Source organism: Salmo salar, chromosome ssa04, assembly GCF_905237065.1.
Source record: "Salmo salar chromosome ssa04, Ssal_v3.1, whole genome shotgun sequence".
In the NCBI taxonomy this organism is placed as follows: domain Eukaryota; kingdom Metazoa; phylum Chordata; class Actinopteri; order Salmoniformes; family Salmonidae; genus Salmo; species Salmo salar.
In genome coordinates, this window is record NC_059445.1 from 34,000,693 (window position 1) to 34,139,835 (window position 139,143).

The 139,143-nt window shown below is 42.4% G+C and overlaps 3 protein-coding genes across 16 annotated transcripts in view; 2 read left to right on the plus strand and 1 right to left on the minus strand.

Annotated features, from left to right (window-relative positions):
- hmbsa (hydroxymethylbilane synthase a) overlaps positions 1 to 2,958 on the minus strand; it is a 23,643-nt gene extending 20,685 nt beyond the window's left edge. For all 3 annotated transcript variants that reach the window (XM_045716835.1, XM_014195825.2, XM_014195824.2), the window contains exon 1: positions 2,769 to 2,958. In XM_045716835.1, the coding sequence (XP_045572791.1) occupies positions 2,769 to 2,795 (27 nt within the window). In that variant the 5' untranslated portion in view covers positions 2,796 to 2,958. The remainder of the gene's footprint in view (positions 1 to 2,768) is intronic.
- A 10,616-nt stretch (positions 2,959 to 13,574) lies between these two features.
- On the plus strand, positions 13,575 to 30,693 carry arcn1a (archain 1a). The gene is made up of 10 exons (NM_001140104.1): positions 13,575 to 13,688; positions 19,227 to 19,490; positions 19,803 to 19,982; positions 20,218 to 20,420; positions 20,626 to 20,787; positions 21,027 to 21,192; positions 21,419 to 21,566; positions 28,499 to 28,607; positions 28,766 to 28,970; positions 29,184 to 30,693. The coding sequence occupies exons 1-10, from the start codon at positions 13,686 to 13,688 to the stop codon at positions 29,271 to 29,273; spliced, it is 1,530 nt and encodes a 509-aa protein (NP_001133576.1). The 5' UTR covers positions 13,575 to 13,685; the 3' UTR covers positions 29,274 to 30,693.
- An 8,772-nt stretch (positions 30,694 to 39,465) lies between these two features.
- On the plus strand, positions 39,466 to 107,085 carry phldb1a (pleckstrin homology-like domain, family B, member 1a). 12 transcript variants are annotated; one of them, XM_045716823.1, is made up of 24 exons: positions 39,466 to 39,702; positions 54,149 to 54,259; positions 55,520 to 55,643; positions 57,329 to 57,499; positions 65,118 to 65,243; positions 71,457 to 72,685; positions 83,208 to 83,459; positions 84,752 to 84,922; positions 85,517 to 85,654; positions 86,185 to 86,313; positions 92,740 to 92,895; positions 94,189 to 94,389; positions 95,081 to 95,236; positions 96,473 to 96,598; positions 96,784 to 96,942; positions 97,399 to 97,545; positions 97,770 to 97,892; positions 98,081 to 98,171; positions 101,331 to 101,478; positions 102,009 to 102,099; positions 102,416 to 102,562; positions 103,267 to 103,486; positions 106,171 to 106,256; positions 106,822 to 107,085. In XM_045716823.1, exons 2-24 carry the CDS (start codon positions 54,191 to 54,193, stop codon positions 106,960 to 106,962), a joined length of 4,401 nt encoding a protein of 1,466 aa, XP_045572779.1. In that variant the 5' UTR covers positions 39,466 to 39,702; positions 54,149 to 54,190; the 3' UTR covers positions 106,963 to 107,085. The 12 variants fall into 12 exon arrangements, with proteins under 12 accessions (XP_045572779.1, XP_045572784.1, XP_045572788.1 ...); XM_014195797.2 differs by lacking the exon at positions 39,466 to 39,702 and adding an exon at positions 45,754 to 46,128; XM_045716824.1 differs by lacking the exon at positions 39,466 to 39,702 and adding an exon at positions 46,900 to 47,173.
- The last annotated feature ends 32,058 nt before the right edge of the window (positions 107,086 to 139,143 follow it).

A 139,143-nucleotide genomic window follows, 5' to 3' on the forward strand; every position in this document is an offset into this window, starting at 1 on the left:
TTCAGTGACCTTAGGTATAGAAACTAATGGTCAGATCAACACAAGGCTTCACCTTCACAGAAAAACTCCGGCACACGCTTTTTTCTGTCCCTTTGCACACTGCTAACGCAAGAGCAAGGACCGAAACATAATTTTAACAGATTACTGTGAATTACTATAATGCTGATTCATATTTATTATTACCTATTTTCATGGTCATGCTTTGAAATTATAATTAATTACTATTTCAGTAACGATCATCTATAATCCTGAACATTAATTCAGTCACCTCTTGTCGAGAAATGTATTTTCCTGGTACATTCACAGTCAAATTCGTCACCCAGCATCAAGCCGCTCTGCCTTCTCGCACAAGTAGCCAACTCAACATGCACCGCGAAAAGCTTGTGCCATCAGCGGCAGCGAGGACTCTGCCTTCTCGCGCAAATGAAGGGTATATGTTGGGGTAAATTTGCTAACCGCGAGGGTTGCATGATGTAGTTTATTGGCGGGCTATGGATGATGCACTTTTGTCTTTTCTATTCCGAGGGTGTATACTCGCACTGTTATATGAGATAGTAAGATGAATAGATAATGCTTTCGGAAAGTTCAGACCCCTTGACATTTTCAAAATGTTGTTACGTTACAGCCTTACTCTAAAATGGATAACATAAAATAAAAATCCTCAGCAATCTACACACAATACCCCATAATGACAAAGCAAAAACAGTTTAAGACATTTTTGCAAATGAGACTCAAAATTGAGCTCAGGTGCATTCTGTTTCCATTGATCATCCTTCAGATGTTTATACAACTTGATTGAAGTCGACCTGTGGTAAATTCAATTGATTGGACATGATTTGGAAAGGTCCCACAGTTGATAGTGCATGTCAGAGCAAAAACCAAGACACAAGGTTAAAGGAATTGTCCTTAAAGCTCCGTGACAGGATTGCGTCGAGACACAGATCTGGAGAAGAGTACCAAAAAATGTCTGCAGCATTGAAGGTCGCCAAGAACAGTGACCTCCATCATTCTTAAACGGAAGAAGTTTGGAACCACCAAGACACTTCCTAGAGCTGGCCGACCGGCCAAACTGAGCAGTCAGGTAGCAGTCAGAGAGGTGACCAAGAACCCGATGGTCACTCTGACAGAGCTCTAGAGTTCCTCTGTGGAGATGGGAGAACCTTCCAGAAGAACAACCATCTCTGCAGCACTCCACCAATCAGGCCTTTATGGTAGAGTCGCCAGACGGAAGCCACTCCTCAATAAAAGGCACATGACAGCCCGCTTGGAGTTTTCCAAAAGGCACCTAAAGACTCTCAGACCATGAGAAACAAGATAACCTGGTCTGATGAAACCTGGTCTGATGAAACCAAGATTGAACTCTTCGGCCTGATTGCCAAGCGTCACATCTGGAGGAAATCTGGCACCATCACTACAGTGAAGCATGGTGGTGGCAGCATCATGCTGTGAGGATGTTTTTCAGCGGTAGGGACTGGGAGACTAGTCAGGATTGAGGGAAAAATGAATGGAGCAAAGTACAGAGAGATCCTTGATGAAAACCTGCTCCAGAGCGCTCAGGACCTCAGACTGGGGTGAAGGTTCACCTTCCAACAGGACATCGAGCATAAGCACACAGCCAAGACAACGCAGGAGTGCCTTCAGGACAAGTCTCTGAATGTCCTTGAGTGGGCCACGCAGAGCCCGGACTTGAACCCGATCAAACATCTCTGAAGAGACCTGAAAATAGCTGTGCAGCAAAGCTCCCAGTCAAACCTGAGCTTGAGAGAATCTGCAGAGAAGAATGGGAAAAACTCCCCAAATACAGGTGTGCCAAGCTTGTAGCGTCATACCCAAGAAGACTCGAGGCTGTAATCTCTGCCAAAGGTGCTTTAACAAAGTACAAGGGAAAAGGGTCTGAATACTTACGTAAATGTCATATTTCATTTATGATTTTCAATAAATTAGCAAAAATGTAGAAAAACCTGGGGTATTGTGTAGATAAGGGGAAAAAATAATTGTATACATTTTATAAATAAGGCTGTAACCTAACAAAATGTGGAAAAAGTCAAGGGATCTGAAAACTTTCCAAAGGTACTGTATACTAGGGTTGAGGTTAGCACATCTAATAATAATTATTTTAATAATTAATAATTAATGATAAACATAATGATTATTTTCACCAAAAAAAAATACTTTTTGTATTACTTTTACCAATTTTTCACGCCCCGAATAGCATCCTTCTCCAAATTAGCTGCTGTGCTAGACGGAGTGAAAAACGCGTATTCTACCACATCAAAGTTATAGGTGCCGTTTTGGAGAAAAATGCGGTTCAGACTGTTTCTATACAGATATCCACACATTATACAATTATAGGATTACGGATTCTTTAAATATCTAGATTTCATAAACAAGTATCCCCCCAAAAAAACATTTCGTCAGTTATTTTTCGGGCGCTGCATTATAAGCACCCAGGACGCCGTCCTTTATAGGGCTATTAACTAGCTAGTTACACAGAAACAAGTCAATGTGCAATATATATCTGGAGTGATTAATTGAACGACAATTAACCACTTCAGAGGAATACATGTTTTTATAACTCTGATATCTTTCGGCATTAATCGCGTGCTGGATTATTTCTTGAACGTTTCCTCCTCGTGGAGCCAATAACAAATACCTCTTTACTTGTTTAGCCAATAGCAGCGCGTGATACGCAATTTTCCACCAATCAATGTTCAATGAAGGCAGTCCCAAAAACTAAAACCTCGTGCACCGTACTCTCAGATTCTTACCTGTGCGTTTAGAACTTCACCAGACATCTCCTTGCAAACATAAACTGCCCAGAGATGTTATCAAAATGGTGTCCAAAATCATTAAAATATATATGCTGTTATCGTAACGAAATAGTAAATGATTGTCAAATTCCAGTCCACCTTGGATCAGTGACCTCGACGACCATGTCACTTCCGTCAGAGTAAAAATGAGGCGTGGCGAGTATAGTTATGTGGCGCGTTCAAGGGAGTTTTACTATGCAGGCAGCGCTGCTCTGTCTGTCTGTCCGTTTGTTTGTTTGCCTCGCCATAGTTGAGAGACCAAAGGCATAGGCCTACTTTTCTTACTGATAGCATGGCATGTAGTTCATAACTGGTGCAGCCATATAAAAGGCACATTTTCCCATAATATTTATACATGGACAATGGTTTCTCTGCTAATAGTAATATATTGTATTGAACATTAGCTACTTATTTCAATTGACAGTCTTGTGTAGACACATTTATTTGTAGAATGACCGTTTTGTTTATTTTAATGGACAAACCTAGGAAATAAGATGATGGCTGATGGGTTGCAGTGCACTTAGCTAATAACTCTGTGTCATTTGGATTCAATGCACTTTCGGGGAATCATGGCGGAAGTAGATGTCGATATTGAAATGAGAAGCGAGTCGAGTGGAGTTGGAGAAGATGAATGGAAAACAGTAGTGTTGAAGAATATGTTGAAAACTGAAGGGGATGATAAATGTATGTCAGACAAGTTTTTGTTTCTTGTTTGGATGTGATTTTTGGATAACAATGTTTATCTGGGAGATCTGTTTGGGGGTTTCGAAGAAGGTGAATCTTGTGCTGGTAAAAGTGGGATCAGTCAGTGTGACCACGAGTGGGCTTGTCCTGATTAATAGTGTGTCTGAGGAACAGAGGAAGGCAGTGCCCACTGGGCACAGACATCAATTCAACATCTATTGCACATTGGTTCAACATAATTTGATTGAAATGACATGGAAACAATGTTGATTCAACCAGTGAGTTGAATTGTGTAGTGCTTTGTGTAGTGCTTTGAACTCTGGAGTAGAGCACCTGTTAAAGGAGTCATCTCTGGGGTGTCATTGGATATCCTTGCAACAAGAATCCCAGGTGTGGTTAGTGCCCGTCGCAGTGGCATGGGCGCAGTTTCGTGGGTCTGAGCAAGCCCCACCACAGTTTTATAGTTCATCTCGTTATATTTTACACATTGTGAACATTTTGCAGTTAAAAGCAAATTTTCAATAAAAAAAATGTTTTTATATAAAACGTGTTTATATGCTATCTGGGGGGCCTGACACCCATGGCCATGATGCAATTGTGGTGGGGATCATGACCCAGAGTTCATGGAATGCCCTGTAAAGGCATTCTCATACATAGGATTGGTTTACTTCTAGCAGAACTTGGCTAAGTGAAGCGAATATCTGTGCTCGCATACTCCGTAAAGACCTTCGCTTGAAAAACGAGAAAAAAACCAGCAACATTACTGTTGTTTGAGCTACTGTAGCAACAACATAGCCATAACACTTCTTCAAAATAGTCCGAATTTATCTCAAATAAATCAAGAAATCTGTAATAAATGTATGTTTTTGCCGAGGAGGTCTTAGTCAAGGAATTTTTCAATCTAACAAAGATGTTTGGAGCAGTTTTTCTCAAGTGAAAAAATCTGCGTGAAAACTAGTAGTCTCTTGTTGAATGACTGTGCTGCCATCCTGTTAGAAGGTAACAGATAATTTTATTACAATGGTTATGATGGATTTTCATTGTGTTCCATGGTGTTATTCGCCCCCTAGTGGAGCTTTCTGGTACTTAGAACGACTGTACGCAAACAGGAAGTAGAGAATTCGTTCTGCACGCATAGAAACTGCTAAAAACAACGCTACGGTGCAGGTCTTTCAGTGTAGTTATTTCTTGTCACGCTTCAGCCTCGGAAAATATTTTTGTAAATTCGATTCAAGCATTTAGCTTGTGATGATAATCTTGATATTGATAGAGTTGCTTACATATCAATGTTGGTTGGTTGCATTTACCCACACAAATTGCAATGTTTTTCATGTACGCCGTCAGCTGTATTACTTTGCTCGTGCGTCATGTAAACGAATTGTAAAACATACAATACTGAAGTTTTGTTACTGTTTCTAGGGTAATATGCTTTGTTATTCAACAGAGATGGTTATACATTATTAGAGTAATGAAAGGAGTTAGCCAATTACCATATGAGTAACAATTAGCTATATGGTTTGGCGTCATGCCAGATGCATGGTACCTTGGCACGTGCTTTGTATTTTCATGCAACTTCAACTTGAAAGGTATAATGTACAGCTACAGTGTGTCGATGTGAATTGAATACTAAAGTATATTCTTTTCTGTATTTTTCAGTTTCACAACATAAACGTTTTCAATATATTCATTCAAGAAAAGTCACGCCTTGGGAGTTTTATTGAAGACTTAGTTGTTAGCTATCTGTCTAGTTTTGCATGGGAACACAATTCAAGGGCACAATAATGACAACAAACACTTCACTGAAGAATCCCGTCCATAGTTCATTGCGTCAAGAAAAAAAAATGTGTGTGGAATAGACAAAAATTTGAACAATAACTTCAATTTTTTTTGGCATAATATATGCGCAAACTGTTTCGACTGGGAAGCATGCGACAGGCTAAAGAAGGGATGAGGTTGAGGTGGCAAAAGTTATGGTGGTCCATCAGATTTGCTATGTGTAGGCAATCAAAAGAATTGAGGGAGCTAGTGACACTAGTGTTGAAGATATGGTAGGATGTACCAGAGCCAACAGTGAATATCCGTCAATCAAGAGCACCGGATATGCTGCATGTAAAGAAAGTGGATTTGTGGCGTTCATTGCAACTATGATAAACTGCACGGGTCAAATAAAAAGGAAGATGAAGCAAATGGTCATCTTTGTGGATGCGGAGGAAAAATATCTTGGGCTTCAGGAATTCAGATTTGCAAGGGTTATTGGCGACGGAAAATGTGATGCCCTCCCAGGCTCCTGGATAATTCATTTTAACAGATGAAGGAGGGGGCATTTTGATGAATGATTTTGGGGTAGTTAATATGAGTTTTAGTTTTTTTTCGTCATATTTTATATACACTGCTCAAAAAAATAAAGGGAACACTTAAACAACACAATGTAACTCCAAGTCAATCACACTTCTGTGAAATCAAACTGTCCACTTAGGAAGCAACACTGATTGACAATAAATTTCACATGCTGTTGTGCAAATGGAATAGACAACAGGTGGAAATTATAGGCAATTAGCAAGACACCCCCAATAAAGGAGTGGTTCTGCAGGTGGGGACCACAGACCACTTCTCAGTTCCTATGCTTCCTGGCTGATGTTTTGGTCACTTTTGAATGCTGGCGGTGCTTTCACTCTAGTGGTAGCATGAGACGGAGTCTGCAACCCACACAAGTGGCTCAGGTAGTGCAGCTCATCCAGGATGGCACATCAATGCGAGCTGTGGCAAGAAGGTTTGCTGTGTCTGTCAGCGTAGTGTCCAGAGCATGGAGGCGCTACCAGGAGACAGGCCAGTACATCAGGAGACGTGGAGGAGGCCATAGGAGGGCAACAACCCAGCAGCAGGACCGCTACCTCCGCCTTTGTGCAAGGAGGAGCAGGAGAAGCACTGCCAGAGCCCTGCAAAATTACCTCCAGCAGGTCACAAATGTGCATGTGTCTGCTCAAACGGTCAGAAACAGACTCCATGAGGGTGGTATGAGGGCCCGACGTCCACAGGTGGGGGTTGTGCTTACAGCCCAACACCGTGCAGGACGTTTGGCATTTGCCAGAGAACACCAAGATTGGCAAATTCGCAACTGGCGCCCTGTGCTCTTCACAGATGAAAGCAGGTTCACACTGAGCACATGTGACAGACGTGACAGAGTCTGGAGACGCCGTGGAGAATGTTCTGCTGCCTGCAACATCCTCCAGCATGACCGGTTTGGCGGTGGGTCATTCATGGTGTGGGGTGGCATTTCTTTTGGGGGCCGCACAGCCCTCCATGTGCTCGCCAGATGTAGCCTGACTGCCATTAGATACCGAGATGAGATCCTCAGACCCCTTGTGAGACCATATGCTGGTGCGGTTGGCCCTGGGTTCCTCCTAATGCAAGACAATGCTAGACCTCATGTGGCTGGAGTGTGTCAGCAGTTCCTGCAAGAGGAAGGCATTGATGCTATGGACTGGCCCGCCCGTTCCCCAGACCTGAATCCAATTGAGCACATCTGGGACATCATGTCTCGCTCCATCCACCAACGCCACGTTGCACCACAGACTATCCAGGAGTTGGCGGATGCTTTAGTCCAGGCTGGGAGGAGATCCCTCAGGAGACCATCCGCCACCTCATCAGGAGCATGCCCAGGCATTGTAGGGAGGTCATACAGGCACGTGGAGGCCACACACACTACTGAGCCTTATTTTGACTTGTTTTAAGGACATTACATCAAAGTTGGATCAGCCTGTAGTGTGGTTTTCCACTTTAATTTTGAGTGTGACTCCAAATCCAGACCTCCATGGGTTGATAAATTGGATTTCCATTGATTATTTTTGTGTGATTTTGTTGTCAGCACATTCAACTATGTAAAGAAAAAAGTATTTAATAAGATTATTTATTTCATTCAGATCTAGGATGTGTTGTTTAAGTGTTCCCTTTATTTTTTTGAGCAGTATATATATATATTTTTTATGCTGCACAGTAGGTGGTGGCAATACAACTTTTTGGACGTAGTCCGCTGCAAAACCCCAACGAAGAAGATTCAATCAAAGACAGAAGGGGAAACCCAGACACGTCACAGGGGCTATAAAGCTGATGCATCTGTTTAGAATGTTTTCTCGGCACAGAGCTGGAGATGGAGTTACATCGGTATGCCACTGCTAGCAAAGCCCGGAGAAGAGGAATATTGGAACAGGGACACGGAAAGGTTGATTTCGGAGGAGGAAGCAGAGGTAGAAGAACATGAGGAAAGCAGCGGTTGAATCTGAATTTGAGAGATGGTGTGTCGAAGAAGGGAGATGGTGCGCTCGGTGCCACGCAACTTGGCTCAAGGTCATTGAAAGGAGTGATTTCTGGGGTAGTGTTAAGTGTGAAGGTGGAGCAACTGAAGTTGAAAATTCCTGGTATTTGTAATGCCCATCATTTGGTGCGACGCAGACTCGGTAGGGAGCGTGGTGAAACAGAGGTGTCAGTCTGTCCTATTGAGTTTTGATTCTTTACCTAACAAAGTCATGTTAGGATATATAAATTATGCTGTTGGAGCTTTTGTGCCAAATCCCACTGCGGGGTTTCAGGTGCCACGATTGTGTGTAGGAGGGAGATTCCAAAATGTGGGAAGTGTGCAAGAGGGCATTGGACAGAGGATTGCATAGTTTCTGTGGGAAAAGTTGTGTGTCATCTGTAGGGGTAACCATGTTGCTAGGGATCGGAAGTGTCTGGTAGGAGAGAGGCAGGTTGAAGTGGCCATGGTCAGAAGTGAAGAAGGTGTTTTATGCTGAGGCAGTCAAGAAAGGAGAGGAAGATGGCTCAAGGGTGAGAGATCCTGAGAGGATCCCTGTGAGTAGTAGATCTGTGCCAGCACAGAGGGATAGACCAACCTGTACTTGGTTGTACGAGATTTGACTTCAGAAGAGTTTACAGAGTGTGTTGAGAGGTGGTGTCCCGTCCACCCAGGCCTTTGGCGTGGTGCAGGAGCAGATAGGGTCAAAGTAGTGGGATGGGGTAGTGGGTTTTTTAATGACTGTAGGGTTAGTTGGAAAGGTGTTTTATATTTTTTCTATACATTTTTTTTCTTCCATTTTGTATCACAAAGTGTAACGGATTTATACTATTGTCCAGTTGGGGACGGTAATGCACCATATTGGATGCCCACCGCCATTAAAGCCCATTGCAGAAGAATAACGTTTTCTTACCACCAAATATGGTAGTGACAGGAAATCCAGTCATAGGTAGTGGGAGATTTTGTCAGCAATGAAACATCTGATCTCAATACATTTTTCTGTTCCCAAAACTAGAATCTGTTACAAACACACTGCACTAAGTCTTATAGACTTGACACTTTGCCAAAGTTTAAAAAAAAATGCGTTGTTTAGGAGTGCAAGGTCGAATTGAGTTTGTGCACACACAGATTTCCCAGAGAAGATGTTCCCTAACGGAAATATGCAAATACAAGCTACAATGAGCCAATAGGATCTCGCTAGCTCGTGATTTAACCATCTCCTTGCTTGTTCTGCCCACTATGTTTCATTTGCTCCCACTGTAAACAACACAGATTATCCATCTTGGGTTAGTTGTAAATATCTTTGATTCAATGCATTCTTTTGAATGAGTGCTGCTTGCTACTGATGGTGAATAGGGCTCCAACGAGGGGTTCCGGAAGTGGATTCTCACTATTGTTATTTTACTGCTGCTCTTTAACTACTTGTTACTTTTATTTCTTATTCGTATTTAAACTGCATTGTGGGTTAGGGGCTTGTAAGTAAGCATTTACTTACTGTAAGGTACAACACCTGTTGTATTCGGCGCATGTGACTAATAACATTTGATTTGATTTGAGCAAACTCCAAGCGGGCTGTCTTTTACTGAGGAATGGCTTCCGTCTAGCCACTCTACCATAAAGGCCTGATTGGTGGAGTGCTTCGAGATGGTTGTCCTTCTGGAAGGTTCTCCCATTTCCACAGAGGAACTCTGGAGCTCTGTCAGAGTGACCATCGGGTTCTTGGTCACCTCTCTGACCAAGGCCCTTCTCCGCCGATTGCTCAGTTTGGCCGGGTGGCCAGCTCTAGGAAGAGTCTTGGTGGTTCCAAACTTCTTCCATTTAAGAATGATGGAGGCCACTGTGTTCTTGGGGACCTCCAATGCTGCAGAAATGTCTATGTATTAGGTACCCTTCCCCAGATCTGTGCCTCGACCCAGTCCTGTCTCGGAGCTCTACAGATAATTATTTTGACCTCATGGCTTGGTTTTTGCTCTGACATGCACTGTCAAGTGTGAGACCTTATATAGACAGGTGTGTGCCTTTCCAAATGACAGACTTTCTAAATACCTGTTTCTTTGTCATTATGGAGTATTGTGTGTAGATTGATGAGGGGGAAAAAACGATTTAATCCATTTTAGAATACGGCTGTAACATAACAAAATGTGTAAAAAGTAGAGGGTTCTGAATACTTTCCTAAGGCACTGTATATAGGTGTGTGATGGGATGTATAGACATTATGGACACTATGTGGATAGAATATTTAGTATATCTGTAGAATATGTAGGATAGAATAGTGTGTATGTGTATATATATATATATATATATATATATATATATATATATACAGCAATAGCTGAATAGGATGGCATTGACAAGAATACAGTATATACATATGAGTAAAACAGTATGTAAACATTATTAAAGTGACCAGTGTTCCATTATTAATGTGACCAGTGATTCCATGTCTACATAGGGCAGCAGCCATAATATTTTTGTGCAGACAGCATCAGATACATGGTCTACACATACTGAGATAGAGGGGCGCTGTTTCGCTCGATCGAATGTTTTATCTGATATTTATGTGTCTTTCTGTTGGTGTGCGTCTCGGTCAAATAAATGATCAATATTTTTATATTTTATTTGGATGGGCAAGGAGGTATGATAGGGCGGGCCAGGCCCCCTAAGGCCCGCCCATAACGCTGGCCATGGCCAGCTGTTTGCCAACTGTGCTAAACTGAACAATGCATACAAACCCTGCTGAAAAAGAACATTACACAATTTTAATAATTGTAATGGTTCTAGTGCCCACAAAGGGTATGCACATGTTTATATAAATTGGTGTCTATTAATTGAGTAGCATTTAGATAACTGGTCAGTAGTTTAATCAGATTTCAACCAAAAAACAGATCACAACCAATATAAGACGTATGTTTCATGACGTCAAAAAGACTGGGTCAAACGGCAGTCAAGCATCGATCATCATCCCCAGAATAAGACCCTCAATATTTATTGGAAAAAGGCATCAAAATCACTTTGCTTTTTCACCACCCTGTGAAGGTCATCATAACTTATTTCATCTGTAGCCTAATAAACTGCATACTTTACCGAGTCGTAGTGGGAGGACCACACACCATACCATCGCAACTCACAAAGTTTACATTCGATATGATGGTCTTTATATCAATATTTGCGAATAAAGGCATCTCCACCACCATTTCTCACATAGCCTAATTAATTTTACTGACAAAAAGATCCCACCATGTCAAACGAACAAATGATCTGTCTGCAATTATAAAATCGTACTGACACTACCTATTTCCATCACAGTTATCGTGATTTTTTTAATACGGTCTGACTTTCGGTTGTTGTTGATGCACCTCCTCCGACTTCACTCCTCGACTTTCGTCTGCAGTCGGTTGCTTCAGCCTTACCACTCAAACGAGCCCAATGAACTACAGTAAGTAGACCAGATCATGGAGAATGAGAGGCTTCTAGTGGCCAAAAGGCTGTATTAGCATGGGCAGCGCCATTGAGGGCTTTTTAATGTTGTGAAATGAGTGGGACTTCCAACTTCATTGGCTGATCCCTCCTGTTGACCCTGTTGGAGTCATGTCCAACTGGGTCATCAGGAGGGATCAGCCAATCGTGTAGAAGAAAATGTACTCTTCGCTAAGACCCGTCACCCTTGGTTACTCTTGCAACCTCTGATAACATTTTCCCGGGAACCCCAATTCAACCACTGGCGAAATCCCCTCACAATGATCTCAAACTGTTTCTAATACACAATGAAATTAAACACAAACTACCACTTGCCAATCAGAAAACTCTTGGGTATGTTATGGTGGACTGTCAATACAATTGCTTCACAGGAACCTGGTAAAATTATGTTTGTACTGTAGCTAGCCACTGAATGGCTCTGAATTCACTGTCAGCATGCAGTCAACTATAACCCCTTTTGGAGCTAACTAGTGCGCTCAAATCCTGATGTCGAAAGCAGATAGGAGTTGTATATATAAAATTGCTAACTAGCATACATTGAGAAAACAAGCTATGGAAAGTGGCTAGCTAGCTAGTGTTAGCAATGTTTGGTGTTCAATGAGACTGAGAGCTGGCTAAACAGCTGAGCTAGCAAACAATGTAACAAAAGTATAATATCAGATTTGAAAAATACTTCAACAGGCACTGCATTTCAGGAATCACAGTAACAAGTACTCCTGCTGCAATGTTCAATTATTTTGCCATTTTTAGGCATTGCCATAGCCTTCACTGGCTTTCATGCGATTTAAACGTGAGCTTGTCCGAGGTGTCAGACTCGACGACAGTTGCTATCCATTGGAGCCCTGCAATTTGTTGCTAAACATTCTCGAGCGGGGTTTAGCGAAGGGTCATTCACTATTTCAAAATAGAGATAGCCTCAATGGCACAGATATAGAGGACTCTTCTTTGTCTCTATCTATGGCCCAGACCAAGGGGCCAGGGTTCGGGTCTAGAAACCCAGTTTCTCCTGCTCCTACAGTTTTGATTCGGTACTGCGGTTTAGCTGATTCCCGTCCCAGAAAAAGCCAATTTCCATAGACGGCCACAGAGAGAAGACAAATTATAAAATTACTAATAAGACACTTTAGTCATCACCTTTTAATGCACAAAACATCCATTGAATTATTCAAATAATTGTTGCAGAGGCCGACATTTTTTTTTACAGCACTCACAGACAAAGATATTAACTTAATTTGTAAGTCGCTCTGGATAAGAGCGTCTGCTAAATGACTTAAATGTAAATGTAAACTTTTTTTTTTCATCCAATGTCTTCCATGTTTTTGGATGACGTGATGACGTCGCCGTTGCTCACGCTGCTCCCTGTACGCACTGAGTGCTAGTGCGCATGCGATGTTGGTCCGTATAAACCGGATGCAACCTAGAAGGTCTATGAATCAGCGTATGCGTACATTACCTTGAAAACAACGGTGGGATATCTTGTACGCAGTCTCCATTTCCTATAATAAAGAGCAATAGCGTCTTTTTGCAGGCACTAACTCCGCAATGGTTCGTTGGACAAAGCCTATGGGAAAGTTGAGTTGAGTTGAGTTGTTCTAAGAAATAACCTTCATCAGCTAACATCACTTTTTGTGAATATTGAAGCATTTGTTTAATTATAAAAAGCGTATAATTCATGAAGGTCATGTTAACTGACTGATATCATAGAAAAAAGTATTAGATCTCTTAAACCTATGTTAACCTCAGACCTTATTTTCGGCGTTAATCCCCAAACCCTATTATTTCCCCATTGCCATGGCTGAACGAACAGAGAGAACTAATTTCCGGGTTTTATGACTACATGCTGGCGAGCTCTATTATACATCAGTGGACCAGACCCAGCTGCATTGGTGTTTATGGGAGACCCACCCCGTTAAGTAGACCGGAACTGATCGTTTTTTTCAATGGTAAACGTCTTGAGAGGACGATCTTAATTTATCCACCATCATTGACCCTATCTTCCACATGTTCCTTTTTTCGTCGCTGCCTTTTCTGGTCGTCACTAGTTACCACAGCCACAAAGTCTTAAACCCGGCCCATTTATACACTTTCTCTTCTTAAAATCTAATTTTAAACCTAACTTTGACCATAATCACACTGCAAAATGTTTCTAACCTTAAAGTAAGACAAAGAAGCGATTTTGTGTTTTCATTAATCTTTACGACATAGCCAATTTGGTCTTTGTGGCTGTGGTAACTAAGTGATAACCCTTTTACCTTGCTGACGAGCTCTTTCCGGTGGAGACGTGGCTAGAGGTCCTTCCATATTGAGATAGTAAATTAAACGGACGCAAGTTTCACTCCGCATAAATATTATATTTTAGACAGTAATACGTGGTATTACATTACGGAAACTGCACAAGGATTTGTAGCACAAGGGATAACAAAATGGTGAGCTATGAAATGTAATTGATCTACTGTATTTAGCCATCTGTCTTGTTCCGCTTGACTGTGAACATTGCATTTGCAGATAGCTAACAATCTAGCAAGTTAACATTGCTAATTTTGCTGCGTATGCAGGCAAATATACTTCCCTTTAATATATATTGGGCTTTATATCATTAGCTAGCTATCAATAGCACTTTCAAGCGCCATCTCATCGATAAATGCCAACTCAATTAACGTCAGCTAGTTAGCCTTTGCGTCTGTTTTGTATCAGCAGGCCTAGGTAGCTAATGTTATATTGGCTGTCAGCTAAATTAGTTAATTGTGAGTCATTTAACTGGTATTGGTTAGATGGCAGAGTTTACAACATAGCCACTCTATAAATGAATAGTGAAATGTCTAGATTCCTTAGTATGACTCGAGTTAAAATTGAGGATCCCAGCTTCTATACCAAGCTTGCCAAGTTGATAGCTGTGTGAAGCTAGCCACAATATTGGAATAGTCCATGTTATCCGGGATCCTTGGAACGCCTACCCCGTTGAAGTTGACATTTTAAAATGGTCAGGTTTAGGTTGAATCAGTACCTGAGCTTGAGGAGACAATGAATCTCTGACGCCCAGGATCCTTAAATTCAAAGTCCGTCCCAACATTAGCCAGCTCTGCAAACGTTATGTCAAAAAACGTTCGGTACTTACTAAAATGAGTTTCGCAGAGAAACTGTCTATATACATTTTTTATTGAACCTTTATTTAACTAGGCAAGTCAGTTAAGAACAAATTCTTATTTACAATGACGGCCTGAGAACAGTAGGTTAACTGCGTTGTTCAGGGGCAGAACGACAGATTTCTACCTTGTCAGCTCGGGGATTCGATGTAGCAACCTTTCGGTTACTGGTCCAATGCTCTAACCACTAAGCTACCTGCCGCCCCGAATTACTGCCGTTACGCACGTTATGTACAAAAAATGTCTAAATACAAATAAAATCAATGATCTTTCGGGATACTGTACTTCTGCCGAAGGTGGATTTGGCGCATGCGCACTTGGTTACAAACTATTTTATTTAACCTAAATTTATCTATGCAAGTCAGAATACATTATTATTTACAATGTCGGCCTAACCTGGACGTCCCTGGGCCAATTGTGCGCCTCCCTATGGGACTCCGTCATCATGGTCGGTTGTGATACAGCCTGGAAACGACCCAGGGTCTGTAGTGACGCCTCTAGCGCTGAGATGCAGTGCCTTATACCGCTTGGGAGCACCCCACCAATTTTTTTTTTTAGAATGCTAAAAAGGTTGGAATGTTAGATCATTTACAAGGATTACAATAATTAATTTCACAAACAATAAAAAAAAAACGTATTGTCCCACTGGATTTATTAGACTGCATAATTGCATTGGGGGTGTATACATATTCACTGTACAGCGTTTCCTACGGAGTGTGCACAGGATATCAGCTAGAGAATGACCAATATAGATTTTTTTAGGGCGTCAAGGAGGTTGATGGATGATATTTTAGGTCGATATTCAATATCATTAAATTTGAACATTTTGATGGAAAGAATTACCGACATTTACCAGTCTTAATAACTACATAACATCGGTGGTAATTTTATTTCAATCATAAATCTCTTGACCCCAATTAGTTGACTGGTTGATTGTTTGGTCGATAGGCTGTTGGTCGACTAGGATTTTTTTTTAGTCGAGCAGTAGCAAATACATTTATTTAACTTTTGACTGGTACTGTGTATGTATGTGTGTACATACTCATTCCAGGGTTTTTCTTTATTTTTTACCATTTTCAACATTGTAGAATAATAGTGAAGACAATTAAAACTATGAAATAACACATATGGAATCATGTAGTAACAAAAAAAAAGTGTTAAACAAATCAAAATAAATGATATATTTGAGATTCTTCAAAGTAGCCACCCTTTGCCTTAATGACAGCTTTGCAGGAGTTCCCACATATGCTGAGCACTTGTTGGTTGCTTTTCCTTCACTTTGCAGTCCAACTCATCCCAAACCATCTCAATTGGGTTGAGGTCAGGTGATTGTGGAGGCCAGGTCATCTGGCCTGCTGGTCATGTAGTAACCAAAAACGTGTTAAACAAATCTAAATATATTTGAGATTCAACAAACTAGCCACCTTTAGCCTTGATGACAGCTTTGTGCACTCTTGGCATTCTCTCAACCAGCTTCATGAGGTACTCACCTGGAATACATTTCAATTAACAGACGTGCCTTGTTAAAAGTTCATTTGTGGCATTTCTTTCCTTAATGCTTTTAGACAATCAGTTGTGTTGTGACAAGGTAGGGGTTGTATACAGAAGATAATCCTATTTGGAAAAAGACCAAGTCCATATTATGGCAAGAACAGCTCAAATAAGCAAAGATAAACAACAGTCCATCATTACTATAAGACATGAAGGTCAGTCAATCTGGAAAATGTCAAGAACTTTGAACGTTTCTTCAAGTGCATTCGCAAAAACCGTCAAGAACTGTGATAAAATGAGCTCTCATGAGGACCGCCACAGGAAAGGAAGACCCAGAGTTACCTCTGCTGCAGAGGATAAGTTCATTAGAGTTACCAGCCTCAGAAATTGTTGCCCAAATAAATGCTTCAGAGTTCAAGTAACAGACACATCTCAACATAAGGTGAATGTACCAATTTGTAAGTTGCTCTGGATAAGAGCGTCTGCTAAATGACGTAAATGTAAATGTAACATCAACTGTTACGACGAGACTGTGTGAATCAGGCCTTCATGGTCGAATTGCTGAAAAAGAAAAACACTACTAAAGGGCACCAATAAGAAGAGATTTGCTTGGTCCTAGAAACACGAGCAATGGACATTCGACCGGTGGATTCTCTCTGTGGAGATGGGAGAACCTTCCAGAAGGACAACCATCTCTGCAGCACTCCACCAATCAGGCCTTTATGGTAGAGTGACCAGACGGAAGTCACTCCTCAGTAAAAGGCACATGACAGCCTGCTTGGAGTGTGCCAAAAGGAACCTAAAGGACTCTCAGGCCATGAGAAACAAGATTCTCTAGTCTGATGAAACCAAGATTGATCTTTTTGGCCTGAATGCCAGTCTGGAGGAAACCAGGCACCGTCTCATCACCTGGCCAATACCATCCCTACGGTGAAGTATGGTGGCGGCAGCATCAGGATTAAGGGGAAGATGAGCGAAGGACAGATATCCTTAATGATTTTTTATTTTTTTTACCCCTTTTTCTCCCCAATTTCGTGGTATCCAATTGGTAGTTAATCTTGCCTCATTGCTGCAACTCTTGTACGGACTCGGGAGAGGCGAAGGTCGAGAGCCATGTGTCCTCCGAAACACGACCCTGCAAGCCACACTGCTTCTTAACACAATGCCCGCTTAACCGTGAAGTCAGCCACACCAATGTATCGGAGGAAACACCATACAGCGGGCGACCGTGTCAGCGTACATGCGCCCGGCCCACCCCAGGATTAGTTAGAGAGCGATGGGATAAGGATATCCCTGCCGGCCAAACCCTCCCCTAACCTTGACGACGCTGGGCCAATTGTGCGCCGCCCCATGGGTCTCCTGGTCACGGCCAGCTGCGACAGCCTGTTGCTACCTGCCTGGCACAGGTAGCAACAGCGAGAAGGACATATCCTTGACGAAAACATGCTCAGGACCTCAGACTGGGGTGAAGGTTCACCTTCCAGCAGGACTACGACCATAAGCACACAGCCAAGACAACGCAGAAGTGGTTTCGGGACAAGTCTCTGAATGTCCTTGATTGGCCCAGCCAGAGCCCGGACTTGAACCCGATCGAACATCTCTGGAGAGACTTGAAAATAGCTGTGCTTCAACGCTCCCTATCCAACCTGACAGAGCTTGAGAGGATCTGTAGAGAAGAATGGGAGAAACTCCCCAAATACAGGTGTGCCAAGCTTGTAGCATCATACCCAAGAAGATTCGAGGCTGTAATTGCTGCCAAAGGCTCTTCAACAAAGTACTGTGTAAAGGGTCTGAGTACTTAAAGTATTTAAGTGGAATTTTTCAGTTTTTTTGAAAAATTCAAAGGGTCTGAATACTTTTCGAATGCACTGTACATCCAGTTGATTTGGGCATCCAATGTATGGGACATTGCAACTCAATAGATGCTAGTCAGCAGGGGCGGACTGGGACCAGAAATCGGCCCTGACATTTGTAACAACCAAAAAATCTCAATGTTATCAATTTTTTTAAATTGACCTTGTAACACAATAAAATGTGGAAAAAGTCAAGGGCTGTGAATACCTTCTGAAGGCACTGTACATCCAAACATTTCAGGCCAGCTGAAGTGTCTAGTGTTGGTAGGGGCTGTTTGGAATTTAGCAATCGACTTGAGTTGACACTCATTGACACCTTTTCCATGATCAAACAGTTATGGAGTCACAGACTTCCTTATATAACAAGAGAGAGACTGGTAGGTTGATTTTTCGATTAGGCCTAGTAATTGGTAGTGTGGCTGAACTTTCCCAAATGTATTTAAATACATTAAATCAAATTCAGGCCACAGACAAACACTCACTGTCAGAATTAATTTAGGCTATTTTACAAATAACAAAAACCTTAAGTCAACGTCTTGGTGTTCTTTTTCCAGTCACACTAAAGGAAACTGAGACGATGTGTGTGCGTGTGGTCAACAGTATTTGCGTGTGTGGTTCATTGTGTTAGTATTAGCCTACCTCTGAAAAAGATGATTGTTTTAGCTTGGTTTTACATTTTCAATGTGCTCATTTAACTGAATCTTTGAGGTTGAATGAAAATCACATTGTTTTTCTCTCAGGACTTAAGAGCAGCTGCTGCTGTTCTACCGAACCAGGATATTTTAGCCCCTTCTGGTGTTGGATGTTCATTAATCTCATGTGTCTTGTTAGAAGTGACCACTGTGATAGCTGACTTCAAAAGCCATACACTGAGTGTACTAAACATTAGGAATATGACACTGACAAGGTGAAAGCTAAGATCTCTTATTGATGTCACCTGTGAAATCTACTTCAATCAGTGTAGATTAAGGGAAGGGGACAGGTTAAATAAGGATTTTAAAGACTTGTGACATTCAGAGGGTGAATGGGCAAGACAAAATATTTAAGTGCCTTTGAACAGGGTATGGTAGTAGGTGCCAGGCACACCGGTTTGTGTCAAGAACTGCAACGCTGCTGGGTTTTCATGCTCAACAGTTTCCCGTGTGTATCAAGAATGGTCCACCACCCAAAGGACATCCAGCCAACTTGACACAACTGTGGAAAGCATTGGAGTCAACATGGGCCAGCATTCCTGTGGGACACTTGCGAAACTTGTAGTCATGCCCTGACGAATGGAGGCTGTTCTCGCGCAAAAGGGGGTACAACTCAATATGGTGTTCCTAATGCTTTGTACACTCAGTGTATATAACCCTAACCCTAATATTAGCTGAATAGGAGCAACATTTGAATATTTTGTCTACACATCTTGAATCTTATCCATGCATGGACTCACTGATTGCTATTCTGTAACTATGGCCTCCTCTTCCTCTTGTCCCAGGTGCTGTTGGCAGCAGCGGTGTGCACCAAGGCGGGCAAGGCCATCGTGTCGCGGCAGTTTGTGGAGATGACCCGGACGCGCGTGGAGGGCCTGCTTGCCGCCTTCCCCAAGCTGATGAACACAGGGAAGCAGCACACGTTTGTGGAGACTGAGAGCGTACGCTACGTTTACCAGCCCCTGGAGAAGCTCTACATGGTGCTGGTCACCACTAAGAACAGCAACATCCTAGAGGACCTGGAGACACTACGCCTATTCTCACGCGTGGTATGACACATACTCTCACAGATGCCTTGCTCACACGCACACACCTTCACAAATATCCTCAGTCGCCAACCCACAGACTCACACATAGTCTCACCCACACATACTTCTGGAAGTGGCAGAGGACACACATTACATAAACATTGTTTGTTAAGCGTAGCCCAAACAAAGTGTTTCTAAGTTTAAAGTAGCCTAAACAGGGTTTTTCAGTTTGGCAGAGCCTAAACAAAGTTTGCCACTGAGTAAAAGTATCAGTAGGAATTTGTGATGAATAGAGCATGTGTGACTAAATGACCAAATATGTTTCTTCCTTAGATCCCAGAGTACTGTCGGGTGCTGGAGGAAGGGGAGGTCTCGGACCACTGTTTTGACCTGATCTTTGCCTTTGATGAGATCGTGGCGCTGGGCTACAGGGAGAACGTCAACCTGGCCCAGATCAGAACATTCACAGAGATGGACTCTCACGAGGAGAAGGTGTTCCGCGCCGTCCGAGAGGTGAAAGGAGAGCAGCAGCAGAACTAATGAACAGATTTACATTACGTTATTACTGAGTCTAACACCAGTCTGAATGAAGGGGAGAAGCAGAACTGAACATCATTACATTATTATTGTAATGTAGCTGAATTACTAAATCCAACACTAGTCTGAATGAAGGGGTTTTGGTCCAAAAGGCATTCATGTTTTATTCCAAAAGTCTCCTCTTTTCTCCTTTGTTCTTTCTCCATCTCAGACCCAGGAGCGAGAGGCTAAGGCAGAGATGAGGAGAAAGGCTAAGGAGCTGCAACAGGCCAGGCGGGACGCGGACCGTTCTGGGAAGAAGTCTCCAGGGTTCTCCGGAGGGTTCGGCAGCATGTCCAGCAGCAGCAACGCTACCATCATCACAGACACCCTCATGGAGCCAGAGAAACCCAAGGCCTCACCTGTCCCTGCCAGGTACTACCCTCGGTATATTAGGATTCTGAGATGTTTTGATTGTTATGATGAATGTATCCTGTGGTCTATGTGTAAGATGTATTTATTAGTATATTTCTTGGTTGGTTATGCGCAATGGAATTTGTGAAACTTGTTTTGTCATAAAGTATTTTTAATCCTGCAGAAAGTTAGGCCTATGCCTCAAGAGTTATGTATTCCTCCGTAGGGCTAGTGGTCCCAGTAAAGCCCTGAAGCTGAGTGCCAGAGGGAAGGAGGTAGATGACTTTGTGGACAAGCTCAAGTCTGAGGGACAAGTCATCATGCCCAGCTCAGGGAAGAGGCCCTCCGAGGCATCCAAAGCCCTGCCTCCACCAGTTAACACAGAGAGGTGGGTTTACCAGGTTTTATATTATATCCCACTGATTACAGGGAGTGTGTTTGAGGAATCAGTTTGCACAAGGCGAGGCGCAGAGTCGCTCATCTTGATCCCATAATGCAGAGTTATTTGGGATGCAAAGTGATTGTAGATCAGTGATTCTGCACAGTCCAGACTGCAATGTAGTTAGACTCAAACACCTGCAGGTTGATATGTTCAACTGTATCTAACCTCTGCCCCTTGGTTCCCAGTGTGCACCTGCGTTGTGAGGAGAAAATCAGCCTGACCTGTGGGAGAGACGGAGGGCTACAGAACCTGGAGGTCCTGGGTATGATCACCCTCCGAGTGGCCGACGACAAGAACGGACGCATTCGCCTCACCATCAACAACGGAGACAAGAAGGGAGTCCAGCTGCAGGTAGGTTCCAAACAAATACATCATTGGTTCCAAAGGGGGAAAGGTTCACCACCTCAACACAACAGATATACATGTCAAGGCATTCATGGATTTGGCCTGTTTTTAAATCAAGATTCAAAATGGCACACAACCACAGTTGTATTTGCTTTCGGTGCAGCATGAGCATGATGCGATGGGAATTTTAACAATGTGTTTTTATCGATTTCTCCCTCCCTGCTCTGTCCAGACCCACCCCAACGTGGATAAGAAGCTGTTCACCACAGACTCCGTGCTGGGCCTGAAGAACCCAGACAAGTCCTTCCCTCTGAACAATGACGTGGGCGTGCTCAAGTGGAGGCTACAGACCACAGACGAGACCCTCATACCACTAACGAGTCAGTACACTTTACTAGAGTATTAAGTATTTCTATACTAGTATATACTGTTTTTCCTTAGTGTTTCTCTCTCTGGAGAGCTGGAATACCTTATGTTCCAAGCATTCCAACTATTGTGTTCCAAGCATTCTAATAGGTTGTTATCAATATAGCATCACAAGGTGTAGAGCGTTAAATTTGCCTGCTGGGGGGCAAGGAGACCCCCAGCTCCGCTAAAACCATTGACAACTGAGTGTCATTTGAGGGATTGTTAAATAAATGGTAACTATTTGGTTGTAACATCACCTCTTGAAGAGCATAGTCACAACTACAGATTTCTGATTATTCCATGCGAAACAATTACGCACATTTAGCTCTGTCATCAGTTATACAGCAAGTAACTGCATGCTTTTCATGATCAGTAAACATCAATTAGACTTCAGTGCAGCTTTTGACATTATTGATCATGGTCTGCTGCTGGAAAAATGTATGTGTTTTGGCTTTACACCCCCTGCTGTAATGTGGATAAAGAGTTACTTGTCTAACAGAACACAGAGGGTGTTCTTTAATGGAAGCCTATCAAATATAATCCAGTAAGAATCAGGAATTCCCCAGGGTAGCTCTTTAGGCCCCTTGTTTTAAAAATGTTTACTAACGACATGCCACTGACTTTGAGTAAAGCCAGAGTTTCTATGTATGCGGATGACTCAACACTATACACGTCAGCTACTACAGCGACTGAAATGACTGCAGCACTCAACAAAGAGCTGCAGTTAGTTTCAGAGTGGGTGGCAAGGAATGTTAGCCCTAAATATTTCTAAAACTAAAAGGATTGTATTTAGAACAAAACACTCACTAAACCCTTAACCTCAACTAAATCTTGTAAGAAATAATGTGGAAATTGAGCAAGTTGAGATGACTGAACTGCTTGGAGTAACACTAGATTTGAAACTGTCATGGTCAAAACATATTACATTTACATTTAAGTCATTTAGCAGACGCTCTTATCCAGAGCGACTTACAAATTGGTGCATTCACCTTATAATATCCAGTGGAACAACCACTTTACAATAGTGCATCTAAATCTTTTAAAGGGGGGTTAGAAGGATTACTTTATCCTATCCCAGGTATTCCTTAAAGAGGTGGGGTTTCAGGTGTCTCCGGAAGGTGGTGATTGACTCCGCTGTCCTGGCGTCGTGAGGGAGCTTGTTCCACCATTGGGGTGCCAGAGCAGCGAACAGTTTTGACTGGGCTGAGCGGGAACTGTGCTTCCTCAGAGGTAGGGAGGCGAGCAGGCCAGAGGTGGATGAACGCAGTGCCCCTGTTTGGGTGTAGGGCCTGATCAGAGCCTGAAGGTACGGAGGTGCCGTTCCCCTCACAGCTCCGAAACTTATTAATACAGTAGTAGCTAAGATGGGGAGAAGTCTGTCTATAGTTAAGTGATGCTCTGCCTTCTTAACAACACTATCAACAAGGCAGGTCGCACCTTGATTACTGTTCAGTCGTGTGGTCAGGTGCCACAAAAAAGGACTTAGGAAAATTGCAATTGGCTCAGAACAGGGCAGCACGGCTGGCCCTTGGATGTACACAGAAAGCTAATATTAATAATATGCATGTCAATCTCTCCTGGCTGAAAGTGGAGGATAGATTGACTTCATCAATACTTTTATTTATGAGAGGTATTGACAAGTTGAATGCACCGAGCTGCCTGTCTAAACTACTGGCACACAGCTCGGACACCCATGCATACCCCACAAGACATGACACAAGAGGTCTCTTCACAGTCCCCAAGTCTAGAACAGACTATGGGAGGCACACAGTACTACTTAGAGCCATGACTACATGGAATTCTAGTCCACATCAAGTAACTGACACAAGAAATAAAATTAGATTTAAAAAACAGATAAAAAAAGAGAGGGAAAAAAAACACCTTATGGACACATACGTGCATACACAGACACACACACACACACACACACACACACAATAAGATGCCTACTATACATACACGTGGATTTAGTGGTGGAGTAGGGGCCTGAGGGCACACAGTGTGTTGTGAAATCTGTGAATGTATTGTAATGTTTTTAAAATTATATGAACTGCCTTAATTTTGCTGGACCCCAGGAAGAGTAGCTTCCTGCCTTGGCAGCAGCTAATTGGGATCCATAATAAATACAAATTGATAATGTCATTTCAGAAACGTGAAAGTATACTCATGACATCTCTCCACCATTAACTGGATATTTGAGTGATAGAACATTTTAAAAAGAACTGTACTTGACAAGTATGAGTGGTGTCGGTTCATTTCCAATCCTTTGTGGGCTCTGCCTGTCAAGCAGCAGAAGGGAGCATTTGCCGATGTACTGTTCGCTGATAATGTGTACTTTGCCAGTTACCGGTAGAAACTTTGTACAGTTGGCTAAACATAGTGGTAAGTAGACCTGGTGTACTTTTTTCTCCAACTAACATAGGGCCTACCTAGCGAAGTTTGCTAACATTATCCCCTTTTCAACATTGTTTTTAAAATTGTTTAATCACGATTTCTGCTGACAGACCATGGACCACATCAATATGGCTAGTTAACAAGTTACCTTTCAGGGGATAAACTAGATGGCTATATCCAAATATTGCGTGATTTGCTTGCCATATATAGTGGTGAGGACAGTAGTCCGACTGCCAACTTTACCAGGACGAGGACTTGCCGAAGTGAAGCTCTTTCCAAAGTCCTAATCTCTGGTGAAGCAAGCTGACACATGTTGTGTGCTTAGCTAGCTAACTACATGCCAAATGGATAGGCTACCCTCGTGTATCTGAAAATACATGATCAATTGATGTTTACTGATCATGAAAATCATGCAGTTCTTGCTGTATAACTCTGATAGTTAAATGTGGAATAATCGGAAATGTGTAGTTCTGACTATGCTCTATTCAAGAGGTTATGTTAACCAAATAGTTATGACATTTATTTCACAATCTTGTGAAAACGGCACGTAGTTGTCAATGGTTTTAGCGGAGCTGGGGGTCTGCACCGTATTGTGACAGTTTATTGATAACGGCCTCTTGTGTTCTAAATGTTATGTTCTAGGCATTGTCAGCATTCTATCTGGTGTGTTTTTAAAGTGGAACTGACAGCATTTTAACTACTTTGCAGATATGAAACAGACAATCATATGAGTCAAAAATATAAAATTCCAAGTTTATGCTTCAAAACCAACTTTATAAGAGGTTTAAAAAAAAAAAAAAAAGGTTCTATTTGACTCAAAATTCCATGATGTACAGAAAGGCATTGCTGGCAGAATAGATGGATACAGTTTAATGCATAATTAATATAATTCACCATTACATTTCTTGGTAGTCAAAAAAATACTGCTGTCAGGTTGTAAATCACAGCTGGCTAGGTACATTGTTTGCTGCCACCCATTTGGGATGCACTGTTTCAGTTTCAATGACTCACTATTTTGAACAAAGATGGACAACTGTAAGTATGGGCATGTCAATACAATCAAACTAGCAAGGGCAATGATCACAAGTCAATCATAATGTGGCTAATAGGCTAGCGCACGTGTCAAACTCAAGGACCGCGGGCCAAATGGGACACACAAATAAGTGTTAATCAGTCAACAGATGAGTTTGAATGTGAATTCAGCTTCACTTGTGCTGCTTTCCTGTGTTCCGTTTACAGCGCCACCCCCGAGGGAAAAGTGTACAGACACATGCCACTGTCCTAGCTAGGCTACTAAAATGTTGCAGTCTGGCTACATTTTGAGTGCACCGTACAGCAATGCTGCATTCAACTGCACTGGTGATTCATGCAGTGAAAACATGTTTTTCAATTTTTGAAGTTTAAATGTTACAACAACCTACAGCTTATGTTTTTGTTATCTGGAGTTAACTACTTTTTGATTAGGATCGCAGCATATAATGCACATCTGCAAGCATAGCAGCAAAGGCTGGACAAATATTATTTATCTCTTGTTTTAATATGTTAAAATGCTACATACAGCATACTATGTACATAAGTGGACATTTATAAAAGGCCATATTTTTTTCTAATAAAACAATGGCCAGTTTGGGTCGCAGTTGCATGTTTTTTTTTCTTTTTGTAAATCAAATAGGCTGTGTCTGACCTGTGATTTTTTTTTTTTATGTATGCATGTACAGTTGAAGTCGGAAGTTTACATACACCTTAGCCAAATACATTTAAACCTAGTTTTTCAGGTTTAGGTGTGTTAGGATCACCACTTTTATTTTAAGAATGTGAAATGTCAGAATAATAGTAATGATTTATTTAAGCTTTTATTTCTTTCATCACATTTCCAAGTGGGTCAGAAGTAGAGGTCGACCGATTATGATTTTTCAAGGCCGATACCGATTTAATTGGACAATTTAAAATAGAAAATAAAAAAAACATGTGTTTGTAATAATGACAATTACAACAATACTGAATGAACACTTATTTTTACTTAATATAATACATCAATAAAATCAATTTAGCCTCATAAATAATGAAACATGTTCAATTTGGTTTAAATAATGCAAAACAAAGTGTTGGAGAAGAAAGTAAAAGTGCAATATGTGCCATGTAAGAAAGCTAATGTTTAAGTTCCTTGCTCAGAACATGAGAACATATGAAAGCTGGTGGTTCCTTTTAACATGAGTCTTCAATATTCCCAGGTAAGAAGTTTTAGGTTGTAGTTATTATAGGAATTAAAGGACTATTTCTCTCTATACGATTTGTATTTCATATACCTTTGACTATTGGATGTACTTATAGGCACTTTAGTATTGCCAGTGTAACAGTATAGCTTCCATCCCTCTCCTCGCTCCTACCTGGGCTCGAACCAGGAACACATCGACAACAGCCACCCTCGAAACAGCGTTACCCATGCAGAGCAAGGGGAACAACTACTCCAAGTCTCTGAGCGAGTGACGTTTGAAACGCTATTAGCGCGCACCCGGCTAACTAGCTAGCCATTTCACATCGGTTACACCAGCCTAATCTCGGGAGTTGATGGGCTTGAAGTCATAAACAGCGCAATGCTTGAAGCATTGCGAAGAGCTGCTGGCACACCGCACGAAAATGCTGTTTGAATGAATGCTTACAAGCCTGCTGGTGCCTACCATCGCTCAGTCAGACTGCTCTATCAAATCATAGACTTAATTATAACATAATAACACACAGAAATACGAGCCTTAGGTCATTAATATGGTCGAATCCGGAAACTATCATCTCAAAAACAAAACGTTTATTTTTTCAGTGAAATACGGAACCGTTCCGTATTTTATCTAACGGGTGGCATCACTAAGTCTAAATATTCCTGTTACATTGAAAACCTTCAACGGTATGTCATAATTATGTAAAATTCTGGCAAATTAGTTTGCAACGAGCCAGGCGGCCCAAACTGTTGCATATACCCTGACTCTGCGTGCAATGTACGCAAGAGAAGTGACACAATTTCACCTGGTTAATATTGCCTGCTAACCTGGATTACTTTTAGCTAAATATGCAGGTTTAAAAATATATACTTCTGTGTATTGATTTTAAGAAAGGCATTGATGTTTATGTTAGGTACAGTCGTGCAACGATTGTGCTTTTTTCGCAAATGCTTTTTTGTTAAATCATCCCCCGTTTGGCGAAGTTGGCTGTCTTTGTTAGGAAGAAAGAGTCTTCACACAGTTCGCAACGAGCCAGGCGGCCCAAACTGCTGCATATACCCTGACTCTGTTGCAAGAGAAGTGACACAATTTTCCTTGTTAAAAGAAATTCATGTTAGCAGGCAATATTAACTAAATATGCAGGTTTAAAAATATATACTTGTGTATTGATTTTAAGAAAGGCATTGTTTATGGTTAGGTACACGTTGGAGCAACGACAGTCCTTTTTCGCGAATGCACACCGCATCGATTGTATGCAACGCAGGACACGCTAGATAAACTAGTAATATCATCAACCATGTGTAGTTAACTAGTGATTATGATTGATTGATTGTTTTTTATAAAATAAGTTTAATGCTAGCTAGCAACTTACCTTGGCTTCTTACTGCATTCGCGTTACAGGCAGGCTCCTCATGGAGTGCAATGTAAGGCAGGTGGTTAGAGCGTTGGACTAGTTATCCGTAAGGTTGCAAGATTGAATCCCCGAGCTGACAAGGTAAAAAATCTGTCGTTCTGCCCCTGAACAAGGCAGTTAACCCACCGTTCCTAGGCCGTCATTGAAAATAAGAATGTGTTCTTAACTGACTTGCCTAGTTAAACAAAGGTGTAAAAAAAATTAAATAATAATCGGCCAAATCGGTGTCCAAAAATACCGATGTCCGATTGTTATGAAAACTTGAAATCGCCCTAATTAATCGGCCATTCCGATTAATTGGTCAACCTCTAGTCAGAAGTTTACATACACTCAATTAGTATTTGGTAGCATTGTTTTTACATTGTTTAACTCGGGTCAAACGTTTCGGGTAGCCTTCCACAAGCTTCCCAAAATAAGTTGGGTGAATTTTGGCCCATTTCTCCTGACAGAGCTGGTGTAACTGAGTCAGGTTTGTAGGCCTCCTTGCTCGCACACGCTTTTCCAGTTCTGCCCACAAATATTCTATAGGATTGAGGTCAGGGCTTTGTGATGGCCTCTCCAATACCTTGACTTTGTTAAGCCATTTTGCCACAACTTTGGAAGTATGCTTGGGTTCATTATCCATTTGGAAGAACCATTTGCGACCAAGCTTTAACTTCCTGACTGATGTCTTGTCCAAAATGCCTTACTATATGTCATTCCCAAACATTCTATGAATTTGTGAAAATGACCATTATCTAAGTGCTTGCTTGTCAGAAAATGTAAAAAAATATATCTTCTTAGCGGTGTATATGAATAGATTTTAATAAGATTGAATGTTGCTATAATGCTCTCAGTTCCGCTTTAAGCATTCTATCTGTTGTGTTCTTCTACTTCTCCCCAGTAAACTGCTGGCCCTCTGAGAGTGCCACTGGCTGTGATGTCAACATAGAGTACGAGCTTCAGGAAGAAGCACTTGAACTGAATGATGTAGTCATCTCTATTCCCATCCCGTAAGTAAACCGCTCTGATGCACCTCCGAGATCCATTTCTCATTTTATCTTTTCCATTCTATACAATGGATTCCATATTCATTTCCAGTACTAGGGTCTTAGACACTGTTGCAGTCTGTCATCGGAGTTTAATTTCATATGTTTATCTGTCCCTGCAGGTCAGGTGTGGGTGCGCCTGTGATTGGTGACCTGGACGGAGAGTATCGCCATGACAGCCGGCGGAACGTTCTAGAGTGGTGTTTGCCCGTGGTGGACGTCAACAACAAGACAGGAAGTCTGGAGTTCAGCGTGGCAGGCCAGCCCAATGATTTCTTCCCTGTCAACGTCTCCTTCGTCTCCAAAGGAAACTACTGCGACATAACGGTCAGTGTTTTTTATTTATTTCTTTGTATTATATTTCACTTTTATTTCACAAGGTAAGTCAGTTAAAAACAAATTCTTATTTACAATGACGGCATGTAAGTCTCTTTAGCAGTTTGTGAGACCATGTAGATCTCCATCTATTGTATTAACCTAATGGTATTTGGATTATATTTCCATTGTGACGGTGTGTAATGACTCCTGTTCCCCCTCCAGGTGGCCAAAGTGTCCCAGGTAGATGGAGAGGTTCCAGTGAGGTTCTCCTCAGAGACATCGTTCCTGGTCGACAAGTATGAGATACTGTAATATATTCACATACAGTACTACCAACAAACATCAAGATCAGTGGATTGACATATGAAACAAAATGAAAGTGAGAAGTGGACTTGAAACCCTTTTCAAAAAGAAAAACCCTTCCCACCATGGCTTGGCTTGCCAGCATTTAGTGTCTTTGTACATTTTTACCAGAAATCTATCAACTGATCGACCTATAGCTGTATGTATAAAGAACCGCTCGATGCACCTGCAAGAAGGAATGGTAAAGTCAAACAGGATAACGTTAGGTAACTGTATCCGGGTTAGGTTGGGTGGACCTGGGGGGTGATGACATCTGGGGTGGGCTTTGTGAATGACCCTCTCATTGGCCCAGTTTGTATCAAATCCATTGACAGACAGATTCTGTGAACTATTGGCTAATAGTTTTACAGATATGTCGTAATCATGTACGGAAATACTATTTGATACACATACTCCAATACAAACAGGCTTGTGGTCCATGGTATAACACTACAACCACTTTTTGCTTTGGCCAGAAGAACCACATTTTGTGATTGGTACTGAACTGACCTGAACTGCCTGTCTCACGCAAGGCTAAATCTTAGCTAAAATTATTAAGATTGCATGTTTTACAGTTTAGCTTCGCTCGAGTTTGAAAGACCTCATTATTAAATAATTTATTTTTCATTACACTGATCTGTCTACAGGCTAGTTAATGTATAATGGCATATTTTGTTTGTGATATGCTATCAAATCAAATGCATGGAGTAATTCAATGCTGAAATAAGTTTTTGTAGAAGACCAGTACAACTCAAGCACAGTAGTTGTATGCACTTTTTGCAATGGAGGGAGGTCAATCAAAGAAAAAGTCCTGTCTGAGATTTCAACTGTTATGAGTCTACTTATCAAATGGAAATGATCTATCCAAGAATCATGACCCTCTAACACTCCAAACATGAAACCTTTATATGCCAATTATCAGATGCTTTTATCCTAAGCGTCTTACAGTGAGTGCTTACATATTATAACATACGTAACCCCAACGGGAATCGAACCCACAACCCATGCTCTTATCAACTGTGCCACAGGGGAACCCTGTCCATCAACACCACCCACGGTCCAACCTCAAACCAGCCCCATTACAATAAAGCCCCCATGGTTATTATGTATGTATGAATGAATGTCAGGGCTCTTGTTTCAGAGTGTATCTATATAGATGGCCATATTCACCTTGACTTTGCTTATGAAATACAATTGAGAGAGGGAGAAGTAAAATAATATTTGTCTTTTTGTTGGATTTTTTTTGTCTTTGTTATTCTGAATTGTGTGGTATTCAGATTGGAGGTAAATAAGTGAATCAGACTTTTGTAACCCTATAGAATAATGATCATGGGTAATTAACATTCCAATGTAAACATGAAAAAGATTAAAGTGTATTATAAACTCTGAAGATGATCTTTTATAATGCAGTGTTTTCCGAATTATGTGCTTTACCAAGGTTAGTTGTCGTCATTTCAATAATCAGTCTTATCTAGTGACTGCATACAAAAAATGGTTTCCACAATCAAAGTATGTTTGAGTAGTGATAGATGTGGTACTATGTTCTGTGATTACTAGAGTAGTGACAGCACGTGGGGAAAAAAGTTTGACATTATTTGATATGGAATGGATGAACACAAGTCACAAGTGAACTACAAGACCAGAGTTTAACGTAATCTGTTGGTTTGATCCAAATGTCTGATGTTCTGATTTCTTCCATGCAAATCAAATCAAAGTTTATTTGTCACGTGCGCCGAATACAACAGGTGTAGGACCTTACAGTGAAATGCTTACTTACAGGCTCTAACCAACAGTGCAAAAAAGGTATTAGGTGAACAATGGGTAAGTAAAGAAATAAAAACAACACTAAAAAGACAGAAAAATAACAGTAGCGAGGCTACATACAAGCACCGGTTAGTCGGGCCGATTGTGGTAGTATGTAGATATGTTTAAAGTGACTATGCGTATATGATAAACAGAGCGCAGTAGCGTAAAAGAGGGGGTGGCGGGACACAATGCAGATAGCCCGATTAGCCAATGTGCGGGGGCACTGGTTGGTCGGGCCAATTGAGGTAGTACACACAATGATTCAAATAATCCCAGTCATGGTGGTGTATGTGTTGAAGTTTTTTGAGGTGAAGCTTTGAGGGAACTGTCCTGTCCCTGTCTACTGTTCAGTAGGGCAACACTGTAGCAGAACACTTTGTAAAAAGAAAAACAAAGTGATTGTATTGGGCAAGTTCCGGTAGTACCTCCCGGTTTCACTCAATTTCTAAACGTTTTCTCCCTACTGAACAGGCTCATGAGCTCAACCCGCCTCCACAGAGGATATTCGGGCCATGTCACTAGAGCAACAGGATGATCCCTCAACAGGGACAGAGCAAGTTCTGATTGAATCTGGGGGAAAATACATTATTTAGCTTTTATTCCATCCCTTTTCTGTCGTAAGTACATTTTATAAAGGGATTTCAGTGGCAGAGAATGCATGTCGAAATTATCTGTTTACTGCTCTGTGCTTGAGAGTGTGTGTGTGTGTGTAAGGGATTAATGATTTGGCTTCCCTGACCAGCTTTCGTAGCGTGTGTGATGAGACATACGATCAGGAATACGGAGAGAGTTGAAAACAGTCAGGAGGATTGGAGGGTGAGTTGAGTTGAATGCATATAGCTAAATCAAAGCAGGATATTACAACTAATGAGAGAAAGGCAGACTTATTATAGCTAGGGAGTGTGTGTGGCCTCACACACACACACACACACACACACTAATGCATGGAATTAGTATCTGGAGAAGGTTAGAGAGGCAGAAACGTCCTTCTTTGGGGTTGAGTGCGTGGGACGAGAGAGCGGGTGTGTCGCATTTTGGGAATTAATGGACGTACAGTTCAGTGCTGTTTAGTGTGTGACGGACAGTGTCTCAGAGAGAGAGGTATGTCGGATGGTAGCCACAGGCTGAGAGGGCTCTCCTGGAATAAAGTGTTATCTGTTATTAGTTCTGAGGAAGAAGCTGTTTCTTTTGGACTATTGGCTTTCTTCCTCTATATTTCTTATTGTGGCTGGGGTGTGATAGTCGTGGAGTGAACCTGAAAGGAAAACTAAAGGGGAGACACCTGGGGATGTATTGTGATTCTCAGTTGGATGATGGCACAAAGACAGGGATGATGAGTATCCCAGGATACTGCAGTGACAGAGGAGAGGCTTTCTTCTCACACCCAGCACCCAGACTAAAGCTCAAGAGGGTCAGATTCAAGGTAAGTTATTCGTTTTTATTTGGCAGCCGTATGCAATGCATGTTTTTTTTTAAGTTATTGATCACACAAACATTGTGTTTTATTGGCTATATACAGTAAAATGTTTAATTTAGATATGATCATCTGTATGCTAGATACACTGATGTGCAGATGCAGCTGTACTAGTAGGCATACTTTAAAATTAAAAGCACATTGATCATTTCTCCCTGATTTATTTTTATTAATTTAGCTTTGGTTTATTTCAACATCTTGGTACATATGCAGAAGCACACAGTGCCATTAACAGTATTCACACCCGTTGACTTTTTCCCAATTTTGTTTGGTACAGACTGAATTTAAAACGTATGGATTATATTGGATAATTTGTTGGTCATTGGCCTACACATAGTGCCCCATGATGTCAAAGTGGAATTATGTTTTTCAACATTTTTTACAAAAAATGTAAAGCTCATGTCCTGTATCAATAATTATTCATCCCCTTTGTTATGGCAAGCCTATATAAGTTCAGTAGTAAGAATGTGCTTCACAAGTCACATAAAGTTGTATGGATTCACTCTGTGTGCAATAATAGTGTTTGTGATTTTTGAATGACTACCTAATCTTTGTACCCCAAACATACCATTATCTGTAAGGTCCCTCAGTCGAACAGTGAATTTCAAACAGATTCATCCACAAAGACCAGGGAGGTTTTCCAATACCTCGCAAAGAAGGGCACCTATTGGTACAGGGGTAAAAATAAATAAGCAGACATTGAATATCCTTTGAGCATGTTGGATGTTGTATTAATACACCCAGTCACTACAAAGGTACAGGGATTTAACCATGAGGCCAATGGTGACTTTAAAACAGTTATAGAGTTTAATGGCTGTGATAGAAAACTGAGGATGGATTAACAACATTTGAGTTACTCCACAATACTAACCTAATTGACAGAGTGAAAAGCAGGAAGCTTGTACAGAATTAAAATATTCCAAAACATGCATTTTTTTGGCAGTAAGGCATTAAAGTAATACTGCCCCAAAAAATGTAACTTTTTGTCCTGAATATAAAGTGTTATGTTTGGGGCAAATCCAATACAACACATTACTTAGTACCACTCTCCATATTTTCAAGCATAGTGGTGGCTGCATCATGTTATGGGTATGCTTGTAATCGTTTTAAGGACTGGGGAGTTTTTCAGGATAAGAAAGAAACAGAATGGAGCTAAGCACAGGAAAAATCCTATGGGAATACTTGAATCAGTCTGCTTTCTACCAGACACTGGGAAATGAATTCACCTTTCAGCAGGACAATAACCTAAAACACAAAGCCAAATCTACACTGGAGTTGCTTACCCAGAAGACAGTAAATGTTCCTGAGTGGCCGAGTTATAGTTTTGACTTAAATCTACTTGAACATCTATGGCAAGACCTGGAAATAGTGGTCTAGCAATGATAAACAACCAATTTGACAGAGCTTGAAGAATTTTGAAAAGAATAATGGGCAAATGTTGCACAATCCAGGTGTGTTAAGCGCTTAGAGACTTACCGAGAGAGACTCACAGCTGTAATTGCTGCCAGAAGTTCTTCTACAAAGTATTGACTTAAGGGTGTACTTATATAAATGATATATTTCTGTATTTAATTTCCAATACATTTTCAAACATTTCTCTGAACATGTTTTCACATTCATTATGGGGTATTGTGTGTAGATGGGTAAGATTTTTTTTTTCAATTCAGTTTTGAATTCAAGCTGTAAAACAACATGTCGAATAAGTCAAGCGGTATGAATACTTTCTGAAGGCACTGTACATAACATGCAATGTCATAAAATATAAAACGCAAGTAAAAAGATATGTTCAGCCTAACTTTAAGGGCAGTGCATCATCAGTAAGTCACAAGTCATAAACAACAAATTAGCATGTCAGTAAATCAATAGGTTGAGTTAAATGCGGAAGACACATTTCAGTTGAATACATTGTTGAACAACTGACTAGGTATCCCCCTTTCCCTAAATATGCATATCAAATGTCCTAGGTCATAGAGAGTGTAATTTGCATAGTTTGACAGCCCTAGCCAGAAAGACCTCTGGTGTGATGTGGCTTGATACAATAGGTGATGATTGCCTTGAACTCCTCAGATCATACTGTCTCGGTGTAAGGGTTGGAAACTTGTGCAGTGGACTTGTGTGGTCTGCTCTACAGAGATGGGAGCGAGTTGTAGGGAGTGCCAATGATGCGGCAGAAGAACTTGAAGTTCTGCTACAAACGTCATTGTCTGAGTCTCTTGGTCTTCATCTGTAATGATGAGGAGTTGCATTATAAGATAGTCTGTTCAGCATCAGCTGGGTCCCCTCCATAACAGGTCTTTGTCGTCATTGCCTTCACTGCCCTGTACAGTGTACTTTCCTGCATGTACTCTCAAGTCCTCTCAGCTCAGGTATGTACAATGCCTTTCTTAGAAACCTTTGCCGGCCATAAGGAATGAATGAGTTTACAGGAGAGATATTTTTCCTGGCACGGATGTGACGTTCTTCTCTTGAGCCAGCAAAGTCCATTAAGTTCAAGAGGTCCATAAAGAGCCCATTTGTATAGTATTTGCTTCCCCTTCACTGGCTCTGGGTTCATCCCTCATTCCCTCTAGTCTACATAACAGACTCTGGCAGATTGGCACAGGGATGAGAAATAAGCATACAATATATAAGGCATAGCTACAGAATGGTTCAGCAAGGGGGAGAATATATTTTGAGCAGTTTGGATATTAGGGTGCGTTTCACAGGCAGCCCAATTCTAATCTTCTGCTACTAGTTGGTCTTTTGACCAATTAGATGCTGACCTGTTGCACACTCTACAACCAATGTGATTATTATTTGACCCTGCTGGTCATCTGTGAACATTTGAACATCTTGGCCATGTTCTGTTATAATTTCCACCCGGCACAGCCAGAAGAGGACTGTCCACCCCTCAGAGCCTGGTTCCTCTCTATGTTTCTTCCTAGGTTCTGGCCTTTCTAGGGAGTTTTTCCTAGCCACCGTGCTTCTACATCTGCATTGCTTGCTGTTTGGGATTTTAGGCTGGGTTTCTGTACAGCACTTTGTGACATCAGCTGATGTTAAAAGGGCTTTATAAATGAATTTGATTGATTGATAGATCAGATATTTTGCCAATAATTAAACAATAGATCAGAATTGGGCTGCCTGTGTAAATGCATCCTTAGTGAACTTGAACCTGTTCTCCGTTTGAAGCAGGATTGGCAGAGGGGCTGCACTTCACTGTTTTAGCCTCAAGGGGGCACTAGTATAACATTCCTCCCAGGCATACCCTCGCTCCTGTGTGTTGTTCTGAAGACCGTCCAGAAATCAGTCATATCAGTCACACAAATATTGTGATGCATTGATGTTTTTTTTATCATTCCTATGCTTTAAAATCGATGAATTAGTGAGTGTGCTCCTTCAGTCACTGAACAGTAGCGCCAAGGGTAACATCTTTGATAAATCCTTGTCTGTAGGTTCCCACCGGTCATATGCTGTTGGTAAATTCCACTCCTCTGTGGACGGACTGGACCTCCTCCATCCCTCACCCCCCCCCCCTTCCCAGTCCCCCCAATGTAGTGCTAATTAGCTCTCTTTGTGAATTGATAAAAATTCCAATCACCTTAGAACAGCTCCCCCCTTCATTAGCCTGCCTGCCTTTCATGTTCTTAATGGAAGTTGGAAGTTAGGGAGCTGAACTTCGACTGCATGGGAAAGGAGGTAATGGGCTTCCTGCTCTTATAATACAGTATAACTTTATTGTCCATTTGTGACCTTACCCCGTCCGTTAAGACTCAGGGTGAGACTGCGGTGTTTCCTGGGAAATGCAGTATTGTGATGTGTGGCTAGTTATGGTGATTGTTTTGATATCAGACAATGAAGTTCTTATGGTGCATTTTGAGACACTTTCTCCCATTCCTTGTTTTGGGATGTTAACCGGTTGGCTATGTAGCCATTTATGATGCAGGGTGTCATGCTGAGTACGCAGTAGTGACTACATATTGTTAGAACTGCTGGCTACTAGAGTAACTGCTACTGTCTACAGCTCGTTCACATAAAATACGCAGATCATTTAAAAAAAAACCTTCAGACTACATGCTGGGACACTTGTTGTAACGCATCCAAAGTTGCACTTCTCTCATGTCTGTCTGGGTTACAAACCACATGGGTATTGAGTGTTGATTGTCAGCTACAGAGCATTTGTAAAAATATTCAGACCCCTTGACTTTTTCCACATTTTGTTACGTTACAGCCTTATTATAAAATTGATCAAATGTTTTTTTTCCCGCTCATCAATCTACACATAATAACTGACAATAAGAAAGCAAAAACCTATATTTATTTTTGCGGATTTATTAAAAAAAGAAAGAAAAATGAAATATCACATTTACATAAGTATTCAGACCCTTTACTTAGTACTTTGTCGAAGCACCTTCGGCAGCGATTACTGCCTCGAGTCTTCTTGGGTATGACGCTAAAATCTTCGCACACCTGTATTTAGGGAGTTTCTCCCATTCTTCTCTGCAGATCCTCTCAAGCTCTGTCAGGTTGGATGGGGCGCGTTGCTGCACAGCTATTTTCAGGTCTCTCCAAAGATGTTTTATCGGGATCAAGTCCGGGCTCTGGCTTGGCCACTGAAGGACATTCAGAGACTTGTCCCGAAGCTACTTCTGCGTTGTCTTGGCTGTGTGCTTAGGGTTGTTGTCCTGTTGGAAGGTGAACCTTCACCCCAGTCTGAGGTCCTGAGTGCTCTGGAGCAGGTTCTTCTTTAAGGATCTCTCTGTACTTTTCACCGTTCATCTTTCCCTCGATCCTGACTTGTCTCCCAGTCCCTGCCGCTGAAAAACATCCCCACAGCATGATGCTGCCACCACCATGCTTCACCGTAAGGATGGTGCAAAGTTTCCTCCAGACGTGACGTTTGGCATTCAAGCCAAATAGTTCAATCTTGGTTTCATCAGACCAGAGAATCTTGTTTTTCATGGTCAGAGTCCTTTAGGTGACTTTTGGCAAACTCCAAGCAGGCTGTCATGTGCCTTTTTCTGAGGAGTGGCTTCCATCTGGCCAATATCATAAATGCCTGATTTGGTTGAGTGCTGCAGAGATGGTTGTCCTACTGAAAGATTCTCCCATCTCCACAGAGGAACTCTGGAGCTCTGTCAGCGGGACCATCGGGTTCTTGGTCACCTCTAGGAAGAGTCTTGGTGGTTCCAAACTTCTTCCATTTAAGAATGATGGAGGCCACTGTGTTCTTGGGGACCTTCAATACTGCAGAAATGTTTTGTTACCCTTCCCCAGATCTGTGCCTCAACACAATCCTGTCTCGGAGCTCTACGGGCAATTCCTTCAACCTCGTGGCTTGGCTTTTTCTCTGACATGCACTATCAACTGTGGGACTGTGTATGCCTTTCCAAATCATGTCCAAATCATGTCCAATCAATTGAATTTTCCACAGGTGGACTCCAAGTTGTAAAAACATCTCAAGGATGATCAATAGAAACTGGATGCACCTGAGCTCAATTTCGAGTCTCATAGCAAAGCGTCTGAATACTTATGTAATAAGGTATTTCTGTTTTTTTATATTTAATACATTTGCAAAAATGTATAAAACTGTTTTCACTTTGTTATTATGGGGTATTGTGTTTAGATTAATGAGGGAAAAAATGTATTTAATCTATTTCAGAATAAGGCTGTAACGTAATAAAATGTAGAAAAAGGGAAGGGGTCTGAATACTTTCCGAATGCACTCTACATTTCCCTGCCACCAAAAACAATAATTCTGGGTAATTAATTGCTTTCTGTGAGTGGAAGATGTTTATGAAGTTAATTTATTTACAATTCACCCCCAGATTTAGTAATGTACATTACAGTAATGTACACTCCACGCACATTACAGACATAGGAGGGCGAAAGGCCCATAACCCAGTAGAAGGGGTAGAGGGTGGGAATGTTTGTGTTTTATTTGTAGCAAAACCAGCATGACGCACCAAAGAACTGAACCAAACCCAGGACAGCAGGAACCAATTACGGCGTCCTAGCCAACGTGTCCAAGAGAAACAGGAGTCTGCAATTTCCATCTATGAGGGGGAAAATGTGAAAATATCCACTGGCTGCGTTAACTATTATTTCCGTACTGTCGTTCTCTCCAAGGCTGTCTAAATTTAAGAGCACACCGTTTCTCATTCACATATGTCATAAAGTTATTTTGTTAACCTTTCCAAAATTGTTTTCATACTCTTTGGGGTTATTCTGGTTGTGTTGTGGTTATGGTTTAGTCTCAGGAGCCGCCTGTTCTCGCGACCTTACATTAATGGTTCACAACACGGATATCGAACCATTAATGTAAGCTCGCGGAATCAGGCGGCTCGCGAAGCTAGTTATGGTTGGTGTGTTTGTAAATGATGTTTCCTTTCCCGATATTACCATATACCTTCCTTCCTAAATTGGATATTACAAAGAGGGATGGAGAACTCTCCTCACAGAAGGAGAGAGAATCTGTCAAACAGCTCAAATTAACCCTGATTATGGCAAACAAGAGGTGCACATTGCTATATTGTTATAGTCATTGGGAGAAACCCATGACTATATGACTCTCGAACCCTGTGACGGCACAAATGAAACTGTCTTATCTGAGTTTGTCAATGTGTTGTCATCCTCAGTTAAATGTCTCTCTCTCTCTCTCTCGCTCTCTGGTCCAGGGCTCCGAACAAGTGGGCTACCGCTCAGCTAGAGAATAAATAACAGCCTTGTGTTAGCTCAGAGAGGGAGAGAGAGGAGAAAAGAGAGGGAGAGAGCAAGAAAAGGAGTAGAAAGAAAGGGTGGGTGGATGCAAATGGTAAAAAAAAGAAAAGAGGGGGAGGGAGGGAGGGAAAGAGAGTGGTTGTAAGAAAAGGGAGGGATAGAGGGTGGGAGCATGGAGGGAGAGATATGTAAAGAGGCTGGCTGTCTCTTTCCCATCCTCCGTCTGTCAGTCTGTACAATGTGTTAATCTCTGACCAATCTCTGACCACAGCATAACAAAAACAATCAGGATACATCTTCCTAAGGATATCACCAACTAGGACATTTCTCTTCTCTCTCATGCAATGTTGAAATCATGCCTTGTCTCTGAAAAGTATTGGATTTGACCGTTTCTGTGACCAAAATCTCTTCTGAGACCAGGTAACTATATTTTTATTCTATTTGCTGTGTTTGTGTAAGGAAGTATTAAATGTACACTGAATGTACAGAACATTAGGAACACCTTCCTAATATTGAGTTGCACCCCCTTTTGCCCTCAGGACAGCCTCCATTCGTTAGGGCATGGACTTTTCAAGGTGTCGAAAGCATTCCACAGGGATGCTGGCCCATGTTGACTCCAATGCTTCCCACAGTTGTGTCAAGTTGGCTGGATATCCTTTGGGTGGTAGACCATTCTTGATAGACACGGCAAACTGTCAAGCGTGAAAAACCCAGCAGCGTTGCAGTTCTTGACACACTCAAACTGATGCGCCTGCACCTAATACCTGTTCAAAGGCACTTGCATCTGTTCAAAGGCACTTGCATCTTTTGTCTTGCCCATTCACCCTCTGAATGGCACACACACAATCCATATCACAATTGTCTCAATCCTTATTTAACCTGTCACCTCCCCTTCATCTACACTGATTGAAGTGGATTTAACAGGTGACACCAATAAGGGATCATAGCTTTCACCTGGTCAGTCTATGTAATGGAAAGAACAGGTGTCCTAATGTTTTGTACACTCAGTGTATATGTGACACACAGTGCAACCTGTCTTTCAGTGCTTGTAAGCATCAAAAGGGTATTTTTCCCCTTGGTTTGCTGTCCTACAGCAGAATGAGTTTATGAAAGACTGCACACTGCATTTCATTTCTCTCAGAGTGAGATTGAGGAAATATGTAAAGAGGGAAAGTGTCATGGGAAATGGAAAAACTTAGGAGAGAAATGTCATATTTACTCATCACTGGATACAAGTAGTAGCCTATCCATGATCATGCATACTTTTGGTCACAGTCACACAGAATAAGGGGTAGAAATGGAGGTACTAGACAGCACACCATACTAATATTGCAGTGTGTAATGCAGAGGGAGCAGAGCTGGGATAGAGTGGTGGCTTTGTCTTACCTCAAGCAGAAGGATAATGGATCTATTGTACCAGTGTGTGTCAGGGGTCCTAGTCTCACATGGCCCACTTATTCCTGCACTGTGTGTGTGTGTGCTGACCATCACAGTAGGAGTAGACCACAGAGCTCCACCAATTGAGCTCTCATATTTATAATTGTGGAAGCTCAACCAGGAATGTCTGGTGGCATTGACATTTCTGAAACTCTGAATGCTCAGATCAGATGTACGGTGCGATTATAGTATGAGTGCCATGTTTGTGCTAGTTAAAGTTACACATATGCACTATAATAGCCAAGAAACACAGCTGTTGAACTCCCATGGCCGGATATTGGTGGAGGACTAGAGAGCACAGGTGTGTGTGTGCGTGCCTGCGTGTATGTGTAAGTAAGCCAATGCGATTCTGGGCCAAACCCAGCAGGCTCAGTGAATGGAGGCTTTCATGTGTGGGAGATCAAGCTGCTTCATTGGCACTTCGGTAATTTGCTGCAGCTTTGCATTCTTGAATCAATTGTTTCTCAGACTGCAGTAGAAGATATGAGTGTGTAATGTTATCTTAGTAAAATGCTGAAAAATAAGTACTTGTCTTTCTGAACTGTTGTGCTCCCACCATTGGGACAGAATCACTAATTGTGGATTAGAAGCAGTATGTATTATAAAAAGTTGAAATGTGTGTTTGTTCATTTCTTTGTGTGTGTTCATTAATTCTATCAGAGAGAAACAGAATAAGAGAAGGAGAGATGAGGGCTGGAGTCGCTGTTGGAAACATTACACCTACTTTACCCGGGTGAATGTGATGTGTCTTGTCTTGTGCTCACACCTGTGTTGAAGCCTGGTAGGTATTTATTTTCAGTGCACGTTCAGGTAGAACAATTTATATTGAATTAGTTTCTCCTGGTGTGTGTGCTCATGCATGTGTGTATGAGAGACTTTGAGTAGCCACTCACTTTGCTGGTGTGCTGATTCACAGAGAGCTATTTTGCATGTAGTAGTAGATCATTGAACTTGGGTATAAATTGGTGGAGTGTAAAGACATCTAGCGAGTTCGTAAGATGATGTTGCCTATTCAGTGATGGTACAGTGGTGTTACGATGGTGAAATTTACAAATACATTTTCACAGATTTTTTTTCCACTTCTCACAACTTCTTGTTTATTCACTGAGTAGAAACTTGCCTGGAGCCTCAGTCTGAAGCTAATTGAATTGAAGCAGCTGGATTGTGGGTTTCAGTGGTGAAGCAGGAGAACTGTGGTCATCTGAATGTGCTCCAGTTTAGGTGGAAATACCTTCTCCTCTAGGCCAAGTCTGTCTCCGTTTAGTACTCACTAAGTCACTGCTCACCGCTGTCTAGAAATACAACAAGGTGTGCAATCCTTATGGTAGCTGCCATGCCGCACGTGTTGGGTTGGGAATATAAAATACACTGAGTATACAAAACATTAGGAACACACCCTCTTTCCATGACAGACTGATCAGGTGAATCCAGGTGAATGATCCCTTATTGTTGTCACTTGTTAAATCCACTTCAAACAGTGTAGATGAAGGGGAGGAGACAAGTTAAAGAAGGATTTTAAGTCTTGAGACAATTGAGAAATGGACTGTGTATGTGTGTCATACAGAGGGTGAATGGGCAACTCAATATTAGGAAGGTGTTCCTAGTGTTTGGTACACTCAGTGTACAGCATACTTTTTTATTGATTCTAAATTGTATTCTTTTCATTGTTTCTCAATGGCTCTCTGAAGACAGCTGAGTTAATGTTCATGAATGTGTTCCCTGTTTACGCTTGATCCAACCACAACTCCCATCCCACCTGTGTGGGACCCCTACCTTCCAGACTCAGTGCAAGTGTGCAGGCTTAAGTGCTTTAATGCAGACTCTATTCACAGTATGCCTGAATGGATAATCATAATCTCCACAGTGAAAAGAGCTCTCACTGCCAAAGGAAAGTGACTGGAATATGTGGGGCCCTCTGAATCGGTGGATAGGAACAGCGAAGCGTGACAACATAATACACAACGGAACATTTGGAACCCAAAAATGTGCAACAGTAGAATAATGTGTTCCCAATGTTCTACCATCCCATTTCCCCCTGTCCAAGCCTTCCTTTGAACAAACACACATTCCATCATGCTCCATTGCCAGGGAGGCAACCGGCCTTCTCACATACTTGCACATAAACATGGACACACACACACACACACACACACACACACACACACACACACACACACACACACACACACACACACACACACTGGCCGAGGAGAACATGTTGTGTTGCCAGAGAAAGACTGACTCATCCCCAGTATAAGTGTAGCTTCCAGACCTGAGGCTATGAGGCTATGGTATTCAGACACACTGGCACACCATGCAGCGGGCCAACCATGCTTTTTCACTGAAGCAGACCTGGGTTCAAATACTATTTGAAATCGTTCAAATACTTTGAGCGTTTGCTCTAGCGGGTCTGGAGTGCCTGCAGATGGTCTAGGTTTACAGTTTTGGATCTCTTGTTTTGGTCAACTAAGTCAGGCAAGCTCGAACAAGTATTGGAAATTGTTTCAAATGGTGTTTGAACCCAGGTCTGAACTGAGGAGAAGTGTGGTCACGCGAGGACATGCTATCCTCTACTGATAATGTGCCCCAGACCCAGACTTTATGGTGAGCATTTGTGGTGGGAAAAGCTGGAATCTCAGAGACTGATCTTATACCCAACACTTTGAATTAAGATCCAGAGGTCTCCAAGGAGTCAGTAATAATAGATTGGAATTTTTGATTGGTAACTTTGAATTTTAACATATAGGGTCGGACTACCGCATTTGGGACTCAGCTAATTTACTGCATTTCAACAAATTTTGCAATGAGGAGGGGGAGAACAATTTGCAGTTTTACAGTCTTATTTTGTCATGAGGCTAAAATAACATTTTGCAGTTTAAAAGATAATTTCCTACTATTCTACACATACCATGAGACTGAGAGAAAAATGTGCAGTTTCAAGGCTAATTTCCTGCAATTCTACACATTTTGCTATCATATGCTGTCTGGGGTAGGGCTGTGACGATTATGGAATTTTGGGTAACGATTAATTGTCATGCAAAAGGACACGGTTATTGTCATATTTTACATTTTTGTTGAAAAACATTAAGATTGTAATGCATCATAACGCATCTTTTGAAAATTAGCTATGACATACCTAATGAATACAACACTGCTTTGGTGACACCCCTGTCTCCAAAACAAATGGTTTTGAACACTTGGAACTTTTGGAAATGAAACCTTTCTTCCCGACCGTGCCGTTCTGCTCTTAAAATGATTACCAATTTACCCTCTTCCTGGCTATTGGGTAAACTACTGTATATCTACTTGAATATAACATTGAATCCCCCCTTCTCCTAAAATGAATGTATTAAGATGATTATGTAGATTTTTGGGGGGGTTCACGGTTATTGTCCATAATTGCTTGTTAAATTATTTTACAATCTCCCGAGTAGCGCAGCGGTCTAAGGCACTGCATCGTAGTGCTAGAGGCGTCACTACAGATTCGGATTCGATCCCGTATCGCAGCTGGCCGCGACCGGGAGACCCATGAGGAGGCGCACAATTGGCCCAGCATCGTGCGGGTTAGGGGAGGATTTGGCAGTCTGGGATTCCCTTGTCCCTTCACTCTCTAGCGACTCCTTGTGGCGGCCGGGCGTGTGCATGCTGACTTCGGTCACCAGCTGTACGGTGTTTCCAACGACACATTGGTGCGGCTGGTTTTCGGTTTAAGCAAGCAGTGTGTCAAGAAGTAGTGGGGCTTGGCGGGGTTGTGTTCCAGAGGATGCATGGCTCCCAACCTTCACCTCTCCCGAGTCCGTACGGGAGTTGCAGCGATGGGACAAGACTGTAACTACCAATTTGGATATCACGAAATTGGGGAGAAAAAGGGTTTAAAAGTACCAAACAAATAAAATGTAATAAAAATATTATTATTTTACAATAATTGTGCTAGTCCTAATCTGAGGGCCCGGGTCTCATGCACTGTATGCCCGTTCGGTAATCTGGCCCTGATAACATGTTGTCTTTGAATTTCTCTTTTGGGACTTTGAACCTTTTATGAAAGTTCCGTATCAAATGAACATTGTAGGAGTACTACAGTACTTATATCCGTCTCTATCTCTAAGGCCGTCCCCTTTAATTGCTAAGCTGAACTCTCACTATTTAACATACTAAACATATCTATTAAACTCCCCATAATGTTCCTTGCGGACTGAAGGTGGATGTTTAGTGAAAGGCTTCTCGAGGTCCAGCTGGAGCATCCACTTCACCATTCCCAAGAGACCTCCACGTCCCTGGGTTGGCTCACAGGAAACAGCCCTGCTCTTTAGGCCGGATCCTGGAGGAATCCATTCCATCTGGTTACTTGGTTGTCTGCCTTTATTTATTATTATTATTATTTTTTTTAAATGATCCATCATCTGCTCTCCATTTGTTACATCACTCCTTTGGGCTTGACCATGGGAACAGACATGAGAGATCAGAGATAGTAGATTCTCTCTCTCTCTCAGCCAGATAGTTGCTGAGGGACATCACAACAACAGGCTCATAAATTCTCTCACATCTTATGGAAAGATAGTTATATCTCTATATGTCATTATCAATGCTACAATGATCATCTATGTCATATAAAACAATTCCCAAATGGTCCTGAAAATTCCCACATTTCCAGTTTGGAAACCCCCCCTTTGTTTGCCAACAATACAGAGACCAACAGCAGGAAGCTGCCTGGTGGAATTCCACTTATGACTCAAGGTCTTTTCCCTCTTTTCTGTCTCCTCCTCTTCCTGCGCCTACGCTACAACTCCACGTATTTCCACTGTGGGTCCCCGACCTCCTGTGACTGTCAATGTCTGCTTTTATAAATCACTGGAAACACTGAGTGTTCAGTGTTATTAGTGGTTCGTATCCATAGCAAAGCAGAGTTGGGCTGTTGGGCTGTCCAGCTGGGCTCATCTGTCCTGCCTCAACTCCCCCCGATCAATGGTAGGACTGTCTGTGGATGAGGAACAGATTGGATTAGGTCAAGTTCCCTCTCTCTCTCTCTCCCTCAGACTTGACCTCATGGCTATTTGTTCTGTGTGTGTTTAGACCACAGACGTTGGTGCTGAACTTTAAGTTACACCCGAGGGTTACTCAGGGTGTCTGAGTAGGAAGTTCAGGGAAGTCCTGGGAGGTACAACCTTTGACCTGATGGCATATCTACTTCGGAGAACACCTCTGATGTTGTTGCCCCCCAGTCTTTAATGACGAGGGTGTAACGTTGCACCCTGGGGCCCCCTAGAGCTCAGCTTAGTGAGTGACTGAAGTGAACGGGAGGTTAGACGTAAACAACCATGTGTCTGCTTCGCTGCTGCAACTGCCCTGTGGAATATATTACAGAAATTACAAGAACTTTACTGAAACTTGGATTCCCTATGAGTGGAGATGGTGAGTGATTGACTGCTATACCCGCTGAAGTTTTTAACATGTTAACAGTATTGACCTTTTATACATCAGGGGATCATTGATAAAACTCAGAAGTCAATTCATTTAAATCCTGTACATTTTCTATTACAGTACCACTCTATACATGTGCTTTTTAGATGTACAGTATCCACGTTTTTCTCTGTTTTCCAATGTCCCCTTGTCTCTCTCTTTCTTAATTTAATTTCACTTTACTGTGAAAGGGGAGCAGGGATCAGCCCAGAGCAGAGCCCAGACTGTGTGGCTGGCTAGGTCTATTTCTAGCAGCCCATGGCAACCCTACAGGGCATAATTGCCCCCGTAATCACACGTTACAGAGGAAGGCCCAGCATTTACAAGCATGAGACATCTCTCCCACATGGGTGTGTGCACTGTATGAGATCAGAGTGGCCTGTGCTGTGTAGGAGTGTGTGTGTGTGTGTGTGTGTGTGTGTGTGTGTTTCTGTGTCTGTGTGTATGACACATTACGCTGTCCAGTGCTCCCTGTCCCTCTGTGTCTGAGTTCTTCAGTCCATTCCTCTGTGTGGATGAGTCTGTTGACTACTGTTGCTGTGTTGTGTGCTGGGTGGTAAGACAGGGTTAAGGAGCCAGTGGCCAGAGCCAGTGGTGAACAGGACAGGAGGATACTCTGTTCTCCATGCCATCGGCTCTCTGAGAATCTAACACTGGAGAGGATTGTCAGAGATGCCCATGTGGCACTACCCAGCTGCCTGGGCTGATATGACATCACAGAGAGACCGAGGGAGACACAGTGGGAGAAAAATGCTTTTAGCCTATTTTGCTTAATTACTCTAAAGTTCTAAGGACAAGATTATAAGGGGGAAATAATTCCTGAAATTCACACTAGCTCTGTCTTTGCTTGCTTGAGCGAGCAAAGCTTCACATTCCAGCAATCTCCCTGATAAAATGCAGAACATGCATGAGAGGGGAGAGAAAGGGACAGAGGCTTTAGAAAAGTTGTTGTCCTCAGATAGCGTTTTTGAGGCGGAAGGAGAGAAGGCGTTTTAAGGTGTGTTCCTTATCTACTCTTTAGCCATAGAAACCATAAAACTGCCAGATAACCAGAACAAAGTAATCATCACTTATTGTTGGCTTTAGGAGTTGTTCCCCACAATGTGGATCTGTCTCTGTCTGTTAGTAGTTTACTGCGTTCGTATGTTAGTCTCACGTGATATCTCAGACAGCATTGGCACGATTTTGACTAAACTTCGGTGAATGATGCGTCTAGGATAGAGATCCGCATTTACAAAATTACACTGATTGATTGGCTAGATGGTGGCGCTATATAACATGATTGAAAATGCTACATTTGAAAGGTCACACCCCTCACCCCATTTAACCTAAAGTCATGAAATGCGGTACATAGGCCCCTCTCCTCACATGGAACAGATTTGCCTCTTAACACAATATTTTACAGACTAGAATCTAAAACATGGCTGCTATTGACCAATAAACATTTACGTGGGCAAGGTCTGGCACATAATTGCATATACATCAGTCAATGATATTGGTATTGTAACAAAATTTGGTACACATCTTGCAAAAAGACTCAATATTTGCAAGAACATTCATATTGATCACACGGTGGTGCTATAACAGGCACATGTTTATATCTCTTGATCTGTTTGATTGAGTGATGAAATTTGGCACACATGCTCAGGGAAATGAATCTAGCTCACCCAGGTGATATCTCAGACACCACTAACCCAATTTTGATGAAACATGGGTGAATGATACATCTTGCCATAGAGATCTGTCATTTACAAAATTATACTGGTTGGCCCAAGGGCGCTGCATCCATTCGTGCGGGACAACATGTTTACTGTTGCCTTGTTTAACTTTAGCATAGGATATGGTTTAGGTTTCTAAAACAACATCCTAGATGGATGAAGTAGGTGGTAATGGAGGGTTATGCTAAATGTTTGTCTGCTTCCGTTTGTGGTTGAGACAGCTCACTGGATATGTTTGCAATGGGACACAATTACTTAAATTCAAGTGTAGAGACTAGAGAGGACTAGAGAGACAGATGAGCAGGTGGAGTCTACATAGCAGTCCACACAGTCAAAGCTGTGACATAGAGCATATTATGTGTATGGTAGACTGGTAGCCATAAAAGGTTCAGAGTTAAGAAAGGTGTGCGCAACATCAGCTATCAACTGATCATATCAACTGTCTTTCTGTAGATACAGTAGTTCCCTTTCAGTCAGTACTCTCGGTAAAACACAATTATGGGGAGTTCTACTCTCGCAACTTAGACTGAAGAGCTAAAATCATGCGTGACAATGCCAATGAAATCCACAACTTGCTGAAAGTCCCGCCTTCCACAGGTGCTAAGCCCGAGATTTGGATTAATTCCATCAATTCTTCACCTCGATATGAGCAGGAATGATTCACGCTACTAAAAACAAACATTTTGTGAGACTATCTGACTTTGCATCAACTAAACTGTCCCTTTGTGGAAGCGCGTGCTCACCCCCTGGACATTGTGTGCTGGAGTTTGTATTTGTTCTCTTAGTTTCCTAACCACAAACAAATGTGTTCTTTTTTGGATTGTTTGGCCTGGCAGTAGCAATGAGTAAGATGGCTAACGCGACTGAAACGATGAAGGCTAACAAGCGACCATGCCCAAATGAATAAAAAGATACTCAAGTGTGTTCTCTTGTATGTCTCGGCTCGGTGCGTGCTCTGGCTGCTCTCGCTTGAATCAGTTTGTGTGAGAGACTAGGAGATGGTGCCAGTAACAGTGGCTTGTCCGCAGCTGGCACTGTTCCCCTAGTCCACGGCTCAGGTTCTCTTGACAACCGTGTAGCATTCTTGAGAGGGCTATGCAGTAGGTGCCCTCGCTCAACCCAGCTCCTGTGCATTCTGTCTCCGGTTGCGGGAGACTACTCTAAGAGTGAGGGGGCGGCCAGGTTCAGTGGGTACCCACCCACAACCTGTGCCTGCCTTGGTCAAGCACCGCTTGCCTCTCTTCCCAGACTTATTGATGAAGGGTCCGGTCCCACATTCATGATCCGGTCATACGTAGACTTTCGAGACCTGGTTAGCTAAGCTAGCACTGTTATGCTCTTTGAGACTGCGGTCAATGAACCTAGGTAGCCTAGCTTAGACTAAAAAGTCTACTGGCTTATGTTGGCTAGCATGCATGACTAACTAACTTTCCCCCGATGTTATGGCAACCCCATTCCTATTTCCAAATCCTGGAGTTGGAGGGAGTGGAGGAAGCGGGGCTTGCGTGCACCTCAGATGAGGAAGCAGCCACCGAGTGAACATCCGGAGTGAGGGGCACGGGCCTGAGCACGGGTCTGAGCGACCGGTGCGCCCCTCCACAAAAACATTACTGTGACAACAGTGCCCCCACATTTGGTTAGGGCCAAACAGGGTACTACATCAGCCATTACTGGAGCCCTGTATGCTTGTAAGGGGGACGGGCTTTATGCAGGCTATACAGTCTCATGGAAGCACAACGTACTGTATGTTGGAAGCTTGTCCAATTTTAATGCCCCCCTTTGTTACCCCGTGTTCCATGGTGTTTACAGGGTCCAAGGGGTATATCAATCTCCCCAGGGTGAGAGTAATAAGTTGGGCAAATCGTTCTCTATCCACAAGGAGGTACCCCTCCCCAATAGTTGGGTCATTACTGGGATTCATTGCTGATTCGTGCCTGTAGCTCATTAGTCCCTATGTGGTGTCTAGTGATACATGTAATGGGCTCTATAGGCAATTGGCTGTTGGTAGCGGAGTCGAGGGAACGAGCAGGTTGGACATGACCATACTATTATACAACACACAGTCTCTGTAGTTCATATGAACTCCGTAATGAGCTGCCTATCTCCAGCTCAATACTTGTAATTCCTGGGAATTAGATTAAATTACAAATCTCCCCTATCTGTTACCACAGAAGCTGTCTGTCCCATTCCCAGCTAGGTTACTAGGCGCTTTGTCGCCAGTACCTATGACTGGTCAGTAGGGTATCCTCCATGATAATGGAATTGTATGTGTGTGGTTCAGCGCAGGGTGCCATCCGGTTACCAGAACATATCTTACCGCCTAAACCGTGTGAGGCTCATTGGCACTGCCAATCGGATTACATCACTGATCGTCGGAGCTCTTGTACCCAGAGTGGGCCGGGGCTTTAGGCAAACCTCGGCACATAAACAAAACATTTTCAACCCCAAGTTCCACAGTGTTCACGGGTGTCAAAAGGGTTGTGAGTTCAATGAAAGGTGTCCCTTCTCCACATTCAGACAGACGGTTGTCAAGAGTGGTGGAAATTGAAAAAAGAATCATTCTCTCCCTGTCCACAAGGTGGCATCTGCCCCTTCAGATGGCACTTCACGCGAGGCTCACTGTCTGCCACGACCAAAGGCATGCATGCACGGTGTCGCACTGGATCATGGAACAGGGACGTTGGGGTCCAGCTACAATTTGTTGTGCGTCATCACTTTGACTGTTTCCAAGTCCTCAGCGCCCATTTTGGGGAAGGAAATATCCTCCCTTCTCCAGAAGCAGGCAATCAGAGTTGTTCCTATGTCGGAGATCCAGGATGGCTGGTATAGTAGGTATTTTCTGGTTCTGAAAAGGGGCTTTGTGTCCCATTCTAGACCTACGAGCCTTCAATAGGCACCTCAGAGTCGACAAATTCAGACTGCTCACAAGCCACCAGCTAATACAGTCGATTGCTACATCCATGCTACTGTCCCGTATTCAGTCTCTAGGCTTTATAAGAAAACAGAAAAAGAGCTGTCTGACTCAATCTCAGCGCATTCTGCTTCTGAGTCTTGAGCTAGACTCACTTGCTTATCACTCTTTTCTATCCTCACATAGGGTGTCTAAGCAGAGCCCAGACACATTTCGCCTGGGTCATAGTGCGTTTTCACCAGTTTCCTGCGCCTACTGGGGATGAAGGCTTCTGTGATAGAAGTTGTTCCCCTGGGGATATTGTTGATGCAGCCTTTCCAGCACTGAGGGCTAGCCACTCACCTGGACGCATCTCACAACTTTAACTGGTCGCTTCAGGTGTCCCTGTCAGGCCTTGGCCCAGTGGTGGTGTGCGGTATGAAGGCAACTAGATTTGGGGGGGTTATGGACAGTGGTGCGGAACTTACTGCATGTCAATAACCTGGAGCTCCTAACGGTGTATATGGCGCTCAGGCGCTCCCTCGTGCTTTTGTCGGGCCAGCTTGTGCTGGTCAGAACCGACAGTATGTCAGTGGTGGCGTACATCAACCAACAGGAAGAGACTAGGTCTCTCTCCCTCCTTACCTTGGCTCGCTCCCTATTGCTGGGGAGCAGTGCACACATGCTCTCGCTTCAGGCGACGCATGTTCCCGGTTGCGTCAACTCGGGTGTGGATCTACTAACCAACTTATAGTTGATTTATGTGTCTCCCCGTTGGCCCAAGCAGCCTTGTTTCGCTGAGATCATTCGCCTGTTGGGCTTGGTCCCGATGCAACTCCTTTTGCGTAGGGACCTGTTGTCCCAGGAGCACGGGCAGCTTTGGCACGCAAAGCCAGAGAGTTGGTTCCTGTTGGTCTGGCCCCTGAGAAGGCCAGTCTGATGGCTAGAGGTTTACCTCTGAACATTATTGCTACTATTCAGTCCGTCTCTGGCGACTCTTAAGGTGGCGTTGCTTCCGAATGCGGCCTTCGCCCCGAAAGGTCTTTAGCATTGAGCTATTCCCTTTGAGCCTTCTCCTTTTGCTTCTGAAGAGCAACATAGGCTGCATGCCCTGTATCCAATACGAGCTTTACATAAGTACATTGAGCAGACCCAAGATATTCGCTTATGTGACCAGCTTTTTGTCTGTTTTGTTTATCCAGCTTGCGGCAGGGCGCTCTCTTTAGTTTTGTTTTTTCTTCAGTTTTTCAGTCGAAGTGGGCGACAGTGTGACTCCCCATAGTTGTGTTGTACCTTGTTTCCTTCCTTCAGGGAACAATATTTATGACTATTTACATTTTGTTTGGGCTCAGATCAACTCAGAGGTATGGAATGTTGATGAGACTAAAAGTGAGTGAGTGAATGGTTGGAGGATTCTTCAGCTAGAGCAGACCAGACAGACATGACTCTTCAGAGTTGTCTATTGTTTGTATTTATGTGTCTACAACGTCTATGGTTTGTGTATACTGTAGTAGACATGTCTGATCCTCAGAGGCTTTTCCTCTTCACTGAGGTGAGAACATGTCCACAGCTGGGCCTAATCTACAGTATCTGTGTGTGTGTGTGTCTGTGTGTTGTGCGAGGCTGAGTCAAAGACAGTGATTCATGGTGAGGGGAAGCAGCCAGGGTAAATATATCATTTTTTACATTTACATTTTAGTCATTTAGCAGACGCTCTTATCCAGTGACTTACAGTTAGTGCATTCATCTTAAGATAGCTAGGTTGGACAACCACATATCACAGGCATCACAAAGTACATTTTTCCTCAATAACGTAGATATCAGTAGTCAGAGCTAGAAGGGGGGTTGGGGGGTGGGGGTCAAGTGCTGCATGTGCTGGGGTGCCAGGACAGAGAAGAGCTTGGACTGGGCTGACCGAGCGCTACCCTCTCGTTGGGGTGGGAGGGCCAAGAGACCTAAGGTGGCAGAACGGAGTGCTCGGGTTGGGGTGTAGGGTTTGAGCATAGCCTGAAGGCAGGTAGGGGCAATTCCTCTTGCTGTTCCTTAGGTAAGCACCATGGTCTTGTAGTGGATGCGCGCTTAGACTGGAAGCCAGTGGAGTGTGTGGAGGAGCGGGGTGACATGAGAAAACTGGGGAAGGTTGAAAACCTGGCGGGCTGCTGCATTCTTACCTAAGATACACACACATCTTCATTGTGTGGGTGAGTTGAAATGACCAGTGGTGGAAAAAGCACCCAATTATCATACTTGAGTAAAATATACCTTAATTAATAGAAAGTTACTCAAGTAAAAGTGAAAATCATCCAGTAAATACTACATGAGTAAAAGTCTAAAAGTATTTGATTTTACATATACTTAAGTATCAAAAGTAAAAGTAATGTAATTGCTAAAATATACTTACGTATCAAAAGTAAAAGTGTAAGTAATTTACTATTCCTTATATTAAGCAAAGCATTTTCTTGTTTTCATAATGTACGGATAGCCAGGGCACACTCCAACACTCAGACATTTACGAAAGGTGCATATGTGTTCAGTGAGTTCGCCAGGCCAGAGGCAGTAGGCATGACCACGTGTTCTCTTGATAAATGTGTGAATTTGACAATTTTCCTGTCCTGCTGAAATGACCTTTCGCCATATGCCTGATATTTGTATTTATTAAGGATCCCCATTAGTTGCTGCCAAAGCAGCAACTACTCTTCCTGGGGTCCAGCAAAATTAAGGCAGTTTATACAATTTGAAAACATTACAATACATTCACAGATTTCACAACACAATGTGTGTCCTCAGGCCCCTACTACACCACTACCACATATCTACAGTACTAAATCCATGTGTATGTATAGCGCGTATGGTATCATGTGTGTGTGCCATATGGCACCCTGTTCCCTTTATAGTGCACTACTTTTGACCAGAGCACTATAAAGGGAATAGGGTGCCATTTTGGATGGCGATAGCGTAGTATTCTACTGTTGTCCACGTAGGCAACGTTCATTAATATTGAACATCAAAAAAGATGACGGCATATTTCCTATGTTAACAAATGATCAGCTGGACAAATATATACAGCTTCTGTCTCATGGTCAGGAGATGGCGATAGAGTCTATAGGATCCATTCATGTCACTTAATAGACAGCCTACAAAGCTACAAATCAATGAGATTACTATATATTTTAGGATCTTAATTTCTCTAGTTGAGCTGTTATCTGGGACAGCAGGGATCTCTAAGGAGAGCAGTGTTTCTATATTGAGTATGTCGTGTGTGTGTGTGTGTGTGTGTGTGTGTGTGTATGTGTATGTGGATGTATATGTGTGTTACTGCAGGATGTCTTCATGTGTGTCCTCTTTCCTGTGTGTGTTCCGACAGGATCTTCATGTGCCAGTAGGTGTGATTGACAATCCAGACGACATGGACAGCCTGAAAAGGAACGTATTGGAGCATAATGGACGACAGACTCACCAACACCAGGTCTTACAGGTGAGTCGTGTGTGTGTGTGTGTTTTTGTGTGTGCGCACGTGCCTTACAGGTGACTCAGGTGCCATGGAAGTGAGTCAGGTGCCATTATTCACATGCAGAAAGCAGTGTTTATTCAACTTAGCTGTCATGAGAGATCAAATGAAAAAGATTGAAGAGTCACTGACCCATAAGGAACAATGTGTAAGGCACAGTAAAGCATAGTTCAGTATGGTAAAGCGTAGTAATGGTCAGAAAACAATAAAACCAGCGCTTACAGCGAAGGTCAGGAGATGGGCCAGGGAGGAGAAGGGGCTTAAATAAACTTATGTGACATTATGAATTCTAGGAGAGAAATGTTGATTAACTTTAGACAGAGAGGAGAACCCGAAAGGTCTGGGCTCAAGAGTTGAAATCAGTGGTGACTGAATAAATCCAGGGGGAGCAAATTATGGTATAGCAAAAGCATTTCATCATGTAAAATGTAACAAGTAAAGCTTCTAAAATTGCTTTATCAAGTACTTACAATAAAAGTAGTAGTGTCTGTGTAATTTACACACGCACGCACAGGAAATACTTATCTAGCTTGTTAAACTGCAGGTGAAAGGCTGAAACAGTGCCTTCTGGCATATTGGCTGCTTGATCTGGGCAACACTAGTTTTATCTTCATACCTTCTTCAAAGAGCAGGGAAAATTGGAACTATTTAAAGACAGACTCCAAAGGCATGATGCCAAGACCTTAATTTAATGAAAGCAGTCCAAAGGTGAGTCATCTAGATGCCATAAAGCTAATCTGTTTACTTTTTATGCCATATTTGACTAGTCCATATTTGACTGACACACATGGACAGTCTTGTGCTTTTGTCTTCAAAGCTAAACAGATTGGTCTCTCCCCGCATTGCCCGGAGGGGGGTGGGTGGGGGGGTGAACCCACTTATCCTGTCTCACTAAAGCCTCTTATTAATCCTGTAAGGGGAGCAGTGGGGAGTGGGCCGTGGGCAGACATAACACAGCTTAGATTGGGCAGACACACACAGACCAGTCTGCCCTATTGTTCCAGTAACGCTTCAAGGAGTAAAGGAGAAGGGGAATCACTGGGACTCTGCTCTCAGGAAGATAGCAATGTGGACATGGGTATGCAATCACTGAAATGCAAAGATAAGGGAGTGCTAGGACTGAGCAATCATAAGTTATGTATCCTCTAAAATAAGTCTCATCTAAAATTAGTCTCATGTCTTAGGTCTCATGCCAGTTTTCTTCTGTCTTGTTTTTGTCATTACCAGAGCACTCCATTGGACCTGATCGAGATGGGCAAGTCACTGAGGTTCCAAGCAGAGCACCCCCACCTGGTCAGTCTGGGTAGTGGCCGTCTCAGCACAGCCATCACTTTGTTACCCCTGCAAGAAGGTAAGCACTTCTGCATCTCAGAAACATTAAAAGGGGTCTTCTATTCAATGCTTTGTTTATGCAGACTGGTCTTGAAAAAAGGCCTTGTGCTGAAACCTTGAAAAAATATTGATAAATAGAGAGAACTCCTAAATGGTTTCCAGTTACACCAAGAAATATTATGACCATAAGTGACAAAAGGTCCATTACAGGAAATGAGCTATTAAAATGTCTATTAAAACTATTACACACATCATCCCAGACTGGTTTCCTAGAAGCATTCGAGTCTTTCCATAAGACGCTGATTGAGAATGATACCGGACATTCTTACACAGTAATGACCAAAGCTAGTACTTCTGAAGAGAAAAATCCCTAACTGATTTATTTATGGCAATATCCATCCATCCATGCACTCACTTATTCCCTGGCATAGAGCCAGCTGGTGGATGATATCATAGGCATCGGGGAGGAGGAAGAGGAGGGAGGGAGGGATGAAATGAAAGTGCAGTGCTGTAGTTGAACAGTGGAGCCAGTGTATTCAGAGCCCTGCCATATCTAATCATCCTAAGAATGACAACTAGAGGACTTTGTGATATGGAGGGGATGGAGAAGCTGAAACAGGGATTCATTCTAAAGGTTTGAGATACACCATAAAACACTGGGAGGGAAAAATAGGACCATGGCCTGACCTTGTTTTCACCCCCTTAAAAAACCCCAGTTGAAGCACACTCTCTCTCTCTCTCTCTCTCTCTCTCTCTCTCTCTCTCTCTCTCTCTCTCTCTCTCTCTCTCTCTCTCTCTACACACACTCCCCCTCTGCCCTCTCACCCTCAGCATTGTAACTCTGCCAGTGCCACTGTGTTAGTTCCTCTAATGTCTTATTATTCCTTTATCCACATCTGTCCGTCTGGAGGGCCCAGACGCCAGAACAAAAGGAGCAGTGCTGGGAGGCTGGAAGGAGGTGAAGTGGAATAGCCCACTGGACATGGAAATAGTGAATAGGAATCTAAGGCAGCCTGCTGGGGTATTCTCAGTGGTGTCTCTCCCCTATGTTCCAGGGCTATTTTAACAGTGTGGTGAGGCCAGGGGAAAGGCAAGGGGCTTGATAGATGAAGAGAGGGAGGGGGCTTTTGCGGTAAAGTGTTTCACCCCTCTTGGGCTGGTGGAGTAATGTGCTCCACTCCTTGTTTCTTGTCTCTCATCCCTACAGACAGACAGACAGACAGACAGACATGTAATGTAATGTAATGTAATGTAATGTAACTTATCTATTTGAAAATCAAGGTCCTGGAAGTATTCAAAATAGGAAGACAGTGGTTATTCTAATACATTCCCTCTAACCACCATTCGTCTGCCATCTGCCAGTGGTCTGTCTCTATCAGGGCTAGCACCTGCTGTGAGCTTGAATCTACACTCTACAAGTGGTTTGGACCCGTGATGGCCTTGACCCCAGGCTCTATTCCTTTACTGTGACATCAGAGTGATCAGCGTTCCACTGACTGACTGTGGCTTTGAACTACAGTCCAGTCCTTCTAGAAAATAATTTACTACCAAACGTGGGCATGATATAATAAAACAGAAGAAGATAATAAAATTGAATCTAATAGTTTAATATCTCAATGGGATATTCTTTCTGATGATGTCTGATGATGTGTTTAAAGGATTCATGTTGACATGTATATGTAACTCATCACTGTGTTGTTGCAGGGAGGACGACCCTGGGCAGTGGGAACACAGACATCCCTCTGCAGGGTCCAGGCATCACTGATCAACACTGCTATATTGACAATAGGGCCGGCAGTATCACCCTCAACCCCTGTGGGAACCATTGCTCCATGGATGGTCTCCCCGTCTCCAAGCCTGTGCGCCTTTCACAAGGTACTAAACTGTTAAATAACACATTTTTACAATGTTATAAGAGTGATTTTGATTATTATCTGACATTTCATGCCATAGTGTCTTCATATACCTGTACCTGTCTGTAGCCTAATATCTCCAGTTGGTCATCAACATGAAACCAGGTTTCCATTTCACTAAATCACCATGGTCATTAATTGAATACCGAGCTAGCTTTTTTTCCATTAATAAGAAACACAGGCAAGACATAGAGAACCGCCCATGCTTTATGGCTCGTGCATGACCTTGACCTAGATGGAAGGGAAACTTGATTAAACAGGCTGTAATAATTGGTTCACACAGTCAGCCTCTCTCTCTCAATTTTCAATTACATTTCAATGTCAATTTAAAGGACTTTATTGGCATGGGAAACATATGTTTACATTGCCAAAGCAAGTGAAATAGATAATAAACTAAAGTGAAATAAACAATCAAAAATGTACAGTAAACATTACACTCACAAAAGTTCCAAAAAGAATAAAGACATTTCGAATGTCATTATGTCTATATACAAAAGGGAAAATAAATATAGGCTGTATTTACAATGGTGTTTGTTCTTCACCGGTTGCCCTTTTCTTGTGGCAACGGGTCACAAATCTTGCTGCTGTGATGGCACACTGTGGTATTTCACCCAATAGATATGGGAGTTCATCAACCTTTTATTTGTTTACGAATTCTTTGTGGGTCTCTCTCTGCATCTCTATCCTCTCTCTCTGTATCTCCATTATCTCTCTCTTTCCCTCTCTCTCTCTGTATCTCTATCCTCTCTCTCTGTATCTCTCTCTCTCTCTCTCTCTCTCTCTCTCTCTCTCTCTCTTTCTCTTTTAAAATCTGAAAACGTTTAAGGGCTGGTTATTCATGAATCATGAATATATTTTCATATAAAATAGCTAAGTGGAGTAGGGATGTATCTTTGAATGTAATCTAACCACCAAATATATACATAGGCCTAACTCTAGTCAACTTTTTCCAACATTATTAGCATGTTATAGCCTTAACACTTAATTATTTGCTGTTATGTAAAGTGCTAGGAATTGGGTGGGCTGCAGCATTGACGAGAGAAGTGGTGAGTAAGAGTAAGGCAACGCAGACTAACAATCAGGTTATAATACAATAGAAAAGTAAAACAAACTCTAATCCTGCCCTGGGTTGTGCATTCCGTTTGCAAAACTCGCAGCTCACTGGGACATGGTCACGTAATAAAACGAGCTCCACGCCCCCCTCCGGCGTTATGCAGACAGGGTTGGGAAGGCAGTTTGACAATAATATCATTTGTGGACTGGACAGCCGGTGTGTGGGACACGGAGCAAACAGACAGCTGTTAGGACGACACTGACAATAAGGCATTGGTACTCCGGATTCAGCGTTGTTGGATAAAGAAACGACGGGAAAGACAAGTAGTCTGTATGTAGAAGAGTGTGGCTGAGTTCTACAATTGTTGTTGTTGCCCTCTATCTGCGTTATTTTTGGAACTTGTATAATTGGCCAGCAAAATGTTATAGATGAAACATATCACAAAATCCTGCTTAGCATAAAGGGTCTTCTAATTCACTTTAATCGGACGCTGGACATCAGCGCTTTTTGTGCTGAAGAAGCAGGACGTCAAGGAGCGCACGGAATTGTATTCATTCTTACAAAGACGCTGCAGACGCACGCGCTACATGCACGTTATAATTACATTTCAAAAGAAAGGCAGCTCTTGCTTTTAAATGACAATTATGCCAGTGAATGTATCAAATTAATTGCAGATACACGTAAGTGCATATACCTATTTGATTATTAGAGCGCAATTCCGCCACTTTTCAACCTCATATTTATTATCTCCATGTATGAAAAAGACGCGTTTATATGATCTGTGGTTAAAAAGATATGAAAGGTCCTAAAAAAAATGCTTCTCTGTGACATCACATTGTAGGATTAAAAGTATGAACAACAGTGATTCTCATAGTGTTTTTAAAATGTTTTCTATGCAACGTAGAAATGCACCGTTTTCACATATGTAGACACTGGTATTGTGCTGGAGATAATTAAAATTAGGTTGAAAAGTGGTGGAATTGCCCTAATGCCTGTTACATTCCTAATTGTGTGAGAGTCATTTTCATAAGGTGTGCTGAGCACCAAGATTGGATATGTTGGGGTGGGCAGTCATTGCTGTGTTGATGAGAAAATACCAATGCTTTATTACACAGACACTGTTTGCAAACAGTTCATGAGCTGTTATTGTAGTGAACAGGTGAGGGGGACAGGGATTATTTAAAATACTCTTTGAAGAGGTAGAGTTTCAGATGTTTTCGGAAGATGGGCAGGGACTCTGCTGTCCTAGCTTCAAGGAGAAGCTGGTCCGGCCGTTTGGGTGCCAGGACAGAGAATAGTTTGGACTGGCCAATAGACCAGAGGTGGCAGAATGGGGTGGTCGGGATGGGGTGTAGGGTTTGAGCGTAGCCTGAAGGTAGGGAGGGGCAGTTCCTCTTGCTGCTCCACAGGCAAGTACCATGGTCTTGTAGTGGATGCGAACTTTGACTGGAAGCTAGTGCGGAGGAGCGGAATGACACGGGAGAACTTGGGAAGGTTGAACACCAGGCAGGCTGCAGAGTTCTGGATAAGTTGTAGGGGTTTGATGGCACAAGCGGGGGCCTAGCCAATAGTGAGTTGCAGTATTCCAGACAAGTGGGGATGACAAGTGCCTGCATTATGACCTGTGCTGCTTCCTTTGTGAGTTAGGGCCGTACTCTACGAATGTTGTAGTGCATGAACCTACAGAAGCGAGTAACTGCTTTGATGTTTGCAGAGAACGACAGGGTGTTGTCACACCAAGGATCTTTGCACTCTGGGAGGGGGACAGCGTGGAGTTGTCAACCATGATGGAGAAGTCTTGGAGCAGGCAGGCCTTCCCTGGGAGGAAGAGCAGCTCCGTCTTGTTGAGTTTGATGTGGTTGGCAGACATCTAAGATGAGATATCTGCCAGGCACGCAGAGATGTGTGTCACCACCTGGGTGTCAGAAGGGAGGAATGAGAAAAGTAGTTAAGTGTCACCTGCATAGCAATGATAGGAGAGACCATGTAAAGATATGACAGAGCCGAGTGACTTGATGTGTAGAGAGAAGAGGAGAGGGCCTAGAACCGAGCCCTGGGGGACACCAGTAGTGAGAGTACGGAGTGAAGACACAGATCCTCGCCACATCACCTGGTAAGTGGCCTGCCAGGTAGGATGCAATCCAAGAGTGTGCTGAGCCTGAGACGCCCATCTCTGAGAGGGGTAGGATCTGATGGTTCATGGTGTCAAAGGCAGTGGATAGATCTAGGAGGATGAGAACAGAGGAGAGAGCTTTGGCAGTGCGGAGAGCATCCGTGACACAGAGAATAGCAGTCTCGGTTGAGTGACCCATCTTGAAGCCTGACTGTTTAGGGTCAAGAAAATCGTTCTCGGAGATAGTGAGAGAGTTGGTCAGAGACAGCACCCTCAAGGGTTTTGGAAAGAAAAGAAAGAAAGGATACTGGTCTGTAGTTCTTTACGTCAGAGGAGTCGAATGTGGGGTTTTTGAGGAGGGGAGTGACTCGGTCCCTTTTGAAGTCAGAGGGGACGCAGCCAGTGGTCAGGGATGAGTTGAGGGAAGTGAGGAATGAGAGAAGGTCTCGAGATGGTCTGGAGAAGGGAGGAGGGGATGGGGTCGGCAGGCATGTTGTCAAGCATTTTATCAATGTTATATGTCATATTAGTACATTATTATTTACAGTATGTCTTGCATATGTTTTAATCTTGTGTTGTCTATGTGTGTCATTAATTTAATTAAATTGTATTTTAATACAAACCTTGGCTGTCATCTCCTACACGACGCGGTCATCTCTGTGCCTTGACTCGTTCCCTCAGCACATTGGCACATTCGAGGTCGCCGAGTGCACTTGCCTTGGTGCTCTGTAGGGTCCTGGCGACTGCTTCACAGGGCCCGAACAGTGCTTCACTACACAGCTGAGCGCCTGTTTGTGTAGTCACTCGATTTTTGCTCTCGTTTCCCCTTGACACTCTTGTCATCCTTCTGTATGTTGAGTGTGGAGAGGAGAGTACTGCAGACAAACGAGATGGCTTTTGTGCGCATGCACCACCTGGTTGGACACATGCCTAGGATATTGGTCACTACTTCTTCCACACCAAAAAGAGACTTGTACAACTGTTTACGCTTGTGTGATTCCCTTATGATGACTGACAAGCCCTGCACAAAGTTCATTGTGTCAGCCACAAGGCTCACCTTGCACAAAACCTCTTGCAAAATCAGATCCAGTGAATGGTGACTACAGTGCACATACTGCACATGGACCCTGGACAGTCGAGTCTGCACACCTGAAAAACGGTTTGACATGCTTGCTCCATCAAAGCAATATCCCTGGAGCTGTTCCATGGGAATGTTTAACAACGCAAAAAGATGTCCTTCACACACAAGAACAGATTTTCAGCCGTAGAGTCGGGGGCGTTGTAAAACCCCCAAAACTCAGTTTGACACCAGGTTCTGGTCGACGTACTGGAGATTGTTCCATAGTGCACACATCAGTGGTGCCATCATCAGTCAGGCCATAGAAGAGACACTGATACGCGAGACACAATCGCCCTCTGTACGGCATGAGCCAGTTGTTGAATAATCTCATTCTGTATCGTGTCCCACATCCAGTTGTCTCTCCTGAGAACCCATTCCTGTTCCTTTGGTAGACTGTAAATGGGTTCTATCATCAACTTGTAAAGCACACTGTCACGAGTTGTGTCACCCCTGAAAGGAACAACAGCTTCGTTCCTGGCAATGCACTGTCCTGTAACAGCCATATCTGAAACTGCTATCCGCTTAAACATTTTCCTCATTGATAACATTTTTCTTCACTGTTTTAATGCATGTGAAGCAAAGCACTCATTCATCTTCCTAAACATAATGCAGCCACTGACATTTTGCCAATCAACCTGGCTTAAAAGCACAGGAGAAGTTTTCTGTTCCAAATTGCCTCCCTGGGGAAGGCAGTCATCCTTCAGCTGGAATGGCTGATTAGCTAGCTTTGCCGGAGTGCAGTAGGCCTAGCATGCTCCTCTGCCTGGGGCCGGGCTAACGTGGAGCTGTGGCAGTTGGTGGAGTTAGCATCTTGCTCCATGGAGGCTATGGTTTTGGTGCCAGTCACGTTACTGGTGGCTTAGCAGCAGACCCAGGGTTTTCATCTGTTAGGGCTGCTGTGATGGCAGTTTTTTTTGGTTGGCTAGTACCAGGATTGAAGAAATCTGAAATTATTTCTGAGATATTTTGATTGACCTTGATCTTGTAAATGCTAACTGCTAGCCTACAGGAAGGAATGAACCGGAAAACTTCAACATCACCGTAGTGCACTGTAGCTTACAGTATAAATATTTGATAAAAAAAATAAAAATTCTCTCCCCTACCCCAAATCCCATTATTATTTATATCAATAATGCAATGGATATTTTTGTAAAAAAGGTTTTGGTGCAACAACACAAATTCTGACACCTCTTCTGCAGGGGGTGCTGCCGTTTTGCCATTTCACCACAATTTGACGACATCACGACAACTTGCGGGCAGTGGGTTGAGAAAAACAACATAAAAACTGTATAACAAAAAATGTGTATATATATACTGTATACCACCACCTAAAAGGGCACTTGGCAAGTGGGAAGGCAAAGGGACATGTGCTCTGCAGAGGTAGACTCTATCTGTGCATGTGCGTGGGAGTGAACTATTTTAAGGGTGAAATTTAACAATATACTTTAGGCAACTCACCTGTTGTTCATCTCTCTCTCTCTGCCTGCTATTCCACTGGCTTGTTCCTAGAATTTATGTGCTGTTCTTGTTACCGTTAAAACATCTCCCCTTGACCCTTTCACCGTGGATCTGGACCACCACGTGCTGTCACCCTAGCTCCCTCCCTTCACACCTGCCCTAGAATGGAACGTGGTTCACATTCCACTGTTGTTGTGTCAATACAGTAGATTGTCACTGGTGCTAAGGAACATTTTGACCGGGATCCTCTGACCAATCAAATGTTGGCTAACAAATATTTATTGTGCCATATTGTATTTTCAGGTATTTTTCTTTATTTTCAGTTCATTTGTAAATCTAAGATCAGTGTAACAGGGAATCCTAACCATTCAACCAATACATTGATTAGGGATTTACGCGATGGAGTACTAAGATGAATTTGTGGGGGAGTCATACTTTTTCAATTTCAGTCCGTGAAGGGTTTAGTATTTATTTTTTTATAGTATTGCATTTATTTCTCAGTGTTTCTGAATTAATTGCTTATTATATCTCAATGTGTGCTCGATGCCTCCCCTCATTTCTGATCCTTTGCTGGGTGCGCAATATCAAGTGTGTGCGCACCTAATAATTTACTGTGGTCTCAATCAAATGAGCCATAGGCTATACGAAGTGCATGAGTGGAGAAGCACATGGTAAAGTTATATTTACAAGACAATTTCCTAAATATGATAGGCTATTAACATCAAAATTGCTATGTTGCATGTAATGCTTTTGAGACGAGGAAGAGTTTCTCAAACGGCATATCTAAGGCTCTGGTCTAAAATATATTTTGCTTAAGGGGGTCATCCATTTTCATTTCTTAGTGGTACAATTTTCTCCATGTACCACTTATTATAAATAACGCACAGTCCCTTAGGTCTACAGGACATTATGTCATTTCTCTCTCTGTGATTTTGTGTTGGCTGAGACTTGTCCTACACAGCATCTCCTAACATGTTACCTCATAGACAGTCTATAGATTTATGACTCTCTCGATCTCTGTTTCTCTCTCTCACTCTCTCTTTCACTGATTATTCTGCTCACACAGCCAGGGACATTTTCATAATTAAATGGCCTTTAGAAGTCATAACTCACCACGAGGTGTCTATCCTCCACTGAAACACACCTGGCTGAGATTGATTAATCAGCTCTTTACTCACTACAATGTCACCAGCCAGCCCTGAGTGGTCTGAGTGGTGTGAGTCAGAGACAATGACTGTGTATGAATGAGTCGGAGATGACGAGAAGAGTATGAATAGAAACAAGGACTAAGCTTCATCATTCTGTTTTGATATAGGTTTGTGTGTGAGGTGTGTGGAAAGCTTAAAGATTCAGCACTGGCTATCTATATCTATCATGATGGATGTGAACCACACCTGGAAGTACCAGCTTGACTCTCAGATGTATAGTGCCAGGAGAAGTAGTAAACTAAGGACTGGATTAAATCCGTAGCGCTGAAGATCAGCGTTGTTGAAATGTAAAAGTCATTTTCGATTGAGCCGACATACTGTATGCAGCGTTTACCGTGAATTAAGTCTCCGCGATTGCGGAAACATTGCCTTTTAAATATCAATCAAGTTACAACGCTGATGTTGGGTGCTGTGGATTTTACCTAGCAAGCAAGCATAGATTGGATCATTGTCGTTTTGGCAAATGCGGTTCGCAGGTGGCAAATCTCCATTCCACCCATAGAGATCCTATTAAATTACTCTAATTCCTAATTCTATGGTTCCACCACCATTGGGATGCATGTTAACACAGTCTTGGAAGCCTAACCTTCCTAATCTCCTACAGTACTCATTCTCTTGTCCCTCCAGGGTGCATGCTGTGTTTTGGTCAGTCAGCCTTTTTCCGCTTCAACCACCCAGAAGAGGCCCTCAGAATGAAGAGCATGCTGCCTGGAGGAAGCCAGGGGCCCAGTGCCTACAAGAGCCATCACACAGGTAACCATCACACCACACCAACTCACATCACACTACACTACACAGCATGCTGCCTGGAGGGAGCCAGGGGCCCAGTGCCTACAAGACCCACCACACAGGTAACCATCACATCTCAACACTATAGGAACCACACAGGTAATGATAGAGCAGGTGTACTCAACTGTTATTTGAGAAGGTCCGGTAAAATACATTTATTGGCATAGTAACAAAAACCGTCTCGCAATCCATGCAACCCCAAACTGTTCAAACTGCTCACGCCTTTCTTGTTGGACATTTTAAAGCTCAGTTCCTGCAATTCTACACATTTTGCCATTGAGTGGAAAGAACATTGTGCCGTTTTCTAAGCTAATTTGCTGAAATTCTACACATTATACAATGGCGTATGTGTGTTCATATGATACCTGAGTGACTCAACAAAATCAATGGGGGTCCCCTGGGGGTTGAGGCCCCTGGGCACGTATTCTGGCCATGTTAACTACAAGATTTAGATAGCTTGTTAGCTTAACTTACCTATCTAGTTAACATGGGCTAGTAGTTGATCGACTGGACATTTCTGACAGGTTATAAATAGCTCTCTAAGGTCTGTCAGTGAATGACATAACAAGAGGAAAACTACCCAAGCTCTACCAAATTTCAAAATGACACTTTGGGCATTCTATTATTATATCTCTCAACAGCAGTAAGTTGAAAATCAGACTGAGTTCCCTCAAAAATGAAATAAATCAATAAATTATTTCTGGGTCCGGATTGCGGTCCGCCAGTTGAGTACAGCTGTGATAAAACACGCTGCAAGGTAATGACATCACACAGGTAAAGACCAGCGTCTAACCATCGCATCATATCACATGACATGACATCATAGCTCTACACTGTAGGATTCATACAGGTAAAGATCAGCATCAAGCCATCATAATAGACCAAATAGGAAACCCGCAATTTATGTCAGATTTAGTGTTTCAAACTCATTGTAATCAATGACAGAGAGTAGTAGACAGTACGGTTCCACCCTGTCTGGTGACATTCAGTTGACACTACAGAAATATGCACTAGCTGAACAAACCAATACATCAAGCTACTGTATCCGATATGAATTGATTGTAATTAATGAGGTGGTCAGGGTTTCTAGATAACTGAAGGGACAAACGAAAGAAGGAATATAGATAGCGCTCCCCCTCCCTCTCGTATGGCACCACTTTGAGCCTATTGTGAAAGACTGCCCCTTAAGGTCTGTACCCTATTTAGGACACTGTCTCGCTGTCAGTTCTCTTGGCTCGACGTGTGACAAAACATATTGTTGCAATATGTGGTGGGTGGTGGGTGTGTCCTTCATTGTGTAGGGGTCAAAGATTGTAATTTTATGGACAACAAGACAATCTCCTAATAGAAGAAATGACTGTAGAGTATTAGCCTTTATACCACAGCGTCATGCACATTAGATAGGAGTCCACCGGTGCTGAGCACATGCCCCTTTGCCCCCCCACTCGCCAAGTGCCCTTTTGGGTTGTGTATGTGTGTGTGTGTGTGTGTGTGTGTGTGTATATATATATATATATATATATATATATATATATATATATATATATATATATATATATATATATATATATATATATATTACCGGTTAAAAGTTTTAGAATACCTACTCATTCAATGGTTTTTCTTTATTTTTACTATTTTCTACATTATAGAATAATAGTGAAGACATCAAAACTATGAAAGAACACATATGGAATCATGTAGTAACCAAAAAAGTGTTAAACAAATCAACATATATTTTATATTTGAGATTGTTCAAATAGCCACCCTTTGCCTTGATGACAGCTTTGCACATTCTTGGCATTCTCTCAACCAGCTTCATGAGGAATCCTTTTCCAACAGTCTTGAAGGAGTTCCCACATATGCTGAGCACTTGTTGGCTGCGTTTCCTTCACTCTGTGGTTCAACTTATCCCAAACCATCTCAATTGGGTTGAGGTCGGGTGATTGTGGAGGCCAGTTCATATGATGCAGCACTCCATCACTCTCCTTGGTCAAATAGCACTTACACAGTCTGGAGGTGTGTTTGAGTCATTGTCCTGTTGAAAAACAAATGATAGTCCCACTAAGCCTAAACGGATGGGATGAGGTATCACTGCAGAATGCTATGGTAGCCATCCTGGTTAAGTGTGCCTTGAATTCTAAATAAATCACAGACAGTGTCACCAGCAAAGCATCCCCACACCATCACACCGCCTCCTACATGCTTCACGGTGGGAACCACACATGGGAAGACCATCCGTTCACCTACTCTGCGTCTCACAAAGACACGGCGGTTGGAACCAAAAATCTCAAATTTGGACTCATCAGACCAAAAGGACAGATTTCCACCGGTCTAATGTCCATTGCTCATGTTTCTTGGCTCAAGCAAGTCTCTTTGTCACGTTCTGAATCTTCAAATTCCCTGTCATAAAGGAGCCAAGGCGCAGCGTGCCCGTAATTCCACATCTTTATTGACGGAAACCAAAACAAAAGACGGGTACGCAGCAATAAACGTTACGCACTGTGCCGAACACACACAGAAAATACAATAACCCACAAACACAGGTGGGGAACAGGCTGCCTAAGTATGATTCCTAATCAGAGACAACGATAGACAGCTGCCTCTGATTAGGAACCATACTCGGCCCAACAAAGAACTACAAAAACAACAGACATACAACACATAGAATGCCCACCCCATGTCACACCCTGACCTAACCAAACAGAGAAAAACGACTCTCTCATGCCAGTGCGTGACACTCTTCTTCTTATTGGTGTCCTTTAGTAGTGTTTTTTTGTTGTTGCAGAAATTCGACCACGAAGGCCTGATTCATGCAGCCTCCTCTGAATAGTTGATGTTGAGATGTGTCTGTTACTTGAACTCTGTGAAGCATTTATTTGGGCTGCAATCTGAGGTGCAGTTAACTCTAATGAACTTATCCTCTGCAGCAGAGGTAGCTGTGGGTGTTCCTTTCCTGTGGCGGTCCTCATGAGATCCAGTTTCAACATGGAGCTTGATGGTTTTTGCGACTGCACTTAAAGGAACTTTTAAAGTTCTAGACATTTTTTGCATCGACTGACCTTCATGTCTTAAAGTAATGATGGACTGTCGTTTCTCTTTGCTTATTTGAGCTGTTCTTGCCATAATATGGACTTGGTCTTTTACCAAATAGGGCTATCTTCTGTACACCACCCCTACCTTGTCACAACACAACTGATTGGCTGAAACGCATTAAGAAGGAAAAACTTTACCCAACTTAATTTGTGCATTCATCTTAAAACCTCTTACATCTAGACGTTCCGCTAGCGGAACACCACTCCAATATCCAATGATACGGCGTGGCGCGAAATACAAACTCCTCGAAAATCCGAAAACTTCCATTTTTCAAACATATGACTATTTTACACCATTTTAAAGACAAGACTCTCCTTTATCTAACCACACTGTCCGATTTCAAAAAGGCTTTACAACGAAAGCAAAACATTAGATTATGTCAGCAGAGTACCCAGCCAGAAATAATCAGACACCCATTTTTCAAGCTAGCATATAATGTCACAAAAACCAAAACCACAGCTAAATGCAGCACTAACCTTTGATGATCTTCATCAGATGACACTCCTAGGACATTATGTTATACAATACATGCATGTTTTGTTCAATCAAGTACATATTTATATCAAAAACCAGCTTTTTACATTAGCATGTGATGTTCAGAACTAGCATTCCCACCGAACACTTCCGGTGAATTTACTAAATTACTCACGATAAACGTTCACAAAAAACATAACAATTATTTTAAGAATTATAGATACAGAACTCCTTTATGCAATCGCGGTGTCCGATTTTAAAATAGCTTTTCGGTGAAAGCACATTTTGCAATATTCTGAGTAGATAGCTCGCCATCACGGGCTAGCTAATTTGACACCCACCAAGTTTGGTACTCACCAAACTCAGATTTACTATAAGAAAAATTGGATTACCTTTGCTGTTCTTCATCAGAATGCACTCCCAGGACTTCTACTTCAACAACAAATGTTGGTTTGGTTCCAAATAATCCATAGTTATATCCAAATAGCGGCGTTTTGTTTGTGCGTTCAAGACAATATCCGAAGGGTAACGAACGGTGACGCGCGGACGCGTATCGTGACAAAAAAAATCGAAATATTCCATTACCGTATTTCGAAGCATGTCAAACGCTGTTTAAAATCAATTTTTATGCGATTTTTCTCATAAAATAGCGATAATATTCCAACCGGGAGTCGTTGTTTTCGTTCAAAGTCTGAAAAAGTAAAATGGACTCTTCACGCACACGCCCGTCTCATTGTTCTCAGATCGACCACTTACCAAATGCACTACTGTTTTTCAGCCAGTAACTGCAGAGTCATCATTCAACGTTCTGGCGCCTTCTGAGAGCCTATGGGACCCTTAGAAAGTGTCACGTTACAGCAGAGATCCTTTGTTTCGGATAGAGATGACAAAGAAGGCCAATAAATGGTCAGACAGGGTACTTCCTGTACAGAATCTTCTCATGTTTTGGCCTGCCATTTGAGTTCTGTTATACTCACAGACACCATTCAAACAGTTTTAGAAACTTTGGAGTGTTTTCTATCCAAAGCTACTAATTATATGCATATTCTATTTTCTGGGCAGGAGTAATAACCAGATTAAATCGGGTACGTTTTTTATCCGGCCGTGAAAATACTGCCCCCTATCCATAACAAGTTAAGATGAATTAAGATGAATGCACAGCTAGGTGGGACAACCACATATCACAGGCATAGTAAGTACACTTTTCCTCAATAAAGTAGCTATCAGCAAAGTCAGAGTAGGAAAAGGGGGCAGGGAGGAGTCAAGTGCAAGTGTTGGTTCAGGAAAGTATGGGGGGGGGGGACTCTGCTGTTCTAGCTTTAGGGGAAGCTGGTTCAACCATTGGGGTGCCAGGACAGAGAAGAGCTTGGACTGGGCTGAGGGGAGCTGCCCTCCTGTAGGGTTTGGGAGGCCAAGAGACTGGAGGTGGCAGAACGGAGTGCTCCCGCCGAAAGCAGCAGTAACAACAACAACAACCAACAATAACAAACGGATGGAAATGGTGCCAGGCCCATCATCACAAGAGAGTGAGTCGTTCGGTGGCTTGAAGATGTCCTACTTCACCATTAATGGCAGCGTCCTATTTAATTTCAAAAAGTAGCTGGCAAGACAGCTAGCTGCGAAGAACCTAGCAAGCTAAGCTGGTTAAGCCCTAACTCCTGACATCACAACAACTAATTCAATTATTGTCATCTTTTTTTTAAACTTGTGTCTTGGTGTTTTTGTAAAACCAAAACAAAAGTTTTACATTGATGGAATATATTTTTTATGCTATTATTATAGGCTTAAGTTAAAAAAAAATTATTACAGATCTGAGTTATCTTGATGCAGGTGTGTTGGACACAATGCAATAACTTAAAAGAAAAGAGAAACAAACACACTGCTCTTATTATATTAATGCAATACATTTTGTATGCCGTGATATACACTGTAGATAGCTAATCCTTAGCCTTATAGCCTACAAACTAGCTGGCGCTAGTGCTGTCAAATAGTCCCACGTGCAATCAAGGGATGTGCTACTTTGATGAGTGAAGAACCTTAGCAAGCATGCATAGTGATTGAAATGAACGACTGGATCCATAGATATAGAAGCCTCTATACACTTTGTGTCTTAATTCTGGCCCACTGCCTGTGCTGATGATGTCTCTTGGCCTGTGCTGTGGGTGGTGCTGACTGAGAGTCCATTCTCCTCTGACCTTAGTGCTGCAGCTGGTCTGAGAGCCGCACCCGATCGTGTGTGTGTGTGTGTGTGTGTGTGTGTGTGTGTGTGTGTGTGTGTGTGTGTGTGTGTGAGAGAACCACACTTTCCTGACTGGGCCCAGTGAGATTGCACTGGGCCCAGTGAGCCTGTGATTGAAGTAGAGATTGTTTAAATTTAGCAGCCCCAGATCCCTATAGGATTACAGCACACACAGCTGAGAAACAAAACTTACACAGGGTGTGGTCACAGTAGCCTATATACAGTACTGGATGTTTTAATAGGATATAAAATACTTGTGGGTGTGTCTGTCTGTCTCTCAGTCATTGTTGATGTGTGTAGACTACTTTAGAAACATACAGTATATACCTTTAAAACACTGACTGGTTCCTTTTCCTGTCTTACCATAGACTCCCACACGGTGCTGAATGGGAACCACCAGCCTGCCCCCTGTGAGAGGACCCGTTCCGGCTCTGGCCCACACCCAGGCCCCCTGACCAGCACCATAGAGAGGGACCTCCAGGACATCATGGACTCTCTGGTGATGGATGACCCCCAGTCCTCCGGGAAGCTGGCCCACAACCCCATTCCTCAGTCCCCCCTCTCTCCCATGCTGAATGGGGGAGGACGTTACCTGCTCTACCCTCCCACCAGCCCTGGGGCCATGTCCATGGGCTCCAGCTATGAGAACGCCTCCCCGCTCGGCCCCTTCTCCCCGCTCTCCTCTCCTCTGTCGGCTGCCAGTAGTGATGCTTTCCCGGGGCCTGGTACTCCTGCAGTGCCTGCCCGCTCCTCCAGCTACACCCTCACCACCCAGACCCCTGTCACCCAGCCACGGACCACCCCTCCTGGGGGCTACAGTGGACCTGCTGATGTGCAGAGGGTCCCGGAGAGCCCCAGGCCTCTGAGGAGGACACTAGCGGAGGCCTTGCCAAGCCCCACTGCTTCCCGTAGAGGCGTGGGTCAGGACAGCCCAATAGGCAGTTCAGAGACTCCCAGAGCAGTACATGGACCATCCCATATCCCAGTCTCCAGCGCCAGACTAAACTCTAAGTTCTCTGGATGTCAGACATCCACGGCCCCCTCCAGCCCTAGGGTGAGGGTGGGCGGCTTAGGCTCTCGTCCTCCCAGCCCCCAGCACCTCTTCCAGGTCCAGTCCCACACAGACAGCCCTCAGCAGACACATAGGACCCCAGAGCCCTCTGGACCCTCCAGCCTGAGGGAGCTACCCCCTCCCAGCCCCTCCATGTCTCGTAGAGGGGCTTCTCCAGCACAGGGCTCCCTCCAGGATAGGGGGCTGCGAGCCAGGAGTCCCTCTCCCACCTCCGGGGGAGGCAGGCAGCAGAAGGGCAGCTCGGGTATCGCCATCACCCCAGCCCTGGGCTCTCTGTCTGGGTCTGGGACAGGAGCTGGGCCCTCTCCTCTCACGAGCCCCCATGGAAAGAGGAAGAAGTCTGGTAGTGCTGGGGCCACCAGGGACCCAACTGGAGCATCTAGGGACCCCAAGGGGCCTGTACGGCCCCGGACCCGGGAACGCAAGAACAGCATCTCAGAGATCAGCGACAACGAGGATGAGCTGCTGGAGTACCACCGCTGGCAGAGAGAGGAGAGACTCCGCGAGCAGGAGATGGAGAAGCTGGTGAGTATTCAGGTGTGTGTGAGGAGGTGGGCGGCTATATGTGCTCAGAGGAGTGGAGTTGTAAAAAGATGGGGTGGTGTCTATATGTGCTGGGTGGGTGTTCCAGTCCAGAGGAAGCTTGCCTTGCAATTGACTGCTGCTCCCCCGCTCCTGTGTTGGGTGTATATATAGCAGTCAGTGAGACACCCACGCCCTCAGCACATGGACTTTCAGACTCCCTAAGGAATTTACACAAGCATGTCACTCTGATTGCGTCCCAAATGACACCCTATTCCCTACAGTGGGCTCCAAAATTACTGGCACCCCTGACTGGCAATGCACAAACAATACTTAAAAAATATAAACAATATAATTTCAGAGAGAAACTCAAAATACCAGCATGTGAGAAATACTGTATTTTGTTAATGTTTCAATGGAATGCACCAAAATTATTTACTGATTTAATTAAAAATCTATGTCCTCCAAATCAAGGTTTCACAATTAAGGCACTCTTAAAGATTATTGTAAATTGTAAACATCTACCAACATTATTGTAAATTGTAAACATCTACCAAAATTAAACCAGGAATTAAATTCCACTTATTTTAGTTTATCTTAGGAGCTATATTGAGCCATTACATCACTGTTTCACTAGGGTATACAAATGAGGTAACACGCATGCAATATCCCTTTAACATCCAACACCATGAAGAAAACAAAAGAACTGGCAGTTCAAAAGAGACCGATGGCTGTAGACCTTTATTAATCTGGTAATGGCTACAAGAAGATCCACAAACGATTGAATATACCACTGAGCACTGTCAGGGTAATTGTAAAAAAATTCTAAAGATATAGAACAGTTGAAAACCTCACGGGTCGTGGACGCAAATGCATTTTGCCCCCCAGGATAGGGAGGAGGATGGTGAGAGAAGCAACAAAATCCCCAAGAATCCCTGTGAAAGAATTGCAGGCTTTGGTGGCATCTTGGGGTCACCAGGTTTCAAAAAGCACCATCAGACGCCACCTTCACAACCCCAGGCTCTTTGGAAGGGTTGCCAGAAGAAAGCCCTTTCTGACCCCAAGACACAGTCGCAAGCGCTTGGAGTTTCCTAAACATCATTTAAATTATGATTGGAAGAAGGTGCTCTGGTCAGATGAGACCAAAATTGAACGTTTTGGTCAGATACAGCATCGGCATGTTTGGCATCGAAACAGAAATGCATTCAAGGAGAGGCACCTCATACCCACGGTGAAATATGGTGGTGGGTCAAAGATGTTTTGGGGCTGTTTTAATTTCAGAGGTCCAAGGGCACTGGTTAAGATTGATGGCATAATGAATTCCACCAAGTATCAGGCAATTTTGGCTGACAATCTGGTTGCCTCTGCCATAAGGCTGGGACTTGGCTCTAGGTGGACTTTCCAACAAGACAATGACCCCAAACATACCTCAAGATCCACACAGAAATGGTTCTGTGTCAACAAAATCAATGTTCTGCCATGGCCATCTCAGTCGCCGGACCTCAATCCAATCGAAAACCTGTGGGCTGAGTTGAAGAGGGCAGTTGATAAGCGCAAACCCAAAAATGTGAATGATCTTGAAAGGATCTGAATAGAGAAATGGTCCAAAATCCCTCCAAATGTGTTCCTTAACCTTGTCAAACATTACAGGAAAAGACTCCATGCTGTTATCCTTGCCAGAGGTGGTAGCACTAAGTACTAAATGCCAATAATTATGAAACCTTGATTTTGGTGAAATTAATGTTGTATTAAATAATTCTATGATTTTGGTTGGTTCCATTGAAACATTAATAAAGTACAGTATTTCTCACATGTTGGTATTTTGAGTTTCTCTGTAATTATATTGTTTATATTTTTTAAAGTATTGTTTGTGCATTGCCAGTCAGGGGTGCCAGTAAATTTGGAGCCCACTGTATATAGTGCACTACTTTGGACCAGAGCTCTGTGGGCTCTGGTCAAAAGTAGCTCACTTTTTAGGGAATAGGGTGCCATTTGGGGGACACACCTCTGACTGAGCCCAGGGCAGGGTGGCTCAGTCACCTGGCAAACACACACACCCACACACACACACACACACACACACACATACCAGTAGCTCAGGGATCTGGGTTCGTGCTCCTGGCAGATAGCAGCTGATGAGACCACGGGGGGGGGGGACGCTATTTCAGGAGCCAAGAAGTCTCTGGGAACAAACAGGACAGTTATTGACAGCATTTTGCAATAAGCATGGGAGAGAGCCAGAGAGGGGGCAGAGTGTTAGCATGTATGGAAGAAAGGTCAGGGTGGTCAGAGCTGTGAGTTGGGAGGGAATGTGTCAGGGGCCTCATTTATAAACTTTGCGTACGTACAAAATATACCCCAAAACTTGCGTGAGTCAGTTTTCACGCAAAACTTGGCATTTATAAAAACGGAACTTGACATGAGAAAGTGCTTAACTTACCGCAAACTTTAGACAATGCGTACACACAATATCTAGTGGTTGAAGTTTTGCATTACAAGCAGGTAAGTAGTATTTTATGAAAATGGGTTATATGATGACACCCTTATGCATAAAAAAGGAAAATATAGTAACAAGATGCAATCATTTGCCGTTAGTGAAATGGGCTAAAATCTTTGTCTTTTTTCTTTGCAATCTAAAATAATTACAAACTGGAATATATTTCATATGAATGTATTTCATTTCCATTATCATTTCCAGAATAAATTCCTCACCTTTTCTGACTGTGATGGTTTCAAATAAAATAATAAATTATAATACAATTGTATTTTTCACCAAGACACATGCGCCGAATACAACAGGTGTAGACTTTATGGTGAAATGCTTACTTACGAACTCTTCCCAACAGAGGTAAAAATAAGAAAAATATAAATAATAACACAAGAGGAATAAAATACTAAGCGGTGATGCAGTCAGTCAAGATGCTCTCAATGGTCCAGCGGTGGAACTTTTTGAGGATCTGAGGGACCATGTCAAATCTTTTCAGCCTCCTGAGAGGGAAGAGGCACTGTCGTGCCCTCTTCAAGACTGTGTTTGTGGAGCATGTTAAGTGCTTAGTGATGTCCCAATGACACAAAAACCCCAATATCAAGAATTACTCCGATCACAATTGGATCAGAGAGTCCAACGTTGGAATAGTATTCAAATCTATTGTTCATGTACATAGATAGGCTTTTTTAAAATTCTATGTGCATATTGGCTACATGTCCAAACCGATCCTGACATGAGGGAGGCACTAGAAAATGTAGCCAAACTTTAATGAGGCTTTTAATTACATAAAAATAGGCTAAATAGAATTTTGAAATGATTTAACCATACATTTAATTGTTTCAAACCTGGACATTTTATGTAATTTTATGAAGCATGTCTTAATTTGTTTCAAAATAGCCTAGCTTAGCCAAAATATGACCATGGAAATGTTGAGGGATTTATTTTATAAACATGCTATTGAAACAAGCAGTTCATTTCTAACAGATAAAAATTGCATTTTGGAACATTCATGGATAGCATACAGCCATGTGCGTATTGTTGAGCTTATAATATAAAGAAATACAACTTTATCAACATTGTAAGCTAAATGGTCAACCTCATTGATTTTTAAAAATGTTTTATGTGCAGTGGTTGTATGAATTTTGGATCTGCCGTCCCAGATCTGTTCGCGTCTGTTTTGTACCGTAGACATATTTTTCATCTTCCCAGGGAGATAGGACGCCTTTAATTTCAAGCCCTGGAGGGAATTATTTTATAAAGACATGAAAAGTATTTGGTTTTAATTGTTATATTGCAATATTTTATAGGCTACTAAGGGTGGCCAACCATCCTCCAGGAGAGCCTTAAAAGGGGAGTGTTGTATTTTCAGATATGAAAAGTGTGTATATACATTTTTGTCTGATTCTCTATGGTAAAAAAAGATAGTAATGCATTTTATTTTGTAATGTGGCATCCTTGCATCATACAATGTTGTAAAAATGGTGTTAGACTTCCATTGGTTATCAGTCCTACCACTATTGTGTTGTCAGCGAACTTGAAGATGGTGTTGGAGTAGTGCGTGGCCACACAGTCATGGGTGAACAGGGAGTTCATGAGGGGATTAAGCACATGCCCCTGAGGGACCCCCGTGTTGAGGTTCAGCGTGGCAGAGGTGTTGTTGCCTATCCTCACCACCTGCTGCCAGCTTGTCAGGAAGTCCATAATCCAGTTGCAGAGGGAAGTGTGATCCTCAACACGGGGTCCCCTCCGGGGTGCGTGCTTAGTCCCCTCCTGTACTCCCTGTTCACCCACGACTGTGTGGCCAAGCACAACTCCAACACCATCATTAAGTTGATGAAGACACAAAGGTGGTAAGCCTGATCACCGACAACGATGAGATAGCCTATAGGTATTAGGTCAGAGACCTGGTAGTGTGGTGCCAGGACAACAACCTCTCCCTCAACGTGAGTAAGAAAAAGGAGATGATCTTGGACTACAGGAAAAGGATTCACATTGACGGGGCTGTAGTGGAGCGGGTCGCCTTTTCCCACTCAGGAGAAAGAAAAGATTTGGCATGGGTCCCCAGATCCTCAAAAAGTTATACAGCTGCACCATCGAGAGCATCCTGACCAGTTGTATCACCGCCTGGTATGGCAACTGTTCGGCATCTGACCTTAAGACGCTACAGAGGGTAGTGCGTACAGCCTAGTACATCACTGGGGCCAAGCTTCCTGCTATCCAGGACCTATTGCATATATTAGGCGGTGTCAGAGGAAGGCACAAAAAATTGTCAAAGACTCCAGTCACCCAAGTCATAGACTGTTCTTTGCTACCGCACGGCAAGTGTTACCGGAGTGCCAAGTCTATGTCCAAAAGGCTCCTTAACAGCTTCTAACCCCAAGCCATAAGACTGCTGAACAATTAATCAAATTGCCACCCAGACTATTTGCACTGACACCCTGCACTTTTTTTTACACTGACAGAAAGAATGAAAAAATAAGCATTTGATTTAATGGCATAATTGCGTATTTTTTTCCCCTTGTTTATTCATTCCTAGGAGCAGAAAAAAATATAAATAAATTATATTAAACATGAAATATAAAATAGAACAGCTATTGATTTGAATACATTGTGGCTGAAATGTTATTTCCAGCTTTTTCAGCTTTACAAGCTGTTTACTGTTTATGCATAGTCACTTTACCCCTAGCTACATGTACAAATTACCTCGACTAACCTGTACCCCCGCACATTGACTCGGTAATGGTACCCCATGTATATAAACTCAGCAGAAAAAGAAATGGCCCTGTCTTTCAAAGATAATTCTTAAAATCCAAATAACTTCACAGATCTCCATTGTAAAGGGTTTAAACACTGTTTCCGATGCTTGTTCAATGAACCATAAACAATGAATGAACATGCACCTGTGGAACGGTCGTTAAGACACTAACAGCTTACAGACGGTAGGCAATTAAGGTCACAGTTATGAAAACTTAGGACACTAAAGAGGCCTTTCTACTGACTCTGAAAAACACCAAAAGAAAGATGCCCCAGGGTCCCTGCTCATCTGCTTGAACGTGCCTTAGGCATGCTGCAAGGAGGCATGAGGACTGCAGATGTGGCCAGGCCAATAAATTGCAATGTCCGTACTATGAGACGCCTAAGACAGCGCTACAGGGTGACTGGACGGACAGCTGATCATCCTCGCTGTGGCAGACCACGTGTAACAACACCTGCACAGGATCGGTACATCCGAACATCACACCTGTGGGACAGGTACAGGATGGCAACACAACTGCCCGAAGTACACCAGGAACACACAATCCCTCCATCAGTGCTCAGACTGTCCACAATAGGCTGAGATGGGCTGGACTGAGGGCTTGTAGGCCTGTTGTAAGGCAGGTCCTCACCAGACATCACCGGCAACAACGTCGCTTATGGGCACAAACCTACCGTCGCTGGATCAGACAGGACTGGCAAAAATTGCTCTTCACTGACGAGTCGCGGTTTTGTCTCACCAGGGGTGATGGTCAGATTTGCGTTTATCGTCGAAAGAATGAGTGTTATAATGAGGCCTGTACTCTGGAGTGGGATCTATTTGGAGGTGGAGGGTCCGTCATGGTTTGGGGCAGTGTGTCACCGCATCATCGGACTGAGCTTGTTGTCATTGCAAGCAATCTCAACGTTGTGCGTTACAGGGAAGACATCCTCCTTCCTCATGCGGTACCCTTCCTGCAGGCTCATCCTAATATGACCCTCCAGCATAACAATGCCACCAGCCATACTGCTCGTTCTGTGTGTGATTTCCTGCAAGACAGGAATGCCAGTGTTCTGCCATGGCCAGCAAAGAGCCCGGATCTCAATCCCATTGCGCACGTCTGGGACCTGTTGGATCGGAGGGTGAGGGCTAGGGCCATTCCCCACAGAAATGTCTAGGAACTTGCAGGTGCCTTGGTGGAAGAGTGGGGTAACATCTCACTGCAAGAACTGGCAAATCTGGTGCAGTGCATGAGGAGGAGATGCACTGCAGTACATAATGCAGCTGGTGGCCACACCAGATACTGACTGTTACTTTTGTTTTTTTCCCCTTTGTTCAGGGACACATTATTCAATTTCTGTTACATGTCTGTGGAACTTGTTCAGTTCATGTCTCAGTTATTGAATCTTGTTATGTTCATACAAATATTTACACTTGTTCAGTTCATGTCTCAGTTGTTGAATCTTGTTATGTTCATACAAATATTTACACAAGTTTGCTGAAAATAAACGAAGTTGACAGGGAGAGGACGTTTTTTGTTGTTACTGAGTTTAGCTTCATTATTGTTATTCTATTGTGTTCTTTTTTTATTTTATTTCATTTTTACTTTAGTTTATTTAGTAAATATTTTCTTATCTATATTTTCTTAAAACAGTGTTGGTTAAGGGCTTGTAAGTAAGCGTTTCACTGTAAGGTCTACACCTGTTGTATTCGGCGCATGTGACAAATAGAGTTTGATTTGATACCACAAGGATACTATTCGTCCCATCTCTCATTGAATTGGAACTACTTCACAGTAGTAAATAGATAAGCTATTTCAAGTATTTTGCTCTATGCGATCCAGAGCATGATTAAAAAAATAGGCTACAGTAGATCCTAAAGGAATACTTAGGGATTTTGGCAATGAGTCAGATGAACTCGTGAATACCATTTTTATGTCTCTACGTGCAGTGTGAAGGGAGTTGCTAACTTGCACTAGCGTAATTGCTAACTAGTGTTAGCGCAATGACTGGAAGTTTACAGGTTTCTGCTAGCATGCTAGCAGATACCCATCTGCTATGGTGCTGATGGTTTGTCTGTCTATGTGTGTGTGTCTGTGTGTGCATGCATGTGAATGTAATCGTGAAATGATCAGATATCCCAATTCTTTACACAAGATTACACTTATCCTCATAATGTTATTTTATGAGTAAGAGAGATAAAGAGAAACGCAGGGAGAAGGATAAGATAATAAAGCTAAAAGGATCAGAGCGAGACAGAGAGCTTTTCTGTTGTCCTCTCTCCTGTCCTGTGCTGTCAGTGAGGTAATGTGGGTCATGGTGTATCTGTGGTCTAATTCCCAGAAAGAGTCGGGGCAGAGCAGCCCATAGAAATTGAATTGCTAAAATGGAAAAAGACCCTCAGACCACAACAATTTGACTGTACAGTCACAGCGCTGACTGAAATTGGCATATTGCACAAATGGGGGCGGTAGGTAGCCTAGTGGTTAGAGCGTTGGGCCAGTAACCGAAAGGTTGCTGGATCGAAATCCTGAGCTGACAAGGTAAAAAAAAATGCAGTTAACCCACTGTTTCCTGGTAGGCCGTCATTGTAAATTTGAGTTTGTTCTTAACTGACTTGCCTAGTTAAATAAAGGTTAAATAAATAAAAAAAACACTCCTCAAATATTTTCACCCCTCTCAGCGCAAGCAGGCTGATGTTAGACAGGTCAATTGCCGAAACTGGCTTAAGGGGTGGAAAATGCGTGTGGTAGTTTTTACATGCCGAAATTGCAAACTCACGTGCGTTTGACAGCCGAAAATAGAGCCAAGTCCGCTTACTCAACAGTTTTAACTAACTCAAAGATATCCAGTTTTCAGCAGAGCCATAGATAGATTGGTTTCCGTTGTAGATTTAGGTCATTATCAGAGGCCCATACCTTTGTACTGTATCTGTTCCTGGTTTACCCCGGCTTACCCTGGCTGTTTGACTGTTGTTGCCTTTGGAACTCCCTCTGTTTGTAGTTTAGGCTACTCACCACCAGGGGGCAACCAAGTACCATATCCTTGAACCTACAAATGTGGAGGAATTTTTAGAGTAGGATTAACTGGTGCTAGGAAGGTTATTAATTGAACCTGTTACTAGATATAGTGATGTCAGTTCAGCCTGCTCTCTTTGTGTCATGCTGTGGTAGACTGACTGCCGACATCTCCCTTTTAATCATATTTTATTATATTCACTTTGGGATTAACAGTTCCTTCTTCCAAGACTGGAATGAATTACACAAAATAACAAACGGGCAGTTACTTTTCTCACTGTTCCACTGAACATTTGGGAGCCTTGTTGCTGTTGTTAAACTGAATCCACTCTTATAGAAGTAGCAATCTGGAGTTATGAATGGGTTGTAAGGAATTTGACTTTAGGACCCCATGTGATGCAATCAAAATATGTCATATCCTGACAAAAAGGCTGAGTGTTCACGCTAAGCCATAAGGAATGTCTGAATGTTTGTAGATACTTAGATACTCAGAAAGTAGATGAAGTATATTATAGTTGGGCATTCACAAGCTTTTCTCTCTTCACTCTCTTGTGCATTTCCTCCCTGGTGGTTTCACAAACATGTTACACGGGTCAGTAGTGGGTGGGTGGCATGAGACATTTGTTATTTTGTTTCAGTCACAGTGTTGTTTACACACACACACACACACACACACACACACACACACACACACACCGTTAAGTACCCTGTTCTGACCCTCTGCTGAGGCTCATGTTGTGGACTTAACCTTAAGTAGACACAGCTTTGTATATGGCTCTAAATGCTGATTCTGACACCTCTTTTCACAAGAGTTGGCATTTCCAATATGGCTGTATTGATTTGAAATCCGTTTTCAGTCTGGGCAACAGTGGTCAAGAGTTCATATGATTCTAGCTGTTTGCCAAGAGTTTTGACGAAATAATGTACTGTAACACTGTCATAATGTCTACAAATGTACCTATACCGAGTTGTGCTTTGTAGGTGCAGTATGATTCAATTTGTTATATGCAGAGTGACAATACATAGCAGTACGTGTCTGTGAATACATTGCATGACTCCATCTACCTGTTTGCAGGTCATGGTGAGCTGTGGTGTCTGTCATCTCATGCCACTATTATCATTTAGCCTAGCTTCTCTGGCCTGAATGGTGTGGAGTAATGGGTGGCATGGGTGGCATGTCCTGCCAATGGTACTGCCAACCTGGCTGCTCTACAGGCAGACTAGAGGCCATATAGTATATGGTAGAAATGAAGTAGGACCTACATACACGATTACTTCACTAGATATCTTTAATCAGTCTAATAAATACACAACATGTTAATCCAAGTTTTCTACAGCGAGCTCAGCACCCCCTAACAAGTGATGTTTGTTTAACTATACAGACTATATGTACTGTGTGTGGTACACAGTGGAGTGGGGCAGAGTGGAGATACATGTGAGGGTAAATGACTGCAGCAGATGGTGCGGTCAGAGGTGAAAGGTCGGCTGAAGACACTGATGGGGGTCACAAAATGGGTAGCAGCAGGGGGTACTAAGGGAATGATGGCAGCATTGTCTGGGTGTGTGTGTGTGTGTGTGTGTGTGTGTGTGTGTGTGTGTGTGTGTGTGTGTGAGAGAGAGAGAGCTGTGTGTGTGTGTATGTGAGAGCTGTGTTTTTGCTTGTGTTACCTAATGTGTCTATATTGAGTATGTGCGTATCTGTATATTTGTACTGGAAGTAGGTGTATTGGTTTACACCTTTATTTGGTTGGTGTATATGTGAGTTAATATTAGTTAGGTTTAGCTTAGGGGCTCTCAACATATCTGTTTCCTAAGAGGTGGTCAAGCGGCTAGAAATGGTGCTTTATGGAAGTCTAAAATATTTGTATATTAGAAGAAGAAAGCTCTAGCCTGGGTGGGGCCAGAGAGAAAGTTTAACACTTTCCCTGTTCTATATCAAAATACAGACTTAGCCTATACAGTATGAGTCTGGCATGATGGCTAGAGGACCCCTGTAAAGGGACAGTTATGCTCATGCCTGCTCCGTCACTTCTGGTGTCTGGTTACAGTCAGCCAGCAGGAACAGCCGATGGCTCGGAGACAGCTGCCTGGACGGGACAATGTCACACAAGGACAATTTTAGAGGCAATCTGAGCTGTGTCATTGTGTGGTGTGCAGGCCTTCTTACCCCTTTGCTGTGTGTGTGTGTGTGTGTGTGTGTGTGTGTGTGTGTGTGTGTGTGTGTGTGTGTGTGTGTGTGTGTGTGTGTGTGTTGTGTGCGCACGCGTGCATGTGGATGTGTGTGTAGGAGCGACAGAGGTTGGAGACCATCCTTAGCCTGTGTGCGGAGTACACCAACTCTCCCCAGTGTCTGGGTGGTGAGACGGGGAGTACAACAGGGCACTTCCCTGGACCAGGGGAGGGGGGCGCTAGAGAGAGACCCTGTACAGAGACAGGTGGTGGGGCGACTCAGCGAGGAGGAGTGACTCAGAGGCAGAGAGAGAGTGACGAGGAGAACCAGAGAGAGGAGTCCAGCAGCACAGAGAGCACTCACCAGGAGGTGAGGAAAAAACACACACACACACGCACAAACAAACACACACACGCGACGAAGGCACTCACACACACAAGCACACATGCATGCTCAAGTAGACAAACACACGCACACACTCATTCTCGGACGGTGCAATTGCCGTACCATGTGGTAAGACAGCCTGACAGGATGCTCTCGACGGTGCATCGGTAGAAGTTTATGAGGGTCTTAGGGGCCAAGTAGAATTTCTTCAGCCTCCTGAAGTTGAAGAGGCGTTGTTACGTCTTCTTCACCACACTGTCGGTATGAAGGGACCATTTCAGGTCCTCAGTGATGTGCACGCCGATGGACTTGAAGCTTTTGACCCTCTCCACTACGGTCCTGTCGTTGTGGATCCCTTCACACCAACGTGCTCTCAGCACCTTCAACAAAATCAGCACCTTCATTTTGTTGAGGGAGAGGTCATATTCCTGGTACCACGCCGCCAGGACTCTTACCTCCTTCCTGTAGGCTGTCTTGTCGTAAGCAAACTTGATGATTGAGTTGAAGACGTGCGTGGCCACACAGTCATGGGTGAACAGGGAGTACAGGAGGGGGCTGAGCACACACCCGTGTGGGACCCCCATGTTGAGGATCAGTGTGGCAGAGGTGTTGTTGCCTAACTTCACCACCTGGGGTTGGCCCATCAAAGTCTAGGACCCAGTTGCACAGGAAGGGTTTCAGACCCAGGGCCCAAGGCTTGGTGATGAGCTTGGAGGGCACTATGGTGTTGAAGGGTGAGCTGTAGTCGATGAACAGCATTCTTACATAGGTAATCCTTCTTCCAGGTGGGATATTGCAGTGTGCAGTGCAATGGTGATTGTGTCATCTGTTTATCTGTTGGGGCGGTATGGAAATTGTAGTGGGTTTAGGGTGTCGGGTAAGGTGGAGGTGATATTATCCTTAACTAGCCTCTCAAAGCACTTTATGATGACATAAGTGACTGCTACGAGGCGATAGTCACTTAGCTGAGTTAACTTGGGTACAGGAACAATGGTGGACATTTTGAAGTAAGTGGGGACAACAGACTGGGATAGGGAGAGATTGAACATGTCTGTAAACAATCCAGCTGGCTGGTCGGCACATGCTCTAAGGGTGCGGCTTGGGATGCAGTCTTGTGAGGGGTTAACACACTTAAATGTCTTACTCACGTCGGCCATGGCGATCGGGAGCACACAGTCCTTGAGAGCGGCGTGGGCCTATGTCGGCGGCTCAGTGTTCTCTGAATGTTCTATTTTATTATGTAAGTACTCACATTGGTGCATGTGTGCTTTATCCAGCAGGAAGACTCAGGGTTAGGTGTGGGTGTGTCAGGGTTAGGATCAGGTGTGTCTGGGCGTCAGGAGCAGCAGTACCTGGAGGAGGAGAGGACCAGGGTTCTGTCCAGGGTGGATGAGCTGAAACACAGAGTCACAGAGCTGGAGCAGCAGCTACAGGAGTCCAGACAGGAGGTAGGTTAACAAACAGTAACCCTTGTCCATTTCCCGTAAGCACTGCACTACTCTCCAGTTGTAAGTGCACTGTTAAAATAAAGTGCTTTGTAACACTTAAACTAGTGGCAACTGAGCTGCCACCAACTTAGTCGAAACTAAATCTTAACTTTGTGGCAGGTAGCCTTGAGGTTCGAGCGTTGTGAGTCGGTAACTAAAAGGTTGCTGTGCCCTTTGAGCAAGGCGCTTAACCTTAATTGCTCCAGGGGCACTATACAATGGCAACCCTGGCCGTGACCCCACTCCCTGCGGGTGTCTCAGGGGGAGTTGGGATATGATAAACACTTTTCCATTACAAACTGTATATATATATTTAACCTTTATTTAATTAGACAAGTCACTTGTGTGTAACAGGAAAAATATAAGCACCCCCCAAATTATATTATTATAGGATAATAGCAACTTCTACCTGATACAGCCAGCTAAGGATGGACTTTAGAGTCTGGTTCCTCTCCAGGTTTCTTGCCGCTGTGCTTCTACTTGCTCTTTGGGAGTCTAGGCCGAGTTACTGTAAACTAAGCACTGTTGTCTTGTTTGCCTGTCTGTCCCTCCCAGGCGGAGATGGAGAGGGCTCTGCTACAGGGGGAGAGGCAGGCTGAGCAGGAGCAGGTCGAGACAGAGACAGAGATCATCTCTCAGCTCCAGTCTAAACTCAGCCAGCTGGACAGGGCCACCCAGAGGGAGAAAGACAAGGTAGGACCGTCTAGTAACAGACCACACAGCTACACAGCTACCTACATGTGCATGCGAGTGTGCATAGAACTTGTACTAGTAGTTCTACATCAAAGCTCTGTATCAATGATCAACCTTAATTTATATGGCCAAGCGTGTTGAGTACTGATAGCTACACACTTTTCAGCTTATTTTTTTCCTTTTGACTCAAAAAGATGCTTGAAGCCTTGCAACCTTAACTCCCGGCACCCTAATCCTCCTACCCGTCACTCACCTACTGCCTTTGACCTCTCTTTAAAGCTGCTTGGCTGCATGGCGTGGTTTTGAGACGTGTGTTTTGTTTCTTCCTGGGACTGTGTGTGTGTGTGTGTGTGTGTGTGTGTGTGTGTGTGTGTGTGTGTGTGTGTGTGTGTGTGTGTGTGTGTACGGTGTGTGTGTACGGTGTGTGTGTACGGTGTGTGTGTACGGTGTGTGTGTACGGTTTGTGTGTACGGTGTGTGTGTGTACGGTGTGTGTGTGTGTACGGTGTGTGTATGTGGTTTGTGTTCTAGGGGAGGGCTAATGTGTCTGCTGAGCGGCAGCTGCTGGAGAGACTTCATGAGGGATACAGAGAGCTGAAGAGCCAGGTTCATAACTGTCCTGAATCTCTGAGGGAACAGTTACAGGAGCAGCTACGGAGGGTCAGTGCTCTTCACCCCCCCTAGTCCACTAGAACTAGAAAAATTTAACTAGAACACTAGGAAATAGAACACTAGGAACTAGAACACTGGAACTAGAACACTGGAACTAGAACACTGGAACTAGAACACTGGAACTAGAACACTGGAACTAGAACACTAGGAAATAGAACACTAGAACACTGGAACTAGAACACTAGGAACTAGAAACACTGGAACTAGAAACACTGGAACTAGAAACACTGGAACTAGAACACTAGGAACTAGATCACTGGAACTAGATCACTGGAACTAGATCACTGGAACTAGAAACACTGGAACTAGATCACTGGAACTAGAACACTGGAACTAGATCACTGGAACTAGAACACTAGAGCTAGAAACACTGGAACTAGAACACTAGGAACTAGAACACTAGGAACTAGAACACTAGGAACTAGAACACTAGGAACTAGATCACTGGAACTAGATCACTGGAACTAGATCACTAGAGCTAGAAACACTGGAACTAGAACACTAGAGCTAGAAACACTGGAACTAGAACACTAGGAACTAGAACACTAGGAACTAGAACACTAGGAACTAGAACACTAGGAACTAGATCACTGGAACTAGATCACTGGAACTAGATCACTAGAGCTAGAAACACTGGAACTAGAAACACTGGAACTAGAACACTAGGAACTAGAACACTAGGAACTAGAACACTAGGAACTAGATCACTGGAACTAGATCACTAGAGCTAGAAACACTGGAACTAGAACACTAGAGCTAGAAACACTGGAACTAGAACACTAGAGCTAGAAACACTGGAACTAGAACACTAGGAACTAGAACACTAGGAACTAGAACACTGGGAACTAGATCACTGGAACTAGATCACTGGAACTAGATCACTAGAACTAGATCACTAGAGCTAGAACACTAGAGCTAGAAACACTAGGAACTAGAACACTAGGAACTAGAACATTAGGAACTAGAACTAGATCACTGGAACTAGATCACTGGAACTTGAACACTGGAACTTGAACACTAGAACTTGAACACTAGAAGTAGAACGCTAGAACTAGAAGACTAGGGGCTCTATTTTCGGCTGTGTCAAATGCACGTTAGATTGCAATTTCGGCATTTAAAAATTGGCGCACTGGCATTTTCCTGCCCTAATGCAAGGTTCGGCAATTTATCTGTCTAACATAAGCTCACTTGCACTGAGGTGGGAGGGGTGGCAATATTTGAGGTGTGTCCTTTGAGGTGTGTCCAAGCACAACAGTGTACATTTCATGCAGTGCTAATGGTAAGTTTTAAGGTCTTAACGGTTACGCAGTGTATTATGGCATGAATTTTGAGAGCTGAAGCGCAGCCTATCCAGCCATGACGCACATTGCCCATGGAAGGAGAGATGTACCTTTTGTGCTGGTGAATCTCGTATTTAGAAACATACATTTTATAATTTTTTCCCCCACCATTTTGTTTAATTTGATTAAAAACCAAGCCTACCCTTAATCAAAGCTGGTTTAGCAGCATCACATAGGTGCGTCTTTTTATCCTTGCCATTAGCCAAAAGTAGGTTATGAATAAAGGGGTTTTAAATGGTCTACTTAGAGTGCTTTGAAAAGTTTTTGCCCTCATTTTTCACAATTTACATACCTGCATTTGCTTGTTCAAGTAGGCTATCCATCCCCATTTAGGGCAGCAGGTAGCCTAGCGGTTAGAGCGTTGGGCCAGTAACAGAAAAGTTGGTAGTTGGAATCCCAGAGCCAACATTGTGGAAAATTTGTTGCGGTGCCCTTGAGCAAGCCACTTAACCCTTATTGTTCCAGGGCAGCCGTTGATAATGGCAGACGCTTGCCGTGACCCCATTCTCCAAGGGTATCTCAGGGAACGTGGGATACGCAAACAACACATTTCCAACTTACACATGCGTATACTGTACATACACACTTGTACATGTGTGAAATAGATCAAATGTAAGCACACACCAAATTATTGTTTTCAAAGAGTGCCCCTCGTCCGATTACCAAAGACACGCCACTATTCAGTCATCCTATAATGTTATATCAACGACAGTTTTCTGTGAAATCTGTCTTGCACATAGGCAAGGATACAACTGACAGGAGCCTAATATTTTGTATAGACGTGCGAATGAATGCATAAAGACATTAGGCCTACATGTGCACACAGTGCCATGGAATGAGAGAAGCGATTTATGATATCATGCTTCTGACCCTATCCTATTTAGAAATATTGTTGTTGGTTTTAAAAACAGATTGATTGTTTTTTGTTTCATTTCATTACCCTCTGCGAGTAAGGCTAGTTTCCTGAATTTCCACCTGGCTGACGTGCCCTGTAGCTCAGTTGGTAGAGCATGGTGTTTGCAATGCCAGGGTTGTGGGTTCGATTCCCACGGGGGGCCAACATAGAAAAAAATAAATTATGAAATTGTATGAAATGTATGCATTCACTACTGTAAGTCGCTCTGGATAAGAGCATCTGCTAAATAACTAAAATGTAAAACGTGCCCAAAGTAAACTGCCTGTTACTCAGGCCCAGAAGCTAGGATATGCATATAATTGGTAGAATTGGATAGAAAACACTCTGAAGTTTCTAAAACTGTTAAAATAATGTCTGCAAATATAACAAAACTGATATAGCAGGCGAAAACCCGAGGTAAATCGATCCAGATTTTTTTTTTGAGCTCACAATGACTTCCAATGCAATGCTATTGAAAGATCTAATTTCCACCTCCCAGCTTGCAGTTCCTATGGCTTCCACTAGATGTCAACAGTCTTTATACAAGGTTTTAGGCTTGTCTTTTTGCGCACATGAACGTGGACGCGCTCTTCGTTCTTTTCCTTCGTTATTGAACATAGTAATCTCCGTCTGGAATATTATCATTCATTTAGATATTAGACAACCTGAGGATTAATAAAAAACATTGTTTGACTCGTTTGGATGAACTTTGCTGGTAACTTTTTGGAATCCTTTGTGTGCATGTTGAAGGACTGGATTATTGAATTCAATGGCGCCAACTAAACAGCATTTTTGGGATATAAAGAAGGACTTTATCGAACAAAGCGACCATTCATTGTGTAGCTGGGACCCTTGGGATTGCAAAGAGAGGAAGATCTTCAAAAGTAAGGGATTTATTGTGCGCCAAATTCCCCCAAAAATATTAAAAAGGATTTAACTTTCATACATTCACAAGTGCAACACACCAAATTAAAGCTTAACTTCTCGATAATCTAGCCACCGTGTCAGATTTCAAAAAGGCTTTACGGCGAAAGCAAACCATGCAATCATCTTCGGACAGCGCCCAGCATACCAACACATGAAAATCAGATTTCAACCCGCCAGGCGCAACACAAAAGTCAGAAATAACGATTTAATTCATGCCTTACCTTTGAAGAACTTCTTCTGTTGGCACTCCAATATGTCCCATAAACATCAGAAATGGTCCTTTTGTTCGATTAATTCTGTCGTTATATCTCCAGAATGTCCATTTATTTGGCGCGTTTGATTCAGAAAAACACTGGTTCCAACTTGCCCAGCATGACTACAAAATATCTAATAAGTTACCTGTAAACACTGTTCAAACATTTGAAACAACTTTCCTAATACAACTTTAGGTATTTTTTTTACGTAAATAATCGATAAAATTTAACACGGGATAAACAGTGTTCAAAACCAGGTAAAAACAACGTGATGCGCGTGACCTGGAGCGCGCATCAAAACATTAGAGTGCACTAGGCTGGACCCTCGTTCTGAACTGTCGTACTTCTTAATTTCTCTAAAGAAAAACATCAACCAATTTCTAAAGACTGTTGACATCCAGTGGAAGCGATAGGAACTGCAAGCAAGTGCCTTATAAATCTAGATACACATAGAAATCCCATTGAAAACACTGTCACCTCAAAAAAGAAATCCTGGATGGTTTGTCCTCGGGGTTTCACCTGCCAAATAAGTTCTGTTATACTCACAGACATAATTTTAACAGTTTTAGAAACTTTAGAGTGTTTCCTATTCACATCTACCAATTATATGCATATCCTAGCTTCTGGGCCTGAGTAGCAGGCAGTTTACTTTGGGCACATTTTTCATCCGGATGTCAAAATACTGCCCCCTAGCCCAAAGAAGTTAAAAACCAAACTTATTAGAAAGATTCACTGTCTATGGGTTTATGGCTCGAATGCAATGCAATTTCATCTGCTATTTCTGGAGAAGAGCAAATATGATCTGTAAGATGGTTCCATGATGGCTATAAAACACTATATTTGCCTTTCTCTTTATCCAGTTGCCTTGTCTGTATTATACGCCCATGGGGAGCAGTTATGGTGCCTGTAACTGTATTTAGACATAGCCTATTTAAAACAAGTTGTTGTTGAATTTTTTTGAATTATAGACTGTCTTTTTAGGCTTTATCAATAGCCTAGTGAATTTAATCTTGCTTATTGAGTATGTTTGGCATGTCCAGACTGCAATGTACAGTAGACCTAGCCACTATATCAGTGCAAATTTCATAGCCTATGTTTAACAATGTATTTCCATATTGAAGCAATGCAATTGGAACAATGTGGACTGCAAGCATGTTCAACCTATTTTGCAAATATGGGCAGGCTATTTAACGAACTAGGCTATAACGGACTAACATTTGAATTGGAGTTGATGACAACGCAATACATAAAATACAGTAAATACACAACTTGAAGCAGCTACATATTTAGCCATGGAGCACGTTTTCATTGGCCGTTGAGGGGCCAAGCCTCGACACACCCACAACTTGTTTATTCATCAAAACCCAGCCCTTTCGTGCCACTGCCAGCTTCTACGCCCATAATTCCGGTTCTGAAAATATCTAAAATATTTCTGACAGCCCCCCGAACCTATAACACTACCTCCAGCGCTAAGATTTACCATTGCGATAGGTTTGTTAAAATAGAGCCCTAGAACAAGAACACTAGAACTTTAACACTAGAACTTGACCACTAGAATTACAATACTACAACTAGAAAACTGTAGAACACTAGAACTTGAATACTAGAACTAGCTGCCCCAAAACAGAACGGACTCCAGAGTCATAACAAACCATGGGCTACAATCAGACAGAAACACCTGAAGTACAGCAGATACAATCACAACACATCATACAGTCATACAATTTACATTACTGTCAGGACCCCTTACAAAACATCACCCATCCACAACAAATAGAGCTGGGTCTTTCCACAAAATGAGTCCATTTTTGGTAGTGTAACTTCATGAGAAGAAGGCGTTTTAATTCACATAATTTTAACATTCTGTCAGAAAGGGCATGTGTTCAACTTAATAAAAAAACTAGTTTTTGCGTCGACCCACTCAGTTTTCCACCACAAAACACCAGAAAATGGCCAAAAAGAGCAGAACCAGAACCACTATGATTTTACTATTAGATGTTTAATGTCTCTTTCGATTTTTTTAAATGAATATTTCACCATATTGAAACATTAATTCAATTCACGTAAGTTTTTTTTTATACCTTAAAATGAATCACTTATCACATAAATAATCATCTCCAGAAATGACTTTGTCAAAGCTACAAAATAAGTACTGCTTTACAATGATGATGAACACTTAACCTCAAAATGTTTAGTTTGTTAACAATTTCCTAGAAGTCACAGAGGGACATGCCAAAATGCTGAATCTTGGAACAAGTTTATAGAATTTTACATGTGGTCTATATTAAAGGGCACTTAATTTAATATAACAGGCTTTTACATGCAATATTGGTGCTCAATTGCTACTTAAAATATCAAAGGGACCCAAAAAGTACCTAGCGACTGCTTAAATGTATTTCCTTGGAAAAGAGCAAGCATATCAAAGCTGTGAATGAAATGACATTTGGACACTGGACTTCATTCAGGACTTTGGAAGTTTTATCGCTTTGCATGTGCTTGTATTAAAAAAAGAAAAAAAAGAAAAAGGAGCCTTGTGTGCCCTACTGTGCCCTTTCTGCTGTGTATGTTGCAATACCATATAAAAATGTACTTTACTAATGAAATAACTAGCTGCATGCTATAGGATTTTTAAAAATCCAAGAACATGTTTTCATGTTGTTATTACTTCTATTTGTCAGTGAATAAGACCTCCCAATTTTGAATTGGTGTGACCTGTCTGTGTGTCTTTCTTGCCTCTTGTCTATCCGTCTGTTTGTGTCTATGGCAAGATGCAAGATGGCACCGACAGACATGGCAGCTCTGCTTCTAGCTCCTAAGCAACTTTGCAGTATTTCGTTTTTTTGTGTGTAATTTCTTTTTGTTAGATACTGCACTGTTGGAGCTAAGAACACAAGCATTTCGCTACACCCGCAGTAACATCTACTAAATATATGTATGTGACCAATAAAATTAGATTTGATCTGTCTGTCTGTTGGTCCATCTGTCTGCCTATCTGTAGGAGGCAGAGGCGCTTGAGGTGGGGACCAAGCAGTTTGAGGACTTGGAGTTCCGTCAGCTGGAGAGAGAGAGCCGTCTGGAGGAAGAGAAGGAGACGCTCAGCAGACAGCTGCTCCTGGAAAGGGCCGAGTACCACCGCAGCGTGGCCAAGAGAAAGGTAGAACAGGACACACTGCTACACAGTAGTCTACACCATATTGGTCATTATGAACCCTTTTCACACTGCTGAGCTGAACTGTAATACGCTGGCCTGGTTAGTTGTTAGTCTCTACGGGATTGGTGTCCCTATACTGGGATAGTTGAGCTAATGTGATTAGCATGACACTGAAAGTAACAGCAAACTTTCCAGGACATAGACATGTCTTATATGGGCAGAACGCTTAAATTCCTGTTAATCTAACGGCACTGTCCAATTTCAGTGGCTATTACAGTGAAAAAAGACCATGCTATTGTTTGAGGAGAGGGCACAACAACAACAAACTTTTATCACGGAAACTGGTTTGATATATTCACCTCTGAAGGTAAATAATGTACTTATATTCAGTAATCTTGCTCTGATTTGTCATCCTGAGGGTCCCAGAGATAAAATGTAGCATAGTTTTGTTTGATAAAATCCATTTTTATATTAAAATGTAGGAACTGGGTTCTACAGTTTGAACCCCTGCTGTCTCTGGCTCCACACCCACCCCACCTGGCCATCTAGATGTGTGAAAGTTAGTGTTTAAGCTAATGATCCATCGTGTATGACATTCCTGGGAGTGTGTAAACTTACATTTTGTATTACCATATCATTTTTGTATGTTCTCTATAGTTATGTACTTGAAAATGTATCAATTGACCAATTCAGCACATTAGGCAGACATAATATTGTCCAGTATTGCAATGCTTCACTGGATCAATCTGAAACTGCACACACACTGCTGTCATCTATTGGCCAACATCTAAATTGCAGCTAAACAGCAATATTATATTATGGCATTTCTCTTGCATTTCAAATGTGATGGACAACATATATATAGAAAACGCATGTTTTTTTGTTTGTATTATCTATTATCTTTTACCAGATTTAATGTGTTATATTCTCCTACATTAATTTCACATTTCCACAAACTTCAAAGTGTTTCCTTTAAAATGGTACCAAGAATATGCATATCCTTGCATCAGGTCCTGAGCTACAGGCAGTTAGATTTGGGTATGTCATTTTAGGCAAAAATTGAAAAAAAGGGTACGATCCTTAAGAGGTTTTTAAGCATCCACCACAGTTGCTAATACCGTACTGAAAAGGACAATGTGAAAATAAAATATCAGAACATGTTCAGTATGGTTCGGGTTGGGACAATAGTGTGAGAGCTATAACAGTCATACCATCATGGATCAGTATGGAATTAAAAAAACCTTGGAGCTTGCATTGTAAGATGGGATGTAAAGCGAAGTGCCCCTTGTTCTTTAGGAGAAGATGGCTACTCTGGAGGTGCAGGCCAACCAGTTAGGGGTGCAGGCAGCTCAGGACTGTGAGAGGATGGCTAAAGACAGGACCCTGGCCCTACAGCTGCTTCATAAAGAGAAGGACAGGCTGTCTACTCTGGAGAAGAGATACCACACTCTGACAGGAGGACGGAGCTTCCCCAAGCCCTGTAGCACCATGAAAGAGGTGAGAAGGAGGAACACAATCAATTGAATTCATCTTGATTTATCCAGGATAGTATTTAAATTATTTAATTATTTGTTTCTTAGGCTTAAAAATCTTGATACTTTTTTGTTTGTTATTGTTTTAGAATCATTTGAAAAGGGGAGGTGCCTTACAAGCCTCAGTTTGTTTTTACCTCTTTGGCACATGCTCTTTTTGTTTGCCTTTAAAACTCTCTTTATATTGATTTTTGCATTTTTTGTGTGCAAATAAATAAACACATAAATAAATAAATAAATAAATAAATAAAGTCCACTCAGCAGCAACTGTCACTGTTTCCTAGAGAGCCATCTATAAAGAGAGTTTCCTAGAGAGCCATCTATAAAAATAAAAAAAACCTATAAGCCTGACAACTAACAAGTGAGGCCGCAGTACCTCAGAGATGCAGAGGACTCTTGATACTGTAAATTGTCCTTTTGCTGACAACACTGAGCTGGCCTCTCTTACTGAGAGGAGATCAGCTATGTTTGTCAAGCTGGACTCTAGTCGAAATGATATAGGTGAAGGCTTTTGTACTGCTGTGGTGCTGTAATGAATAGAGGATACTCATTAGGGTTAGTATGTGTTGTTTACAGTGTATTTACAATAGTAGGGTAACAGGTTTAACTATAGACTTTTGAGTACACGTTTGACTGAAAACTTTTACTGAAAACAGGAAGTACCAGTGCTGCATATCAGCGAACCTGATCTGCTACAGGTAGAGGGGGAGGTTGTCCCTCCTCCACATCCTCCCTGCCCTCCTCCTGCCTCCTTCTCTTCTTCCTCCTCATACGCCCCCTCCCCTGACATCTGTCCCACCAGGCCACAGGAGGTAAACACTCTGACGCATGTGGACTGACTAAACTACCCACAATCCCCCTTCCTCTGGGGACGTATCCTACCTGGCTTGCTCTGCATTTGTGTTGTGTCCACTAAGAGAAATGGACATGAGAGGAATATTTTACCTTTATTTAACTAGGCAAGTCAGTTAAGAACAAATTCTTATTTTCAATGACGGCCTAGGAACAGTGGGTTAACTGCCTTGTTCAGGGGCAGAACAACAGATTTTTACCTTGTCGGCTTAGGGATTCGATCTTGCAACCTTTCGGTTACTAGTCCAATGCTCTAACCACTAGGCTACCTACCGCCCCAATATGTGTTTTTGAGAAGCTTGAAAAATAATCCCTTGTTTGTATTAGTCTGTGGCCTGTGCCTGAATGTTTCAGCATCTACGTTTGTATTGTTTGTGTTGGGGTTGTCTCAATTTGTGACATTGGATCCAGTGTGTTTGGACCAAGTGTCTGTCTGTTTTTTGTGGCTTGGTTGGCTTACATTTACCCTTTGTGATGAGTACCAGTACTGTAGTTTGAGGTGAGTTATTGTTTGTGTGATAATGATCATATACCAAATATATTTTAGGAACTTAATGCATGTGTGTGGGAATCTGTGTCTCGGAATCTGTGTGTGTGTGTGTGTGTGTGTGTGTGTGTGTGTGTGTGTGTGTGTGTGTGTGTGTGTGTGTGTGTGTGTGTGTGTGTGTGTGTGTGTGTGTGTGTGTGTGTGTGTGTGTGTGTGTGTGTGTTTAACTATCCTTGTGGGCAGCAGAAGTCCTCACAAGGATAGTAAAACAAGGACAATTTGGGGTGGACATTTTGCCAGGTCCACAAGGAAAAATGCAATTTTAGGTTTTGGGATTAGGGTTAGGGTTACAATTAGGGTTAGAATTAAGGTTAGGGTTAGGGATTACAGTTTGGGTTATGGTTAGATTAAAGGTTAAGGTTAGATTCAGGGTTATGGGTTAGGGAAATAGGATTTTGGGGGGAATAAATTATTTGGTCCCCACAAGGATAGCAATACAAAAGTGTGTGTGTGTGTGGGGGGGGGGGGGGTGGTGTTGTATGTACGAAAAAGTACAAACATGTGTGCACTCCCTACTGTGAGTCGCTCTGGATAAGAGCGTCTGGTAAATAACTAAAATGTTAAAAAAAAAATGTAGGGGTATTTTGTCTTTAGGTATACAATCTATCCCTTATTTCAACTTGTGTTGTGGGTGTTGGTGTTGATGCAGGAGTACCTCAGGCTCGCTGATGTCTATAAGATGTATGGGAGCGGTGGTCCTCTCCCGACCTACTCTACCTCCACTGCTCCTCACTGCCTCTCTCTCACTGTTGCTCCAGCAGCTCTGCCCGGCGAGGTAGAATATACCACCTACTTTCTATTATTCCTTCTGTTTCGGTTGGCTTTCTTGGACATATACCCTTGGTTAACATTCTTACCTCTCTCTGCTCTCTCCCAATATCTACAACCTTTGCCTTGTGTGTGTGTTTGGATGTGTGTGTGCGTCCGTGCGCATTTGTGTGTTGATTATCTTTTGTAAAGGAATACGTCACAGTTAGTCAGTTAAGCCAGATGTTGGGGATGCAGAAACTTGGCCCCTCCCCCGCACTTTCTATCCAGTCATTCCAGCTTGCGCTCGCTGACCCTGCCTTCTCCTGCCACTCAACTCCATGTGACACCTCCCCCACTATCTCTGTTGAGGTGTGTGCCTCCCTCCTGGCTTTAAACCCCTCTTACCTTTCAGACTGTCACACGTAGACCACGTTTATACGGTTTATGGAGATATGGAATAAAATGTATTGTGGATAAAGTTATCTTGAGCATTTGTATAGATAAACTGAACTTTCTCCCTTTTCATATAGTGTGGTTAGAATTTAGTTTTTGGTGAATGGACCAACCTTTCTGCGCATAGAATGTTCTGAAATTACTTTATTCATTGTGAATAATTTTATGACTATGTTATGAATGGTGCCTATTACTGTCTGGGTAAAAGAAAGTATTCGACATCAGCTTTATATTACTCCTATCAAGGAATTTCCATTCTATTACTTCTTATTTTTCCCGCCTCCTACCTCTTTTATGCTTCTCATCCTGTCTCTGTTGCTCTCCTTCTTTGCTCTCCTCTGCCTGGACTCTCTGCACCACCACCCCCCTCAGAGCCAGCCTGAGTGGATTAGACCTCACAACCCGGCCCTTAACTTAGAGCGCTGGTACCAGGACATAATGTCAGCAGGGGAGCCCCACCACCAGTCATGCCCTCCCCCTCTCCCTGCTAAGTCTCACTCCTCACGCAGACCTAGCCAGGTAAACCTCTCGCCTCTCTTTGCTTTAATCTACTACGCTCTTCTATTTGTTCTATTCTTAATTTCAATTCCTGATATTATGTTTGGCATTTTGATCAGGGTTGGGTTGCTGGCCAGTGGTGGTGATTGTTGACATCAGTCATCTTGGTCTACGGTTGTGTCATGGAGACCTCTTCTGGTCACCTGTCTGACTGACTTGTTTGACTCCTCTGGTCTTGTCTTCAGGTGTACCGGTCAAAACCAGATGGTGATGTAGGTCAGACAGCATCACGCTCTAGTAGTGTCAACGGTACTGCCAGCCCTCCACAGGCCAATGGGGTTACACTGGGCCGAAGCACACCAACCAAGGTAAGGGACTCTCTAATACATCCTCTATCTATAGATCATGGTGGTAGGAACTATTTTATTCTACTCTATGCTCTTCCCTTCTCTTTTATTCTATTCTATTCCATATTCTATTCTGCTATTCTCTATTATATTCTACATGTATACGTAATACCTCTTCATAACTCCCAACTCTCTCTGTCCCCTCCCAGGGTCTCCAGCTGGTGTCCAGAGAGCTGTCAGCATCAGGCCCTCCAGACATGGTGATGGACACCAGGAGACAGCTGTCACTGCAGAGCAAAGGTAACAGAGCCCCTCCCCTCCCTTTCCCCTGTCTGGTTCCATCTAAACTCAGCAAAAAAAGAAACGTCCCCTTTTCAGGACCCTGTCTTTTAAAGATAATTTGTAAAAATCCAAATAACTTCACAGATCTCCATTGTAAAGGGTTTAAACACTGTTTTCCCATGCTTGTTCAATGAACCATAAACAATGAATGAACATGCACCTGTGGAACGGTCGTTAAGACACTAACAGCTTACAGATGGTAGGCAATTAAGGTCACAGTTGTGAAAACTTAGGACACTAGAGAGGCCTTTCTACTGACTTTGAAAAACACCAAAAGAAAGATGCACAGGGTCCCTGCTCATCTGCGTGAACGTGCCTTAGGCATGCTGCAAGGAGGCATGAGGACTGCAGATGTGGCCAGGCCAATAAATTGCAATGTCCGTACTGTGAGACACCTAAGACAGCGCTACAGGGAGACAGGATGGACAGCTGATCATCCTCGTAGTGGTAGACCACGTGTAACAACACCTGCACAGGATCGGTACATCTGAACATCACACCTGCGGGACAGGCAGCAACAATCGGGGAGAAGACCCTTGGTCAGGGAGGTGACCAAGAACCTGATGATCAGTCTGACAGAGCTCCAGAGTTCCTCTGTGGAGATGATTGTCCTTCTGGAAGGTTCTCCCATCTCTGCAGCACTCCACCAATCAGGCCTTTATGGTAGAGTGGCCAGACGGAAGCCACTCCTCTGTAAAAGGCACATTTTGCTTTGTCATTATGTGGTATTGTGTGTTGATTGATGAGGAAAAACAACAATTTAATCAATTTTAGAATAAGGCTGTAACGTACGAAAATTTAGAAAAAGTCAAGGGGTCTAAATACATTCTGAATGCACTGTATATCATTGAGCGTTAGCATTCTAGCTAACTGCTGCATCCAATGCCCTGTAGATAGATGTAAATATTTCCTCTGCTAAATATTTGTCTATGAGTATTTCATGCTTTCTCAGCTGATGCTGCGGTTAATATGTCCTTTACAGATAGTTGTTTCAGAGTTGCCCAGTTGTTTGGCCTATTGCATGTGTAGGTGCTCTTGACAATGTTCCAGACTTTTCCTTAGTTAAAATAAAGCAAAGTAATAGCTTAATGCAAATGTGAAAAAGAAGCAGATTTTTTATTGTACTCCATATGATGACTCGACACAATACATGACTCAACACAATACACGTCAGTTACCACAGCAAGTGAAATCACTGCAACACATAAAGAGCTGCAGTCAGTTTCAGAATGGGTGGCTAGAAATAAGTTAGTCTTAAATATAAAAACACCTGAAAATCATTGTATTTGGGACAAATAATTCACTAAACCCTAAACCTCAACTAAATCTTGTAATTAATAATGTGGACATTTTGCAAGTTGAGGAGATTAAACTGCTTGGAGTAACCCTGGATTTTAAATTGTCATGGTCAAAACATATTGATGCAGTAGTAGCTAAGATGGGGAGAAGTTTGTCCATAATAAAGGACTGCTCTGCCTTCTTAACAACACTATCAACAAGGCAGGTCCTACAGGCCGTAGTTTTGTCGCACCTGGACTACTGTCCAGTCATGTGGTCAGGTGCCACAAAGAGGGATTTAGGAAAATTACAATTGTCAATCTCACCTGGCTCAAAGTAGAGGAGAGATTGACTTCATCACTACTTGTATCTGTGAGAAGTATTGACATGTTGAATGCACCAAGCTGTCTGTTTAAACCACTAGCACACCGCTCAGACACCCATGCATACCCTACAAGACATGCCACCAAAGGTCTATTCACAGTCACCAAGTCCAGAACAGACTATGGGAGGTGCACAGTACTACATAGAGCCAAGACTACATGGAACACTATTCCACATCAGGTAACTGATGCAAGCAGTAGAATCAGATTTTAAAAAACAAGTCAAAATATACCTTATGGAACAATGGGGACTGTGTGACACACACACAGTCACAGACACACGCATGCACACACGATAACGTATGCATTATACAAACACATCCACATGGATTTTGTGTTGTAGATTTGTGGTAATCGAGTAGTGGCCTGAGTGCAAACAATGTGTTGTGAAATCTGTTGTGAAATGTAATGTTTTTACTAGTATATATTATTTAATTTTTTTAATTATTATTTTATGTACACTGCCGTTCAAAAGTTTGGGTTCACTTAGAAATGTCCTTGTTTTTGAAAGAAAAGCATTTTTTTGGTCCATTAAAATAACATCAAATTGATCAGAAATACAGTGTAGACATTGTTAATGTTGTAAATGACTATTGTAGCTGGAAATGGCTGATTTGTTATGGAATATCTACATAGGCGTACATAGGCCCATTATCAGCAACCATCACTCCTGTGTTTCAATGGCACGTTGTGTTAGCTAATCCAAGTTTATCATTTTAAAAGGCTAATTGATCATTAGAAAACCCTTTTGGAATTATGTTAGCAGAGCTGAAAACTGTTGTTCTGATTAAAGAAGCAATAAAACTGTCCTTCTTTAGACTAGTTGAGTATCTGGAGCATCAGCATTTGTGGGTTTGATTGCAGGCTCAAAATGGCCAGAAATAAAGAACTTTCTTCTGAAACTCATCAGTCTATTCTAGTTCTGAGAAATGAAGGCTATTCCATGTGAGAAATTGCCAAGAAACTGAAGCTCTTGTACAATACTGTGTACTACTCCCTTCACAGAACAGCGCAAACTGTCTCTAACCAGAATAGAAAGAGGAGTGGGAGGCCCCGGTGCACAACTGAGAGTCGAGGACAAGTACATTAGAGTCTAGTTTGAGAAACAGAGTCCTCAACTGGCAGCTTCATTAAATAGAACCCGCAAAACACCAGTCTCAACGTCAACAGTGAAGAGGCGACTCCGGGATGCTGGTCTTCTAGGCAGAGTTGCAAAGAAGACTGGACAATAAAAATTAAATAATAAGATGGGCAAAAGAACACAGACACTGGACAGAGGAACTCTGCCTAGAAGGCCAGCATCCTAGCCTCTTCACTGTTGATGTTTTTACAAATATCCTGGCCTCTGTCAGGTCTAAACAACGGCCTGCTATGACATCTCAGTACCACTGGGTGGCGCTTGCGCTGCAGTCATTAGTTAACCATTTCACTGTCCTGTTTTCACCTCCTCCCACAGGCCCTCCTCCCATGGTCCACCACTCCATCCTGCACCACCAGACATCCCCCTCTGGGGACCCGCAGTACGACACCCTCAGCCTGGAGAGCTCTGACAGCGTCGAGACCTCCGTCTCCACCGGCAACAACTCTGCCTGTTCTCCAGAAAGGTGAGAGACGAGAAGGGGAGAGACGGGGATACCACGGCAACTCAGTCTGTTTCCATGGGAACACTCAAATCTGCCCTCTCTGTGTCCCTGACGATGAGGGGTCACTGTGTTCACTTTTGTTCCCTTGACAACATGTTTTGTTACACGTCTGTTCCCTTGACAACAAGTTTCACTCTAGCTTGTTGCTATGCCAACCCACTCAAGCGGTAGGCGAGGAGAACCTCACCTGTTTGAGTTGTTTATGGAGTTCCCCCGGGGAAGATACTACAGTAGAAACTGTTTCATATATAACTGAGGCAGATATAATAGCAGTTCCATAGTGTTGTACAAAATCGTCTTGAATGTTATCCACAGAGGAGTGCTACTCTGGTAACTGGCTCTGCTTTGGAGCTTTGTTGTTTGTAGACTGTTGGATTTGGAGTTATGTTTTTATTTACTTTTCATTCCCAGTGCAGTACTGTAGTAAACATCTAATTTGAGATTCCCCCCCCTGTGTAGTAGTAACATAACATCTCTCTCTCTCCATGTAGTGGCAGTGGGCTTGAGGCCCTGAGGATCGAGGAGATGGAAAAGATGTTGAAGGAGGCTCAGCAGGAGAAAGCCAGGCTGGTGGAGAGCAGAGTGAGTACAAACAACATGTCTCCCACCAACACCAATGGAGCATATAACCTACAGATAATTATGGCAAATGGAGATTCCTTCTACTACAGTGCAACTGAATTTTAGTTGTCTCTACACCCTTATCTCTTCTATGTGTCTCACTCTCAATCATTAACCCTTATTTCCCCTGACCCTACCAATCACCTTGTTATTCTTTACGTCCTGCACTCTACTAACATGTCTATACTTCCTCTCTCTCATCTCTATTCCTCCACTCTCCCTTCCTCCATCCTTCTCTCCATCTGTTCTCCTCTCTTTTCCTCCTGCCCGTCCCCAGGAGAGGGAGGTGCAGGCACGGAGGCAGATGTTGGAGGAGGAGCGGAGGAGGCGCGAGGAGGCCGAGAGGAGGCTGCAGGACGAGACGACCCACAGGCAGAGACTGGTGGAGGAGGAGGTGAAGATGAGAGAGAAGCACTTCTCTCAGGTTAGTGTAACAACGCAGCAGGAGAGGAGGACAGGATGGAGGGAGGGAGGATGGAGAAAGAGGGGGGGTGGAGAGAAGGAAAGACAAGAAATGGGGAGTGAGGGTGGGAAGATCAAACGGTGAGTGAATAGAGAAAACAAAAAGAGAGGGAGGGGAATGGAGAGTTTGAAGGAAGAAGAGAGAGAGACAGAGGGAGAGAGCGCAAGAGAGAGAGAGAGGGTTCACGCTAAAGTATGATATATATCACGAGTGCTTTTATTTCAGTTGATTGGGTTTCATTGTCTATATTTTCTGCCATGAACAATGAAACTAAACAAACATCCTCTGGGATGATAAAGGTGCACCTGGCGTGCCTAGTTAAGTAATACTTATATTATCATACATATTAAGTCTCCCCACTACACTGCTGCCTCAGCTTGTGCAGTATATGGATGGAACTGTCATTCACGCGGTAATAGTCATAAAAATAGAATTACTAAAAGGGACATAGCCGAGCCTCAGACCACTACAGTTGAAATAGAATACTCATGGGCACACTCAACATGGCCGTCGGTCCACCCATCACAAACCATTTATTTCAACGGGATATCCATACTAGTCATTCTATTTTTATGGGGGGGGGTGGATAAAGGAAACAGACAATTGTAAGTGTCTCTATGATAATAAAGTAATGTTCTTCACCTCCCTCTCTGTCCTCTTCCCAGGCCCGCCCCATGACACGCTACCTACCCATCAGGAAGGAGGAGTTTGACTTGCGTTCGCACGTGGAGTCATCGGGTCACAACTTAGACACCTGTCCCTACGTCATACTCTCAGAGAAGATGTGCAAGGGACACCTGGTCAAGATGGGCGGCAAGATCAAGTCATGGAAGAAACGCTGGTTTGTCTTCGACCGCCTCAAGAGGAACTTCTCCTACTATGCTGGTGAGGAAGGAAGCCATTCCTTAATTAGTAATCACAACATTTATTTCTATGAACCACATAGGAAAGAGGCAATGGCCTAACCACTCTATTAGTGGGTTAATGACAGATTTCTGTTATGTAGCCCCGAAGATAAGATTTGGCACCCTATTCCCTATGGTGTGGTTTGCCCACTTCTGCCCTGTTCTCCAAATCTCCACTCCTCTCTCTCTTTCTCCCTCTCTCGGATCACTTCCGCCTAGCCTTTTCACCCCCTCACTCCTGACGATGATGATGGTGATGAAATAAGCTGCAATACTTTGTGGTGCTGTGCGTTTCTAAGGGAGGCAAAGAGGCTAGGCTAGCTCCTGGCTGGCTTGGTCGTGACTAACAAAACCAAACTCACAACATCTTCAAAAACATTTATCTCATTACTAAGCAGATTTGGCTAATCAAAAAAGGAAAGATGGTGAAAGAGAAAAAGTGGGATGGGTTTCAAAGGATTTGCTTTTTAATTGTCGGCTATTGGTCTGCTTTCTTTGTTTTCCATGTACACTAAAGCGCCTCGCTGGCTGAATAAGGATATATATATATATATATATATATATATATACACACACACAGTACCAGTCAAAAGTTTGGACAGACCTACTAATTCAAGGGTTTTTCTTAATTTTTTACTATTTTCTACATTGTAGAATAGTAGTGAAGGCATCAAAACTATGAAATAACACACATGGAATCATGTATTAACCAAAAATGTTTTAAACAAATATATACAGTTTATATTTGAGATTCTTCAAAGTAGCCACCCTTTGCCTTGAGGACAGCTTTGCACACTTTTAGAATGATCTCAACCAGCTTCATGAGGTGTGCCTTGAAGTTAATTTGTGTAATTTCTTTCCTTCTTAATGCATTTGAGCCAATCAGGTGTGTTGTGACAAGGTAGGGGTGGTACACAGAAGATAGCCCTATTTGGTAAAAGACCAAGTCCATATTGTGGCAAGAACAGCTCAAATAAGCAAACAGTTCATCATTACTATAAGACATGAAGGTCAGTTAATCCTGAAAATTTCAAGACCTTTGAAAGTTTCTTCAAGTGCAGTCGCAAAAACCATCAACCGCTATGAAGAAACTGGATCTCATGAGGACCGCCACAGGAAAGGACGACCCACAGTTACCTCTGCTGCAGAGGATAAGTTCATTAGAGTTACCAGCCTCAGAAATTGCAGCCCAAATAAATGCTTCACAGAGTTCAAGTAACAGACACATCTCAACATCAACTGTTCAGAGGAGACTGCGTGAATCAGGCCTTCATGGTCGAATTGCTGCAAAGTAACCACTACTAAAGGGCACCAATAAGAAGAAGAGACTTGCTTTGGCCAAGAAACACGAGCAATGGACATTAGACCGGTGGAAATCTGTCCTTTTGGTCTGATGAGTCCAAATTTTAGATTTTTGGTTCCAACCGCTGTGTCTTAGTGAGATGCAGAGTAGGTGAACGGATGATCTCCACATATGTGGTTCCGACCAGGAAGCATGGAGGAGGAGGTGTGATGGTGTGGGGTGCTTTGCTGGTAACACTGTCTGTGATTTATTTAGAATTCAAGGCACACTTAACCAGCATGGCTACCACAGCATTCTGCAGCTATACGCCATCCCATCTTGTTTGCGCTTAGTGGGACTATCATTTATTTTTCAACAGCACAATGACCCCACACACCTCCAGGCTGTGTAGGGGCTATTTGACCAAGAAGGAGAGTGTGTTGATAGGACCTCTCTTTTTAAAATGTGTATTGAAATCTAAGCTGCATCTAAGCTGCATCAAATGACCTGGCCTCCACAATCACCTGGCCTCAACCCAATTGAGATGGTTTGGGATGAGTTGGACCGCAGAGTGAAGGAAACGCAGCCAACAAGTGCTCAGCATATGTGGGAACTCCTTCAAGAATGTTGGAAAAACATTCCAGGTGAAGCTGGATGAGAGAATGCCAAGAGTGTACAAAGCTGTCATCAAGGCAAAGGGTGGCTACTTTGATTATATTAAATTATATTTTTATTTGTTTAACACTTTTTTGGTTACTACATGATTCCATATATGTTATTTCATAGTTTTGATGTCTTCACTATTTTTCTACAATGAGGAAAATAGTCAAAATAAAGAGTAGGTGTGTCTAAACTTTTGACTGGTACTGTATATAAAATCCTTATTTTGCCTGACAGGAGGGAGAATTAATTATTAACTCCAATATCAGTTTGGCTCTGTTAAACTCAGTTAACTTAATTAAGGGCATTTTTAGACAGTCCCACATGCATCCTAAGACTTATTTTAAGTATATTTATTAATTAATTTGCAGTTTATATTTTGGACTGCACTTGACCATTTAAGTATGTAGGAAAATCAAAAACAGAACATTTAGAAATTCTTGTTGAATTCCAATTCAGTTCAATACAGTACAATGAAAAATAGGGTAGATTCACAAAGTAGACGCACTACAATATCTTCATTTCACGATTTCTCATGTATGTTTTTTCCTTGAAGCAGCAAGAAAGCTTGACACACTTAAATTCAGTGTTATTTTGTCCGAGTTCATTCTGAAACCGAAAGGCCTGTTATTGCGTCAGTATAAGACTATAAAATACTGTGATTTTCCTTTCTCTCCTCTCAGACAACTTAAAACACTATTTTTTTTCTCTAATTCTCTCAGATAAGCATGAGTCCAAGCTGAAAGGACTGATCTACTTTCAGGCTATAGAGGAAGTGTACTACGATCACCTGCGCAGTGCCACTAAGGTACAGAACCCTTCATTCTATCCGCTACAGCTCAATACTCAGTATATTGTCATTACGTTCTTCAGTCATCTTTCTGAGATAGTTCTGAATTTATTTTGAATGTATTTGCTGTGATCACTTTTTTACTAGTTAATGTACAGATTTTGTTTTGTTTTATTCCAATATTAATATTTTGTTTGAAATTGATTATAAATACATTAAAGGTAATTAGCAAGAATGTAACATTTTTGCAAAGAATGCTCTTACTAGATGTTATTTATTGGCGATATATGTGAATTTTCAAATCACAGAACAGTGTGTGTAAGAGCTCTCGGCAAAGAGAGAGCTGCAGTAATTAACTTATTTGTCAACAAAATGTATTAATATTCAAAGACAAGTTACCAATTATATTCTTAGTAATTTTGTGATAATTAACACACTGTCAAATAAAGTTGAATTGATGGTGCAATTTATTTTTACAGAGTGACTGTGAGTGCTCACAATGTACTCTTTTCCACAAAGTATTTTTCACCTTGATAATACTTTATTTTATTTCCCCTCACCCTCTCCTTCTCTCTCTCTCCAGAGCCCCAACCCGTCGCTGACCTTCTGTGTGAAGACTCACGATCGGCTCTACTTTATGGTGGCCCCATCTCCAGAGGCCATGAGGATCTGGATGGACGTCATAGTAACCGGGGCAGAGGGATACACACAGTTCATGACCTAAGGGACTGAGCTCTCAGGGTGACAGACCTTACAACAGGGTTGTGTTTGTTAGGGCATGTAATGGAAAAAAACATTTTTAAACCATTTGCAACAAAAATGTTAGTTTATTTTTGGACAAGTCCAAGTAGTTCCTCTATGTTTCAGTCCTTCTTCTTCCGTTTGGTGCCTAATGAATATGACCCAGGAGAGAGAGAGAGACCATGGGCTTGCTGCTCCCAGATTTCTGTCTGCATCACTGCACTCCACTACTGCTGTTCTTTGAGTCCTTGTTAATTTTACCTTTATTTAACAATGCAAGTCAGTTAAGAACAAATTCTTATTTTCAATGACGGCCTAGGAACAGTGGGTTAACTGTCTTGTTCAAGGGCAGAACGACAGATTTTTACCTTGTCAGCTCGGGGATTTCATCTTGCAACCTTTCGGTTACTAGTCCAACGCTCTAACCACTAGGCCTACCTGCCACCCCTGTACCTTTCAGACGTATAGATCTCTGTAACTCACATGGATAGGACTCACATGGATATGATGGGAAGTTATTCAATATACAGGTAACTGCATAAAATAAAGGAAACACTTGAGTAAATTAGGGATAATCAAGCAATTAACATCCCATCACACCTAGGGTCATGTACAGTATAAAAATGCCTGGTTGCCCATTATTTTGGCTATAACAGGAGATCTTAGTGACTTTGAAAGAGGGCTCTCAAAGGAGCATAGGTGGGGCCTCCCGAGTGGCACAGCAGTCTAAGGCACTAGCTGTGTCACTACAGATCCTGGATGGATTCCAGGCAGTGTCGCAGCCGGCCACAACCGGAAGACCCATGAGGTGGTGCACAATTGGTCCAGCGTCGTCTGGGTTAGGGGAGGGTTGGGCTGGCTGGGATGTCCATGTCCCATCGCTCTCTAGCAACTCCTGTGGGGGGCCGGGCGCATGCAGTGCGACTTGGCGGGATCGTGTTTTGGAGTCCCATCGCTGCAACTCCCGTACGGACAAGACTGTAACTACCAATTGGATACCATGAAATTGGGGAGAAAAAGGGGGGGGGGGGAAATAAAGAAGCATATGGGGTTTAGAGGGTGTGTGTGTGTGTGTGTGTGTGTAAGTCGCTCTGGATAAGAGCGTCCGCTCAATGACTTAAATGTATATATAAATATCTCATTCACCAGATCTCAATCCAATTGAACACTTATGAGAGATTCTGGAGTGGCGCCTGAGACAGCGTTTTCCACCACCATCAACAAAACACCAAGTGATGGAATTTCTCGTGGAAGAATGGTGTTGCATCCCTCCAATAGAGTTCCAGACACCTGTAGAATATATGCCAAGGTGCATTGAAGCTGTTCTGGCGGCTCGTGGTGGCCCAATGCCCTATTAAGACTCTTCATGTTGGCATCTCTTTTATTTTGGCAGTTACCTGTAGCTTTCCAGAGGTAGCTCTGGGTCTCAGACCAGTAAAGATCATAAAGGAAGAAAGGTTTTACATACGATACTTAAAGGGATGTGTTTTTACTCACTCTGTTTAATATAATAGTCAGTTTAAGGGCTCTGTTCAATCCGTATCGCAGAAGTTCAGCATTACAGTGTGATTGAAATTTAAAGGCAATGTTCCTGCATTAGCGGAGACTACATTCATGGTAAACGCTGCGTATGTCGGCTCAATCTGAAATTACTTTTACATTTCTAACGCTTCAGCGACACAGATTGAAAAGAGCCAGACTAGCTAAATGAGAGTTTATACTACCTGACTCTCTGGATCTATAAAGGGAACTCTGTATAAAGACAATATGAAAATTTGTAAAGGATAATTTCCCTTTTTTTGTCAAATGTTTTTAACAGAGTGTATATGCTACTATATTGCCTATGAAAATAATTCCTATTTTGTTGAATTAGTCTAATATTTGATTAACTATAAGTCATCATATTAATGGCATATTATTTAGAGTTCACTCATTCTGATGAAATCTAAATCTTTGTGCCAGCTATTGTATGCTTTATGTATGTTTGGTCAGACTGTCAGAAAAATTATATTAGTTTTTTATATTATTTTAAAGACTTTTCATATGGAAAATAACATAACACAAGCACACCAACATTTCAAACCAGTCTTCTACACCGCGAACAGGACGGTACTGACAGTGTTTACACTATCTCAACATAAACACCTTTTAAATAAAAGTTGCAAATGCATAATTACCAATTGTGTAATCTTAATTTTGTCACTGACAAATCAGGCAGCTCAAACAGTAAATCAATGTGTACTAAATAGACACAACAAAGTACAATAGTTACTTTGTACCTTTGCGGATGTGAATGCCATACAAGGCCTGGTTGTTTAAGCAGACATGGCTTATTCCGCGCAGTTCTCCAAAGAAAAGCTCATTTCTTTCCTTTTTTTTATGAAAAGAAACTACAACAGTGAATTAACGATTTATTTATTTAAAAAATAATATTAATAAAAAACATATTCAACATAAAAAATAAATAACGTGACAACTATTCTGGGTGGCATTTATAGGTGAAGGTGCATTTTAAGAAGATCATTCATATGCAATAAATCTAGGACAAGAGAGAGCAGTCCAGTGGGATCTAACTATCTCCCTCCCCCTTCCCTCCACAGGACCTATGGGATTAGAGTGATTTTCTCTTCTTGCAATGTTATACTTTATTTGTTTCATTCCTTGTAACACAACAACAGAAGGGTTAAAATACATGCATGCACAACACACCCACCCACACACACACACACATAAAGCGTTCAGCAGCTTTCCCTCAATATTGCCACACCACTAACCAGAATGAGTGGTGGGCGGGTGATGGGATGGTCTGAATAAAATGGGCATTGGGTTCTCCCATTCCCACTCCTGCTATTATAGTCCTTGGCCTTTCCAAATATTAGATTTTGTGCTGGCATTGCATGTGGGAACGGGAACCCTTTTTCAACAGGGGCTGAGATCCTCCTATGGCTATTGTCAAAGGACAGCCAGCCAATGTCGACAGTCAGCCGGCCTGTGTCGACCGACAGCATGCCAGTACCAACAGACAGTGTCCTGCGGAGTGACCTGAGGCTAATGAGGGTGGACTAGGGGTCCATGGCTGGGTCAGGGAGGACCCCCGCGGGGCCAGGGTGCACAGCCCCCAACCAGTCTGAGTTTCAGTCTATATACACTACCATTCAAAAGCAAATTTTTTGTCCATTAAAATAACATGAAATTGATCAGAAATACAGTGTAGACATTGTTAATGTTTTAAATGACTATTGTAGCTGGAAAAGGCAGATTTTTTTAAATGGAATATCTACATAGGCATACAGAGGCCCATTATCAGCAACCATCGCTACTGTGTTCCAATGGCATGTTGTGTTAATCCAAGTTAATTATTTTAAAAGGATAATTGATCATTAGAAAACCCTTTTGGAATTATGGTAGCAGAGCTGAAAACTGTTGTTCTGATTAAAGAAGCAATAAAACTGTCCTTCTTTAGACTAGTTGAGTATCTGGAGCATCAGCATTTGTGGGTTCGATTACAGGCTCAAAATGACCAGAAACAAAGAACTTTCTTCTGAAACTTGTCAGTTTATTCTTGTTCTAAGAAATTAAGGCTATTCCATGTGAGAAATTGCCAAGAAACTGAAGATCTCGTACAACGCTGTGTACTACTCCCTTCACAGAACAGAGCAAACTGTCTCTAACCAGAATAGAAAGAGGAGTGGGAGGCCCAGGTGCACAACTAAGCAAGAGGACAAGTACCTTAGAGTGTCTAGTTTGAGAAACAGACGCCTCACAAGTCCTCAACTGGCAGCTTCATTAAATAGTACCCGCAAAACACCAGTCTCAACGTCAACAGTGAAGAGGCGACTCCGGGATGCTTGCCTTCTAGGCCGAGTTGCAAAGAAAAGCCATATCTCAGACTGGCCAATAAAAAGAAAAGATTAAGATGGGCAATAAAACACAGACAGCCAGCGGTGAGACACACAGAGGCTTGTGTCTCACCGCTGGCTGTCTGCATATGATGGCATCAGCAACAAGAGAATGGCGGAGGAGGAGCATTTGTGTACCGATAGGATGCAGTCTATCACAGTGCCATCCGTTTTCTCACCAAAGCCCCATATATTACCCACCACTGCAACCTGTACGCTCTCGTTGGCTGGCCATCGCTTCATACTCGTCGCCAAACCCACTGGCTCCAGGTCATCTACAAGTCTCTGCTAGGTAAAGCCCCGCCTTATCTCAGCTCACTGGTCACCATAGCAGCACCCACCCGTAGCACGCGCTCCAGCAGGTATATCTCACTGGTCACCCCAAAGCCAATTCCTTCTTTGGCTGCCTCTCATTCCAGTTCTCTACTGCAAATGACTGGAAGGAACTGCAAAAATCACTGAAGCTGGAGACTCTTATCTCCCTCACTAGCTTTAAGCACCAGCTGTCAGAGCAGCTCACAGGTCACTGCACCTGTACATAGCCCATCTGTAAACAGCCCATCCAACTACCTCATCCCCATACTGTATTTATTTATTTATCTTGCTCCTTTGCACCCCAGTATCTCTACTTGCACATTCATCTTCTGCACATCTACCATTCCAGTGTTTAATTGCTATATTGTAATTACTTCGCCACCATGGGCTATTTATTGCCTTACCTCCCTTATCTTACCTCATTTGCACTCACTGTATATAGACTTTTCTTTTTTCTACTGTATTATTGACTGTATGTTTGTTCATTCCATGTGTAACTCTGTGTTGTTGTATGTGTCAAACTGCTGTGCTTTATCTTGGCCAGGTCGCAGTGTAAATGAGAACTTGTTCTCAACTAGCCTACCTGGTTAAATAAAGGTGAAATAAAAAATAAATAAAAAATGGGGAGAGTCTAGCTCCGGTTTGTAAAGACAAGACTGTGGTTATATGAAGAAACCAGACAACATATACTGAACAGAAATATAAACGCAACATGAAAAGTGTTGGTCAAATGTTTAATGAGCTGAAATAAAAGAGCAAATACATTTTCCATACGCACAAAAAGTGTATTTCTCAGAAACAAATTTGTTTATATCCCTGTTAGCGAGCATTTCTTCTTTGCCAAGTGGTTTGCTGATGTAAATGTTGTGAACAGTATGCCCCATGGTGGCAGTATGGTATGGGCAGACATAAGCTATGGGCAACAAAATTGCATTTTATCGATGGCAATTTGAATGCACAGAGATACCATGACAAGATCCCGAGGTCCATTGTCGTGCCATTCATCCACCGCCATGTTTCAACACTATAATGCATGGCCCCTTGTCACAAGAATCGTTCTTCCATGGCCTGCAGATTTTTAGATTTTATAATAGGATCCTTTTTAGTCCTCATTTGGACTAATCTTCCAAGAGTTCTTAAACATAAATACAATTTCTAATATGTCACCCATTGCCATTGAGCAGATTTGGGATACTCTGGATCGACGTGCACGACAGCGTGTTCCAGTTCCCACCAATATTCAGCAACTTCTCACAGCCATGGAAGAGGAGTGGGACAACATTCCGCAGGCCACAATCAACAGCCTCATCAACTCTATGTAAAGGAGATGTGTCGCGCTGAATGGTGGTTACACTAACTGAGGAAATACTTTTTATTCTTCTGGATTTCATTCTTTAACAGCTCTTAAACAAAGCGTGTCTTGACTAAGAAACATGTATCTAAGACCAACAGATGGATGTCTGTATTCCCAGTCATGTGAAATCCATAGATTAGGGCCTAATGAATTTATTTCAATTGACTAATTTCTTTACATGAACTGTAACCCAGTAAAAAATTTGAAATTTTGCATGTTAAATTTATATTTTTGTTCAGTGTAGTCTAAATGAAGCCTTTAAAATCGATAAATCAATATACAGTGCATTGGAAAGTATTCAGACCCCTTGACATTTTCCACATTTTGTTACGTTACAGCCTTATTCTAAAATGACGAGGGGGAAAAAACTATTTAATCCAATCTACACACAATACCCATAATGACAAAGCAAAAACAGGTTTTTATATTTTTTTGCAAATTTATGAAAAATAAAAAAACTAATATTACATTTACATAAGTATTCAGACCCTTTACTCAGTACTTTGTTGAAGCACCTTTGACACCGATTACAGCCTTGAGTCTTGGGTATGTCGCTACAAGCTTGGCACACCTGTATTTGGGGAGTTTATCCCATTCTTCTCTGCAGATCCTCTCAAGCTCTGTCAGGTTGGAAGGGGAGCGTCGCTGCACAGCTATTTTCAGGTCGTTGTCCTGTTGGAAGGTGAACCATTGCCCCAGTCTGAGGTACTGAGCACTCTGGAGAATTTCATCAAGGATTTCTCTGTACTTTGCTCCGTTCATCTTTCCCTCAACCCTGACTAGTCTCCCAGGCCCTGCCACTGAAAACTATTCCCACAGCATGTCCCGAAGGGATGGTGCCAGGTTTCCTCCAGACGTGATGCTTGGCATTCAGGCCAAAGAGTTCAATCTTGGTTTCATCAGAACAGTGAACAGAGAATGTTGTTTCTGCTTTCCACTCTACCATAAAGGTGTGTTTGCTGGAGTGCTGCAGAGATTGTTGTACTTCTGGAATGTTCTCCCATCTCCACAGAGGAACTCTAGAGCTCTGTCAGAGTGACCATCGGGTTCATGGTCACCTACCAGACCAAGGCCCTTCTCCCCCGATTTTACAGTTTGGCCCGGATGGCCAGCTCTAGGAAGAGTCTTGGTGGTTCCAAACTTCTTCCATTTAAGAATAATGGAGGCCACTGTTCTTGGGTACCTTCAATGCTGCAGATATTTTTGGTACTCTTCCCTCAATCTGTGCCTTGACACAATCCTGTCTTGGAGCTCTACGGGCAAATTCCTTCGAACCTCATGGATTGGTTTTTGCTCTGACATGCACTGTCAACTGTGGGACCTTGTATAGACGGGTGTGTGCCTTTCCAAATCAGGTCCAATCAATTGAATGTATCACAGGTGGACTCCAATCAAGTTGTAGAAACATCTCAAGGATGATAAATGGGAGCAGTAGGCACCTGAGCTCAATTTCAAGTCTCATAGCAAAGGGTCTGAATAGCTATGTCCCGCTCCTCTCTCCTCTTCCATCCTATCATCTCTTCCCTCTGCTCAATCCTTCTCCAACCAATCTCCTGATTCTGCCTCCTCAACCCTCCTCTCCTCCCTTTCTGCATCCTTTGACTCTCTATGTCCCCTATCCTCCCGGCCGGCTCGGTCCTCCCCTCCTGCTCTGTGGCTTGACGACTCATTGCGAGCTCACAGAACAGGGCTCCGGCCAGCCGAGCGGAAATGGAGGAAAACTAGCCTCCCTGCGGACCTGGCATCTTTTCACTCCCTCCTCTCTACATTTTCTTCCTCTGTCTCTGCTGCTAAAGCCACTTTCTACCACTCTAAATTCCAAGCATCTGCCTCTAACCCTAGGAAGCTCTTTGCCACCTTCTCCTCCCTCCTGAATCCTCCTCCCCCCCTCCTCCCTCTCTGCGGATGACTTCGTCAACCATTTTGAAAAGAAGGTTGACGGCATCCGATCCTCGTTTGTTAAGTCAAACGACACCGCTGGTCCTGCTCACATTGCCCTACCCTATGCTTTGACCTCCTTCTCCCCTCTCTCTCCAGATGAAATCCTGCGACTTGTGACGGCCAGCCGCCCAACAACCTGCCCACTTGACCCTATCCCCTCCTCTCTTCTCCAGACCATTTCCGGAGACCTTCTCCCTTACCTCATCAACTCATCCTTGACCGCTGGCTACGTCCCTTCCGTCTTCAAGAGAGCGAGAGTTGCACCCCTTCTCAAAAAACCTACACTCGATCCCTCCGATGTCAACAACTACAGACCAGTATCCCTTCTTTCTTTTCTCTCCAAAACTCTTGAGCGTGCCGTCCTTGGCCAGTTCTCTTGCTATCGCTCTCAGAATGACCTTCTTGATCCAAATCAGTCAGGTTTCAAGACTGGTCATTCAACTGAGACTGCTCTTCTCTGTGTCACGGAGGCTCTCCGCACTGCTACAGCTAACTCTCTCTCCTCTGCTCTCATCCTTCTAGACCTATCTGCTGCCTTTGACACTGTGAACCACCAGATCCTCCTCTCCACCCTCTCCGAGTTGGGCATCTTCGGCGCGGCTCACTTTTGGATTGCGTCCTACCTGACAGGTCGCTCCTACCAGGTGGCGTGGCGAGAATCTGTCTCCACACCACGTGCTCTCACCACTGATGTCCCCCAGGGCTCAGTTCTAGGCCCTCTCCTATTCTCACTATACACCAAGTCACTTGGCTCTGTCATATCCTCACAGGGTCTCTCCTATCATTGTTATGCAGACAACACACAATTAATCTTCTCCTTTCCCCCTTCTGATAACCAGGTGGCGAATCACATCTCTGCATGTCTGGCAGACATATCAGTGTGGATGACGGATCACCACCTCAAGCTGAACCTCGGCAAGAAGGACTGCCCGTTCCATGATCTCGCCATCACGGTTGACAACTTCATTGTGTCCTCCTCCCAGAGTGCTAAGAGCCTTGGCATGACCCTGGACAACACCCTGTCGTTCTCCGCTAACATCAAGGCGGTGACCCGATCCTGTAGGTTCATGCTCTACAACATTCGCAGAGTACGACCCTGCCTTACACAGGAAGCGGCGCAGGTCCTAATCCAGGCACTTGTCATCTCCCGTCTGGATTACTGCAAGTCGCTGTTGGCTGGGCTCCCTGCCTGTGCTATTAAACCCCTACAACTCATCCAGAATGCCGCAGCCCGTCTGGTGTTCAACCTTCCCAAGTTCTCTCACGTCACCCCGCTCCTCCGCACACTCCACTGGCTTCCAGTTGAAGCTCGCATCTGCTACAAGACCATGGTGCTTGCCTACGGAGCTGTGAGGGGAACGGCACCTCCGTACCTTCAGGCTCTGATCAGTCCCTACACCCAAACAAGGGCACTGCGTTCATCCACCTCTGGCCTGCTGGCCCCCCTACCTCTGCGGAAGCACAGTTCCCGCTCAGCCCAGTCAAAACTGTCCGCTGCTCTGGCACCCCAATGGTGGAACAAGCTCCCTCACGACGCCAGGACAGCGGAGTCAATCACCAGCTTCCGGAGACACCTGAAACCCCACCTCTTTAAGGAATACCTGGGATAGGATAAAGTAATCCTTCTAACCCCCCCCAAAAAAAAAAGATATAGATGTACTATTGTAAAGTGGTTGTTCCACTGGATATCATAAGGTGAATGCACCAATTTCTAAGTCGCTCTGGATAAGAGCGTCTGCTAAATGACGTAAATGTAAATGTATGTACATAAGGTATTTCAGTTTTTTTCTGAAAAAGCTGTTTTCGCTTTGTCATTATGGGGTATTGCGTGTAGATTGATGAGGGAAAAAGGTTATTTAATCCATTTTAGAATAAGGCTGTAACGAAACAAAATGTGGAAGAAGTCAAGGGGTCTGAGTACTTTCCGAATGCACTGTATCACCAAGTAACCAGGAGAGAGGATAAGGATATCCAGGAAAATCTAGCTAAAATGCCCTCAATGCTCACCAAAACAAACAAACTGTTAAAATCTGTTGTTAAAAAAAGTAGAGTCTATCGAGTAAGATGTGCATATACAGGGTTGGTTTGAGGACAAACAAGAAAACAAAATTGGCCTTCTGGAAACAAACTTTAGAAGATGAACTGGATCAGCTAGAAAACAGATCGAGACAAAATGTGACCTACAACCTCAATTCAGTCTTATGTTGCAAAATTTCAAAATGGTATATAATACACTGCAGTTGAGGAACAATGGGAAAGTAATTCTGCTTTGGAAGTTGATAAACATGTAAATGGCCCTTGAATTTTCAGTACATCTACTAGTAGCTAACCATGTGCTAAACAGAGTGAGTAAGGTAGTGTAGTAAACAACCAAATATTTCAAGACTAAAAGTGGTGAAACTTGAAGCGTACAACAATAAGGAAAAACTCCAGGTAAAAAATACACTACCTAGTCCTTAGCTTATATCCTAATCTGACTTTAGTGCAGATCATGTTCTTCTTCAAATTATCATCTCTGGTAAACACACACTGTATCAAATAAAATGTATGTTTTATTGTCACATTCACAGGATACAGAAGGTGTAAACGGTAGAGTGAAATGGTTACTTGCATATTTGCATAGTAGCAATATCAAAAATGGAAAGTGTCCAGAATAAATATTGTATAATTATTAGATGATGCCCTTCCAGACACACATATCTAAATTGATGGGTCATGTGAATGAAATCCTATAACCCCCCCCCCCCATCAGTCACATCTAGCTAAGTGGACGGGTCATTATTGTCTAGACATGTACACATGTTCATGAAATACAATAGATGGCTGTAATCTTTTGTTTAGATATGTAGCTAGCTAGCTAAACAACAAACCATAATCCCAACTCAAACTACTAGCAACACAAACGGATTGTCATAGCTAGCCACCACGCATGAAATGCTGTAGTATGAATTTGCAGGTAGCTAAAGTTGACCAACTATACTGATAAAAAATATAAAACGCAACATGCAGCAATTTCAATGATTTTCTGAGTTACAGTTCATATAAGGAAATTTGTCAATTGAAATAAATTCCTTAGGCCCGAATCAACGGATTTCACATGACTGGGCAGGGGCGCAGCCATGGGTGTGCCTGGGAGGGCATAAGCCCACCCATTTTGGAACCAGGCCCACCCACTGGGGAGTCAGGCCCTACCAATCAAAAAAGAAAAACACAAAAATGCTCTAAAATCTTCTCAAAACCAAAATAAAGAACCAAAATATAACATTATCACAAACTGGTTAAAGTAAGTACTGATGGGAAGGCAAGTATACATCCACAAGAACATAAAAAAAGGTTTCAGAAAACCTCTGCTTCAATAACACCTGTGGAAAGAACCAAGGGGAGTGACAGATATAGGGAAGGTAATCAAGGAGGTGATGGAGTCCAAGAGAGTGTCATGAAGCGCTGGTGCATGTGACGATGGTGACAGGTGTGCGTAATAATCAGCAGCCTGGTGACCTAGAGGCCGTAGAGGGAGTATACGTGACAGCTTATTTTTTCATACTTCAGCCCCTTCGCCTCCAGGTATCAGCATGGTGATGTTGGTAGAGAAATGAACCTTACATTTTCTGGCAACAGCTCTGGTGGACATTCTTTTAGTCAGCATGCCAATTGCACACTCCCTCAAAACTTGAGATATCTGTGGCATTGTGTTGTGTGACAAAGCTGCACATTTTAGAGTGGCCTTTAATTGTCCCAAGCACAAGGTGCACCTGTGCAACGATCATGCTGTTTAATCAGCTTCTTGATATGCCACACCTGTCAGGTGGATGGATTATCTTGGCAAAGGATAACTGCTCACTAACAGTGATGTAAACAAATTTGTACACACAATTTGAGAGAAATACGCTTTTTGTGCGTATGTTCAATTCCTGAGATATTTTATTTGAGCTGAAACATGGGACCAACACTTTACATGTTGTGTTTATATTTTTGTTCAGTATAGGTACATTTTTAGCTAGTTAGCTAACATTAGGCTTTGACTAGCAATGCAAATGGCTTTCTGAGATACAAATAATATTACTACACAGACCATACACGTAACGTTAGCTAATGAGCCAGCAAGCTAATGTTCACTAGCTAGCGAACAGTATGCTATAACTTGCAATGAAAACGACTTTCTGACAAAATTAGAAACATATCTGAAAATATAGCTAGACTCTTACGCATATACATGGATGAACTCTTGACAGCAGACTGGATCCCCTTTATCTAACTAAGTAAGACGTCCTGAGCCATTTACATTTTGTTTGTAAAATTAAATGTTTTTATTTTAGTAATGAGGCCTGTTTTCTTTTGAAGCCAGGAGGCTAGTATCAGCTACATTTACACCTATACTAGACTATGGTGATATTTTATATCGGAATGCTTCCGCTCAGTGTTTGAGATCAATTGACAACCTTTATCATAGAGCATTGAGATTTCTTTGAACTGCAAAACCCTTACTGCACCAGGATTGGCTGGCCTTCTCTAGTCACTCGTAGGCTCAGTCACCGGTATACTTATTTCCAAAGCCATTTTGGGTTAACTACCATTTGATTTTGGCATTTTTATTCTTCAGAAATGTGTTGGGTACTCTCTTTGTTCACAGGACTTTATCCTGCTAACTGAATTTGGTTTAAGGGCATTTATGTACTCTGCGCCATTGGCTTGGAACTCCTTACAAAATAGTTTTACACTGGAAGAACTTGTCCCGATTGGTGTTTTCAAATCCTTGATCGAGGTTTTTGAGGTTGATTCCTTGACCTGTCAATGTTTTTAAATTGCTGATCTATGATTTCGTTACACACCTGTGATTTCTATGGTTTTTAAAAGATTACATGTAGTTTTTCATTTTGTCTGTCTGTAATTGTGTAATGACTTGGTGTTGCCTATCTTGGCCAGGACGCTCTTGAAAAAGAGATTTCAAATCATAATGAGCCCTTCCTGGTTAAATAAACGTTGAATAAATAAATGTAAATAAAACTTTTTGGCCCGCGTTGTGTCAAGTCACTCCAGTTCACACTGAACGTGTGCAGAAAGTAGTCCATCACAACTCCCACTGATCTTTGGTGATAGCGGCTGCTAAATTCAGGGCAGCAATGTTGATGAGAGCAGTACAAAACTTTTGCAGTTCTCTATGGCAACGTTATATCTTTCAAAAAAGTTGTGGTTTCAAGGATGATCTACACATACTGAGCAGCTAATGTTATAGACAGAAGCATGCTACATGGCAGACCAATCTGAACTCATCTCTCGGCATGTCCAGCCCATCCATTATCTCAGCCAATCATAGCTAGTTGGAAGGTTCCTGTATGTTTCTGTGGCTAAACCAACTAGGCTTGTAATTGAACAATTGTATTTGTATTTACAGATGGAATGCAAGTTTGTTATTAAAGCAATTGAAACTTCACTTGTTCCAGAAGGCATTTCTGCCAAAAAACGCATTTTGATCATCTAAAAAATGATGTTCAAATGACTCTCTTGTGAAGTAGTGACATGCTACATACACCACGCTTCCTGAAAAGGGTCACAAAAATAATATGAGAATATTGTCCTTACCAGAGGACAAGGAAAATGGGACTTTTCCAGCTATGTGATCAACCTGATATCGGAGGAGCTTGGTGTGGAGTAAGTGCCCTCGCAAAGTAATATTTAAGCTGTGGAACTATCAAGTCTCATCTCCAATTCCCGGCAGTACTCTGGCACACAGAGAATGTTCACAAGTTTTGAAAAATAAATCCAGCTGAAATCATACATTTAATAAAAATATTGTTTAAATGTCCAAAAGCAAAAATATACACAAATAATACATTATCTGATGAAATTGCTTTATAAAGAGGTACAAGACAGGAATGTTCCCTCTCCCCCCTCCTGTTTGCATTGGCAATTGAAACGCTTGCAGAAAGAATTAGACAGGACCCAAAACTGTTTTTTTTGCAGACGATATCCTGATATACCTGACAAATATTGAAAACTCAATACCCCTTTTGCTAAAAATATTTTCTGAATACTCAAAAATCTCAGGTTATAAACTAAATGGCAATAGGAAAGAAAATAACTCACGGTTTACAGCAATGCTTTAAGTGGACCACAAAAAAATATTAAATACTTAGGATGTTTAATAAATGACGATAAACAACAAATATAAAAAGATAACATTATTCCATTACTCAACAATATGAAAGCAGATCTAATTAAATGTAACCTCTTTAGAATGGCATGGCTCCTAAAGTTTTTGTATTTATTGTCGGTAATACAAATTATCCCACCGAAGACGTTCTTTAAAAAAAGTATACTCTGTCATAACAGACTTTATATGGGCAAATACAATTAATAGAATAAATATGAACGTTTTACATCTTCCTAAATCTGAGGGTGGTTTTAACCTTGCAGACTTAGAATTGTATCAACTCATTACTAAAGGCATTTTTCGACATATGCAGTGCATTCGGAAAGCCATATTGTAGAATGGATTAAATAAAAAAAAATCCTCATCAATCTTCACAATACCGCATAATGACAAAGTGAAAAGTTTTTTTTTTTAATTTTGCAAATGTATTAGAAATAAAAAACAGAAATACCTTATTTACATAACTATTCAGACCCTTTGCTATGAGACTCGAAATTGAGCTCAGGTGCATCCTGTTTCCATTGATCATCTTTGACATGTTTCTAAAACTTGTGTTGGAGTCCACCTGTGATAAATGCAATTGACTGGACATGATTTGGAAAAGAACACACCTGTCAATATAAGGTCCCACAGTTGACAGTGCATGTCAGAGCAAAAACCAAGCCATGAAGTCGAAGGAATTGTCCGTAGAGCTCCGAGGCATGGATTGTGTCGAGGCACAGATCTAGTGAAGGGTACCAAAACATTTCTGCAGCATTGAAGGTCCCCAAGAACATAGTGGACACATCATTGGCCTTCCCTGTAGCTCAGTTGGTAGAGCATGGTGTTTGCAACACCAGGGTTGTGGGTTCGTTTCCCACGGGGGGCCAGCACAGAAAAAAAAAATGTATGAAATGTATGCATTCACTACTGTAAGTCGCTCTGGATAAGAGCGTCTGCTAAATGACTAAAATGTAAAATGTAAATGTAAATCATTCTTAAATGGAAGAAGTTTGGAACCACCAAGACTATTCCTAGAGCTTGCTGCCAGGCCAAACTGTGCAATCGATGGAGAAGGGCCTTGGTCAGGGAGGTGACCATGAACCCGATGGTCACTCTGACAGAGCTCCAGAGTTCCTCTGTGGAGATGGGAGAACCTTCCAGAAGGACAACCATCTCCAGACAGAAGCCACTCCTCAGTAAAAGGCACATGACAGCCTGCTTGGAGTGTCAAAAGGCACCTAAAGGAATCTCAGACCATGAGAAACAAGATTCTCTGTTCTGATGAAACCAAGATTGAACTCTTTGTCCTGAATGCCAAGCGTCACGTCTGGAGGAAACCAGGCACCGCTCATCACCTGGCCAATACCATCCCTATTGTGAGGCATGGTGGTGGCAGCACTGTGGGGATGTTTTTCAGGGGCAGGGACTGGGATACTAGTCAGGATCGAGGGAAAGATGAGCAGAGCAATGTACAGAGAGATCCTTGATGAAAACCTCCAGAGTGCTCAGGACCTCAGCCTGGGGCAAAGGTTCACCTTCCAACAGGACAACGACCCTAAGCACACAGCCAAGACAACACAGGAGTGTTCTTGAATGTTCTTGAGTGGGCCAACCAGTGTCCGGACTTGAACCTGATCAAACATCTCTAGAGAGACCAGAAAATAGCTCTGCAGCGACGCTCCCCATCCAACCGGATCTGCAGAGAAGAATGGGAGAAACTCCCCAAATACAGGTTGTGGTGGCTAATTTCTGCATTACCAAATGAGGAGAGAGACAAACTTCACACACCAGTCAGAGTTATACTTAAACTACATCTTTAATAATAAGAGCTTTGCAAAAGCACTTGACTTTCAATGACGCGCTATCTCTAATGAACCATTGAAAGTGACAACACAAAAGTACAAAGATCTTTTATAGCCAAGATACACCCCTCTCAACGTACATGACGGACCACAGATCTTAGGAACATTTCACAAAGGGACTTTATAATTGAGAAAGGAGTTTCCCTTAGCCAGATAGCATTCGCTATAAATTATCGTTCAGTTTGGTCCCTAAGACGAGGTTCTAATCTCGTTCCTTGTACTTCATAGTACAAAAACACCAACTCATCCAATGGCATATATCATTTGTCAACTCTAGATACTCCCATCTCAAGTAAACCCCCTCTTGATCCCACTCCTGGACAAGCTCACTGAAGTGAGTGACTTGAGCACAGACATTGTGGAGACAAGTAATTGGTTCCCCATTAATCACGCCATCCCTTCACATGGTTTAAGAATAGGTAAAGACACATTCACATATGAAGACAATGTTCCATTCTGTCCTCTTCCCTTCTGATATTCTGCATAGCCCCAGGGACATGTGAAAGACAAGCCTGACCTCTCCCCTCTCTGGGCCCCAAGTGACTGAGCCCTAGCTAAGGGAAAAGTGCATCTGTGGTAACACCAGTGTCCAAAGGGATACATTCTAATGACAAGTATCTCACATAAAACATCATAATTATCTATGTTAACCAACTAATCCTGATTCATCCGCCACAAGGTGTGACAAGCTTGTAGCGTCAAACCCAAGAAGACTCAAGGCTGTAATCACTGCCAAAGGTGTTTCAACAAAGTACTGAGTTAAGGGTCTGAATACTTATGCAAATGTGATAGTTGAGGTTTTTTTTAAAATAAATTTGCTAATATTTCTAAAAATCTTTTTTTTCTTTGTCATTATGGGGTATTGTGTGTAGATTGATGAGAGAGAAAAAAACATTTAATCCACTCTAGAATAAGACTGTAACATAACAAAATGTGGAAAAAATGAAGGGGTCTGAATACTTTCCGAATGCACAGTACCTAAATGCAGTAAAGAGAAGCAATGGGTACATATTGAAGATGTGCATTCTCATCTCCAGAATCATTACACGTGTCTATTTTCAAAGGAAAAAAACAAGAACATTAACATTTTAATAGTTAAGAACACTATAATAATATGGAAGAAAATATCACTCCCTAGAAACACAACCTTATGGAACAATCCTTGGATAGCTTTTCAGAATTCATTGATAAATTGACCCACATGGAAAACTAAAGGCATAGAAGTTGTATATCACAACATCTTGAGGAAATCCTATTTGACTCAGAAAATGATTGTCATATGATAGGTAAACTGTACAAATGATTATAACATCTATTGGAACTACGATTTAAAATAACTGATATTAGCAAAAAATTGAGGGAATATTGGAACATAACTAACAAGATTACAGTTAACAAAGATATATGCTTAATCCAGTATAAACGAATGTATAGAATTTATTATACAAGAGACAAAATTCACAAATTATACAGCACAAAGGCAGAGTCATGTCTGATAAATAAAACTACTAATGACTCAATAGTTCATGCCTTCTTGGAATCTTACAAAATTCAACAGTTATGGGCAGAGTTGATAAGATGGATGTCAGAGGTTTGCAATGTAAATATACTTTTAAGGAATCTGTCTGTATATTTCAAGACATGACATATGAGGGTGCAGTGAGATATCAGATGGGTTGGACAATATTCTTCAAATCAATTTAAAAAAAAACATACAGTTGAAGTCGGAAGTTTACATACACTTAGGTTGGAGTCATTAAAACTCGTTTTTCAACCACTCCACAAATTTCTTGTTAACAAACTATAGTATTGGCAACTCAGTTAGGACATCTACTTTGTGCATGACACAAGTCATTTTTCCAACAATTGTTTACAGACTTATAATTCACTGTATCACAATTCCAGTGGGTCAGAAGTTTACATACACTAAGTTGACTGTAGGTTTAAACAGCTTGGAAAATTCCAGAAAATATGTTATGGCTTTAGAAGCTTCTGTTAGGCTAAATTACATCATTTGAGTCAATTGGAGGTGTACCTGTGGATGTATTTCAAAGCCTACCTTCAAACGCAGTGCCTCTTTGCTTGACATCATGGGAAAATCAAAAGAAATCAGCTAAGACCTCAGAATTCTTTTTTTAGACCTCCACAAGTCTGGTTCATCCTTGGGAGCAATTTCCAAACGCCTGACGGTACCACGTTCATCTAAACAAACAATAGTACAAACAAGTATAAACACCATGGGACCACGCAGTCGTCATACCGCTCAGGAAGGAGATGTGTTCTGTCTCCTAGAGATGAATGTACTTTAGTGGAAAAAGTGCAAATCAATCCTAGAACAACAGCAAAGGACCTTGTGAAGATCCTGGAGGAAACAGGTACAAAAGTATCTATATACACAGTAAAACGAGTCCTATATCGAGAAAACCTGAAAGGCCACTCAGCAAGGAAGAAGCTCTCAATCATAAAGATTTCTGGCTCCCAAGTGTATTTTATACAGGTAACCAGCTGAGATTAGGAGCACACTCTTAAAGGGAGTGCTCCTACCCGCAGCTTGTTACCTGTAAAAAACATACCTGTCCACAGAAGCAATCAATCAATCAGATTCCAAACTCTCCACCATGGCCAAGACCAAAGAGCACTCCAAGGATGTCAGGGACAAGATTGTATACCTACACAAGGCTGGAACTGGCTACAAGACCATCGCCAAGCAGCTTGGTGAGAAGGTGAACATTTGGTGTGATTATTCGCAAATGGAAGAAACACAAAATAACTGTCAATCTCCCTCGGCCTGGGGCTCCATGCAAGATCTCACCTCGTGGAGTTGCAATGATCATGAGAACGGTGAGGAATCAGCCCAGAACTACACGGAGGATCTTGTCAATGATCTCAAGGCAGCTATGACCATAGTCACCAAGAAAACAATCAGTAACACACTACGCCGTGAAGGACTGAAATCCTGCAGCACCCGCAAGGTCCCCCTGCTCAAGAATACATATACATGCCCGTCTGAAGTTTGCCAATGAACATCTGAATGACTCAGAGGACAACTGGTGAAAGTGTTGTGGTCAGATGAGACCAAAATGGAGCTCTTTGACATCAACTCAACTCGCCGTGTTTGGAGGAGGAGGAATGCTGCCTATGACCCCAAGAACACCATCTCCACCATCAAACATAGACGTGGAAACATTATGCTTTGGGGGTGTTTTTCTGCTAAGGGGACAGGATAACTTCACCGCATCAAAGGGACGATGGACGGGGCCATGTACCGTCAAATCTTGGGTGAGAACCTCCTTCCCTCAGCCAGGGCATTGAAAATGGGTCGTGGATGGGTATTCCAGCATGACAATGACCCAAAACACACGGCCAAGGCAAAAAAGGAGTGGCTCAAGAAGAAGCACATTAAGGTCCTGGACTGGCCTAGCCAGTCTCCAGACCTTAATCCCATAGAAAATCTGTGGAGGGAGCTGAAGGTTCGAGTTGCAAAACGTCAGCCTCGAAACCTTAATGACTTGGAGAAGATCTGCAAAGAGGAGTGGGACAAAATCCCTCCTGAGATGTGTGCAAACCTGGTGGCCAACTACAAGAAACGTCTGACCTCTGTGATTGCCTACAAGGGTTTTGCCACCAAGTACTAAGTCATGTTTTGCAGAGGGGTCAAATACTTATTTCCCTCATTAAAATGCAAATCATTTTATAACATTTCTGACATGCGTTTTCCTGGATTTTTTTGTTGTTATTCTGTCTCTCACTTTTCAAATAAACCTACTATTAAAATGATAGACTGATCATTTCTTTGTAAGTGGGAAAACGTACAAAATCAACAGGGGATCAAATACTTTTTCCCCCACTGTAACTGTTCGGCCATAATGACCATCGTTATGTTTGGAGGAAAAAAGGGGAGGCTTGCAAGCCGAAGAACACCATCCCAACCGTGAAGCACAGGGGTGGCAGCATCGTGTTGTGTGGGTGCTTTGCTGCAGGAGGGACTGGTGCACTTCACGAAATAGATGGCATGATGAGGCAGGAAAATTACGTGGATATATTGAAGAAACATCTCAAGACATCAGTTAGGAAGTTAAAGCTTGGTCGCAAATGGGTCTTCCAAATGGACAATACCCCAAGCATACTTTCAAAGTTGTGGCAAAATGGTTTAAGGACAACAAAGTCAAGATATTGGAGTGGCCATCACAAAGCCCTGACCTCAATCCTATAGAAAATTTGTGGGCAGAACTGAAGAAGCATGTGCGAGCAAGGAGGTCTACAAACCTGACTCAGTTACACCAGCTGTGTCAGGAGGAATGGGCCAAAATTCACCCAACTTATTGTGGGAAGCTTGTGGAAGGCTACCCAAAACATTTGACCCAAGTTAAACAATTTAAAGGCAATGCAACCAAATACTAATTGAGTGTATGTAAACTTCTGACCCACTGGGAATGTGATGAAAGAAATAAAAGCTGAAATAAATAATTCTCTTAACTATTATTCTGACATTTCACATGCTTAAAATAAAGTGGTGATCCTAACTGACCTAAGACAGCGAATTTTTATAAAGATTAAATGTCAGGAATTGTGACAAACTGAGTTTAAATGTATTTGGCTAAGGTGTATGTAAACTTCTGACTTCAACCGTATACTCAAAAAATGGAAACCAGCCAATCCTCCGTCGTTCACGCAATGGAAAGGTCAAATACAATATTATAAGAGAGAAACAAAATCCTGCACCTTGAGGCCATGTGGCAGAAAATGATCATTTTATTTTACCAGGCAAGTCAGTTAAGAACAAATTCTTATTTCCAATGAGAGCCTTGGAACAGTGGGTTAACTGCCTTGTTCAGGGGCAGAACAACAGATTTCTACCTTGTCAGCTCAGGGATTTGAACTCGCAACCTTTCAGTTTTTAGGTCAATGCTCTAACCACTAGGCTACGCTAATAATGGTGTTCAACATCACCAGCTGTAATCATAGGCAGCTCTATGGTGAGAAACATCTCAGTCCCAAAGGCAAAAACCCTGTGCTTACCTAGGAGCATGAGTACAGGACATAACAAGGCTGCTTCTGACTGTTCTACCACAGATGCTGGGAGCTGACACTGTTGTAGTCCATTTGGGGTCAAACGACATCAGGAGCTCTGAACACTTAAAATTGATTTTAAAGAACTGATTTTAGCATTAAAAGACTCCAGAAAAACGGCCAATAATTTCAGGTCCAGTACCATCATTGGGCCGCGGGTGTGAAAGATTCAGCAGACTGCTGGCATTACACATCTGTTTAAACGACTACTGTTGCTCTGCTGGAGTCACTTTTATTGATAACTTTGACACCTTCTGGAAACTGAAGATACTCTACAGGAATGACGGAGTCCGTCCAGATCATCTTGGCTCCTGGACTCTTTTCAAGGCTCCGTTGAAACAATGACTGGTATGATGATCCAAGACCAGCTCAGTTAATCCCTACCATTGTGACAATGAGTCATCATAATGCTGCATCAAATGTACATGATTTTAGGGGCATTGAATACATTGAATACATCTGTTAATCCTACAGCTATTGTAAGCAGTAATAATGAGCCTATAAACCAGAGTTACACTGTTAGCACTGAGCCGGTGTGCAATTGTAGGAAGACCACTTTATGCAGTTCACTCTGCACTATCAGCTCCAATGTAAATAACATGAGTAAGTCTGACTCCGATAAGTTTCCCAGTAAAGCATTAAAAACAATCAAGCAACCCAGAAAAGTGCTAAAAATAGCCCATATTAACAGATGTAGCCTAAGAAACAAGGTCCATGAAGTCAATAACTTGCGTGTAACAGATGACATTCATATTCTGACTATCTCTGAAACTCACTTAGATAATACCTTTGATGATACAGTGGTAGCAATACATGATTATAACATCTACCGAAAAGACAGAAATGCCAACGGAGGCGGTGTTGCTGTCTATATTCAGAACCACATTCCTGTAAAGCTTAGAAACGATCTAATGTTAAATACAGTTGAAGTAATATGGCTACAGGTTCATCTGCCTCACCTAAAGCCCATTCTTGTGGGAAGCTGCTATAGACCACCAAGTGCTAACAATCAGTATCTGGATAATACGTGTGAAATGCTTGATAATGTATGTGATATAAACAGAGAAGTATATTTTCTGGGTGATTTAAATATTGACTTGCTATCATCAAGCTGCCCACTCAGGAAAAAACTTCAAACTGTAACCAGTGACTGCAAACTTGATCAGGTTATCAGTCAACCTACCAGGATAGTTACAAACAGCACAGGAATTAAATCATCAACATGTATTGATCACATTTTTACTAACGCTGCAGATATTTGCTTTAAAGCAGTATCCAAATTCATAGGATGTAGTGATCACAATATAATATCCATTTCTAGGAAAACCAAAGTTCCAAAGGCTGGGCCTAACATAGTGTATAAGAGATCATACAAGAACTTTTGTTGTGATTCATATGTTGATGATGTAAAGAATATTTGCTGGTCTGTGGTGTGTAATGAGGAGCAACCAGATGCTGCACTTGACGCATTTATGAAATTACTTATTCCAGTTACTAATAAGAACGCAACCATTAAGAAAATGACTGTATAAACTGTTAAATCCCCTTGGATTGATGAGGAATTGAAAATTGTATGGTTGAGAGGGATGAGGCAAAAGGTGGCAATTGGCAATTAAGTCTGGTAGCCCAACTGATTGGCAAACGTACTGCAAATTAAGAAATCATGTGACTAAACTACATAAAAAGAAAAAGAAACTACAATATGAAACAAAGATAAATTATGTAAACAATGATAGTTAAAAGCTTTGGGGCACCTGAAATGAAATTTTTGGGAAAAAAGCCATCTCGGCTCCTTCATTTATTGAATCAGATGGCTCATTCATCACAAAGTATATCTGACCAAATTATGAAAGACAAGAATTGTACTTTTGAATTCCGTAAAGTCAGTGTAGAAGAGATAAAAAAAATAATTGTTGTCTATCAACAATGACAAGCCACCAGGGTCTGACAATTTAGATGGAAAATTACTGAGGATAATAGCAGACGATACTGCCACTCCTATTTGCCTCATCTTCAATTTAAGCCTACTAGACAGCGTGTGCCCTCAGGCCTGGGGGGAAGCTAAAGTCATTCCTCTACCCAGGAATAGTAAAGCCCCCTTTACTGGCTCAAATTGCCGACCAATCAGCCTGTTACCAACCCTTAGTAAACTTCTTGAAAAATGTGTGTTTGACCAGATACAATGCTATTGTACTGTAAACAAATTGACAACAGAATGTCAGCATACTTATAGGGAAGGACACTCAACAAGCACAGCACTTACACAAATGACTGAGAGAAATTGATGATAAAATGATTGGGGGCTGTCTTGTTAGACTTCAGTGTAGCTTTTGACATTATTGATCATAGTCTGCTGCTGGAAAAACGTATGTGTTATGGCTTTAAACCCCCTGCTATAATGTGGATAAAGAGTTACTTGTCTAACATAACACAGAGGGTGTTCTTTAATGGACCCCTATCAAATACAATCCAGTTAGAATCAGGAATTCTGCAGGGTAGCTGTTTAGGCCCCTTGCTTTTTTCAATTTTTACAAACGACATGCCACTGACTTTGAGTAAAGCCAGAGTTTCTATGTATGCGGATGACTCAACACTATATACGTCAGTTACTTCAGCGACTGAAATGACTGCAACACTCAACAAAGAGCTGCAGTTAGTTTCAGAGTGGGTGGCAAGGAATAAGTTGGCCCTAAATATTTCTAAAACTTAAAGCATTGTATTTGGAACAAAACACTCACTAAACCCTTAACCTCAACTAAATCTTGTAATAAATAATGTGGAAATTGAGCAAGTTGAGAAAACTTTCAACTTCATTATTACCTGGTACCTAGATGAGAATGACATTGAAATAGATAGCCAGCTTGTTAAAGATTCAAAAAACGACCTAAGAAGAAATCTTAATCAAATGTAACAGTAGCTAGAGATATCTAACTACAAGCTAGCTAGCTGGCTACTGTAGTTGGTTAGCTGGCTACCTCACTCCAGCCACTCAGGGCTCGTCTCAAACAACGCAAATCACCATGGTTTTTGTATCATAAATATCTCACCCACCTGTTCTGAAACAGTTGTTGCATTCTTCAAAGTTCAGCAATCAGATCAATAAACCATCTATGTAGCTGGCTAACCTCGCAGATATCAGTGAAGAGTGCAGCCATATTCTTCAGGGTTCTATTCCCTAGGAACCAAATGGAAGCAAATGCATTGAAGCGGAGAGAGAATAATCTGAACTTGTACAACAAAATAATGCAGGTTTTCCTTGCATATGTTTAACACTGCAAAGTGTTTCACTATGGTTGGTTATGGTCTTCACTAAGGAATACACCCCAGTCTTCAGATGCATTCACACAAATGGAGATGTCGTTGAATATGAATTACGTTTGTCAAAAAAATCTTGACATCGCTACTAAGAGACAAAGCCTGTATGTATAATGACCCTTTTGTAATGTATACGCTTGGAGTCAGGACGCAGGTGCAGAAAGTAAGTTTAATGATAAGAAGGGTAGATAAATAAAAACAGGAGAAGCGTACTGAATGTGACAAAAACCAATACTGCCTGAACACTGAGCCTACTGAGGGCTAAATAAAAGAAGAGTAATCAAAGTGATGATGAGGTCCAGATGTGCATAACGATGGGGAGCAGGTGTGCGTAATGATGATTGCCAGGACCGGTGATTAGTAGAACGGCGACGTCAAGCGCTGGAGCAGGGGAGCGGAAGTAGGAGTGACACATTAGCTAGATACAGTCTAATAACAGAGCTAAAGTTAACTAGCTAACTAGCTGCTGTTCATGCACACTGACTTTCATACACTTCTTTTCACATTTACATTACATTTAACGTACCGTTTAAATGTTTTTTTTTTTTTTACAGATAATTCATGTTAACACTGCCACTTAAATGTATTGACATCAAATAAAATAACTACCTTAGCTTTCAATAAAACATACCTATGAAGTCCTGCCTTGTCTCTTCCATAGAGGTATAAAACACTGGTATCTTCCAGAACAAAAATAATGCAACATTTTCTATAGTTTATTTTTCTTCTATATAAATAGTTTCTCAAACGCAACTGGTTACTCACGAGTGCTGAACTGTGTTCATATTAATAACTATGCGTCAGTGACAATCCTCAAGAGCGCCACCCTGTCAGTAAACGTCAATAAATGACCAACTCACTAGCGCCTCTGACAGGAAAAATGTCAAAAGGAATAACACGTCAGCTTGGTATTCAGCTCACTAGCACCCCTCTGAAAGGAAAAATGTCAGAGGAATATGTCAATAGTCACCTGACAGTTACTAGACAGTCGGAACGGAATGACCTCAGCCAAACTGCCTTTTTCTCTCATTCGGCACGATATCTCTTCATAAATATCTTTATTTCTAAAAGTTTGATCTAATTTCGATTGGACAGTGGCATCCGACCACAGTGCCAGTAGGCACTTGGTTTCCAATGAAGACCATGATCTTAATTCTGGAGGAATTGTAGAGGTATCGTTGTCCCAGTGACATGCAGTAAGGTCTGAGGCCGGGTAGGCACTTTAAATTGAGCCTTTTCTATTATTTCTGTTGATACCACTCAGATTGAAAATATCATGTTATTTTCTGTCCCTTTCTTTGATGTATGTCCCTAGGCTCAGGTGTTGGTCTTCCATCTGTTATAACCCCGTTTCGCTAGAAAATCCAACTTTGAAAACGGTATCAGATACAATATGTTCGCCATACTGATCACTAAAAGGAAGCAGATGACGTGTGACGTCCATAGGCAGGAGCGAGCTCTGCCTATCCTCCTTCCTATCCCATTACTTTTTTAACAGCAATATGCATGCACATTTATTATTTGAGTGCAATGAAAATTAATGGGACATATTGGCCTTACTTGAGAGCATCAAAACGACTGCAGGCGACTGCCGACTAACTGATCTACAAGTCACCTTGCATCATAAATAACGACTCATTATTTGTCTGTCAGTCAGTCACAAGTTACCTCTGATACATTGAGGTTTTGATCCTCTCAAACACGGTAGAAACATGCATGCACAAGTCATGTCTGTGGGCGCATTCAAGCGGATCACTTCTGTCAAGTCGGTGGCGCCTTTCAAAGGGTGCTGCATTATAGGGATAAAAAAAATGTCAGTTTTGTGCCTACATGTCAACTGCATGAACATTGCAAAAAAGTGATCAAAGGTCACTGTATTATGAGAGGCTCTATTGTCAAGCAATCATTAGGGTGTTTTGTTTGACCCACGTGAACGTGACCAAAGACATGACTGAAACAGGAACCAAATTTGCCGAACTTCATTTATACAGTGGATATGTACAAATAAGTATGATATGAGTCTCTCTCTCACCAATTGATTGTACAATGCACACACATACAGTTTATTAGGTACACCCATCTAGGGGGGGTTCAAAGGGGGGTTGAACCCCCTTTGCCTCCAGAACAGTCTGAATTCTTTGGGGCATGGACATGTTGCTGAATTGGTATAAAGGCACCTAACGTGTGCCAGGACAGCGGGATGGGGCCAAGGACTCATGCTGCTTACGCCAAATGTTGACTCTGCCATCAGCATGACGCAACATGAACCGGGATTCATCAGACCAGGCAATGTTTTCCACTCCTCAATTGTCCAGTGTGCCCACTGGAGCCTGTTTATTTTTGCTTTTAGCTGATAGGAGTGGAACCTGACGTGGTCGTCTGCTGCAATAGCCAATCTGTGACAAGGACCGACGAGTTGTGCGTTCCGAGATGCCGTTTCTGCACACCACTGTTGTACTGCACACTTGTTTGCCTGTTTGTGGCCTGCCTATCAGCTTGCAGGGTTCTTGCCATTTTCCTTTGACCTTACATCAACGAGCTGTTTTCACCCACAGGACTGCCGCTGACTGAAAATCGATTTTATCATGCAGGAAAAACTAAGATGAAAACATTTATATTTATTTTAATTACAGTTATTTTTTCATTCATTTGTGTGCCTACCCTGCCCGCAAGTCACTGCGTTGTCCATAATTAGGGCGCCATCACGTGCTAGTCGGAACTAGGAAACTCTGAAATGTCCCACTTGCTAACTGGTTGAACGTGGCACTTGTATGACTACAACCAATTTGCAAGTTATTATTTCGTGACATTGGCCAAACGTATATGCTTTAGTTGTCAGGATCCATTTACATTTCAAGACTATCCGTACAATATACGTCTTCGACTACCTCTGGACATGGTCAGGAAGATCTTACAATCAGATCACAATGTGTCTTGATTGTCTACACCTGCTGACAAATGTGGGCACAATCAGAATGTGGACAAGATCAGGACAACAGACGCATGTTAGAACCAGGTATTAACTTTTGGGTTCATGTAGATTATTTCAGGAGAGGGAGTTTTGGGAAAATCTGGCTTGAATTTGAGAGAGTTAAAGGGGAGGTGTTGTTGACAGACGAACACTAGCGTGTGACATTCTATATGATTAATGTATGAACACAGATCCCCAAAGACTAGTAAGGCTGAAACAGACACACGCAGGGTAAGGTCATCAAAGGCACACACTTAGTGCAGGTTAACAGGCAAACACTTTATTTTGAGAGGTAGATTAGATGGAATTTAGCGCTGCTGAAGAACCCAGTCAACTTGTCATTCCCTCGCGATCTAGAAACGGAGCAGAGGTGCAACTGAATAACACCCTAATGCTCTTTCCTCTGATGGTGATAGAGTCAGACAGGTACATGGCACACATACAGTCCCCTCGGTTCAGCACAGGTGACGCTATAAACCTACACTCCAACAGCCATATTAACCTTACCTGAAAACACTTATCAACCATAACAGGTTCTGTCTCTTACATGTCTCTGTGAATAACAATAAGAGCTGTTGAGAACCTATAGTGGGTCTTTGTTTGACATTGAGAATTCCACATGCCAACATGAAGTAATACCTGTGAGGCTTCAGAGACCTGTGAGGATGCCATATTGAATAATAAACAGGATCTTTAAAAGGCCCGTCTACGCTCATTACCAAGGAGAGCAGGTGTTGAGTGACACCCAGGTTCAGTGTGGGTGAAATATAGATGAGCAGTGAGTGATCTCTCTCCAGTTTCACACGCACACGTTGACATGGTCCCTCCTTGAGCTGTAGAGACGCATTAATAGGAGGGTCTGGTTCTGAGTAAGCAAAGCCGCGTCTCACAGGATGGCATGGTGTCAATCAATATTCATGGGAAATGTTAAGATGGGCTAAAAAACATCCTGAAAATATGGTGAAATTAAGACAATTTGGCATTCGAATAATATAGTACTGCGTAACAAAAATACATAGGTGCTGCCAAACTGAAAAATTCAAGAGTTACTATGTCCATGCTGGGGGAATATTTCTCATAGCATAGGGCAGTGTTTCCCAACTCTGATCCTTGAGTACCCAACATTATATATTTTTGTTGCGGCAATGGACAAGCACATCTGATTCTACTTGTCAACTAATCATCAAGCCCTTGACAAGTTGAATCAGTTGTTTTTGTCAAGGAGCTAAAACAAAAATATGTGCTGTTGGCGGTACTCGAAGACTGGAGTTGGGAAACACTGGCATATGGCCTGAAACAACCACAGGCAACCTAAAGTGCAAATCCCACCTTGGCCAGAAGAGGGCAACATATGTCCAATATCATTCAATTTATCTGTATTACAATCTACTGTAGCCTAGTTTCATATAAGATTACTAACTAAAAGTGAAGACCGTTGCCAAGTGAGTTTTCCAAAACACTTAATCATTGTCTTTCTACCACCACATTTACCACCACTTTTCAGGACTACCACAAAGTTTAATGGAATGTACGTTATATTTATCTGTGTCATGTCGATTTTATTTACACTATTTTAACTTGCATGCTTTACATTTGAATATGAATCATTTAAATCCTATGACTGAACCAAAGAAACAGAAAATGTATCATGGAGGGATAGCCTATATGTCGACAATTATAGGCAACACATTTGATTTATTATGATTTATATTATTTAAAAAAATGGGGGGATTATTTAAAAAATGGGGGGGGGCAAATGTGGGCCTAGATCATGTACAAAAAAGACAATTGACAATTTGCTAATTATTCTACTTTGAGTAATTTCCACACCTTGAATGAGATGTATAGGCCTATACCCTATATAAGTATCTACTGCACGAGCTCAAAGGTGAGAGACGAGCGGGTCCAAGGGCTCTCGCGCGCCTCTGAATGTGAAGATCAACCTGACAAATCACGAGCGCAGTTGATGAGAGGGGACACCTGGGACAAGATTGCACTTGAGTGTGAAACATTGCTTCACTGAATAGATTTAAGTCATGCCTCAAGCTGACAGAAGGTTAAATAAGATACCATAGACCTGTGGCCCATAGGGCCCCTACCTCTTGTGAAATTGTTTGTCATTAGTGTACTTGATACATAATTCATTAATGTCCATTATATTCCTGCTTTACCAATTGTATACGTTGTGAGGATGAAAGAACAACTGATCTCGAGGTTTGGAAGTTTTGCACCTTAATAAAGCGCCCGGCTCCACTGTGGTTTCGGGTTCCTGCTTGTCGCGCTATGGCCGCGCCTTTTATTTGGGATGCAAGAAGCGCTCTCGCATTTCTAACACCCTGCCATCCCAAAGGAGGACAAAAACAAATGTTCGTCCTCAAAATCAAACAGTTCTCATTTACCACGGTCTCCTTGTGGAATATTAAACAGTTCAACCTCCCTGGCTGTGCCACGGTTTTAATATAGGCTACACCAGTCCAGCTTACTTTACGGTGATTTTTATGCAAGCATGCATGATGGAAACAAATTTGGAGATTTTAGCTATAATTACATATTTCAAACCTATATTGTTTGGGTTCATCGTGACTAATATTTTCATTAATGCAGACATGGGAAAAAAAACATGCAAGCTACACAGCTTAATGTTAATATCACAAATCCCTATTGGAATGCATGCATACCCTTCACAAGTCATTCATTCTTTCAGTTTCAAATGTTTTGATCGTATGTTCAAGGAGGGGATGTAAAAGTTGTAGACAACAATGAATTCAGAGAGAGTTGGTTGGTGTGTGATGAAATGGTGATGAAACCCGTACTAATGTGCCATACATGCACTTGGCATGCTGTGCTCCTAGCTTTCTGACTTGCTTACTTCATGTGCTGTATGTTCACTTTAGACTCAAAAATAAATAGAATAACTTGCAAAAACTCGCAGACAAGGCATTATATCTGGGTTTGACTATTTCATATAGCGACGGGTGCAATGTTGCTGATATTAATTAGGTTATCATTTTCTAATTTCACTGGTTTGGATGGGTGACGTGTGCGATGTAGGCATACGGTAGCTTAGTTAATTGACAGAAACATTACATTGAGAATAGATTGATTGGTAGGCCTATCGATTTGCAACAACATTCTTTAACAAACTGTAGTTGTTGTGTTTTCAAATTGAAGGCCAAATAAGAAAACCCACAGATTTTTAACTTGTAGACTAGGCTACTTTCAGTGGGCCTACCTTGCGTTTCTTTTTTTTTCTCTTTTTTTTTTAAAAACTTCAATATTTGCTGCACTTGTATACACTTGTGGAGACTGGAGTTAAAAAATATTGACAGAGGGAATTAAATCTAGGTATAGTGGAGTGGAGACTTGGGAACAAATCCAGCATAAGGCCATGTGCGGTACACTGGATACCTCTCACACTGCGCAAACAGTAGTGCTCTCCGTGGACCAATTAACACGGCCCGCGAGAGGAGTCAGCGCTTTCCTGCGAGACATACTCACTTTAACAACCATTATTATATCTCACTCTCGTCTTCGTTACGATCGCGCGTATCTAGATTGCATCAGGTCGCTCTTCTACAACTCAACTGTGAACCGTCATGTGCGTTAGTACAGTGTTACAACTTCAAAGGATGTGCTATGATACTCGAAGGTTTAGTGTTATTTGGGACGGCAGGTGTAGAGAGGTTGTCTCCATCCCATGGCTGTAATTAGGCTACTAGGGCTACTTGTCTCAATGAAACAGGGTGTTTCCCATGCAGATCAAACCCCATTGACCTTTAGTAAACACTCTCTTTTGAGTTAGGCTACTCTAACTCTCTGGGTAGGTCTATTGGTTATGCGGAAGCTTTTAGATGACAAGTTAACAAATTATCACCTGAAAACATTACCTCCAGACAACAATATAGGTAGGCTATGCGACCCAACATAATGTGGTGATGCTTAAAACAATTTCCCTGAATAGATTACATAAGCTGAGGTCCATGTTATCCATTTGTTGTTATTTTTATGTTTTTAGTTAGACATCCAACAACAAGGAGTCAAAAGCCTTAGAAATTGTACACAGACATAAACAGTTTGTCCTTATGAATGTGGCAAAAGAATACTGCAAACATGAAAACTTTTTTTCAGAGATGCAACTCAGCAGGTGTGAGCTGGTAGAGGGGAAACATGGGTCGAGCTCGAGACAAGAGGAGAGAGGAAGGGAAAGAGAGCAAGCACTGCAAATCCCATGGCAACAGCAACCAGAAAACACGTCTAAAATAGGGGGCAGTGTTCGCTATTACTATAGCAACAGGAAGACACCGCTCCTTCAATCAGCTTTTGGATTTGCTGAAAGGGGCGAAAAACAAGGCCTTATTCTTTTCATAATCGTCATTAGCTGGATTTAATTTATCAGTGTATTAATTTGATTAGACCAGCTGCGTCTCCCAGGGCAAGCCTTTAGGCTTCTAAGTATCAGACATAAACCTATGCCTAAACATAACCCCCATGAGATGCATGCCATTTTCAAGTGAATTAGGATACTACCAAAACAAAAAAAATGTAGCCTAACACTTATCTAATGCGGTTTGTTTACATCACAACCTATAATCCAGTTACAGGAGCGCGCGTGTCAGGTGTTCCGAGGCAGCAACAGGCAGAGGGGAGCAGGGGGTGTGAAGCGGAAGATTCCTTCAAGCCAACTCCCTACAGGCTAAATAAAATGTGCTGAAGATGCGATTAAATGAGTCGTTTCCACTTGCTATCGTTTAATCACAGTAGGTAGCTACAGTTTCCACATCACCCTGTGGGTCTAGATGGTAAATTGGTCTACATATGATACAATATTAGGCTACGCACGAACAAGGGATGGGGTGATTGGAGTGGTTGTTTTTCTTCGTCTGTTGTTCATTTACTTACCACCAAGCAGTTTTCTATAGCCTAGATAAGACAATTGAAATGGAATACAAGCTTAATAGGTGTTTAATCGGTGTAACCCTATAAGCTCCTGCTTTTAAGTGTTATCTTTTTTTAACATGGATTGTGGGCCGCATGAATAATTTCCCATAGCCTACATGCAATTTAAGACATTTCTCACACGTTCTTTGTAGCACATCTTTATGACAATGTTACAAACCAGGTATAATCCACTTTACATGAGTAATGCTTGGGCTACAACGTAGCCTATAGTGGAATCCCAATACAACATGCTAACCCTTTTCAGAACATAGATAATGTGCCGCAGCCGCCTCTTTGGAAACGTTCCTTCTTCCTCCGTTTACACTCGGGATGTTGTTTACGTGGAACATGTGCACAGAGAGCGGT

What these genes read in the sequence shown, in the direction of transcription:
- arcn1a (NM_001140104.1), top strand. An exon ending in CCACCAGTTAACACAGAGAG is followed by an intron (nt 20,788 to 21,026) that starts GTGGGTTTACCA and finishes CTTGGTTCCCAG; the next exon opens with TGTGCACCTGCGTTGTGAGG. An exon ending in AGAAGGGAGTCCAGCTGCAG is followed by an intron (nt 21,193 to 21,418) that starts GTAGGTTCCAAA and finishes TGCTCTGTCCAG; the next exon opens with ACCCACCCCAACGTGGATAA.
- phldb1a (XM_014195797.2), top strand. An exon ending in TACAGGAGCAGCTACGGAGG is followed by an intron (nt 86,314 to 92,739) that starts GTCAGTGCTCTT and finishes GCCTATCTGTAG; the next exon opens with GAGGCAGAGGCGCTTGAGGT. An exon ending in CAGCAGCTCTGCCCGGCGAG is followed by an intron (nt 96,599 to 96,783) that starts GTAGAATATACC and finishes TCTTTTGTAAAG; the next exon opens with GAATACGTCACAGTTAGTCA.